Source organism: Erythrolamprus reginae, chromosome 2 (genome assembly GCF_031021105.1).
Source record: "Erythrolamprus reginae isolate rEryReg1 chromosome 2, rEryReg1.hap1, whole genome shotgun sequence".
NCBI lineage: Eukaryota > Metazoa > Chordata > Lepidosauria > Squamata > Dipsadidae > Erythrolamprus > Erythrolamprus reginae.
Window position 1 is genome coordinate 40,856,759 of NC_091951.1, and position 142,763 is coordinate 40,999,521.

Genomic DNA, 142,763 nt, shown 5'->3' on the forward strand with positions numbered 1-142,763 from the left:
CATATAAATCCAATAAATTGAATTGAATTGAATTGAATTGTTTAACTTGTATTGATTTACGAAGTACTCATCTCAAATTAATATACAAAATCATATACAGGCATCCTTATATAAATATCAATTTTAAGGGGAAACTTGTATAGGAATATATATTTTGAAAAAATGTGAACAGTAACAATTGTATGATGGAAAACTAGAAAATGAGGACAGAACTGCAAGTATAAGAAATACTAAAATTCTTTTAAAAAAATTTTCTTTACCTGAATGAGAAAGTTGTATGAAATTGGAAAGGGACAAACTGAAGGGTTAATGAGATATTGATCATAGCTGAACCTGACCCACTGAAGGGTTAATGAGATATTGATCATAGCTGAACCTGACCCACACATCTATTTCATACAATTGGAATATAATACATTTCATACAATACTATTCCAACATTTCCTCAGTGTAAATATTTATTAACCTCAGTACTGTTTTTCCATTTCAGTTTAAGGTGGTCTGTTTTCTTTTTTATTAAGATGACAAGGGTTATTGCATAGAATTAGATGTTCTTTGGGCAAAACCATAAAATATTATAGGATGTACTTGATTAATTCATCTATGCATTTGATCTACCATATTTTTTGGAGTATAAGACGTACCTTCATTTTGGGGAAGAAAATAAGGCAAAAAACCTGTTTACCAGATACTCATCTGGCTAGTGTCCTTAGTCTGGTCAGCTTCAGCACATTATTTTATCCCTTAGTTAGGGCTTTTAAAAAACCTTATTCGGAGAGAGAAACAATGAAAGAGCTTGTAAGCCAGTGGAAACATCATTAGCACCTGGTTAGGGCTAGAAATAAACATTTGTAGCAAGTTAGACCAATGGAAAAAAAAACCTGCAAAGACTTGGAAAACATTCTTAGCAGAGAGTAACAATAAAAGAACTTGGAACTTCGTTAGCACCTGGTTAGGACTGGAAAGAAACATTTGGAGCCCGTTAGACCAAGGGGGGGGGGAGACTGCAAAGACTTAGGTCTTGGAAAACATTCTTAGCAAGGGAAGAGCTTGCAAGTGAGTAAGAGCTGGGAACATCGTTAGCACCTGGTTAGGGCTGGAAAGAAACTTATTCAGAGCAAGTTTGAGCAATGAAAAAACCCTGCAAACTCTTAGGGCTTGGAAAACATTCTTCACAGAGAGAAACAATGAAAGAGCCAACAAGGTAAGAGCTGGGAAGATAGTTAACAGCTAGTTAGGGCTGAAAAATGAAAGCTACATTCAGAGCATGAGATGGACCCAAATTATCAGCCTCTTTTAGGGAGGAAAAAGGTATGTCTTATACTCCAAAAAACACAGTACATCTTATTCTTATTTTCTACGTGAAAAACTAAAGTTTGATTAGCTGTAATCATGCAGCACTTGTCAAGCAACCTCCACTTTTCTGCTGTTGCAATTTCAAGAAATTAGCCAAGCTAAGTCTATGTGGATTCCCACATCTGTCTATTATGCTACATTTATACCAACAAATGGAGACTTGTAGCAGTCTTGCATGGAATATTACCTGGAAATGTTATATCTATGCCTTCAATATACATAGACAGAATTATATATAATTCTTCTTCTTCTAGTTAAAAAATGAAAAAAATTGACCCCAATATTTATTTATTTTTATTAATTAGACTCCTATGTCGCCCCTCTCAATCAACTCAGGATGGCGGATTTATACCACCACCCCCTCTATAGACAGTGGAGGCTTCCTGGAAGCTTTGGTTCAGTCCTTTGTCTTTGTCCAAGAGGCAAACTTGGGTTCAAAGATCCAGGTTCAAGCACATCTTTAGTAAGAGACATTTTCTGAGTGACTCTATCTCTCTCACACACAATCCCTCTCTTCCAGTGAAGGAGAAGGAAGCACTTCAGCAAGTGTTTTTGTTCCAATCTCCGAGTCTCCAGATTTTAATGGGGTATAAATGTGATTAAATATATGAATAAAGGAATAAATGGGCTGCAGGTGGGGAGAAGCTCCAGCAGAACAGACCTAACTGGGACTGTTTCATTGTTAAATTAGAAACTTCAAAGAGGCTTCTAGAAAAACCTATGTGTAGAAGACAGATGATGGTGTCTTGGAAATGGAAATGAAGGATATTGTCTCACAGAGCTTTAGTAATAATAAGAACAACAGAGTTGGAAGGGACCTTGGATGTCTTCTAGTCCAACCCCTTCTCTGTGGTGGCCCCGGCCCTCTAGAATCAACTCCCCCCAGAGATTAGAACTGCCCCCACCCTCCTTTTTATCGCAAATTACTTAAGACCCACCTGTATCGCCAGGCATGGGGGAACTGAAACACCTCCCCCAGGCTTTTATATTTTATGTTTGGTATGGGTCTGCAGCATGGTTTTAAATGATGGAGGTTTAGATGTTTTTAATATTAGATGTGTTTCATTGTAATATTGTTTTATTATTGTGGTGAGCCACCCCGAGTCTTCGGAGAGGGGCAGCATTCAAATCTAATAAATTATTATTATTATTATTATTATTATTATTATTGTTGTTGTTGTTGTTGTTGTTGTTATTGTTGTTGCTGCTGCTGCTGCTGTTGTTGTTGTTGTTATTATTATTATTATTATTATTATTATTATTATTATATAATACCCTTGTGGTTGTTAAGGCATGTGATGGTTGAGAAAGCAGTGTCAATGAATATGGGCTGCCAATCATTTTCATAGAGTGCACTAATTAAATTTAATCCCGATTACTGAGGACAAAGTTCTCTTAGTATGTCATTATTTGTTCCAATGTGCATAGACAATGAACAAGGAACTCTCATGGGGAAACCAAAGCTACCAAGGAGAATTCATCTTACTGGGAATGTCTGACCGGCCACGGTTGGAGATGTCACTCTTTGCCCTTGTTCTTGTCTGCTATTTGATGGTACTCTTGGGCAACACAACCATCATTGTGGTATCAAGACTAGATCCAGGCCTCCACACCCCCATGTATTTCTTCCTCAGCAATCTTTCCTTCCTCGACCTCTGCTTCACCACCAGCCTTGGGCCTCACATGCTGGTAAATTTCTGGAGAAAAAGCAAGACTATCTCCTATGGTGCCTGTGTGGTTGAGCTGTACATCTCCCTTGCTCTGGGTGCCACGGAGTGTACTTTGCTAGCTGTCATGGCCTATGATCGCTATGCCGCCGTCTGTCATCCACTGCACTACACTACCATTATGACCCATTTTCTGTGTTTCACAATGGCAGCTGTTTGCTGGATAAGTGGCTTCAGCATCTCACTGGTTCATATTGTGATAATTCTTAGGCTTCCACTGTGTGAGCGAAACCAGATAGATCATTTCTTTTGTGAGCTCCCTGCCTTTGTTAAATTGGCTTGCGTTGACACTACATTGAATGAAATTGTGATACTTTCTATTAGCGCGGTGTATGTTCTAATCCCAGTCAGTCTCATTATGGTCTCTTATGGCTATATAGTAGCTGCTGTGCTGAGGATCCGTTCAGCTGAGGGCAGGAAGAAGGCCTTTAACACTTGTTTGTCCCACTTGATGGTGGTCTGGCTCTTCTATGGCACAGCCTTTTTCAGTTATGTTCTGCCTCGCTCCACCTCTTCCGCTGATGAAGTCAAGCTAACGTCTCTTTTCTATACCTTTGTGAACACCATGCTTAACCCACTGATCTACACTCTGAGGAACAAAGAAGTGCATAAGGCTCTCCGAAGACTAATGAAGAAGAGCTAAACCCATGGATCGAAGCTGCATTTCAATATTCAAGAGTAATGCTCTTTATTTGTTATTCTTATGGTACTTCTCATTGTATTTTCTTTTCTCTCTCTTTTGCATAATAAACATGCATAATAAACATTCTCTCTTCCTCTTTCTTTCTCTCTCTCTCCCCCTCCCTCGCTCTCTCTCCCCGCCTGCTTCTTGCAGGAGAGGCAGCTCTAATATCTATGTCCACAAAAACGACTCCGCCTAAGAGTACGGCCTAAATTAAGAAGAGATATTGAATAAGTTCAGAAGATAAGCAGTAGTGAATAATGAGAAAGATAATTGAAAATTAAAAAGCTAGACCCAGATGACAAAAATAGGAGGTAAGGAGGCAATACTAGGTAATAGTAGATATACGTAGAAGAAAATATTATATATTTAAATCTCGATAAAGAGAAGCTGTAAGTTTAAGAATAGCACCAATCTTGGAATGAAATCAGGGTCTTGAATTACTTGTCTGATAACCACGTAAAGGATTAGGACGAAAAGTACTCAGGGAAGGAGAAGAGGGAGGAAGAGGAAGTAGAAAGGAAGGGGAAAGAGGCATGAAGGAAGTAGGCAAGAGAGAGATAGAGAGAAAGAAATAAGGTAGAGGAGAGATGGAGGGAGGGGTTTGAAATATAAAAGGAAAACAGATGGGAGATAAAAGTATAAAAAGTGCAAATTTAGAATATTAGTTTATGGCATTTTGAATAAATGTATAAGTGTAACGTTTTGATACTATGTTATATGTATATATGTATATATGTGTATATGGTATATGTATATATTTGTATATATATTTGTTTTCGTAGATTTTCACGGGTACAGGTATGACGGTCTTGGCATATTCGGGTTTCTTCCTGTGTAGGATTTGGAAATTTCTGGCGACGTTTTGACGAGGTCCCACTCGTCGTCTTCAGGCTGGTGCTTCTGTCCTTGTTCTTCGCCCTAGAACAAGGACAGAAGCACCAGCCTGAAGATGACAAGTGGGACCTCGTCGAAACGTCGCCAGAAATTTCCAAATCCTACACGGGAAGAAACCCGAATATGCCAAGACCGTCATGTATATACAGTATATGTATATATATGGTATATGCAAACTTTGTGACAAAATAAAATACAAAATAAAAAGTGCAAAAGCAGCAAGCATCCATGGGGGCAGCGAGAGGAATATGAGGAAAGGCTCCACCCTAAGACATTGACTTGGGAGCAAGAGCCTGGGGTGGCACAGTGGTTAGAGTGCAGCCCTGCAGGCTACTTCAGCTAACTAGTAGCTGTAGTTCAGCAGTTCAAATCTCACCACTGGCTCAAGGACTCAGCCTTCCATCCTTCCCAGGTGGGTAAAATGAGGACCCAGATTGTTGGGGGCAATAGGCTGATTCTGTAAACTTCTTAGCATGGGCTGTAAAAGCACTATGAAGCGGTATATAAGTCTAAATCGTATTGCTATTGCTATGTCCCCATATTCCTCTCACTGCCTCCATGTCTGCTTGTTGCTTTTGCACTTAAACTGGAGAAAAGTGGCTATTTCTTCCCTTTGCTGTTTTTCCAAAATCAGCCTATTCACCATCCATGGCCTTCTAGACATATTGATCTCTGACAGGCTTCAGTTCACCGCCACACAGTTCAAAATATTCCTATCTTAAGAAGGGATTAAACATGTCTTTGTCACACCATTCCACCCAAACAGCAATGGACTGGTCGAGAAGATGGTTCGATGAGCCAAGAAGGGCCCTAACTAGATTGGCCCCAGGGATTGGCAGACCAGAATTGACAAATCTCTGATGGTCCAAAACATTATACCTAGTGCCACCACAAATAGGAGCCCCACAAAGTTATTAATAGGCAGGCAATTCAGGTCAAATTTGGACCGCCTTCACCCAAGCTACTTAGCTCAAATGCCACCAGATTCAACCAGTAAAATAAGGGACAACATTTACACTCACAATTACACTGAAGGGACCCTCTGGATATCCGGCAGGGTCATAGAAATAATTGGGCCCAAGCAGTGAAGGGCTGTCAAAAATTTTGCTACAACACTGTGGGTGTGGCTTATGCATTTTCTTTCAACAACTTTCAGTGCAAATTGGGTGCTCTGGGGTGGAGCTCCATTTTTGCTACTCCACTGCATTCCCCCCCCCACCTCTGGGCCCAAGTCTTACAAAATAGAGTTAGAGGATGGGAGACTATGGCGTTGCCACATAGACCAACTACATGGATGAATCGATGCTCCCATCCTATGGCCACCAGAGACAACTCAAAATGACTACTTGGGTAGGAGGGCCCAAGTCAGGCAGACACACAGGGCCAACACCTAGATCAACACCCAGAAGTTTCCATTGGAACAGCCAGAGACAACAATAATGCAGCCCAACACTGCAGACTCCCAAGAAATAACTAAAATGTGCAGGTCACGTAGACACCGCCAACGCCCTGCCTGATTACAGCAATACGTGCAGCAAAAAAACCTGGTGGCCGAGGACCAAACCAAGTGGGGAGGGGTATTAAGTGTTCAACACAAGTGAAGCATAGGCTTCACTCAGGTCCACCATTACAGTGGTAAAATACTTGAACCGATTGGTTACCTAGTCAGATAAGGCTTTTGCTGGGTTACTGAACTGTTATACAATAAAGAGCTGTTTGTTAGAAAGTTTCTGTGTGTCTCGTCTCTTCCATTGTTGGATCTAACTATCTAACTAGTCATTGAGAGAATGGCCGCATGGGTGTCAAGACAAAGGAGTGTTTATGCATATGTTTTGGGAATGCCCGATAGTGCAGGAATTTCTGGGATGGGTCTGGCAAAAATTTTGTAGGCTCTTGTGAGAAGTGTGAGATTGCCTGAGCAGAAGCTGCGTAGGATCAGGTTAACAACTCTAGAGGCTTTTTTGGCGATATTGTTGCAGTGGGCTTTAGCACTTAGGTCATTTGATATTAGTATTCCAAGGTCTTTTACAGAATGTGGGTTAACAGTGAGAGATTGTTTATTCAGTTCGTATATGCGGTTTGGATTCATTTTGCCGATTTGTTGGATAGAGCATTTGTTGGTTGACATTTGTTCTTGCTGGCAGAGGCAGTGTGGGCTGGCCCTTCACTGTTTCATGGTGACTGCATGGGCCAGATCTAAGCACCCTGCAGACCAGATCTGGCCCAGGGGCCTTAAGCTTGACACCCCTTCTGTATAGCATACCCCAAAACGACTGTTTGGGAAGAGGGAGAATTTTATTTCAATGAAATCTACAGTTGCAACTTGTACCCATTATTTCTGGTTTTACTTTTTGTGGCCTTGGAAAATAGTTATTGACAATCTTCTGTAGGACTCCCTTTAATGTATCTGAACGTGGCTATGTCACCTCTGATTTGATCTAAACATAGTTCATAAAATCATATGCCAAAATGTCTTTCCTGTCAATGACTACTTCACCTTCAACCTCAGCAATATACGAGCACATAATAGATTCAAACTAAATGTAAACCACTCCAAACTCGACTGCAGAAAATACGACTTCAGCAACAGAGTGATCGGTGCCTGGAATGTACTACCTGACTCTGTGGTTTCTTCCCCAAATGCCAAAAACTTTAACCTTAGATTGTCTACAGTTGACCTCTCCTCATTTCGAAGAGGTCTGTGCCAATCGTCCCTGTCCTACTGTACTATTATCCTCTTTTACCATTACTTTTTACTTTTTACTGCTACGATCCTATACAAATTAGACAAATAAAATAGATAGATATGGTTATAAAAACTGCTACGATCCTATACAAATTTGACAAATAAGATAGATAGATAGATAGATAGATAGATAGATAGATAGATAGATAGAGAGAGAGAGAGAGAGAGAGAGAGAGAGAGAGGCAGGCAGGCAGGCAGGCAGGCAGGCAGGCAGGCAGGCAGGCAGGCAGGCAGGCAGGCAGCTATCTGGTCTCCTCTTAAGTCTTGGGTGTTTTTTTTTTCTAAACTGAATGACCAAATACTTTTGGGTTGCCTTCGATCTTTTGAATTATTGCATCAATATACTTCTAGAAGCATGCTATCCATTTAATTTAATACAAACATAAGAGAGCAATTAAAATGTTTACAGAGGGTTTTGTTTACAACTGTTGCATACACACTTATCCCATCATAATATTCCTGCAAGTAGCAATTACAATTTTCTGATGCCATTTGAGAAATCCTCTACTGTGATTGAAGCCACGGGTTTTTTGCTTCTACTCCAGGATCTTTGCTCCTACCACTTCTCTGATATTATCAATCTCTTCTTGCATAAGCTTTGCAAAAGAAAAAGTTCTTCTTGAACTTTGCTGGACTCTGGGGAGTGATGTTTTGTTTGCTCCTAATTGTCCCATCAGAGTCTGTGACAAAATTACAATTATCACCAAGTGGTTAGAGATGGGCAGGAATAATTTTCTTCCTCCTCTTTGTCCTTAAAAATGTTTATAGAATTTCACAGTGAGAACAATGAGTTAATGAACAGCTTGCCTCCAGAAGTTGGGAGTGCTCAGTTGCTGGAGGTTTTCAAGAACAAATGGGAAAATTGCTTGTCTGGGATGGAAAAAAGACTCCTGTCTTGGGCAGGATGAAAAGACCTCCTTTCAGTACTATGATTCTATGACTCTACTCTCCTGCTCTACTTCTCCTCTTATCAGGTAGAATATTACGGTGATCTGGAAGAGCCATATTTCCTGACAAACCTTGGTAGTTGCCCTAAAAAAAAATGTTTGTTTAATTTGTATTGATTTGGGAAATATGCATCTCAAGTTAATATACAAAATGAAATGCAGCTACATAATGAAATCCACAAACTGTGAATTGGTTTCTAACTACATATATACATACCTACAAGTGATGGGCTACCAAAAATTTTACTACCACACTGTGGGCATGGCTTATGCATTTTCTTTCAACATCTTTCAGTGCAAATTGGGTTTTCTGGGGTGGAGCTCCATTTTCGCCACCCCACTGCGTTCCCCCCTATCCAGGCAGTAGCCCACCTGATTATCTACTATATAAACTAAGTGTATGCACACTGCAGTTTAATGTTTCCAAATGTAAAATAATGCACTTGGGGAAAAGGAATCCTCAATCTGAGTATTGTACAGTGGAACCCCGACATAAGAGCTGCTCTACTTACGAGCAACTCGAGATAAGAGCTGGGAGGGGAGAGATATTTTTGTTCTACTTACAAGCCCAAATTCGAGATACTAGCGCCAAGGAGCTGTCTCCTGAAGCCGAACGCTAACTTCCGCGTTCGGCTTCAGGAGACAGCTGCGAAGCGGCGTGCGTGTTTTAAAAGGTTGCAGCCGGCCTGGGGGGCTCGGGGGGTGCTTGCAGCCGGCCTGGGGGGCTTGCCAGCACCCCCCCGAGCCCCCCAGGCCGGCTGCAACCTTTTAAAACACGCGCGCGGCTTCGCAGCTGTCTCCTGAAGCTGAACGCGGAAGTTAGCTCTTTTTCTTTCTCTCTTTTACCTTCCCTTCCTCTATTTCTTCTTTTCTTTCTCCTTCCCACCTTCTTCCCTCCCTCCCTCCCTTCACTCATTCCTCTCTTACTCTCCCCTTTCATAAGTTTCCTTGCTTCCTTCCTCTGTTCCTGTCCCTTCCCTCTTTCCTTCCTTCCTTCCCACCCTCCGTCCATTCATTCACCCATTCCTCTCTTGATCGCTTAAAGCCGGTCCCTGGTGCAAAAAGGGTTGGGGACCTCTGTCCTACAGGATTGGGTGGCAGAGAAGTTGAACATATGTAAATTTAAAAGTTTAAGAAAGTTTACAAGTTAAGTGAAAGAAACTTCATTATTCATTTATATGTACATGTACATTTCTTCATTAAAAACTTGTCTTTCTGCATAATTTAGACTAACTTTGTGAGTTTTTTGAGGGCTGGAACCAATTAAAATTATTTACATTAATTCCTATGGGGAAAAGTCGTTCGAGATAAGAGCTGCTCGACTTAAGAGCCCAGGTCCGGAACGAATTAAACTCGTATCTCGAGGTACCACTGTATTGGCAGTTCTGTGTTAGCAAAAACTTCAGAAGAAAAGGATTTAGGGGTAGCGATTTCTGACAGTCTCAAAATGGGTGAACAGTGCAGTCAGGCGGTAGGGAAAGCAAGTAGGATGCTTGGCTGCATAGCGAGAGGTATAACAAGCAGGAAGAGGGAGATTGTGATCCCCTTATATAGAGCACTGGTGAGACCACATTTGGAGTACTGTGTTCAGTTCTGGAGACCTCACCTACAAAAAGATATTGACACAATTGAACGGGTCCAAAGACGGGCTACAAGAATGGTGGAAGGTCTTCATTTCCAATCTATTCATTTCTGCACAATCCAGTATTTTTTTAATTACCTCCCTTTCAGAAGAGGCTTTTGGCGCTTTCCAATTTTGGGCAAATGCAATTCCAGCTGCTGTGATTATATGGATATGTATTTTATTTATTAAATTTATTTGATAATATACGCAACAGGAATATATCTGGTTTCAATTCTATATGTTGTTCCAATATTTTTTCTATCCATATTTGAATTGACCTCCATTACAATTTGGCCTCAGCACATGTGCACCACATATGATAGAAAGAATCCAATATTTGATGACATTTCTAACATTTCATTGATTTATCTTTAAACATTTTCAAAGATAAAACACATGCAAGGCAGAATGCTACAGCAAAAATATGTAGTTTTCAAGTATTAAAAAAATTATCTGCCTTGTAATGGCCTATACATGGAATCAGCTCCCCCCAACCCTCCTCACCATAAATAGACTTATTTATGCCACCAGGCCTGCGGTCATTAGACCCCAGCTTCTGACCATTCAATGTTTAATAGGTTTGGTTGTTCTGAATGAATGATTGTGATATTTAGTTTTTATAATGTTAGCTATATAATTAGCTATATTAATTGGATCTGATTGTAATTTGTATATTATTTTATTGACAAGTTGTGAGCCACCCAAGTCCACGGAGAGGGGTGGCATTACAAATCCAATAAATAAATAAATAAATAAATATGGGAATCGATTGATCATGCTGGATTCCTGTCAGTTGTTAGAACCAGATTCCTTAGTGTATCATTATTTGTTCTAATGTGTATAGACAATGAACAGGGAACTCTCATGGGAAAACCAAAGCTTCCAAGGAGAATTCATCTTACTGGGAGTGGCTGACCGGCCACGGTTGGAGAAGTTACTGTTTGCCCTTGTTCTTTTCTGCTACTTGATGGTACTCTTGGGCAACACAACCATCATTGTGATATCAAGACTAGATCCAGGCCTCCATACCCCCATGTATTTCTTCCTCAGTAATCTTTCCTTCCTTGACATCTGTTTCACCACCAGCCTTGGGCCCCGCATGCTGGTGACCTTCTGTAGAAAAAGCAAGACTATCACCTATGGCAGCTGTGTGGCTGAGCTCTTCATCGCCCTTGGTCTGGGCTCCACAGAGTGTACTTTGCTAGCTGTCATGGCCTATGATCGCTATGCCGCCATCTGTCATCCATTGCGCTACACTATCATTATGAGCCATTTTCTGTGTTTCGCAATGGCTGCCGCCTGCTGGATGAGCGGCTTCGGCCTCTCACTTGTCCATACTGTGATGATTGTTAAGCTTCCACTGTGTGGGCAAAACCAGATAGATCATTTCTTTTGTGAGCTCCCTGCCTTTGTTAAATTGGCTTGTGTTGACACTACATTTAATGAAAAAATGATATATTCTAGTGCTGTGGTGTATCTCCTAATACCAGCTAGTCTCATCATGGTCTCTTATGGCTACATCGCAGCTGCGGTGATGAGGATCCGTTCAGCTGAGGGCAGGAAGAAGGCCTTCAACACTTGCTCCTCCCACTTGATGGTGGTCTGGCTCTTCTATGCCACAGCCATCTTCAGTTATCTGCAGCCTCGCTCCAGCTCTTCCGCTGATGAAGTCAAGCTAACGTCTCTTTTCTATACCTTTGTGAACACCATGCTTAACCCATTGATCTACACTCTGAGGAACAAAGACTTTCATAAGGCTCTCCGAAGACTAACTAAGTAAGAAGACCTAAAATCCCATGGATCGAAGCTGCATTTCAATATTCAAGACTAATGCTCCTTATTTGTTATTCTTTGGATACTTTCCGTTGTATTTTCTTTTCTCTCTCTTTTTCATAATAAACATGTATAGCAAAGATTCTCTCTTACTCTCTCTCTCTTCCTCCCCCTCCCTCCCCCTCTTCCCTCCTGCTTCTTGCAGGAGTGACAGATCTGATATCTGTCCAGTATTGAGTTCCTGCTGGTATAGATGATGATACTGTGGTCAGGCGGTAGGAAAAGCAAATAGGATGCTTGGCTGCACAGCTAGAGGTATAACAAGCAGGAAGAGGGAGATTGTGATCCCCTTATATAGAGCGCTGGTGAGACCACATTTGGAATACTGTGTTCAGTTCTGGAGACCTCACCTATAAAAAGATATGGACAAAAATGAAGGGGGTCCAAAGACGGCCTACAAGAATGGTGGAAGGTCTTAAGCATAAAACGTATCAGGAAAGACTTAATGAACTCAATCTGTATAGTCTGGAGGACAGAAGGAAAAGGGGGGACATGATCAAAACATTTAAATATGTCAAAGGGACCTTTACCCAGGACTGGAACATTCCGCACCCACCCCTTGGGACATAGAATATTCTAATAATTCCAGAATTTAGTATTGAGAACTTGACATCACTTGCTGCTCACCAATTTCCTATATCTAAGCTATTTTTAATTTATTTATTAGGGAGGGTTTTTTATTTTTTTATTCCCCCCCCCCTTCATCTATGTGTTTATTTAAAAATATGGAATGCTTCACGAATTTGCGTGTCATCCTTGTGCAGGGTTTTTTAATTCATGGATAATTGGGGTGGGTGTAGTGACATGCATGAAATGAATGATTGGTATGAGTGGGATGGGTGGGGTGGGTGGGATTATATGGTATGGAAGAGGCGAATGAGATTATTATGAATGATGTACTTGGCCCACCTGACGCTGGAAGGGCAGGAGGGGAGGGGGCACCGATCTCTGGGGTGGCAGAGGGTCGGAATATTCTGATGTTGCTGGGGAGAGGCAGATATGGTGAGAGCCACGGAGCTAGCCGTTCCAGGGGAATGAGAGATCACTGCTTAATAACAATCCCTTGTTCCGGCCCTGTGAGCTCAACCCTGGACACTGGTGACAAGTGTAATTCTGGCCCTGGGCTCAGGCTGCTGCTATTCAATGCCAGGTCGCTGGTAAATAAAGCTCTCCTCATCTGGGATTTGATCCTGGATGAGGAGGCCGACCTGGCATGTGTGAATGAAACCTGGCTGGACCCGGAGGGAGGAGTTCCTATCTCTGAAATTTGCCCAGCCGGGTTTCAGATTTGGCATCAGCCTCGACCCCAGGGAAGCGGGGGAGGAGTGGCTATTATAGCCAGGGAGAGCTTTTGCCTGCGTAGACTCATTGCTCCAGAGATTGTGGTTTGTGAGTCCCTCCTGGTGAAATTGGACTTAGGGGTTCAGGTGGGCTTGTTACTCATGTACCTGCCTCCCAGCTGCGTCTCAACATCCCTGCCTGTGCTGCCTGGAATGTACTACCTGACTCTATGGTTTCTTCCCCAAACCCCAAAAACTTTAATCATAGATTGTCTACAGTCAACCTCTCTCTGTTTCTAAGAGGTCTGTAAGGGGTGTGCATAAGTACAAGTTGGGTGGGGGGGGTTTTCTATGCCGAACAACCAAATTCCTTTAGCTTGCCTTCGATTTTTTGCACCATCTTTTGAATTACTGTGTCAATATGGTCCTACATGTTTGCTATACATTTAATTTAGAGAGCAATTAAAATGTCTATAGGGTTTTTTTTACAATTGTTGACATAGCACCTTGTATTGCTAAGACTGCATACAAACATATCCCCTTATAATATTACTGCAAGTATGAATTTTTCAGATATAATTAATCCTCCACTGTGACCGAAGCTAAACATTTGCAGGGTTTTTGCTTCCACTCCAGGATCTTTGCTCCTACCACTTCTCTGATATTATCTATCCTTTCTTGCGTAAGCTTTGCAAAAGAAAAGGAGCTCTTCTTGAGCTTTGCTGAACTCTGGGGAGTGATGTCTTGTTTGCTCCTAATTGTCCCATCAGAGTCTGTGACAACTTTACAACAACTTTCACCAAGTGGTTAGAGATGGGCAGGAATAATTTTCTTTCTCTTTGTCCTTGAAAATATGTATAAAATTTCAGTGAGAACAGTGAATCAATGAACAGCTTGCCTCCTGAACAAATTGGACAATTGCTTGTCTGGGATGGAAACAAGGAGTCCTGTCTTGGGCAGGAGGTTGGATGAAAAGACCTCCTTCCAGTTCTATGATTCTATGACTCTACCCTCCTGCTCCACCTCTCCTCTTATCAGGTTGATTATTACGGTATGTGTTTGTGACATATCTGCAAATGTTCTGAATCACCAGTGATCTGGAAGAGCCAAGGTGAAGGTATAGATTTTATTCTTATTAGAACTCCCTTGAATGTGTTGGATTGTTTCATTTGATCATGAAATACTGTGTGTCGCATAGAAATATTCATCACTTATAGCCAAGTTCATTCAACATTCTAGTTCTTCAGTCAGAGGCCTATGTCCCAATCACTGCTAGGATCCACTCAAAGTTGCTAAGATGATTGTTGAATGTATCTGTTCACCATGAAATGTCACTTTATATTAGACATATTCCCTGACAAGCCTTGGTAGGAGTCCTAGAAATAAAGAAGATGTTTGTTTAATTTGTATTGATTTGGGAAATACTCATCTCAAATTAATATACAAAATGAAAGGCAGCTACATAATGCAATCCACAAACTGTGACGTGATTTCTAACTACATACATACATACATACATACATACATACATACATACATACATACATACCAGTGATAGGCTACGAAAATTTTTACTACCACACTGTGTGTGTAGCTTATGCATTTTCTACTATATAAAGTGTATGTACACACACACACATGCGCACAGCTCTTCTAAAATTATATACATTCAACCTCATTTACTGTGATAGGTAAAACATACCAGAGCCTGAAGGGAAAAAAAGAAAAGAATTCAAAATTTTGCTGCCGGTACTGCGTAACTGACCATACCCGTAGGAGCCCACCATTGATACCTACATACACACAGAGAGAGGGGGGGCATGTTTATATAAATATTAGTTTTAAGGGGAAACCTGTATAGGAATATATATTTTGAAAAAAATGTGAACAGTAACAATTGCATGATGGAAAACTATAGAAAAGGAGAACAGAACTGCAAGTATAAGAAATACTAAAATGTGTGTTTTTAAAATATCATTTGGAGTTTACCTGAATGAGAAAGTTGTATCAAATTGGAGAGGGACAAACTAAAGGGTTAATGAGAAATTGATCATAGCTATTTCATACAATTGCCATAAAATACATTTCATAAAATACAGTTCCAATATTTCCTCGGTATAAATTGCTTGCCCATATTTATTAACCTCAGAACTGTTTTTCCATTTTAGCTTAAGGTATTTCCTTTTTTATTAAAGATGACAAGGGTTATCGTGCAGAATTAGATGTTCTTTCGGCAAAAACATAAAATACTATAGGATGTACTTGATTAAGGCATCTGCACAGTACATTGCCAGTCTCCATATATTTTTTAAAATATTTTTTAATTATTTTTCATTAGACAAACAAAAACAAACAACATTCAACATTCAAGGAGCTACCACTGCTCCGCTTGTCGTAGAAGTCTAACTAGTACAGGGGAAAAAACTCCTAACTATAATCAGATCAATACAGAAATATAACACACGCACTCTATGTTCTTATTAAATTTAATTCTATATTCTTTATATTAATTAATTTTCTTATCTATAAAATATCAAATACTTCAACTAAAAATAAAATATAAAAAATAACCCTTCAAAATTTATCATATTGCAAAAATACTCTATGTTTATATTGTTTTTAAACTATTACACTCTATCCATTATTATCATACAGTTAACCTTCAAATTAATAAGCTCAAATAATTATAAATTCTTACTTATTTATTTTTTAAAACTATTTTTAAAATTCCACCATTTATAGACTTTATCCCATATTTTATAAAATTCTTTTTCAACTTGGTTATTCAAAAGTTTTGTCATCATGTCTAGTTCTGCACATTCCATAATTTTTTTAAATACTTCTGCATCTTTTGGTATTTCCTTTTCTTTCCATTTCTGTGTGAATGTAATTCTTGCCACAACTAAAATATGTATTATTAAGTAATAAATTTCTTTTTTATACTTCATATCTGAAATACCCAGTAGGAAGAATTCAGGAGACTTTTTAATCTTCTCATTTGTTATTTCTTTTAACCATTCCTCTACTTTGTTCCAATATTTCTTGGCTACAGGGCATGTCCACCATGCGTGAAAATATGTGCCAATTTCTTTCTTGCATTTCCAGCAAAGGGGAGAAATGTTAGGAAACATTTTAGAGATCCTATGTGGTGGGAGATGCCATCTATAAAACATCTTAATTTGATTTTCTTTAAAGGAAATCGATTTTGTTATTTTCCAATTATATATCCATATCTTTCCCCATGTTTCCAAATTAATCTCTTTGCCAAAATTTTTGCACCAACTGATCATATTATCTTTCAATATCCAGCCAGTCTCCATACTTATTAATCTATGCATTTGATCTATATCTTATTCTTATTTTCTGCATGAAAAATTAAAGTTTGATTAGCTGTAACGAGGCAGCCCTTGTCAAGCAATGTCCACTTTCCTGCTGTTGCAGTTTCAAAGAAGAAGCCAAGCTAAGTCCTTGCGGATTCCCACATCTGTCTATTATGTTACATTTACACAAAAAAATGGAGACTTGTAGGAGTCTTGTATGGAAATGTTATATCTATGTCTTCAACATACATAGCTAGGGTAATATACTAGTTAAAATATGAAAAAAATTGACCCCAAGATTTTTACCCTCCCTCCCTATAGACAGTGGAGGCTTCTTGGAAGCTTTGGTTCAGTCTTTTGTCTTTGTCCAAAAATAAACTTGGATTCAAAGAGCCAGGTTCAAGTCCATCTTTAGTAAGAGACATTTTCTGAGTGACTCATTCTCTCTCACACACACCTTCTCTCTCTTCCAGTGAAGGAGAATGAAGCACTTCAGCAAGTGTTTTTGTTCCAATCTCCTAGTCTCCAGATTTTAAAGGGGTATAAATGTGATTAAATAAAGGAATAAAGGAATAAATGGGTTGCACGTGGGGAGAAGCTCCAGGAGAACAGACCTAACTGGGACTGTTTCATTGTTATATTAGAAACTTCAAAGAGGCTTCTAGGGAGACCTATGTGAACAAATAGATGATAGTGTTTTTATTTTATTTATTTTATTTATTTATTTTGTCCAATACACAATGAGGGTTTTAGTGGGTATATATCTATATACACATAGTAAAATACATGATGAAGGTTATAGAGGAGATACTCACAGTAAAATATATTTAAGAAATAATAGAAAAGAACATATAGTAATAGAACATATCAATGAAAGAATAGAAGAGGAGATATAGGAATAGAAGAAAGGTATAGGAGATATAGGAGAGCAATAGGACAGGGGATGGAAGGCACTCTAGTGCACTTGTACTCGCCCCTTACTGACCTCTTAGGAATCTGGATAGGTCAACTGTAGATAATCTAAGGGTAAAGTGTTGGGGGTTTGGGGATGACACTATGGAGTCCGGTAATGAATTCCACGCTTTGACAACTTGGTTACTGAAGTCATATTTTTTACAGTCAAGTTTGGAGCGCTTAATATTAAGTTTAAATCTGTTGTGTGCTCTTGTGTTGTTGTGGTTGAAGCTGATGTAGTCGCCGACAGTGTCTTGGAAATGGCAATGGAAATGAAGAATGTGATTGGCTCACAGAGTTTTAGTATATTTAATAATAATAATAATGATAATGATGATGATGATGATGATGATGATGATGATGATGATAATAATAATAATAATAATATTAATAATAATAATAATAATAATGATAATCCACTAGAACTTGTGCCGGAACTACCATTTACCAGTGGCAAAGAACTAGTGGGATCATAAGCCCGAAAAAGTGGTCAAAAATGAGCAAGCAAAACTACTGTGGGACCTCCGACTTCAGACTGACTGAATTCTGAAGCATAACACACCAGATATCTTGATTGTGGAGAAAAAGAAAGTATGGATCATCGACATCGCAATCCCAGGAGACAGCACAGCAGAATTGAGGAGAAGCAGCTAGAGAAATTAGTGAAAAATAAAGATATAAAAATAGAGCTGCAACGACTCTGGCATAAGCCAGTGAAAGTGGTCCCAGTGGTACTTGGCACGCTGGGCGCAGTACCAATGGATCTCAGTGGACATTTGAAAACCATCAGAATTGACAAAATCTCCATCTGTCAGTTGCAAAAGGCCGCTCTACTGGGATCGGCAAACATAAATCACCGCTACATCACGCAGTCCTAGGTGCTTGGGAAGAGCCCAACTGGTGATGAAATACAAAATCCAGCATAGTGATCTCGTTTGCAGTGTTGTATTGACATAATAATAATAATAATAATAATAATAATAATAATAATAATAATAATAATAATGACGATCATGATGATAGTAGTAGCAGAGTTGGAAGGGACCTTGGAGGTCTTCTAGTCCAACCTCCTGCTTAGGCAGGAAACCCTACACTACTTCAGACAAATGATTATCCAACATCAAAAGTTCCAGGGTTGGAGCATTCACAACTTCTGGAGGCAAGCTGTTCCACTGATTAATTGTTCTAACTGTCAGGAAATTTCTCCTTAGTTCTAAGTTGCTTCTATCCCTGTTTAGTTTCCACCCATATAGAAACATAGCAGACTGAAGGCAGAAAAAGACCTCATGGTCCCTCTAGTCTGCCCTTATACTATTTCCTGTACTTTATCCTAGGATGGATATATGTTTATCCCAGGCATGTTTAAATTCAGTTACTGTGGATTTACCAACCACGTCTGCTGGAAGTTTGTTCCAAGGATCTACTACTCTTTCTGTAAAATAATATTTTCTCATGTTGCTTTTGATCTTTCCCCCAAATAACTTCAGATTGTGTCCCCTTGTTCTTGTTGGCACATGTAATTTACTTTTGTAAATTCTCTATTATCTTCCTATCCCTTTACTTCTCAATAGTAGCATAGTGTAATAACATTGTAATGACATATATTTTAACCCTTCAGAGATACCAGTTATTCATATCTACAGTTTATATACATTTAAGTTTCATCCATACTAATTTAAACATTTTCTATTTCATTTTCTATTTTAGAGCCAACATTTTTGTCCATTTCAGCACATTCAAGTATTTTCCTAATAACTGCATCTTCTGAGGGTGTGTTACTTTGTCTCCAGCTTTGTGCGAGTGTAATTCTAGCTGGGGTGAGTATGTGTAATATAATGTACCGAAGTTTCTTATTCATCTTCCAATCCAATATTCCTAATAGGAACAGTTCCGGTTTCGGATCTATTTTTTGGCTCTGTGGTTTCTTCCAGCCACCTCTGAATTTTGATCCCTAAGACTGAGAATCCCTGGATTGATTGATGGATTGATTGATTGATCGATCGATTGATTAATTGATTGATTTAGTGATAGTTATAGGCCACCCACCTCCAACAGGACTCTGGGTAGCTCACAATAATCACAACAACTAAAAAAATCAGTATAAAATGTAGCATGATGAAATAAATTAACTGTCAGGTATGACCCGATATTAGCTATCTTTTTAATAAAGACCAAGCAATAAGCAAGGAGGTAATGGAATAAACCTTTACATTTCCATTCATACCCAATAGTAATTCCCTTGTAGTTGTTAAGGCATGGGATGGTTAAGAAAGCAGTGTTAATGAATATGGACTGCCAATCATTTTCATGGAGTGCACCAATTAAATTTAATTCCAATTACTGGGGACAAAATTCAAGCTCTACTTCAATTGACTGCATTGGCTGCCAATTGGTTTCCGAACACAATTCAAAGTGCTGGTTATGACCTATAAAGCCCTACATGGCATTGGACCAGATTACCTACGGGACCACCTTCTGCCGCATGAATCCCAGCGTCCAATTATGTCCCACAGAGTCGGCCTTCTCCACATCCCATCAGCTAGACAATGTCGCCTGGTGGGGCTTAGGGGAAGAGCCTTCTCTGTGGGGGCCCCGGCCCTCTGGAATCAACTCCCCCCAGAGATCTGCACTGCCCCAACCCCCCTCGCCATAAATAAACTTATCTATGCCACCAAGCTTGGGGTCATTAGACCCCAGCCTCTGGCCATTGAATGATGAATATGTTTGGTTCTTCTGAATGAATGATTGTGATACTTAGTTTTTATAATATTTTTAGTTAATTAGCTATATTAATTGGATACGATTGTAATTTGTATGTTGTTTTATTGACCTGTTGTGAGCCTCCCCAAGTCCACGGAGAGGGGCGGCATACAAATCCAATAAATAAGTAAATAAGTAAATAAATAAGTAGAGGACCATCTAAAACGCTCAGCGTGGGGGCGGGTGAGAGCCGCTGCGACCTGGGCGTCTCCCAAGGACTCCTGCCCAGCTGAGGACCGGAGGGGGCTGCTGGCGGCTATTTAAAACCTCCCAAGACGCCAGAAACGCCGAGGACCATCTAAAACGCTCAGCGTGGGGGCGGGTGAGAGCCGCTGCGACCTGGGCATCTCCCAAGGACTCCTGCCCAGCTGAGGACCGGAGGGGGCTGCTGGCGGTTTTTTCTTTTTCTTTTCCGGTTCCGGCGGAGCAGCGGGAATGAAGGAGGGATGCCGCTGCTCCGCTGGACTACGGTGATAACAACAATAATATAGGTGATTTTGAATTAGTTTGAACGCCAGTGTGCATGTTTAGTGAGTTGAAAGTTCCTTGTCTCGGTGTCCGGTTCCTGTGTGGCGTCCTCTCCTTGGTTTTGCTGTGGGAGAGTTGAGAGCTGGGAGCCTCGATCAGCTGGGGCTCGGAAGATGGCGGCCGCTGTGGAGCGAGCGAACTTGACAGCCAGGCAGACCGAGACGCCGAGCAGCTGTGTGGTGGGTGCGCTCGGCGCTGGAGAAGACCTGGCGGACGGAGGACCGACCATTGCAATAGGAGAGAGGAGATTGAAAGGAGACCAAGGGAGGAGGACTGGTAGATCAAGGTCTGGTGGTGGGAGAATTTTACAGACATGGACGCCCCCCTCCCTAGTCTGGGGGGGGGAGAGAGAGAGATGCTGAATGATCCTTGACTTTTGAATAACCTCTGCCCCTGAGAACTTGGCACTTTGAGAAAATTGGCACTTTTGAGGAACTTGGCACTTTGAAAAACTTGGCACTTGAAAAACTTGACACTTTGGGAAACTTGGCACTTTGAGAACTTTAGCACTTTTATTAGTTGCTGCTGACCGGATTTCCTAAGCGAATTGAATTATTCATTATTACCTATGTTTGTATTCTCTGTATTTTTATTGTTATTTTTATTCAGTTTTTTAATAGTGTTTTTAATATTAATATTGTTTTTAATTGCTATTTTTATACTGCTATCAATTTAATTGTTTTTAACATAATTGGGGTTTTATATAATGAGTGACTGGGGTACATATACTTATGGGTATGAATGGAATGACTGGTATGACTGGGTGGGTGGGGGTGGGGGGGTTATGGTATGGATGAGTTGATTGATAGTAGTGTGAATGATAGATTTGGCCCACCTGACGCTCGGGAGACAGGAGAGGGAGGGGCACCGATCTCTGGGGTGGCAGAGGGTCGGAATATTCCAGTGTTGCTGGGGAGAGGCAGATATGGCGGGGGCCACAGAACTAGCCGTTCCAGGGGAACGAGGGACCGTTGCTTAATAACGGTCCCTTGTTTTGGCTCTGTGAGCCCAATCTTGGGCACTGGTGATGAGTGTAACTCTGGCCCTGGGCTCAGGTTGCTGCTGCTTAATGCCAGGTCGGTGGTAAATAAAGCTCTCCTCATCCGGGATCTGATCCTGGATGAGGAGGCCGACCTGGCTTGTATTACTGAAACCTGGCTGGGCCCAGAGGGAGGTGTTCCTCTCTCTGAAATTTGCCCAGCCGGGTTTCAGATATGGCATCAACCTCGACCTCAGGGAAGGGGGGGAGGAGTGGCTATTATAGCCAGGGAGAGCCTTTGCCTGCGTGGACTCATTGCTCCGGAAATTGCGGGTTGCGAGTCTCTCTTGATGAAGTTGGACTTAGGGGTTCAGGTGGGCTTATTTCTCACGTACCTGCCTCCAAGCTGCGTGTCAAAAGCCCTGCCTGTGCTACTCGAGGAGGTAGCCGGGTTGGCGGTGGAGTTCCCCAGACTTATTGTCTTGGGGGACTTCAATCTGCCGTCACTCGGCGAAACCTCTGGGTTGGCACAGGAGTTCATGGCCACCATGACAGCCATGGACCTGACTCAAGTAGTTCGGGGTCCGACTCATGAGGGGGGGCACGCACCTGACATGGTATTCCTTTCCGAGCAATTGAGAAATGGTCTGAGACTAAGGGGCTTAGAAGCAGTGCCTTTGTCATGGTCAGACCATTTTCTACTACGGCTTGACTTCCTGGCTCCAATCCTTCCCCGCAGGGAGGCGGAACCAATGAAGATGTTCCGCCCCAGACGCCTGATGGACCCAGAGGGCTTTCAGACGGCGCTTGGGGTTATTCCAGAGGCACTCATCCACAATTCGGCGGAGTCTCTTGCGGAGGCTTGGAATACGGCTGCTGCGGAGGCTCTCGACCAGATTGCGCCTTTGCGACCTCTCCGTGGCGCTAGACCCCGTAGAGCCCCATGGTTCAACGAGGAGCTCCGGGAGTTGAAACGCCAAAAGAGACGTCTAGAGAAGCGATGGAGGAAGAGTAGGTCTGAATCCGACCGAACACTTGTAAGAGCTTTTATTAAGACTTACAAAGTGGCGCTCAAGGCGGCAAGATGCGCGTATCATTTCGTCTTGATTGCATCAGCGGAATCCCGCCCGGCCGCTCTGTTTAGGGTGACCCGCTCCCTTCTTAACCAGGGGGGAGTTGGGGAGCCCTTGCAGAGTAGTGCCGAGGATTTTAACACGTTTTTCGCTGATAAAGTCGCTCGGATCCGGGCCGACCTCGACTCCAATTGTAAAACAGAATCGACGGACAACGAGTCAGTCGAGGTGACTGGGGCACGTACTTGTCCACCTGTCTGGGAAGAGTTTGATCTGGTGACACCTGATGAAGTGGACAAGGCCATTGGAGCTGTGAGTTCCGCCACCTGTTTACTGGATCCGTGTCCCTCCTGGTTGGTTTCGGCCAGCAGGGAGGTGACACGGAGCTGGGCCCAGGAGATTACCAATGCTTCCTTGGGGAGGGGAGTTTTTCCATCACTCTATAAAGAAGCGCTCGTGCGCCCCCTCCTCAAGAAGCCCTCCCTGGACCCAGCTGTCCTTAATAACTATCGTCCAGTCTCCAACCTTCCCTTTATGGGGAAGGTTGTTGAGAAGGTGGTGGCACTCCAGCTCCAGCGGTCCTTGGAAGAAGCCGATTATCTAGGTCCCCAACAGTCGGGTTTCAGGCCCGGTTACAGCACGGAAACCGCTTTGGTCGCGTTGATGGATGATCTCTGGCGGGCCCGGGACAGGGGTTTATCCTCTGTCCTGGTGCTCCTTGACCTCTCAGCGGCTTTCGATACCATCGACCATGGTATCCTTCTGCACCGGCTGGAGGGGTTGGGGGTGGGAGGCACTGTTCTCCAGTGGTTCTCCTCCTACCTCTCTGGCCGGTCGCAGTCGGTGTTAGTGGGGGGTCAGAGGTCGACTTCTAGGTCTCTCCCTTGTGGGGTGCCTCAGGGGTCGGTCCTCTCCCCCCTGCTATTTAACATCTACATGAAACCGCTGGGCGAGATCATCCAAGGACATGGGGTGAGGTATCATCAATATGCAGATGATACCCAGCTTTACATCTCCACCCCATGCCCAGTCAACGAAGCGGTGGAAGTGATGTGCCGGTGCCTGGAGGCTGTTGGGGCCTGGATGGGTGTCAACAGACTCAAACTCAACCCGGATAAGACGGAGTGGCTGTGGGTTTTGCCTCCCAAGGACAATTCCATCTGTCCGTCCATTACCCTGGGGGGGGAATTATTGACCCCCTCAGAGAGGGTCCGCAACTTGAGCATCCTCCTCGATCCACAGCTCACATTAGAACAACATCTCTCAGCTGTGGCGAGGGGGGCGTTCGCCCAGGTTCGCCTGGTGCACCAGTTGCGGCCCTATCTGGACCGGGACTCACTGCTCACAGTCACTCATGCCCTCATCACCTCGAGGTTCGATTACTGTAATGCTCTCTACATGGGGCTACCTCTGAAAAGTGTTCGGAAACTTCAGATCGTGCAGAATGCAGCTGCGAGAGCAGTCATGGGCTTACCTAGGTATGCCCATGTTTCACCATCACTCCGCAGTCTGCATTGGCTGCCGATCAGTTTCCGGTCACAATTCAAAGTGTTGGTTATGACCTTTAAAGCCCTTCATGGCATTGGACCAGAATATCTCCGAGACCGCCTCCTGCCGCACGAATCCCAGCGACCGATTAGGTCCCACAGAGTGGGCCTTCTCCGGGTCCCGTCAACTAAACAATGTCGGTTGGCGGGCCCCAGGGGAAGAGCCTTCTCTGTGGTGGCACCGGCCCTCTGGAACCAACTCCCCCCGGAGATTAGAACTGCCCCTACTCTTCCTGCCTTCCGTAAACTCCTTAAAACCCACCTTTGCCGTCAGGCATGGGGGAATTGAAACAATCTCCCCCTGGGCATGTTTAATTTATATATGGTATGATTGTGTGTGTGTCTGTTAGTACATGGGGTTTTTAAAGCTTTAATATTTTAATTGAGTGGATTATTTATGATTTGTACTATTTGTTGTGAGCCGCCCCGAGTCTTCGGAGAGGGGCGGCATACAAATCCAAATAATTAAAAAAAATAATAATAATAATAAATAAGTAAATAAGTAAGTAAGTAAGTAAATAAATAAGTAAATAAATAAATAAGTAAAATAAGTAAATAAGTAAATAAGTAAATAAGTAAATAAGTAAATAAGTAAATAAGTAAATAAGTAAATAAGTAAATAAGTAAATAAGTAAATAAGTAAATAAGTAAATAAGTAAATAAGTAAATAAGTAAATAAGTAAATAAGTAAATAAGTAAATAAGTAAATAAGTAAATAAGTAAATAAGTAAATAAGTAAATAAAGTAAATAAAGTAAATAAAGTAAACAAACAAATAAATAAATAAATAAATAAACAAACAAACAAACAAACAAATATGGAAATCGATTGATGGTGCTGGGTTGCTTTCAATTGTTAAAACCAGATTCCCTAATGTTTCATTATTTATTCTAATGTGTATAGACAATGAACAGGGAACTCTCATGGGAAAACCAAAGCTTCCAAGGAGAATTCATCTTACTGGGAGTGGCTGACCGGCCACGGTTGGAGAAGTTACTCTTTGCCCTTGTTCTTTTCTGCTACTTGATGGTACTCTTGGGCAACACAACCATCATTGTGGTATCAAGGCTAGATCCAGGCCTCCACACCCCCATGTATTTCTTCCTCAGCAACCTTTCCTTAGTTGACATCTGTTTCACCACCAGTATTGGACCCCGCATGCTGGTGACCTTCTGGAGAAAAAGCAAGACCATCACCTATGGCGGCTGTGTGGCTGAGCTCTTCCTCGCCCTTGCTCTGGGTGCCACGGAGTGTACTTTGCTAACTGTCATGGCCTATGATCGCTATGCCGCCGTCTGTCATCCACTGCACTACACTATCATTATGAGCCATGTTCTGTGTTTCGCAATGGCTGCCGTCTGCTGGATAAGCGGCTTCGGCCTCTCACTCGTCCATACTGTGATGATTGTTAAGCTTCCACTGTGTGGCCGAAACCAGATAGATCATTTCTTTTGTGAGCTCCCTGCCTTTGTTAAAGTGGCTTGTGGGGACACTACATTTGATGAAAAAATGATATATTCTAGTGCTGTGGTGTATCTCCTAATACCAGCTAGTCTCATCATGGTCTCTTATGGCTACATCGCAGCTGCGGTGATGAGGATCCGTTCAGCTGAGGGCAGGAAGAAGGCCTTCAACACTTGCTCCTCCCACTTGATGGTGGTCTGGCTCTTCTTTGGCTCAGCCATCTTCAGTTATCTGCTGCCTCGCTCCACCTCCTCCCCTGATGAAGTCAAGCTATCGTCTCTTTTCTATACCTTTGTGAACACCATGCTTAACCCACTGATCTACACTCTGAGGAACAAAGAAGTGCATAAGGCTCTCCGAAGACTATTGAAGAAGACCTAAAAACCCATGGATCGAAGCTGCATTTCAATATTCAAGACCAATGCTCCTTATTTGTTATTCTTCGGATACTTTTTGTTGTATTTTCTTTTCTCTCTCTTTTTCATAATAAACATGTATAGTAAACATTCTCTCTTTCTATCTCTCACTACTTCTCTCTCTTCCTCCCCCTCCCTCCCCCCTCCCGCTTCTTCCAGGAGTGGCCGATCCGATATCTGTCCAGTATTGGGTTTCTGCTGGTATAATACTGTGGTCAGACAGGAGGAAAAGCAAATAGGATGCTTGGCTGCATAGCTAGAGGTATAACAAGCAGGAAGAGGGATATTGTGATCCCGCTATAGAGAGTGCTGGTGAGACCACATTTGGAATACTGTGTTCAGTTCTGGAGACCTCACCTACACAAAGATATTGACAAAATTGAACGGGTCCAAAGACGGGCTACAAGAATGGTGGAAGGTCTTAAGCATTAAAACGTATCAGGAAAGACTTAATGAACTCAATCTGTATAGTCTGGAGCAGAGGTCCCCAACCGCCGGTCCGCGGACCGGGACCGGGCCGTTGGGGTTTTCCAGCCGGTCCGCGGCGTCGGAGACCCAAAGCCCATGTGGAGGAAGACGGAGCCAAGCGGGGCCCACCCGGAGGACCTTTTCCCGTCTTCTTCTCCTCGCTCGCTCCCCTCATAGCCAGCAGCCCCGCTCGCGGGGGGATGCCCGTTCGTAGCTACCAGCCCGCCAAGCGTCGAGGGGGCTTCCGAGGCTGAAGGGAAGAGCCGGAATGCCCTTCCCGGGTTTAGATTGCTTGCTGTTGGGGGAAACGGAGGGAGGCGGCGGCGGCGGTGGGGCGCGGATCGCCTACTTTCTGGAGCGAGGAGAAAAGAAACCGCCGCCTCCTCCGTTTTCCCCAACAGCAAGCAATCTAAACCCGGGAAGGGCATTCCGGCTCTTCCCTTCAGCCTCGGAAGCCCCCTCGACGCTTGGCGGGCTGGTAGCTACGAACGGGCATCCCCCCGCGAGCGGGGCTGCTGGCTGTGAGGGGAGCGAGCGAGGAGAAGAAGACGGGAAAAGGTCTCCGGGTGGCCCCGCTTGGCCTCCGTCTTCCTCCACGCAGGATGGGCTTTGGGTCTCCGACGCCCCTCGCCCGTTCCCTCAGGAGCGATGAGTGGGACGTCTTCTTCTCCTCGCTCGCTCCCCTCATAACCATCCCTCCAGCGTCGAGGGGGCTTCCGAGGCTGAAGGGAAGAGCCGGAATGCCCTTCCCGGGTTTAGATTGCTTGCTGTTGGGGAAAAACGGGAGGAGGCGGCGGCGGCGGTGGGGCGCGATCGCCTACTTTCTGGAGCGAGGAGAAAAGAACCGCCGCCTCCTCCGTTTTCCCCAACAGCAAGCAATCTAAACCCGGGAAGGGCATTCCGGCTCTTCCCTTCAGCCTCGGAAGCCCCCTCGACGCTGGAGGGATGGTTTATGAGGGGAGCGAGCGAGGAGAAGAAGACGTCCCACTCATCGCTCCTGAGGGAACGGGCGAGGGCGTCGGAGACCCAAAGCCCATCCTGCGTGGAGGAAGACGGAGCCAAGCGGGGCCACCCGGAGACCTTTTCCCGTCTTCTTCTCCTCGCTCGCTCCCCTCATAGCCAGCAGCCCCGCTCGCGGGGGGGATGCCCGTTCGTAGCTACCAGCCCGCCAAGCGTCGAGGGGGCTTCCGAGGCTGAAGGGAAGAGCCGGAATGCCCTTCCCGGGTTTAGATTGCTTGCTGTTGGGGAAAACGGAGGAGGCGGCGGCGGCGGTGGGGCGCGATCGCCTACTTTCTGGAGCGAGGAGAAAAGAACCGCCGCCTCCTCCGTTTTCCCCCAACAGCAAGCAATCTAAACCCGGGAAGGGCATTCCGGCTCTTCCCCTTCAGCCTCGGAAGCCCCCTCGACGCTTGGCGGGCTGGTAGCTACGAACGGGCATCCCCCCGCGAGCGGGGCTGCTGGCTGTGAGGGGAGCGAGCGAGGAGAAGAAGACGGGAAAAGGTCTCCGGGTGGCCCCGCTTGGCTCCGTCTCCCTCCACACAGGATGGGCTTTGGGTCTCCGACGCCCTCGCCCGTTCCCTCAGGAGCGATGAGTGGGACGTCTTCTTCTCCTCGCTCGCTCCCCTCATAACCATCCCTCCAGCGTCGAGGGGGCTTCTGAGGCTGAAGGGAAGCGCCGGAATGCCCTTCCCGCGTTTAGATTGCTTGCCGTTGGGGGGAAACGGAGGCGGCGGCGGCGGTGGGGCGCGATCGCCAAGTTTCTGGAGCAGATAGGCTTTGAGTTTTTGGCTGGGGGGGGAGAAGTAGGACCTTCCTAAGTTCCCCCCCCAGTCAAAATCACAAAGCCAGGCAGCCCCCAGCCGCCAAAGGAGCCTCCTCATTCTCCCTGCCCTGTGGAGAAGTGTGGAGGGCTGCGTCACTAAGCTCCACCCCTCCATAACCCCACCCCCATATGACCAAAGCCCCCCCCACCGGGCCGTAGAAAACTCGTCTAACTTAAAGCCGGTCCCTGGTGCTAAAAAGGTTGGGGGACCTCTGGTCTGGAGGACAGAAGGATCGAAGCATTTAAATATGTCAAAGGGTTAAATAAGATTCAGGAGGGAAGTGTTTTTAATAGGAAAGTGAACACAAGAACAAGGGGACACAATCTGAAGTTAGTTGGGGGAAAGATCAAAAGCAACATGAGAAAATATTATTTTACTGAAAGAGTAGTAGATCCTTGGAACAAACTTCCAGCAGACGTGGTTGGTAAATCCACAGTAACTGGATTTATACATTGCCTGGGATAAACATATATCCGTACTGTAAGATAAAATACAGGAAATTTATTGATTTCATTTATATGGCGCTCACTCCAAATGGACTCTGAGCAGCTAACAACAATACTAATAAAAACAATTAAAACATCACCACATGTTCATAAAACCATACTTGCAGGTATCAATCTTAATTCCAGGCCTTCCGGAAAAGCCAGGTTTTAACAGCTTTCTGAAAAAAATGGTAGGGAGGAGGTAATGCAGTTGATTCCATAGGTTTGGAGCAGGTTTTTGGGTGGATTCTGGGGGCAGTTGATTCCATAAGGTTGGAGAGGCCACAGAGAAGGCTCTTCCCCGAGGTCCCGCCAACTGACATTGTTTGGTGGACGGGACCTGGAGAAAGTTGACTCTGTGGGCCCTTACGGGCCGCAATGAGGTATGAGCGATGAAACGGTCCCCATAAATAGTCTAGCCCTGAGCCATTTATGGCTTTAAAGGTGATAACCAACACCTTGAATTGTGTTTGGAGACCGACTGGCAACCAATGCAGCTCGCATAGAGATGGAGTAATATACGCAAACCCAGGTACACCGGTAATGGCATGTGCCGCTGCATTTTATAACCCAATATTTTCTCCTTCCCTCTCTTTCTAAAAAGTATTAAATCTTTCCAAATGTTTTCATTTCCTTTCTAATCTCTTTCTTACTCTGCCCTTTCCAGAGTGCATTAGTGCTTAATGTAGTGCTTAAACCATCAGGAATACAACCATCAACCCCCTGTTCAATCAAACCATTTTCTAATTCATTTGTCTTTTTAAATCGCTTGCCTTCCTCTTTCGGCTCATTAGATCTCTCATCTTCAGGGCACCTGGCACATACGGCATCTGATTGCCTCCACTCTGGGGATCAAGGACAGTCCCGGTGCACATTGAAGGCTCCCACACTCGCCTGTGGAGAGAACTCACCCCTCCAGTCACCCCTTGCGAGTCGTCCTCCAGTAGAGAGAGGGAGTCCATAGCCAAGCTGGGCTTTTCCCTCTTCAGTTTCTTGGGCAGTCACACTCTCGAAGGTTTGACAGTGTAGGATTTCAGTGTGTTCAGCTACTTCACCCTCCAGCTTGTCCCAGGCAGCCTGCTCCTCCCTCTCCATCTTCCCTGAGTCTTCAGGACCCTGGACAGCGCACCACAATTAGGGTAGGTGGATCTTAAAGGAGATCCAGGTTAGTTGAGCATTGAGCACACTGTTATGTGTTGTGTGTATGTTTTACTGTTATACCGTTATTACAAAAATCAATTAAATTTTTTTATTTAAAAAAGGAGAGCCGGATTACAGTCAAGTTTGGAGCGGTTAATATTAAGTTTAAATCTGTTGTGTGCTCTTGTGTTGTTGTGGTTGAAGCTGAAGTACTCGGCGACAGGCAGGACATTGCAGCATATGATCTTGTGGGCAATACTTAGATCTTGTTTAAGGCCCAGGATTGAAAGTCTAGTCTCATAGGGTATTCTATTTCGAGTGGAGGAGTGAAGGGCTCTTCTGGTGAAGTATCTTTGGACATTTTCAAGGTTGTTAATGTCTGAGATGCGATATGGGTTCCAAACAGATGAGCTGTATTCGAGGATGGGTTTTGTAAGCTCTGGCAAGCAGTGTGAGATTGCTAGAGCAGAAGCTACGTAGGATTAGGTTTACAACTCTTGAAGCCTTCTTGGCTATGTAGTTGCAGTGGGCTTTGGCACTTAAATCTTTTGTTATTAGTATACTGAGGTCTTTAACCAAGTGGGGATTATCTGTGATAATTTGATTATTCAGTTCGTACTTGAAGTTCAGATTCTTCTTCCCAATGTGTAGGACAGAGCTTTTGCTAGTTGAGATTTGGAGTTGCCATGTGTTAGACCACTCAGAAACAGAGTTCAGGTCTTTTTGGAGAGTAGTTGTGTTATCGGTGGTGTTGAAGAGTTTTACATCGTCGGCGAAGAGAACACAGTTGCTTGTGATGTAATTGCAAAGGTAATTGATGTAGAGAATGAAGAACATTGGTCCCAGTATACTACCTTGGGGAACACCGTATTTAACTGGGATGGGGGTAGATATGGTGCTTTCTAATTTGACCACTTGTTGTCTGTTTGACAGGAATGCTGTAATCCAGCAATGGAGGGATCCTGAGATGCCATAGGATTTGAGTTTTAGGAGTAGTTTGTCGTGGACCACTGAATCAAAGGCTTTGCAGAAGTCGATATAAATTGCATCTATAGATTTCCCTTGATCTAGATGAGTTGTCCATATATTTTTGCGGTGGAAGAGCTGCAGGTTGCAGGATGGTTTTTTTCTGAAACCAAATTGTTTATTAGAGAGCAAATTATTAGTTTCTAGATGGAGAGTAATTGATTTATTTATAATTGATTCCATGACTTTGCATAGTGAAATTGGTCTGTAGTTATCGACTAGAGATGGCTCTCATTTTTTGAAGATGGGGATGACCATTGCTTTCAACCAAAAACAAAAAGCACTTAAACTAGGACTACAGTTATTATTTTGCCTCAAAAAGATCATCCTGATTGTGCTTCGTGTCCAACTAAATAACAATATTTAGCTTAGAACATTCTTTGGTATATACTTCCTCTATGCAGGAAAATTAGAGACAATACTGTATGTCCTACGTAGAGATGGAAATGGGGGGGAAGGGTTTTTTCTGTTTTCCCCCAATGGCTTTGGCTCCCCCCCCCCCTCACATTTTTCCAATTTTTTGTTCAGGCCTTCCCATCTTTAGTCCTATTCTCCTCTAAAGTATACAGTCTATGGAATTCCCAGATAGTTGAAGGCCAATCACAATGCTGTGCTGAACTTGTTTGGAGCAGGATAAAAAACTAAGGCAAGACTGGTTGACATGGGTGTACCAATTTTGTTCAAAGGGGCTGAGCTTTCTAGAAGGTCACAACCTTAAGCTTCACCCTGATCCAGGGTCAATGGCCATATGAGGTCTAGAGTGGTGGAAGTTGCTCATTCCTCTTTTAAAACTGAGAGTGAGCAAAGATTGAGATCTAGATCCCCTGGGATCTAGATCATGGCTGCTCTAGATTGGGTGGGGTGGCCAAAGAGGTTTTAGAAGTGCTGCCAAGAGTTGCAGGTAGATGTGTGTGTATAACTTTGGTTAAAAAGAGAGACAAACAATTAAACTCTGTGTGTGTGTGTCTTCTGCTATAAAGATTGCACATAAATTTGTTCCATTGTACAGTTCCTGCAATAGGATATTTAATTTCCTGACAGTACAGTGATACCTCGTCTTACAAACTTAATTGGTTCCGGGACGAGGTTCTTAAGGTGAAAAGTTTGTAAGATAAAACAATGTTTCCCATAGGAATCAATGGAAAAGCGATTAATGCGTGCAAGCCCAAAATTCACCCCTTATGCCAACCGAAGCGCCCGTTTTTGCACTGCTGGGATTCCCCTGAGGCTCCCCTCCATGGGAAACCCCACCTCCAGACTTCTGTGTTTTTGCGATGCTGCAGGGGAATTCCAGCAGCGCAAAATGAGCATTTCGCTGGCAACGGAAGTCCGGAGGTGGGGTTTCCCAGTGAAGGGAGCATCAGTGAAATCGCAGCATTGCAAAAACACCGAAGTCCTCGAAACCCCACCTCTGGACCTCTATGTTTTTGCAATGCTGCGATTTCACTGAGGCTCCCCCTTGCTGGGAAACCCCACCTCTGGACTTCCGTTGCCAGTGAAGCGCCTGTTTTTGCACTGCTGGGATTCCCCTTCTGGGCTTCCCCTTCAGCATCACAAAAACACGGAAGTCCAGAGGTGGGGTTTCCCATGGAGGGGAGCCTCAGGGAAATCCCAGCAGTGCAAAAACGGGCGCTTCACTGGCAACAGAAGTCCGGAGGCGGGCCATCCCAGCGGTGGCGATGGGTTTGTAAGGTGAAAATAGTTTGTAAGAAGAGGCAAACAAATCTTAAACCCCGGGTTTGTATCTGGAAAAGTTTGTATGACGAGGCGTTTGTAAGACGAGGTATCACTGTATTTGAAAGTTACCCCTTTGTTTGCTGATCCAAATTTTTGCGCATCACTTCCTCCCACGCCTGCCTTGTTTTGCTCCCATCACTTTTCTGACTTTCTCTATCCTTCCTGGGTGACCCTTGGCAAATGATTTGAAGGGCTTTGCTAGACTCGGGAGGGAAATGTTTTGCTTGTTACTAATTGTTCATCCTGGGTCCTGATGTCCTGGGAATTTATAACAACTTTATTGCATAGCAACTTTCACGAAAGAGTGAGAAATGGGGAGGAATAGTCCTCTATTTCTTTTCCTCCTCATCCCTGAAAATGCCTATAAAATCTACTATGCTGCTTCATTCCTTTCCTTCTCAGGTTGATACTTTATCTATATGTGGAATATCTGTAAATATTCTGGAGAACTGCAGACTTTGAAAAGCAAAGATACCAGGCTGAAGGAGGTGGGACGATCAGACTTTGGGTGAGAGAGACTTCAACTTCTGTCTTTCCAATCACTTTTTATGTTGCCTGTTGAGCATTGCAAATGCTCATCCATCGTTTTTCCCCTTCCTTCGTATTACTGTCTCTTTCCCCTTTTTTACCTTAAACAGAAAGAAGCATTGATTTTTTTTTGCTTTTACCTTTTTATCCTTAGAAGATCAAGAGAAAAACAGTCTTGAAATTTTTACTGCAATGCTATATCCATTTGCTTAGGTATAAGGCCTATGGCAGATGTCCCTAATCCCTGGGGCATGGATGCTACCTGTCTGTGGCCTGTTAGGAACTGAACAGCATAGCTGGGGGTGAGCAAAACTGTGCATGTACAGGATCTAGGTTGCATGCTCCCCCTCCCCCATATCATTTATGGAAAAATTGTATTCCATGAAATCCGCCCCTGATACCAAAAAGGTTGGGGACCATTTTTATTTATTTATTTTGTCCAATACACAATGAGGGTTTTAGTGGGTATATATCTATATACACATAGTAAAATACATGATGAAGGTTATAGAGGAGATACTCATAGTAAAATATATCTAAGAAAGAATAGAAAAGAAGATAAAGTAATAGAACATATCAATGAAAGAATAGAAGAAGAGACATAGGAATAGAAGAAAGGTATAGGAGATATAGGAGAGCAATAGGACAGGGGACGGAAGGCACTCTAGTGCACTTGTACTCGCCCCTTACTGACCTCTTAGGAATCTGGGTAGGTCAACCATAGATAATCTAAGGGTAAAGTGTTGGGGGTTTGGGGATGACACTATGGAGTCCGGTAATGAGTTCCACGCTTCGACAACTCAGTTATTGAAGTCATATTTTTTACAGTCAAGTTTGGAGCAGTTAATATTAAGTTTAAATCTGTTGTGTGCTCTTGTGTTGTTGTGGTTGAAGCTGAAGTAGTCGCCGACAGGCAAGACATTGCAGCATATGATCTTGTGGGCAATACTTAGATCTTGTTTAAGGCGTCTTAGTTCTAAACTTTCTAGGCCCAGGATTGAAAGTCTAGTCTCGTAGGGTATTCTATTTTGAGTGGAGGAGTGAAGGGCTCTTCTGGTGAAGTATCTTTGGACATTTTCAAGGGCATTAATGTCTGAGATGCGATATGGGTTCCAAACAGATGAGCTGCATTCGAGGATGGGTCTGGCAAAAGTTTTGTAAGCTCTGGCAAGTAGTGTGAGATTGCCAGAGCAGAAGCTGCATAGGATTAGGCTTACAACTCTTGAAGCCTTCTTGGCTATATTGTTGCAGTGGGCTTTGGCACTTAAATCTTTTGTTATTAGTATACCAAGGTCTTTAACTGAGTGGGGATTATCTGTGATAATTTGATTATTCAGTTCGTATTTGGTGTTCAGATTCTTCTTCCCAATGTGTAGGACAGAGCATTTGCTAGTTGAGATTTGGAGTTGCCATGTGTTAGACCACTCAGAAGCAGCGTCAAGGTCTTTTTGGAGAGTAGTTGTGTTATCGGTGGTGTTTGCCATATGGGACTGTGTGGACCATTTAGTGTGGCTATTTTCATGCTGGTCATTGTCTCCATCTTCATTCCTCAGACTTTGCTCCTATCTATTTATTTTACTTAGCTTACATCTACTTTCCTGGGTGTTTCTTTCTGCTTGCTTTTTTTCAGGGGGTTTCCTCTTCCCACCAATCTGTCTCTTGTTCCTGCCTTTAAGTCCAACCTCTAATCTCTGGAATACAAAGTCCATTCAGAGATGCTCCAGTGAGGAGTATTTTGACCTTAACATGTGTCACCTGCTCCTAGAATAGAGGCTGACTCTTCCTTTGTAATATTAAAAAAAATCACATTTAAAGATTCTTATATGAGGCATCCAAGATCCCCCAAATCAATACATCTGGATGAGCCAAGAGGTAGCAACATTTCTCTTACACAGACACAGGTGAGGTTGGGGAGTGGACTGTTTTGTCATTCTCTCTCTCTCTCCCTCTCCCTCCATCCTTCTCTCTCTCCTTTCTTCCAGCAGACGTGGTTGGTAAATCCACAATAACTGAATTTAAACATGCCTGGGATAAACATATATCCATCCTAAGATAAAATGCAGAAAATAGTATAAGGGCAGACTAGATGGACCATGAGGTCTTTTTCTGCCATCAGTCTTCTATGTTTCTATGTTTCTTCCCCGTTTCTCTCTCTCTTCTTTGCATCATCATCTAATAATGACTACCTTTTTTCTTAATTATGAAAGCATAGATTTTCTTCATTTTAGAACTCATTTGAATATTTTGCAGAAATGAATAAATGTTTATTTCCCTTCTTTTTTCCTTTGTAGGTGGTGATCAGAATTAATATGTAATTTGGGTGACTTTGGGAAAAAGCTTAATGTCACTGAGGCTTATATCTGGCTAAGTGGACTGCCCTGTGTGATGCCAGTGTCCATACATATTAAATTATATTGTGTCCATCTGGGGTTCTATATATATGGAAAATATTATGTGGGTTTTGGGTGGCCTTGCACAATCTGTCTCAGTCTCTGTCACTCTGTCTCCCTGTTTCAGTCTCTGTCTGTCTCCCCTCCCCCCTACTCTCTTTGTCTGTGTTTCTTTCTTTGGGCTCAATTGTGTTCATAAGTCATTGACTACCTCTGGATAGTAGGAGATGACATCTTTCTTCCCCATTTCCTGAAACCTTTCTTCACTCTGCTAGAAGCACTTTAATGAGTGTTATTGTTTGAATCTCTGAATATCCAGATTTTGGTGAAATATAAGTGGAACAAATCAGTGAATGGATATCTGAATAAAGGAATAAATGTGTTACAGGTGGGGGGAGAATCCAGCCGAACAACTTGGAACACAGAAACTGAAGGAGACGACCGGAAAAGCTACTAGAAAAATATAAGGCAGGTGATCACATCCTAAAGATGGGCAGAAATCAATATCCAATGTTGTTATTGGACTCCAGGTATCTGTGAATTCATAGACTATATCCATGAGAAGAGCAAGGGACATAAGGTGTTGTCTCTAATTTTCCTGCCCAGAGGAACTTGTTCCAAAATAAAAGTCTATACCAAATATTACTATTTAGTCAGATACTATGCACAATAAGGATGATTATTTACAGGCAAAACGGTAACTGCAAGAATTTTACCAATACTGTACTGTGGATAAGATAAACATCCTTAATTATTTCCCCATTTGTGTAATATTTATATCCACAAATTAAGCTACTGTGATCCTAGCTATGCTTCAAAGGCCTTTTTGTATAAGGTGAGAGGGAAACAAATGCTTTAATCCATTGATCTTAGGAGAAGCAGGACTCACCCAAAAGATCCATGGCTTAAGATGACTGTCGCTTATAGAAACATAGAAACATAGAAGTCTGACGGCAGAAAAAGACCTCATGGTCCATCTAGTCTGCCCTTATACTATTTTCTGTATTTTATCTTAGGATGGATATATGTTTATCCCAGGCATGTTTAAATTCAGTTCTTGTGGATTTATCAACCACGTCTGCTGGAAGTTTGTTCCAAGGATCTACTACTCTTTCAGTAAAATAATATTTTCTCACGTTGCTTTTGATCTTTCCCCCAACTAACTTCAGATTGTGTCCCCTTGTTCTTGTGTTCACTTTCCTATTAAAAACACTTCCCTCCTGGACCTTATTTAACCCTTTAACATATTTAAATGTTTCGATCATGTCCCCCCTTTTCCTTCTGTCCTCCAGAGTCTATACAGATTGAGTTCATTAAGTCTTTCCTGATACGTTATCTTTCATTTTTAAAGCCCTATAAAAATACCACGTTTAACCAAGAATAAGACCCTATATTATATTTTTCTGAACCCTGAAATAAGCGCTTGACCTAATTGCCATACATTCAAAAGCATGACTGGGCTTATTATCGGGGGATGTCTTATTTTGGAGAAAATAGCCTAGCCATTCTGGGTCTGGAAAAACGATTCCGGCAGACTGCAGGCAGTGTTTGATGTTCATTATTTATATTTGTAAGTTGTAACTTCAGTTACAACTTTAGCCTCTTGTTTGTTTGTTTGTTCGTTCGTTCATTCGTTCATTCATTCATTTGAGTTGCAATGGATCTTGAATGGTCATCTAGTCCAACCCCCTGCATTTTGGATAAATGGCAGTCCAACCTGCCCTTCAATGTCTCAAGTGTTGGATCGCTCACAACCTCCAAAGGCAAGCTGTCCCACTCGTTGATCACTCTCACCCTCAGAAAGTCAAAACAAAGTTCCAAAATTATTGATTGTATTATACAACCCAAATAACGTAATGTTTTCTGCAGTATAATTGGTTTATCCACCTCTCTCTTAGTAAGACTGTTCTTTATATTCAGAGATATGAAAAGCTTTGTGTGGTTAACAATGGTATAAAAGTTTGTGAAGATCTCTGACAGTGGCTGTCTAACTGAACAAGGATTAAGGGAGCAGATTTTGTGTAGCTCGAAAGAAAATAAATTTATGTGCAGGAAATTCATTTCACTTAGCTAACTACATCCAATCAGAAGAGCTAGATAGGATGCCCAGAAGGAAATTATCAATCTTTTTGATAAAGAGTGGGCAATAGGAAAACAGACCTTTAACTTGTTAACCATACACAATTACTCCCTTGTGGTTCTTAAGGCATTGGATGGTGAGGACCTCCAATCATTTTCATAGGGTCCACTAGCTGAAGGTGAATCCAGATTACTGGAGATAGCATTCAAGCCTTGCTCCAAAATTGGGAATCATTTGGAACGTGCTGGAATCCTATCGGTTTTGTGCTGGGTTCTTTTCTTATGTCATTACTTGTCCTGATGCGTATAGACAATGAACAAGGAAACCTCGTGGGAAAACAGCAACCAAAGTTACCCAGGATATTTCATCTTGCTAGGAATGGCTGACCGGCCACGCTTGGAGATGTTGCTCTTTGCCCTTGTCCTGACCTGCTACTTGATGGCACTCTTGGGCAACTCAACCATCATTGTGGTATCAAGATTAGATCCAAGCCTCCACACACCCATGTATTTCTTCCTCAGCAACCTTTCCTTAGTTGACATCTGTTTCACCACCAGCCTTGGGCCCCACATTTTGGTGAACCTCTGGCGAAAAAGCAAGACCATTTCTTACAGCGCCTGTGTAGCTCAGCTGTACCTCTCTCTTTCTGTAGGCTGCACAGAGTGTGTATTGTTGGTTGTCATGGCCTATGATCGCTATGCCGCCATCTGTCATCCATTGCACTACACTACCACTATGAGTTACTCTCGGTGTATCACAATGGCTGCGGCCTCCTGGATAAGCGGCTTCAGCCATTCATTAATTCATTCAGTGATGGTTATAAGGCTTCCACTCTGTGGGCCAAATCAGATAGATCATTTCTTTTGTGAACTCCCTGCCATTCTTAAATTGGTTTGTGTTGACACTTCAATCAATGAAGTTTTGGTACTTGTGGGTAGTGCGCTGTTCCTCCTAGTACCAGTTAGTCTCATCATGGTCTCGTATGGCTGCATAGCAGCTGCGGTGATGAAGATCCGCTCATCTGAGGGCAGGAAGAGGGCCTTCAACACTTGTTCCTCCCACTTGATGGTAGTCTGGATCTTCTATGGCACATCCATCTTCAGTTATCTGCTGCCTCGCTCCTCCTCCTTCCATGATGAAGTCAAGCTAACTTCCCTTTTCTATGCCTTTGTCACCACCACGCTTAATCCACTGATCTACACTCTGAGGAACAAAGAGGTACACAAAGCTCTCCAAAGACTAATGAAGAAATAAACACACAATTTGAACCTTGCATTTGAAGGTTCAACAGGAATACTTTTTATTTGTTATTCTTGATTGTACCTTCTTTTCTGTCTCTTTTTGTCATGATAAAATTGTAACATATCTCGATACCACAGCATACACATGACTGTAAATTAAAGGGTATTCTTCCAACTTGTGTCAATTGTGTCCCTTGATATCTCAGAGTTTTGTTCTCCTGTGAAAAAAGCAACTTATGAAGCTCTTATTGTATTCTTTTAAAGAGGGTTTGAATTGATGTAATTTCACGCTTGCAAATGCTTTATATGCATTATGATTTTTCCATTCTTCTTCAACATTTCTATATCCTGAACCTAAGAGAACAATTTGCTCATGATTTTCTCCCTGTACAATAAAGTTCCCAAACCTTTCCTTTGGGTAGACTATGACATTGCCATCCTAGGTTTTGTAGGACTATTATATAATCCAGTCCCATGCAGTCTTTGAGGATTCCATATATACAAAGGCCCTTCCATGATGTCTGTAGGATACAAAAATTAAACACTTGACATTTGTTTGACCCAAAGCAGGACTTGCCATTAGAAAATGAAGCTGGGAGTGTTTTGAAATTAAATGTATTGATTACAACAATTCATGAAATATTTTATGAAATGAAAGATAATGTACAGAAAGAATTAACACTGGACAACAAATTCAAAAGTTTTGATGAAAAACCTTTGGTGATTATGATAGTTCCTTGCAAACTAAACACAAATTTAATGTCAGAATGAATGGTATATCAGGTAGAAATCTTCAAAAATACAAATCACATTAACTTATTCTTTATTACTGGCACAAATATTTGTGAAATATGCCCCCAAAAGGTAATATTTTATAATGAACAAACTCAAAAATCGTGTTTATTTATTTTTTTATTTTATTTTATTTTATTTTATTTTATTTTATTTTATTTTATTTTATTTTATTTTATTTTATTTTATTTTATTTTATTTTATTTTATTTTATTTTATTTTATTTTATTTTATTTTATTTTATTTTATTTTATTTTATTTTATTTTATTTTATTTTATTTTATTTTATTTTATTTTATTTTATTTTATTTTATTTTATTTTATTTTATTTTATTTTATTTTATTTTATTTTATTTTATTTTTTTATTTTTTTTATTTTTTTTATTTTATTTTATTTTATTTTATTTTATTTTATTTTATTTTATTTTATTTTATTTTATTTTATTTTATTTTATTTTATTTTATTTTATTTTATTTTATTTTATTTTATTTTATTTTATTTTATTTTATTTTATTTTATTTTATTTTATTTTATTTTATTTTATTTTATTTTATTTTATTTTATTTTATTTTATTTTATTTTATTTTATTTTATTTTATTTTATTTTTATTTGTTTGTTTGATTGATTGATTGATTTGTATGCCGCCCCTCTCCCCAGACTCGGGGCGGCTCACAACAATAATAAAAAACAATGTATCACAAATCTAATATTAAAAAGTATCTAAAAACCCCTTATTTTTAAAAAAAAGACAGGCATACAAACATACCATTCATAAATTATATAGGCCAGGGGGAGATGTCTCAATTCCCCCATGCCTGACAGCAGAGGTGGGTTTTAAGAAGTTTGTGAAAGGCAAGGAGGGTGGGGGCAATCCTAATATCTAGGGCAAGCTGGTTCCAGAGGGTCAGGGCCGCCACTGAGAAGGCTCTTCCCCTGGGTCCCGCCAGACGACATTGTTTAGTCAATGGGACCCAGAGAAGGCCAACTCTGTGGGACCTAACTGGTCGCTGGGATTTGTGCGGCAGAAGACAGTCCTGGAGATATTCTGGTCCGATGCCATGAAGGGCTTTATAGGTCATAACCAACACTTTGAATTGTGACCGGAAACTGATCGGCAACCAATGCAGACTGCATTGTGTTGACAATTTGGATCCACATTAAGAACTGAGAGATTTACTACAGCTTAGTCTCACCTTTGGTGGAGTCAGCTGTAATCAATGAAAACCTAGGTTACAATATATTTCCTGATCAATATCCACTTATTTCATATATATGTGTAACAGGGAAGGATCGTATCAAATGATATCTATAATCTATCGATCTACACAGATATAGTATTATACAAGAAATGGTAACCCGAAAACATTTACCCTCCAACCTCAGCTGTATCTGAGTAAAAAAAATGTTATTACCTCTTGGCTCATCTGGATATGTTGGCTTGGAAGCTCCTGGATACCTGTATGATCTCAGGTAACAATCTCTAACTTTTCCTTATGAAAAATCAGCCTCCATTCAAGGAGCAGATAACACATATTCAGACCAAATAGTTCTAACTGGAGAATTTCTGAATCGGCTTTTGTACTCTAGAGTAGGGGTCTCCAACTTGGGCAACCTTAAGACCTGTGGACTCCAACTCCCAGAATTCCTCAGCCAGCAAAGATGGCTGAGGAATTCTGGGAGTTGAAGTCCACAGGTCTTAAAGTTGCCAAAGTTGGAGACCCCTGCTCTAGAGGTTGGGCTGAAACAATAGGAACAGATAACAGATTGGAGGGGAGGGGAACCCCCCCCTCCAAAAGTAGAACAGAAAGACACACCCTGGAAACTAGATGCAAGTTAAGAGAAATATTTTGATAAGAACATGGTCCAAGGAAGTGAATAATCAGGTTGAGGCAATAAGCAACATGAAAATAGTCAGACTGAATACTCGATGGAGTTCCACAGGGCTTAATCTCAAGCAAATGTAGATAGCGTTACAGCAACAATTTCAGCGACAACCTTTCAGAAGGCTAGGAGGGTGGGGGCAGTACGAGTCTCTGGGGGCAGTTGATTCCACAAAGCCGGAGCCGCCACAGAGAAGGCCCTCCCATGTGGCTCTACCAATTGGCCAACGAGACCTGGAAAAGGCCAACCCTGTGGGTTCTAATCAGTTGCTGGGAGATATGTGGCAGAAGATACTCCCGTAGATATTCTGGGCCCGTGCCATGCAGGGCTTTATAGGTAATAATCAACACTTTAAATTGCGTCCAGAGACTGATTGGAAGTCAGTGCAGCTCATGGAGTGTTGGAGTTATATGTCTGTACCTAGGAACGCAGTTTGTGTAGCTGTGTTCTGAACTAATTGTAGTCTCTGAACACTTTTTAAGGGTAGCCCCATGTAGAGCAATAATTGAGCTGCAAGGTGATAAGAACATGAGTGACTATGAGAAGAGAATCCAAATAGGGCCACAACTGGTGCACTATGTGGACCTGTACAAAGATCCCCCTAGCCACAGCTGAGAGATGTTGTTCTAATTTCAGCTAGGAGGACTCCCAAGTTGCAGACCCTCTCTTGCAGGGTTAATATTTCCCCTCCCAGAGTCAAGGATGGACAGATGGAACAGTCCTTGGGAGGTAGTACCCACAGTCACTCAGTATTGTCGGGTTTGAGTTTGAGCCTGTTAACTCCCATCCAGTCTCTTACAGCCTCCAGGCATCGGCACATTACGTCCACTGCTTCACTGAATTGGGGTGGAGATATAAAGCGGAGTGTCATCAGCATACTGCTGGAACCTCACTCTGTGCCATCAGATGATCTCACCCAGCGTTTTTTTTGTAAATGTTAAATAGTAGGGAGGAGAGGACCCTGAGGCACACCAGAAAGAAAGGACCTAGAGGGAGATCTCTGTCCCCCCCATGTCATGTCCCAGCAACAGCCGGGCTGCTGGGATTGGACCATTCAAAGTGAGGAAAGTTTGGTGCCTCTCATTGGTCGGAGTCTTTCTGACAGTTGGTTATAAACAGCTGTTAGAAGCAGCTGAGGCAATTCTTTTTCCTCCAGTTTCATTCATTCATTCATTCATTCATTTGTTTGTTTGTTTGTTTGTTTATTAGATTTGTATGATGCCCCTCTCCGCAGACTCAAGGCAGCTCACAAAAATAACAAAAAACAATGTATCACAAATTAAAAAGTCTCTAAAAACCCCTTATTTTTTTAAAAAAAGACACACACAAACATACCATTCATAAATTATATAGGCCAGGGGGAGATATAATAATAATAATAATAATAATAATAATAATAATAATAATAATAATAATTAGATTTGTGTGCCGCCCCTCCCCAAGGACTTGGGGTGGCTCACAACAATAATAAATGAAGTGTTAATGCAAATAATGGAAGGCAGCCATTTTCAATTACAATAAATGCCTGATACTAGGAGCTGGGAACTGAGATTGTTCTTGATAATAGTTGAAATAACAATTTAACTGTAGTTTCCAAGACCCCTTATTTAGATAAAGTTTTATCTTAGAAGAGAAGTGTCAGGGTGCTTAGATTTCTTCCACAGCATGACTACTATTTTGAGACAACCCAGGAGCAAAATACAATACACAGAGTTTTGTCTTACAAAACAGTGTCTTACAATAGACTTCTACATACATATATGCACATGGTAGGCACATCCCAATCAATCAATCAATCAATCTTCAACTCTACACTGAAGACTACAATGCATATTGAACAGGATGAGGAGAGAGAGACAGGAGGAGGGGGAGACACCTTCTCATGGCCTCCCTTATATAGACATCTTCTTAAAGTGGCAATAACCCTGCTGACTCATCCTCAGTCTTATTGCAGCTGGTCAGCTTTAAATCTTCATTATTCTGACACACTTGCTTGAGAGAGAACAGTGGTGACCATCCAGTGGGGCATAAAGGTGCTTTTTCAAAAGACAACTAGAGTTTGTTTTTCCTTATTCTACCATGAAATGAAGAAGCTTCTTGGATGGGAAGCAAAACCTCTTCAAGGACAAACCAAGAAAATCCAACTGCCTTTTCTAAAAGCATTTTTGGGGCAATCATGGCCTGGATGACAGAGAATCTCCATAGACCAGTGATGGCCTGCATTGGCTTGCATTGGCTGCCGATCAGTTTCCGGTCACAATTCAAAGTGTTTAAAGCCCTACATGGCATTGGACCAGATTACCTCCAGAACTGCCTGCTACCGCATGAATCCCAGCAACCGATAAGGTCCCACAGAGTTGGCCTTCTCCGGGTCCCGTCGACTAAACAATGTCGTTTGGCGGGCCCCCGGGGAAGAGCCTTCTCTGTGGCGGCCCCGGATCTCTGGAACCAATTCCCACCGGAGATTAGAACTGCCCCCACCCTCCCTGTCTTTCGTAAACTACTCAAGACTCATTTATACCGCCAGGCATGGGGGAGTTGAGATATTCCTTCTCCCTAGGCCATTACAAGTTATGCATGGTGTTGTGTTCGTTTAAAAATATTCACAGAAAATCTGTGATTGGTTAAGACGCGTCTATTTAGAAAATAGCCGCGAAGGTTAAATAGTTGTCAGTTAAGAAAAGCCCACCGTTTTAAGAGAGTATAAATAGGGCAACGGATTAGCCGTTGCCTTCATTCGGGGAACTGCTGTTCCAGTGCTTGTATTATGCCTCGTTATGAATAAACCAGTTCTGATTAAACTACCGGAGTCCTGACTTTTCAGTGGCGACGAGGAGGTCGAACTCCCGCAAACGCAGCCATGAACTCGGCCATGGCTCCACCACCGCCTGTATTCAACTCCGAGACGGAAGCTTGGACCTCTTACATGTCCAAATTCACATTTTTCCTGAAAGCGAGCAATCTACATGACGCTGACGATGACAGAAAGAAAGCTATATTCCTCGCTTATTGCGGCACAGAAGTCTACAGCCTAGTCTCTACGCTCGTTGACCCAGACACTCTGGAAACCATCGCATGGTCAGCTCTACAAGCAAAACTTGCCGCACATTACCAGCCGACAACTCCTGTCCGCGTATACCGCCACCAATTTGCACAAATGCGGCAAGCAGACGGAGAATCTACCAACGATTTTATTACTCGGCTACGCGCACTCCTTCCAAAATGCAAATACAAGGATCCAGAGGAACAGTTGATTGACCGCCTTATCTTCGGACTAACCAATATCACGCTACAGAAGAAATATTTAGTAGATGAGGATGCCTCCCTCCAAGACATTCTTAAGGCAGCAAAAGCCTCTGAGGTATCTGAAACATCTGTTGCCGAGATTAAACGTGCAACCTCAACCGTTCATCACATCCCCGATGAATCAACTTGGCACGCCTGCTCTCCCGATGAGAAACATTTGGAATCCACCACTCCAGACGACACCTGCCTCCAAATCCGAAGAGCTCCCGACCACGACGCCAAAGAGGCACCCCGTTCAGACAGATGCGCCGGCTGCAACGGAAATCATCCTCGTTTTCGCTGCCATTTCAAGGACGCCTATTGTCGCCGTTGCCAGCGCCGCGGTCACATCGCTGAAGTCTGCCGCGCCACCAACCCAACTCCAGCAAATCCGCAAAACCAACGACCCTATTTTCCACCACGGAATCGACGACCGCCGTTTTCACGCAACGTTTCCCGCCCGGCTGACAACTCTCACTCTTCAAACCAACGAGGTAACTGCCCTTCTTCTGTAAACTGCAATTTCCCCACTGCGGAAAACAAGCTATTTGTTTCTCTTTTCCTCAACGGCCGTCCCTGCGAAATGGAATTGGACACTGGCTCCAGACATTCCATAATGCCTTGGGGAAAACTTAAATTATATTTACCTCGTGTAAAAGAGACTGACTTAGAACCTTGGGAACCGGGTTTGAGTGATTTTCAGGGACATAAGATTCCAGTATTAGGATGTTTAAATGTGCCTATTGCTTTTAAAAAGTTTCAAGGGTTTTTACCTCTCATAGTGGTTGACGGTCCTAAACACACATTATTGGGACTTAGATGGTTGCAACCCCTAGGCATTAACAATGTATGTGACTCTTTTGACTCAAATGACTTACTGAAAGAATTTCCCGAAGTTTTTTCTAGCACTCTGGGTAAATATACAGGCAGCCCCATTTCATTTAATTTGGACCCAAACATTTCTCCCATCCGACTAAAGCCCCGCAGAATTCCCATCCCACTTTTGCCTAAAGTGGATGAACAATTGGACAAATTAATAGCTCAGGGCATCTTGATTCCCACTGATCATGCTAAATGGGAAACTCCTATCGTAACCCCCGTTAAACCGGATGGATCTATTAGAATTTGCGCAGATTATAAAGCCACAATAAATAAAGCCTTACAGCATAATGCCTACCCAATCCCAGTCGTGCAACAACTCTTGCACACATTAGGAAATGGGTCCATCTTCGCGAAGTTGGACCTAGCCCAGGCATATCAACAGCTCCCCGTTGATCAAAACACCTCTGAGGCCCAGACGATTGTAACGCACAGAGGTGCCTTTAAATGCACCCGGCTCCAATTTGGAGTCTCTACCGCTCCTGGCATCTTTCAGGGTCTCATGGAACGAATTTTAAATAATATTCCAGGGGTCGTCCCATATTTCGACGACGTATTAATATCAGCCACATCTAAATCTGAATTATGGGATAGAATCAGGCGCGTTTTAACTAAATTTAAAGAAACAGGACTCCATTTAAAAGCAGACAAATGTTCCTGGGCCGTTCCCAAAGTAGAATTCTTGGGCTTTACAATAGATAAATTTGGAATTCACCCCACAAATGACAAAGTTGATGCTATTAGAAATGCTCCCACCCCCTCAAATAAGACAGATTTGCAAGCATTCCTGGGACTCCTTAACTTTTATTCTGTCTTTCTTAAACAGAAAGCGACGGTGGCAGAACCGCTACATAACCTCCTAAAGAAAGACTCTGCCTGGACGTGGGGACCAAAAGAACAAGCCGCTTTTACCGCAGTAAAAAATTTACTTTCCTCCAACAGTGTTTTAGTACAATATAATGTAGCTATGCCTTTATCCTTAACCTGCGACGCTTCACCGTTCGGCATAGGAGCTGTCCTCAGCCATAATTTTCCAGACGGCACAGAAGCCCCAATAGCCTATTACTCTAAAACTCTCTCTTCAGCTGAAAGAAATTATTCCCAACTCGACAAGGAGGCGCTAGCCCTTGTGGCTGGAGTTAAACGATTTCACTACTATCTTTGTGGCCGCTCCTTTACTTTAATTACCGACCATAAACCTCTCTTAGGCATTTTGGTGGGAAACAAACAAACTCCCGCCTTTCTCTCCCCTTGCATGACTCGATGGGCTATTTTCCTTGCCGCTTACAATTATACTTTAATCCACAGGGGGGGGAAAGATATAGGGAATGCCGATGCATTAAGCAGGTGCCCCCAAACAGAATTGGTCAGTGATCCTGCCCCTGCCTCAAGCATTTTATTAATTGAAACTAGTAAACAAAATTTATTAACAGCGACAGAAATAGCCAATCAGACACAAGTAGACCCAATTTTAAAATATATTAAACAATGGATATTAAAAGGATGGCCAAACGAACAGCAATCAAATCAATTTCAACCCTTTAAGAATAGACAGCTTGAATTAAATGTGTTAAAAGATTGTATATTATGGGGAGACAGGGTTGTTATTCCAAAATCCTTACAGAAACAAGCATTGCAGTTATTGCATATAGGTCACCCAGGAATAGTCAAAATGAAAACTATTGCCAGAAGTCATTTATGGTGGCCGGGGTTGGACAGGGACATAGAGTCATGGGTTGGTGGTTGTACACCCTGCCAGAGAACAAGACCCAACCCACCAAAAGCCACACCATCAGAGTGGCCAACACCAAGAGGGCCCTGGTCCAGAATACATATTGACTTTGCGGGACCAATCAGGGGCCAATCCTTTTTACTAGTTGTAGATGCATACTCCAAATGGCTGGAAATTGAACTCATGGCATCTACAACTACTAGCGCAACCATAAAGGCACTAAGGAAAATGTTTGCCACACATGGCATCCCGGACATTTTGGTCTCTGACAACGGGCCTCAGTTAACAGCCCGTCAAATGGAACTATTTCTTGCAGACCAGGGCATAAAACATGTGCTCACCCCACCTCATTTTCCCCAAGCGAATGGGCAAGCAGAACGAATGGTTAGAACCACAAAGGAAGCATTAAACAAAGCACCATTAGGAGATTGGCAACAACAAATCGATGAATTCCTAACCATTCAGCACATTACGCCATCAGCATCCACGAACAAAAGCCCGGCAGAACTTTTAATGGGCAGAAACCTCCGCTCTAAATTAGACAGAATTCACCCAAATTACCAAAATGACCAAAAAGAAGTTAAATTACAAAGCGAGAGACAGTTTAACATTGGGGATTTAATTTATGCTAAAGACTATGATTCAAATGATAAATGGAAAGAAGGAACGATATTAGAAAAAACCGGGTTAAAAACATATATCATAATATTAACAGATGGGCGCAGTTGGCATCGGCATGTCGATCAACTACGCAAAAGAATTAAAACTAACTCAGACATTTTGCCTACTGTAGAAAAACCAATAGAGGACTTACCAGAACCACTTCGAGACTCCAGCGATGGCTGCCTGTTGCCCCTGGCGGCCGGCGAAGATCAAAATGCATCATCGCAACCAGGCCCGTCAGAGACAAGCCTTAGCGGAGCAACGGAGCCGGCCGTCCAGGCAAGCAGCTCCCAGCAAAATGAACTGCGCAGGTCCCAGAGATCTGTAAAGCCGCCAATCCGCTTACAGGACTATGTGATGTGGATTAACACGTAATCATGGTCTCATCCGAAGAGGGAGGGGTGTTGTGTTCGTTTAAAAATATTCACAGAAAATCTGTGATTGGTTAAGACGCGTCTATTTAGAAAATAGCCGCGAAGGTTAAATAGTTGTCAGTTAAGAAAAGCCTGCCGTTTTAAGAGAGTATAAATAGGGCAACGGATTAGCCGTTGCCTTCATTCGGGGAACTGCTGTTCCAGTGCTTGTATTATGCCTCGTTATGAATAAACCAGTTCTGATTAAACTACCGGAGTCCTGACTTTTCACATGGTATGTTTGTGTGTATCTTTGGTTTTATAAATAAGGGTTTATAGTTGTTATATTATTGGATTGTCTCATGTTGTTTTTATCATTGTTGTTACCCTCAGGTGCCGAAAGAGTCTAGGCGCACGCTATCATGAATTTGCCAGTGCCCACACCCAAAATTCAATGCCTGGGGAGGGCAAAAACAGCTTTTCCTGTCTCCCAGAGACCTCATGGAGGCCAGAAATGGCTTGTTTCCCAACTTCTTGTGGGCCCAGTAGGCTCGTGTTTCGCCCTCCCTAGGCTCCAATGGCTTCCCTGGAGCTGGGGGAGGGTAAAAACACCCTCCCTCATTCCCTTGGAGGCTCTCTGGAAGCCAAAAATGCCTTCCCAAAACCTATGTGCGAGCCAAAAGTCAGCTGGCAAACACACACATGTACATTGGAGCTGAGGTAGGGCAACAGCTCGTGTACCAGCAGATATGGCTCCGTGTGCCACCCATGCCATAGGTTCGCCAACACTGCCATAGACATTGAATGAGGCTATAGTTAGATGGATAATGCCACTCAACTGGCCAGCTCTTAAAACTGTGGCTAACCCCTCTGAGAGATGGGGGAAACTCCCAGCAACTTCAAGGAAGAGCTCCAAGAAACAGCACAGGGAGGAAGGACTAAGTTCACCCAGTGATGGGCTCCTACAGGTATGGTCAGGTACGCAGTACCAGTAGCAAAATTTTGATCAGGTACATAGTACCGGTAGCAAAATTTTGATTTTTTCCCCATTTTTTCCCTTCTGGGCTCTGGGTATGTTTTTCCTATCGCAGTGAGTTTGAATGTGTATAATTTTAGAAGAGCTGTGCGTGCGTATGTGTACATACACTTTATATAGTAGATAATCAGGGGTGGGCTACTGCCTGGATGGGGGAGAACACAGTGGGGTAGCAAAAATGGAGCTCTAGAGCAGTGTTTCCCAACCTTGGCAACTTGAAGATATTTGGACTTCAACTCCCAGAATTCCCCAGCCAGCGAATGCTGGCTGGGGGATTCTGGGAGTTGAAGTCCAGATATCTTCAAGTTGCCAAGGTTGGGAAACACTGCTCTAGAGCACCCAATTTGCACCGAAAGGTGTTGAAACAAAATGCATAAGCCACGCCCACAGTATGATAGTAAAAATTTTGGTAGGCCATCACTGATTTCACCTCACCTCAAATAAAGGTTCTTGTGTTTTAAGACGCAGTCATTTGTGTTGATTAGATTTGAAATTCAGAAATAACCCTAAATGGAATCACCTGAGATATTCTTTTCTTTTTTGGCAATTTGTGTTCGTAGAAAATTTGAATGGCTAAGGAGAGGCATATCATCCAAGGAGATCTGATCCCCAGTCCTCATTATATCTCATTGTTTTAAATGTTTTATTCTGGCACAATGGGTCTCATTAGTTTTTCTCTGCTGGGAAACGGTACCCAAAGGGGGCTGTATTTTATGCAAACACTGATAGTCATTGACAATTATAGTACCACAAAAATATCTCCAAACTTTTAATGGCAGAAAGTTTCTTGATGAATCCCAAATGAGAAGCAAACTGTGTCTAACTACGGAGTCTTTTGAAACATCTTTTAATGAGATATTGTAATCCTCAGAGAACCATTCAGGCAGCCTTCTCTAAGATGGTACTCTCCAGATACATCAGGATCTCAACTCCAGGAATCCTACAAAATAACATTAGCTTGGGATTCAATTTAAATCAGGGACCCCAACCTCCAGGCCATGGATGGGCACCAGTCCGTGGTCTGCTAGCAGTGAAGGACTACTGTTGTGGTTAGCCCTGGCCCTGCTCCTGCCCCAAGGACTGTGGATGTGGGGGAGACATCCACATGCTGCAGACCTGTTTTGCCCCCGATGGAATCTGCTGATGAAGGCTCCTCTGACCAAGAAGACATGAGTGACAGGGAGGAGGAGAGTGTGGCAGACAGCTCAGAAGGAGATCAATTATCTAGCTCCTCCTTGGATTCAGAACAAGAGTTAATGATACAGCCATGCATGCGGAGAGCGATGCATAGGCAACAACAACTGAGAGATTATTATCAAAGAAAATGAGGCCACCTGTGGTTGGGTGGGGCTGTGGTCATTAGTGAGGCTGCTATAAAGAGCAGCCTGTGGGTTTGGCCATTGTGGAGGATTATCTGATCGTTGTGTTTCATGACTGCTTTGCTGACTTTGATCTTTATGTGCTGATTTTTCCCTGCTTTGAAACTAACCCAGAGCAAAGGGTGTTTCGCTTTGTGAAAGAAGAAGGACTGTGAATTGCCTCACAGCTGCAAGCTAAGTATCACAGAACTGATAAGGGACTTGTACAAATTACCAGTTTGTTTGGAGATGAGTGCTCTTTGCTATACAAAAAGAAGTGAAGTTTCATTATAAAGAACATTGTTTTGAATTTTCAAATGTGTGTGTGTCTGAAATTGTATCTGTGCATTTTTGGGAGGAATCTACCAGAGAGCTCGACAGAACAACTACCAACATTTTTACTACCACACTGTGGGTGTAGCTTACGCAGGATGCCCTGCCTTTTATTTCAACATCTTTCAGTGCAAATTGGGTGCTCTGGGGTGGAGTTACATTTCCACTACCCCACTGCGTGTCCCCCACCCCGTCCGGGTAGTAGCCCACCCCTGGCTGTTAGAAACTGGGCTGCACAACTGAAGGTGAGTAACAGGCATAGGACCGAAAGTTCATCTGTATTGAAGATGAAGCTTTTGCAAATTTTATCTCTTAGAATTTTACCTAGACCTATTTTGAAATAAATTTGAGCACCCTGGTATCAGAGTAGTGTTGACACTAAGAATGTCACTAAGAACCCAACAGAAATAATTATGAGAATTATGGTAACTTTACAAATAGGGATTTATAACTTTATAAACTTTATAACTTTTGTTCTGTCGGGCTCTCTGGTAGAATCCTCCCAAAAATTCACAGGTACAAATTTCAGACACACACACGTTTGAAAATTCAAAACAATGTTCTTTATAATGAAAAGTCACTTAAACCAAGCCCTCTTTTGGGATAGCAAAGAGCACTTGTCTCCAAACAAACTGGTAATTTGTACAAGTCCCTTATCAGTTCTGTGATACTTATCTTGCAGCTGTGAGGCAATTCACAGTCCTTCTTCTTTCACAAAGTGAAACACACTTTGCTCTGGTTTAGTTTCAAAACGGGGAAAAATCAGCACACAAAAGGTCCATGTCAGTAAAGCAGTCACAAAACACAACAATCAGATAATCCTCCACAATGGCCTAACCCACAGGCTGCTATTTATAGCAGCCTCACTAATTACCACAGCCCCACCCAACCACAGGTGGCCTCATTTTCTTTGATAATACTCTCTCAGTTGTTGTTGCCTATGCATCGCTCTCCGCATGCATGGCTGTATCATTAACTCTTGTTCTGAATCCAAGGAGGAGCTAGATAATTGATCTCCTTCTGAGCTGTCTGCCACACTCTCCTCCTCCCTGTCACTCCTGTCTTCTTGGTCAGAGGAGCCTTCATCAGCAGATTCCACCAGGGGCAAAATAGGCCTGCAGCATGTGGATGTCTCCCCCACATCCACAGTCCTTGGGGCAGGAGCTGGGCCAGAGCTAACCACAACAAACTTTATAAATAGGGTTTGACATTTAGCAGCAAACTTGATTTTAGTAGTACTATTATCTAGTGGTTAGGGCACTAAGCTAGAAACTGAGAGACAGTGAGTTCTAGTTTTCCCTTAGCCATGATCTTGGGCCAATCACTATCTCTCAGCCTAATTTTTCAACCTCCCAGGGTTATTATTGTTGGAAGCATAGGAGTAAGAAGGTATGTTAAGACTTTACAAAGAACAAGAGGAAAGCTCTAGCTACATAGTTTAATGAAAAGAAGCGCCAGGGGAGACATGATAGCAGTGTTCCAATATCTCAAGGGTTGTCAAAAGAAGGAGCCAGGCTATTCTCCAAAGCCCCTGAGGGTAGAACAAGAAGCAATGGATGGAAACTAAACAAGGAGAGAAGCAACTTAGAACCATAGTTCCCTCTAAGCTGAGCAGTGAGCAATCGCTCACTTAAAAATCATCATCAACTCAGAGTTTTCCAAACCTGCCCAGAAGCCGAGAGGGAAAGAGTGAGAGGGAAGGAGAGAGAGAGGAAGAGAGGAAGAGAGAGAAACAGATAGAAAAAAGAGAGGAAGGAAAAGAAAAAGAAAAAGAATGGGAGTAAGGAAGAGAGAAAGAAAATCAAAATCTAGTTTGAAACTAGCTCAACTATTTAAGTGGCATTTTGATATTGATAGAGTTGCCCTATTATGAGCTCACTGTTATAGACACACAGTACAGTATTTTATTTTGAAATTCTCTGAGGCAAAACAGGGTGGGTTTTTTATTTATTTATTTGCTTGTTTGTTTGTTTGTTTATTATTTCTGTGCCGCCCAGTCCCAAAGGGACTGCCGCTCAGACACTATACTTTTCGGCCCACCCCCCAAAAAAATTAGAGGGAACACTGCTTAGAACTAAGGAGAATTTCCCTGACAGTCAGAACAGTTAATCAGTGGAACAGCTTGCCTCCAGAAGTTGTGAATGCCCCAACACTGGAAGTTTTTAAGGAGATTTGTATTTGTATTTATTTGTATTTATTAGATTTGTATGCCGCCCCTCTCCGAAGACTCGGGAAGGCTAACAACAATATAAAAAGACAATGTAAACAAATCTAATATTAAAAATAATCTTTAAAACCCCAATTTAAATAACCACTCATACATACAAGCATGCCATGTATAAATTCTATAAACCTAGGGGGAAGGGAAGTTTCAATTCCCCCATGCCTGACGACAGAGGTGGGTTTTAAGGAGCTTGCGAAAGGCAAGGAGGGTGGGGGCAACTCTGATATCTGGGGGGAGTTGGTTCCAGAGGGTCGGGGCCGCCACAGAGAAGGCTCTTCTCCTGGGTCCCGCCAAACAACATTGCTTAGTTGACGGGACCCGGAGAAGGCCAACTCTGTGAGACCTAACCGGTCGCTGGGATTCGTGCGGCAGAAGATGGTCCCGGATAATCATCCGTCTGAAGAAGTGTAGGGTTTTCTGCCTAAGCAGGGGGTTGGACTAGAAGGACCTCCAAGGTCCCTTCCAACTCTGTTGTTATTATTATTTACATTCAATATAGGTTAAAACATTAAAATGATATAAAAGAGAAACAAAACAGGGAGGACCAAAAGAAGGAAGATGATCTCAACTAGCCTTTTGCTAGAAAGAAATTAAGTTTTCAAATCGAGCTTGAATTCTGGCCAGTTCTTGGACACGTTCAAGCTATTTTCTTGGCAACGAGATGGAAATAGTTTGCCACCACATCATTTCAGAGGTTTTTCATTTTCCCAGCCTAGGAGTCTCCAACTGGATTTCCCTACTTGCCTCTCAGGCAGGATCTAATTGAGTGCACAAATTATTTGGTGAGGCTCCAGGAGGGATGAAAGGATTGTGCCAAAGACTTCACAGAGAGGGTGAGTTCTGAAGAGGACTTGAAAGAAGTGAGAGGCAACATGCCTCCAGGTGGTGTGTTCCTGGCTTCAGTAGCATTAAGAGAAAAGGGAAGAATTCATTCAGGAATGGTGAGGCGTAAACAGACACTGTAGGGTGGTGGAGCAGAATAAGCAAAGAGCAGAATGAAGAAAGCATCCCATCCATTCCAAGGGAAGATTACCAAACATTCAGCAATAGAAGGACATCTGGGGGATTTCCCTGCTGGCTGGGGAATTCTGGGAGTTTGGGTCCCTACATCTGAAGGCTTCCCAGATTGAGAAACAATGCACTACACTAAAATGGTGTCAGCATTCTGAGTAATGCATCCACCAAAAGCAGAACTCCCAGGCAGATAGATTCCTCAAAGAACATGTTTGTTGGATACATCATTTCAGCACAGCTAGTGAAAACTGACTCTAATGTTTCCCATGGTTTTAGTCTAATTAAAAGAGCAAGGGTTTCCCTGCCCAGATGTCACCAGTCACATTGTCCAATTAAAGTAGTTGGCAAGCTTCTTGGTCATTTATTTTATTTATTTTATTTATTCTTTGTCCAATATACAATACATATGGAATGAAATAGACATTAAGTAGTATATATAGGGATAGTAAGTAAAAAAGAAGAGGAGTGGATGAGGGGGAGAGAATATATAGGATATATGAGAAAAGGAAAGGTAATTGGACAGGGGACGTTAGGCACATCAGTGCACTTATGTACGCCCCTTACTGGCCTCTTAGGAACCTGGAGAGGTCAATCGTGGAGAGTCTGAGGGAGAAATGTTGGGGGTTGGGAGTAGACACTATAGAGTCCGGTAATGAGTTCCACGCGTCGACGACTCAATGGTTAAAGTCATATTTTTTACAGTCAAGTCATGCCTCTCCTCCTTCAGCTGTGATCTGTTGAGAATGACCTTGGGTCCCACAAGGAAGTTTTTTGTTTTGACTGCTAGCCAGTCTTACTTCTGTTCTGTCTGGTCGGATCAATTATCAGAAATAAAGACTCACACATACTGTTTTCAAAGTCTCAATAAGCAGGGTCTATTGGTAAAGCAATTTCTACAATGAAATGATGAATGCAAAGAATTTCATGCTGGCCGCAGTTCTCTAACAAAAGATAAGACAATCCTGGACCCGCTCCAGCTAGAATCATAAATTTCCATTACTGAGGTGCCTCTGATAGTTTAACCACACTCACTGACCAGGTTTCAGCAGCTCATACAAAAAGCCAGAATCAGAGTCTATGGAAGCAGAAATAGTCTCTCAGCTCCAAGTCACCTTCCTCCTTTCTGAACAGTTTTTTTGCCACACACCCTTTCCCATCAGCCTGTCTTTATATACTGCCAAGGTGTGGCCAAATGTCCCATAGAACTAATCAATGCCAAGAACCCCTTCTAGAGAGATATTCATGCCTGGATCTCATCCTCCTTACTCTTGCATCTAACAGGGGGTCCTAATCCTCAAAAGTCCCCATCTGTCAGGCCGAAGCCTTCATGTGGAGTTAGAGATTTCAACCTGACACAAAACAAGGAGGGATGGGAGGGATAGTGAGTAGTCAGAGGGGAAAGTTACTAGACACAACCAAAGATTTCTTTCTCCAAACCAAGGTCATCGTTTGTTCTGCCTCAACTGAAGAGAAGAGGAAGTTGATAAGCCCCTGTACACAGACTGGTTCTCGTGATGAATGTGGGTGTGGGGGATGTAAGATTAACTGTTTTAACTGTTTTAATATTGGATTGTTATATGCTGTTTTTATTACTGTTGTTAGCCGCCCCGAGTCTACGGAGAGGGGCGGCATACAAATCCAATAAATAAATAAATAAATAAATAAATAAATAATAAATAAATAAATAAATAAATAAGTAAATAAATAAAAAATGAACCTTAACCTAGGTGGGATTCTGGGAACTATTCAGAATCGGAATGACAATGGCGTAGCCAACATGGTTCTGTTAATAAATCGAGCTCTGATTGAGAGAATTGGACTGCGACTTGATTTATTTCTCAGGTGCCATTTGGAACGCTGACATCATCATCCTCTGACTCAGACAATACCCTAACCGAGGGTTCAACAGACTCTGGTGGTTCCTCAGTCCCTAACTCTTCGTCACTCTCACATTCTGCTGGCAAGAACAGTGGACTGCGATGCCGCCAATACTCCTCCGTCTCTTGGTCCTCGAAATCCGTGACCAGCAGAGCCGGAAGTGGACCACACACAACACCTTCCCTCTTCCTCGTACCGCCCTCAGACTTTTGAATTCAGCTAGTTTTCCTATTATCCAAACCAAAGGATATTTCAGACTCAAGGCCCCAGGGCCCAGATCTGGTGTGCAGGATGCTTAGATCTGGTCTGCAGTGCCACCCTGGAAACAGCAAAAAAATCGGATCATGGTGCCTCTGCCAGCAAAAATGTGTGCAGCCCTCTCCCCTCACCTGAGCTCTGTTTTCATTGGCAGGAGGTTGCAGGAGGCAGTTGCAGCTGAAAATGGTGCTCGGGAGCCCATTATTATTATTATTATTATTATTATTATTATTATTATTATTATTAATTGAATTTGTATGCCGCCCCTCTCCACATACTCAGGTCGGCTAACAACAATGATAAAAAAACAGCATGTAACAATCCAATTAATAAAACAACTAAAAACCCTTATAGTAAAACCAAACATACACACAAACATACCATGCATAACTTGTAATGGCCTAGGGGGAAAGAATATCTTAACTCCCCCATGCTTGGTGATAAAGGTGGGTCTTGAGTAATTTGTGAAAGACAAGGAGGGTGGGGGCCATTCTAATCTCTGGGGGGAGTTGATTCCAGAGGGCGGGGGCCACCACAGAGAAGGCCATTATCACTGGAAGAGCTGTCAGGCTGCCACAACCGCTGCTGACACAAGTGACACCATGGCTATCCTGACCACACCCCTCTCCCTCCCCTCTCAGGTCAAACACAAATCTGATGTGGCTCTCTTTTCTTTTTTTTTAAATTTTTATTATTAAAATGGAAACATGTACATCTTATAATACATATAATACAGTTTGAAACATAAAAACACACGATACAGAAAAAGAAAAACGAACAAACAGAAAAAATAACGGGTAACAGTAACGGCGAATAAACAGGGGAGTCGTATTGAAAACGAAAATTTGATCCGATTGTATAAACTCATTACCATGTTTCAGATAGTTTAACAAGAAAGTTAAATGCCAGAGTTGAAATAAACACATTGCAGAGAAGTTATTTGATATTAATAAAATTACATATCTAAATATATATAAAGTCTCGTAATATTTTATAAGATAATAGAATACTTTATACCAGATTTGTAACAGTTCGAGTTAGTATTTGAGATTGTATTCTTATAGCCTAATATTCACGTTTTTGCTTCCTAACCAATGGCTCTCAATGAAATCAAGTTCGACATCCCTGTCCTAGATAAACAGAAGAATGGAATGCAATGGAATGGAATAGAATAGAAAATAGAATAGAATAGAATAGAAATTCTTTATTTGCCACAAGGAATGTGTCTTGGTGTACATGCTCTCAATGTACATAAGTGCGTAAGTGTACCAGCCTACCTTCTGTCTCCTGTCCTAATGTTTCTTTATATTTTTTTTACTAGCATCATGTATATGAATATTATTATATCTAATAAGAGTGGGCCTTCTCCGAGTCCCGTCAACTAAACAATGTCGTTTGGCGGGACCCAGGGGAAGAGCCTTCTCTGTGGTGGCCCCGGCCCTCTGGAACCAGCTCCCCCCCAGAGATTAGAATTGCCCCCACCCTCCTTGCCTTTCGTAAGCTCCTTAAAACCCACCTCTGCCGTCAGGCATGGGGGAACTGAGACATCTCCCCCGGGCCTATGGTATGTTTGTGTGTATGTTTGGTTTTATAATAAGGATTTTTCGTTGTTTTAGTATTGGATTGTTACATGCTATTTTTATCATTGTTGTTAGCCACCCCGAGTCTACGGAGAGGGGCGGTATACAAATCCAATAAATAATAATAATAATAATAATAATAATAATAATGTTTTTTTCTTATTTTTCTTTTTACTAGTATCATGTATATAAATGTTATGATATCTTTACATACCTCCAATATGTACTTGACAAAACAAATAAACAAATAAAAATTAAAATAAAGAAAAGTTTGTCAGGATTTGTAAGATACAACACTTAATGATAGTCCAGGTACAAATAAGCAATCAAATCGTATTAGGAACCAGTCAATTAAAATTGTAAGGACACAAGCAACAAAATTATAGTCATTTGTGGGAGGAGATGGGTGATGGGAACGATGAGAAGAATAGTACTGCAGACTTGGTAAATAGTAGTGCAGACTTGGTGTTGAGGGAATTATTTGTTTAGCAGAGTGATGGCGTTCAGGAAAGAATTGTCCTTCTGTCTAGTTGTTCTGATGTGCAGTGATCTATAGCGTCGTTTTGAGGGTAACCGTTGAAGCAGTTTGTGTCCAGGTTGTGAGGTGTCTGTAAGTATTTTCACAGCCCTCTTAGTCTGTGTAATATTAATATTAATATTCTGTAAATATTTTCAAGCCATAATAAACCTGTAATTTATGGAATTCCTTCCCTGTCAGGCATGACTGGCACCAATATTAGCATCATTTTGGCATCAAGTAAAGATCTTTTTATTTTCCCAGGCTTTTCAATTGCATTCAGTTGTATTCTAATTATATATTTATTCATTTATTCCAACTTTTATGGCTGGTTTGTTGCTGTCTTAGTTTGTATGGCATCTACATGCTGTATTTTACTTGATTTTATTGGATCTCATTTGAGATTCTGGCTTACAATCTTGGATTCAGATAAACTGCCGTATTTGCCAATTTGCTGGTGCTTGGCAGACTTTAAAGAGCTTTTATTGGCAGCTTCTGCAACTGGATCTGCTCCATAATCCCAAACAATGAGAACAGTTTGACTTTTTAGTTGCCTGGCTTATTAAAACACATCTTAGACTCACTGTAGGCTTTCCTCTCACATCTGAGCACACAGCATGGTTTGTTTTCAAATATGGCAAAATGGCATTCTAGGTAATACTTATTTTTATTTAAAGCATATGCTCGTGTATATCAAAAAAGACAAATGTTTGAGAAAGAAAGACAGAATATCAGATTGGCTTTTTAAAAAACATCATATGCCAGAAATTCAAGTTATTTTTCAATTGATTAGTATCAGAAAATTCATTTGGCTTTTTCATGATGGTTTTTTTTTCACTTACTAAGAGTCTTGGGAAAAAGATGATACCAATTGACAAATCAAAAAGTGTGTGAGAAAGGCCATCCTAGCAGTAGTAGGTTGCTACCGGTGCTGTAGCGGACTGCGCACTAGTAGCGGCCACCAGATTGCCCAATTTGCGCATTAGGATGCTTGGCTGCATAGCTAGAGGTATAACAAGCAGGAAGAGGGAGATTATGGTCCCGCTATATAGAATGCTGGTGAGACAACATTTGGAATACTGTGTTCAGTTCTGGAGACCTCACCTACAAAAAGATATTGACAAAATTGAAAGGGTCCAAAGACGGGCTACAAGAATGGTGGAAGGTCTTAAGCATAAAACGTATCAGGAAAGACTTAATGAACTCAATCTGTATAGTCTGGAGGACAGAAGGAAAAGGGGGGACATGATCGAAACATTTAAACATGTTAAAGGGTTAAATAAGGTTCAGGAGGGAAGTGTTTTTAATAGGAAAGTGAACACAAGAACAAGGGGACACAATCTGAAGTTAGTTGGGGGAAAGATCAAAAGCAACATGAGAAAATATTATTTTACTGAAAGAGTAGTAGATCCTTGGAACAAACTTCCAGCAGACGTAGTAGATAAATCCACAATAACTGAATTTAAACATGCCTGGGATAAACATATATCCATCCTAAGATAAAATACAGAAAATAGTATACGGGCAGACTAGATGGACCATGAGGTCTTTTTCTGCCGTCAGCCATCTATGTTTCTATGACCGCTTCCGTGGGAGCCCTATAGGCGCCGCCATCTTTTTTTGTATTTTTTGCTTCATGAGCATGCTCAGAAGGAAAATCTCACTGAAATCTCGCGCACACACACATGTCCCCTCATGAGATTTCAGTGTATTTTTGCTTTCTGTGCATGCGCAGAAGCAAAAACACGCTGAAGACATGCGTGCATATTACACACACACATACACGACATAACCGAAGCTGCACGCACAGCATATTGGTAGCAGCAGTTGTAGCAATTCACCCCTGCATCCTAGGACAGTGATGGCGAACCTTTTATTCCTCAGGTGCTGAAAGAATGTGCGAGCGCGCTTTTGCATATGTGTGAGTGCCCATACCCATAATTCAATGCCTAGGGAGGGTGAAAACAGTTTCCCCTGCCCCCCAGAGACCCTTTGGAAGCTGGAAAGAGCCTGTTTCCCAAGTTCTGGTGGGCCCAGTAGGCTCAGGTTTGGCCTTCCCCAGGCTCCAAAGGCTTGCCTTGAGCTGAGGGGGAGAGTTAAAACGCCCTCCTCCCTCCCCCCAGGATGTATGACTCAGTTACAACTGTTGTGTCCAGTAGACAGTTAGGTCATATTTAGAGGACTTTGTGTGCGCAAACCAGGTGGGGAGGGGTGTTGTGTCCAGTAGACAGTTAGGTCTGGCTACCCGCCCCATATTCCTTGGGCAGGAAAATACACACACCGGATTGGTTGGCATATAAATAGCTGCCAGGCACGGCTATGTTGTTGTTCTTGTTGTTAGCCTGTTCCATCAACCGTTACTTATTCTGTGTTAACAATAAACCCTTCTGACTGTTCCCGGCCTACGTTGTATCATTCCTGAACGGATCCAACAACAACAGCGATTGAAAGATCTGATGGGGCCTGGCTGATGACAGCTCATTATGAAGAAATCTATGTGAACACTAAGAGTCAACAATCATTCGTTTATATATAATAATATATCATAGAATTCTTTACTGGCCAAGTGTGATTGGGGACGCAAGGAATTTGTCTTTGGTGCATATGCTCTCAGCGTACATAGAATTCTTTATTGGACAGGTGTGATCTGAATCCAAGGGAAATAAAAGGGAGGGAAGAGCTAGTTTTGAAATTTGCAAAACTGATGTCAGTCCTTTGGGGCAGTTCAGACAGGAATACAGTACTGCCTTTATTGTAAGATAGAATAGAATAGAATAGAATTCTTTATTGGCCAAGTGTGATTGGACACACAAGTAATTTGTCTTTGGTGCATAAGCTCTCAGTGTACATAAAAGAAAATATACATTTGTCAAGAATCATGAGGTACAACACTTAATGATTGTCATAGGGTACAAATAAGCAATTAGGAAACAATCAATATTAATAAAAATCTTAAGGATACAAGCAACAAGTTACAGTCATACAGTTATAAGTGGGAGGAGATGGGTGATAGGAATGATGAGGAAAAAACTAGTAGTAATAGTAGTGCAGACTTAGTAAAAAATTTGACAGTGTTGAGGAAAAAAACTGTTCTTGTGTCTAGTTGTCTTGGTGTGCAGTGCTCTGTAGCAACGTTTTGAGGGTAGGAGTTGAAACAGTTTGTGTCCAGGATGCGAGGGGTCCGTAAATATTTTCACCGCCCTCTTTTTGACTTGTGCAGTATACAGGTCCTCAATGGAAGGCAGGTTGGCAGCAATTGTTTTTTCTGCAGTTCTGATTCTCCTCTGAAGCCAATGTCATCTGCACAAGGACCAGAAATGCCACATACGTAGCGAGTTAAAACACTGGATTCATACTCAGCTTTTACTCTGCATCATTTTGAAGGTTTGTAGGAGGCAAAAATTGCACAAGCTACTTGCCCATTTCAGAGTGAGGGGCAATTGTTTCACATTTCTACTAGCTATAGCTCAGCAGTTCAAATCTCCCCACCGGCTCAAAGTTGACTCAGCCTTCCATCCTTCCGAGGTGAGTAAAATGAGGAACTGTGATGCTGATTCTGTAAACCGGTAGCCTTGGAGAGGGCTATGAAGTCTAAATGTTAATGCTATTGCTAATTTCAAGCGAGTATTCTCAGCCGCTAGAGGGCGCAAGAGATTCACGGAGTCCACGAGCGCAAAAGGAGTTACAAAAAAGGGCGTGGCTTGAGGGAGACTGCCGGGCGAAGATTGGCGCGCCAGAAGCAGAGAGGCGTGGCTACGCGCCTATAACAGTTTGATAGTTTTTTACGTCATGTGGATCAACATGAGCGTTAAGGAATGAAGGAGAAGCGTCGCTATTTAGGAAAGGAGAAGCTTCGTGACGCCTGCGCTCCGGGAGTGGGCGTGGCTGCATTTCCAGTGCAGGAACGAATCATCTCCCCCCACCTACCCACCCAACCACTCTGAGAAGAAAAAGGGGAGGAGGGCGAGAGGGCGGGCGTGGCTTCTGTGTGGAAGCCCCCCCCTCGGCGGCGCGCGCTCTACATTCGAAGGAAAGGGGGCGTGGTTTCAGCCAGAGCAACGGAGGGCGCGGGGAGGGGGAAGGAAGGGGGATGCTGGTTGCCATGGGTTCGCTTCCGGCGCTGCCAGGCGGAAGTGGCTGGAATTCTGGTGCTGGTTGGTGTCTCGGCGGCGTCGCCGTCGGTCAGTGTAAGCTGCGAAGAGGGGGGGGGGGGCGGTGTGAGGGCTGAGCAGGCGGGAGTCCCGTTTTTTTCCCCGCGGGAGGGAGGGGCACCAACGGCTCCCAGAGGGAGGGAGAGTTTGAAGGAGGAACCGGGAGGGGTGCGCGGGGCTCGTGGACTTCGGGACAGCCGCTTCGCTGTCTTTATTTAATAAAACCTGTGGCGAGGTGAAGGAAGAGCCCCCCCATCCCCGCCCCACAGAGCTTTGCTGAGGAGAGGAAGGCCGAGATTAACGTTCAATATTCGAAGGGGAACCCCATTAGTATGGGGGGGGGGACCTCCTGACAGATGGGTGCATAAACAAACCGCGGCGTTAATAAATACCGTAGAAGATTGAGGAGCTACCTGATATTGGGCCAGAGTATTGGTTTTATAGGGGTTAGTATTGGCCTTTCTGGCTAGGCAGCTGAGATATGTCAGTGGAGATCTCTCTCAGACTGGTTTTTGGCAGGGTATAAGCCCAGGGGGGATGGCTGGCTGGATATCTGTAAAGTAGATGCATTGGGCATCCCTTGACTCATCCTTCCATCCTTCCGAGGTGGGTAAAAAAAAAATGAGGAGCCAGATTGTTTGAGGGCAATATAGGCTGATTCTGTAAACCGCTCGGAGAGGGCTGTAAAAGCACTATGAAGCGGTATATAAGTCTACATGCTATTGCTATTACATGAGGAGATAATGAGGGGTGGATTCTGGAGGTGAGAGGGTCTGGCAGCTCTGTGGCTTCCTGTTTTTTTGGATTGTGAGAATGCCTAACATTTTGTTGTGGAAAGCAAAAAAGGAAAAGAAAAGAAACCTGGATAAAAAGAAAATAGAATAGAATAGAATTTTTTTATTGGCCAAGTGTGATTGGACACCCAAGGAATTTGTCTTTGCTGCTTATGCTCTCAGTGTACATACAGGAAAGGATACATTTGGCAAGGATCATGAGGTGCAACACTTATAGAATAGAATTCTTTATTGGCCAAGTGTGATTGGACACGCAAGGAATTTGTCTTTGATTAATATGCTCTCAGTGTACATAAAAGAAAACATACATTTTTCAAAAATCATGAAAGCATCGAAGCCTAGCTCCTGGAATTAGCAATTTACTTCTTGAATCATGTTGGCAGTACTGTAACTTATCCCAAGATGAGAAATGTTTTCTAATCCGGATTTACATGTTAATGCAGGGCATGGTGGCTGAGGCTGGAACAACCACAAGAAGACACTGTATGGATAGTTTAAATCCAGAACAATTATGCTTATCTGTGTTGGCCTTTGAGAACTACTCCATGGACAGATTTAAGTGTGAAGAGAAGATCTGAGGAGTCAGCCAGTGATATGATCGTGGGACATTGTGCCTTGAGCACTCAACAGTACATGTACTGTAGAATGGATATTGTACTGTAGAATGGACATCTTGGAAAATTCTTTAAGAACCTTAAAGACTTGAAGGGAATTAATTACCTTGGGATCAGGAAACCCAAGTCACAAACCTTGAAGTAGTGACTGCATTTTTCATATTTCCAGCATAAGAAGATCTATCTAGGCAGTTGAAGAAACATCACTCGTTTTGCTTCACCTGTTTGCACTGATTCTTCAAGAAGCAGCTTGGAAGGGGGAGGGGGGTGCCAAGAGGCCCCCCTCCCCCAAGAGAGGGTTTTTGGCTCTCCATCCTACATCTATGGAACAAGGATGGTTACCAGGTGAGATTTATTACAGTGGAATGGGATTGGGTTGTAATTCATTTGAGATACAGTATTTTATTTATTAAGATTGGAAGAGCATGATTGCATATCAATGTTCAAATCAATTTTTGACATGTTTAATATGATTGTTTTAATTTTCTGGTCGGAGGAGCAGAATCTGTTAAAAGTCAATTTCTTCTTATACTTCTATTTGTGTCTGATTTTCTTCAAGCATATAAGGTAAGTTACGAAATTGATTGAAGTTTATATGGCTTTTATTTATTTATTATTGGGTAGTGTTTCAATTTATAGCTTCATAAAGGAACTTCTGGGGAATCCAAGAATTGGGGCTATATTAGTCTATAGGCCATATATAAATTTTACAGGACAAGCCAACAATATATAGGATAGTGACACTGAATGGTAATTGTGTATATTAGTCCATGTGGATTGTTTTAGGATGATAATGAGACATATTCTTTAATAAGTATTTTCAGGACCAATAATTAAGAGTGTGCAGCAGGTAGAGTGCTGTACTGCAGGCCACTGAAGCTGACTGTAGATCTGTAGGTCTGCAGTTCAAATTTCATCACTGGCTGAAAGTTGACTCAGCCTTCCATCCTTCCGAGGTGGGGGAAATGAGGACCCGGATTGTGGGGGCAATATGCTGGCTCTGTTAAAAAGTGCTATTGCTAACATGTTGTAAGCCGCCCTGAGTCTAAGGGAAAGGGCAGCATAAAAATCGAATAAAGTAAATAAATAAACAATTTGTACTGGGAAAAGGTATGAAGAGGACAATGCCCAATGTTGATTCTGCCATTTTTCAAGCCCAGTTTTAACCACATTTGACTAGAGTAGCTATCCTGATGTGGTAGTTATATGATCAGTAAATGCACTCTTAAAATAAATCTGCAATGTTTTACAAGTAAAAGCTGTTGTGTATAAATTGTATCATTTTATTTAAAGCAGCAGATGCTTTAAATAAAATGGGGTTTTTTTTGTTTATATTCATGTAATTTGCAGCACTCTGATGCAAATATTATGTTTTGGCCAAAGATTTAAGCACCCTTTTTAATAAGGATCCTGATAATACAGGGTGCGTAGTATTGAACAGATTTGTACAAACACTTAAAATTCTTCAAAGTACTGTCCTTGGGTATTTACACATTTTTTCCAGCAACTCTGCCATGACCGGTACGTGCCCTGGAAAGTGTCTTTGGGGACCTCTCGCAAGCAAACTTCTGGTGGACCTTTTGGGCCTATTTTTGGCCATCCACAGACTTTGGAAACTTTCCTGAAGCCTGGGAAGGGCAAGAAATGGCCCAACAGGCCGAGATTTCAGTAAAGTCGGTGTGCGTGATGGGGGGGGGGCATAGTATTATGGGTGTAGGCACTCGCTTGTGCGGTATCACATACACACGCCCTTGTAGCACCCGAGCAAAAAAAACATTTGCCATCGCTGGTCTACGGCATAACTGATCAATGGATATACTAGACATTAATTTGAGTAATCAGACATATGCAATCTGTGTTTAAATACACTATATGTATTGTATAGTACACTGTCTGTACATGTTGTCTAACAAATCAGTGATGCTGAATTTGCTTCCATGATAGTTGATCAGGCTGGTCCTCCAAAGGAGGTTTTGACCCATTTTTATCAGATGCTTGCAGGTAGTCCTTGACTTACAACCATTCCTTTAGCGACTGAAGTTACAGTGGTGCTGAAAAAAGGGACACATGACTAGTTCTTGCACATACAACTATTGCAACATTCCCCCGTGATCAGAATTCAGGCACTTGTCAGCATTATGTATTTGCAATCCGGAATCATGTGATTGCCATTTGCAACCCTCCCAGCTTTGCAAACTTAAGTCAGTTGAGGAAGCCAAACTCACTTCACAACTGTGGTGATTATTTAACAACCCTGACAGAAAAAGGTTGTTAAATCAGGTTCAACTCAATAACTGTCTTGCTTAGCAGTGAAAATTCTAAATTGCCATCATAAGACTACCTCTATGCTGAATACTGTACAGGATTTTCACTGCCAATCAGAATAAGAATTTTTTAAATGGCTTTTAATGGGTTTTTTTTTACATTTTTACATAGAGGAGTGTAAAAGCTTGTGAAGAAATCATATGTGAGCTTTTTAATTTTAATTAATATTTTTAAAAGAAACGAGCAAGGAGAAAAGGAAAAAAAATCAGAAAAATATGTAAGTGGACAAAGTAATGATTAGTGATTAGTATATCTTTGATTAGAAATCAGCCATAAAAACATTAAGTTCCATTTAAGTACATAACATTTTAACAGAAGGAATTTTGATAGTGAGTTAAACCTAAATCTCCGCCTTTTGTTCAAGAATACAAAGAGTACCTACTGAAAAGAGTATAAATTATTATTTTAAACTATTTTTCATACTTTGCTTAATACGCAATATTTACAGACATTTTTAAAAGCTTATTGAAATTGGATTTTTTTCTCTCTTAAAAGTTGTACTCTGGATACCGGTACTTATATTTTACTTACTGTGCAGTGCACAATACGTAATATGTACGGGACCCATTCTTGGTTAAATTTGATTAAACCTCTGTTGTGAATATATACTGTTACTTTTGCTATTATTGCACATTCTCTCAAGTTTAAGTTTCCAGTCTGATATTTTAGGTAACACATCTCTTTTCCAATGTTGGGCTAAATTTATCCTTGCTGACGTAAACAGTATCTTAGTGATTGCTTTTGTTAACGTTTTGGAATTATGCCTAGTAAGAAGAATTGTGGTTTCATGTCAGATCTGATTTCTAAAATTCTCTGAATAATACAGTTTGTTGCTTTCCAGTACTTTTTACATATCTATCACATCTGATAAAATGTTTTTTTCAGGTTGATGACATTTCCAATAATTACTATTATATGATTTGTCAATGTTGGCAGTTATTGACAGTTGTATACCATCTGTAAAATGTTTTGTATTGGTTTCCTCATAACTTATAAACTAGAGTAAATTTTAAATTCCATAATTCTTCCCTTTGTTGGTTTGTGATTCTTTTTTTTAAAGGTTTAACATGTTTTATCATGCTGGTTTTTTTATTTCTTTAGTTTCCATATGAGCTTATATATACTGTACATCCTAGTAAATGGCCTTGATTCCATATGAACATTTCAAGTTCTGTCTTATTTCTTACAAGCTCTCCCTTATTTTTTAGTCACTTTAATTCTTCCAGAATAAAATGAAGAAGGGGTCTGTAATATGGTAAATGATTTAGCTTTACTAGATACATGGTCAAAGCAATGGAAACTGCAGTTTAATGTTTCCAAATGTAAAATAATGCACTTGGGGAAAAGGAATCCTCAATCTGAGTACCGTATTGCATTGGCAGTTCTGTGTTAGCAAAAAACTTCAGAAGAGAAGGATTTAGGGGTAGTGATTTCTGACAGTCTCAAAATGGGTGAGCAGTGTGGTCGGGCGGTAGGAAAAGCAAGTAGGATGTTTGGCTGCATAGCTAGAGGTATAACAAGCAGGAAGAGGGAGATTGTGATCCCCTTATATAGAGCGCTGGTGAGACCACATTTGGAGTACTGTGTTCAGTTGTGGAGACCTCACCTACAAAAAGATATTGACAAAATTGAACGGGTCCAAAGACGGGCTACAAGAATGGTGGAAGGCCTTAAGCATAAAACGTATCAGGAAAGATTTAATGAACTCAATCTGTATAGTCTGGAGGACAGAAGGAAAAGGGGGGACATGATCGAAACATTTAAATATGTTAAAGGGTTAAATAAGGTTCAGGAGGGAAGTGTTTTTAATAGGAAAGGGAACACAAGAGCAAGGGGACACAATCTGAAGTTAGTTGGGGGAAAGATCAAAGGCAACATGAGAAAATATTATTTTACTGAAAGAGTAGTAGATCCTTGGAACAAACTTCCAGCAGAAGTGGTTGGTAAATCCACAGTAACTGAATTTAAACATGCCTGGGATAAACATATATCCATTGTAAGATAAAATACAGGAAATAGTATAAGGGCAGAGTAGATGGACCATGAGGTCTTTTTCTGCCGTCAGTCTTCTATGTTTCTAATTAATGTGTGATCCTAAAGAGTCTCTCCCCTGTAGCTAGTCAATTCAGTATGAGGGCATATAACTACTTCCTTTGCATAAAACTAAGATGAACCATTTTGGCTCAGATATGAGTCACATGTGGATGGATCCCGGAAACATTCATATGTCAACCATGACTTGTGTTCAAGAAGAGCTCTTTTACTGTCAGAGCTGCAGGGGGGGAAGGCTTCTTTGGTTTGTTCCATCTGCTGAGTTATCCAGTTCTTCCATTCTTCCATGGTTGCTAGATGATTATTTGTGTTTTTTATAAGTGTGCCACTGCTCCATGAAGAAATCACTGTGTATTTTAAATAAATAAACATAATGATTTAGTCAACTGCCAAAAAATAGAAGAAGCTATTAATGGCCTATGCAAGTATGATATTATCAACTCAATAGATTGGCTAGCAGCCTATTCTCTCAGATAGGGTCTAGGAAGCAATAGACAAAATATGAAGACATTTCCCCCGATCATCAAGCGGTCAGAGTTATGCTGCCTTCATATGTGATAACTTCCATTTAGTGATCAGATTAAATGGATGTTATCACATATCATCTGATGGTGGTTTTTCGTGGAGAAACTAGGAGGAAGGATTATTGGGTATGTTTGTCGCCTTGAGTAATTTATAAATGGGATATAAATAAAAATTAAATTGATCAACTGACTTGATTTTTACTTTTGTGATGAGCCATCAATTGCTGGGGTTTGATTGAACAAGCCTGATACAATCTATTGGATGAATAATGATCATTTATACACTCTGAAACTCTGAGATTTAGTGTTCAGTACAGGCTAATAAAAAATTCAGTGTTCTAGGAATGCGTTCATATTCTGGAGAAGAACTAATTTTATTAATATTAAATATTGAAAGCTATTTCAGTACATTGTATGGCTTGGCAGAATGTATGAATAAACATTGCCAAGTGCAGAGATTTTTGCAAAGCTAGAAATCTTTGACTGGTTATGCTGAGGTTTTATGCTCAGCGTTTGATTGCCAGTGTGGTAGATGGAAATTTCTGAAAGTTGAGGTCTACACTGCTTAAAGGTGCCAAGTTGGAAAAATACTGATATAAATGTTTAAAGAACTGTGGTGCTGTGTAATACAGCTTCATATTTTGACTCAGACAAAACTTTTTTCTGGCTAATTCGATGCAAAGACTTTCTATGGACATAACAAACAGAATTGTAGTAAGTACAGCAGTCCTCAATTTATTATCGCAATTGGGACCAGACTTTCTGTTGTTAAGTGAGTCACACCCAATTTTACAACCTTTTGCCTTGGCTGTTAAGTAAATCCAGTTTTCCCCCTTTGATCTGGTCAGAAGTTGGATAGGAAGGTCGTAAGTAGTGATCACATGATCTCATGAATAACATGCTGGTTACCAAGTGTCCAAATGTGGTTCATGTTCCGTGGGGATGCTTTAACAGTTGTAAATTGTGCGAGTACTTGTTGTAGGTCACTTTTTTAGTGCTACTGTAAAATGGTTGTAAGTCAAGGACTACCTATAAAAAGTTTCTTTTAGGGAGCCTGAAATTCAAGAATAATCACAAATATAAAGCCTGTTCCTTACTATATTGGCCTATGGTAGCCCTGAATACTACGACAGAGTTTTTCAATCTTAGCAATTTTAAGGTATTTGGACTTCATCTCCCAGAATTCTTGGAGTTGAAGTCCAAATACTGTACATTAAAAATTGCCCAGGTTGAAGAACACTGCTCCAGTACAATGACTTGTGCTACCTTTTGGCTTTAAAATGGTTGCAGAGTTTTTGTGACACTAAGAAGATGCAAATTTCCCTTCTTCACTTCTCAAAAGGGATTTAAAAATAATAATAATAATAACAGCAATATTCAGCACATCGTTATGCATACTGAAAAGTGTTTGCTAGGCAGTGATCTCTTTCTCTCTGCCTCTTTAAAACTACAGTAGCCATGCAATAAATTAAAAAAAAAATATGGCACTTCAGCAGCTAAGAAATACATTACCTTGAATGTCATGTTTATATGATAATGGTCTGTGTTTTAATCTTTACAGGCTTCCCAGAGTCACTGATAGAGAGGTAGCTACGCAAACTATTTAAATAAAAGAAAAGTAAAGATAAGTTACGCAAGCATTTGTGGGATGTATCCATTTCATTGGATAGATTGAATTTTAGGTTTATTCTGAGATAGGGAGTAAATTGAAAACAATTGAGAAATGCAAAAGATGCCACCCTTACGGTTACCTTCTCTTTATAGCGATTGATGTTGCACGTAGACACAATAAAAATATCCCCCTGACCAGCTGGTTTGCCTCACCCCCTCCCCATTGACATTCAACCAATTTAATAACATTCGGTCTGGTTGGCTCACTAAAGCTGCACCACTCCGTTTGGTTGTATATTTTTGCACGCGTTGTTCCTGACACACTGTTCTTGTCTCTGCTTTGAGTTGCCAGTAGGAAAAGCTAGGTCATATAGCTTAATTGGGGAAAGCAGCAAAACTTTGAAGAGAGTATTGTTGGCAATTGGTGACGGTTCTTTTAAAAAGTAGGTCAGAATGGAAGAGTTTTATAGGATGAATACTGGCTCTTCTGTGGTTGAGCAGAGGACAGATCTTGCCATTCTGTGGCCAGTGGTAATAAATGATCCAATCAAGAAAGAATACCATTGGCCTGTGGGCATATTATGTGGAATATTTAACAAAATTTAGAAGATTACAAACAACACTGCCAGAAAAGTGGAATCTGGCAGCTATTAAGCTACTTTGGAGGGTTGCATTTTTAAAGTATCACATTCTCTGTGGAAAACTTTTTATGGGCTTCTAATATCCACAAGAAAGGAATATCAAATCATTTGTAGTTATAAGCCCTGACCTGTTTTCAGCAGTTAGAGTTGTCTAGAAACTTTTGTAAATGAACTGTAACGGATTTTGAATACTTTGACATTGTCATTTATACATGCTTTCATTCTGGACAATAAACTTGTCTCTTGGGGAAAATAACTCAAATATGTAGTTAGGAAATACTGCTCACAGCTGTGAGCAGACATATGCAAGCCTCTTGTTGTCTGGCAGTCTTAGAATAGCTGTGTACAAAAACATACAGGTAGTCCTTGAATTATAGTGATACAGTGGTACCTCATGATACGAACTCCTCATCATACGAAATTTTCGAGATACAAACCCGGGGTTTGGAATATTTTTGCCTCTTCTTACGAACGTTTTTCATCTTACGAACCCGCCGTTGCCACTGGGAAACCCCACCTCTGGACTTCCGTTGCAAGCGGAGCGCCCGTTTTTGCGATCATGGGATTCCCCTGAGGCTCCCCTCCATGGGAAATCCCACATCCTGACTTCTGCCTTTTTGTGATGCTGTAGGGAAATCCCAGGAGGGGAATCCCAGGATCGCAAAAACGGGTGCTCCGCTGGCAACGGAAGTCCGGAAGTGGGGTTTCCCAGCGAGGGAAGCCTCAGCGAAATCGCATCATCGCAAAAACTTGGAAGTCCTCGAAACCCCACCTCCGGACTTCTCCATGCCCCGGCGTGTGCACGTGCGAGATTTGGCTTCTTCACATGTGTCGGAAGCTAAAATATCAGCGAAAATCGCTAAAATTTGGCTTCCAGCGCATGCACAGCAGCCGAATTTCGTGCGAGTATGCACGCACCCATGTGTGCGCGCCCATGCCGGTCTCCAGGAGTGTTCCAGTAGCGGCAAAAGTTAGGAACCCCCCACCTGCTTTGGAGATTTTAGGGAAGCTTCCTGAAGCCCTGGAGTGCAAAAAACAGCACAACGGGAAAACCAGGAGTCCCTTTTACAAAACGTCTGGTTTGCCCATTTGGCTGTTTTTTCACTGTCCCAGGCTTCAGTGATGTCTGTGCATGTGCGCAGGGGCGGGAGGGGATTGTGTACATGCACAGGGGTCGTGTGGGAAAGGGAATGGGGGTGGGCACATGCTAACACCTGCACACCCACACTTTTGGCATGCAAACCAAAAAAAGGTTCGCCATCATTGCCTTAGAAAATAGTCATGTGATGACTTAGCTAACAGCCTCCTGTGCTCTCTCTCTCTCCTGTAAGCAGAAGTAAAGTAAGAAGATCAATAAATGTTCACATTTATTTTGAATTTGCAATCACCTTATCGTCTAGTACCTTGCTGAAGTTTATATGTTAAGTACATGGGGGACTATGATAGGAGAAATATATGTAGGTGATAGTGGGTAAAAGAAGTGGAAGTAGCATACTTATAGGTATCAATCATATTCTAATGATATAGGGATAGAGAATGTTGGCTCTTCTATTACTTGTTGACTTCAACTCCCAGAATTCCTGAGCCAACGTTTCCTACTCCTGGATAGATGGAATCATTCAGACTTCTATTCAAATCAGAAACCTGTGTTTCATTACAGCCTTACTGTTATGCTTTAGGTCAAAGTAACTACTGTATATTAGCAATCTATCAAGAGGGGCGATAACATGTTAAATCTGGGCACAGTGAATTTGACTGGAAGCTTTTAGAAATCGCACTTTCCAAAAAATAAAAATAAAATGGGGGTTCTCATAGTTAAGATGTTGGGCTTTATGTTTGAACAATAAATATTGCAGTTTCGTCCCAAGTTCAGTGCAAATATCAAATACCGTATTTTTCATAGTATAAGATGCACCTTTTTCCTCCCTAAAAGAATCTGAAAATTGAGGTGCATCTTTTTTCAAAACTTTTTCCCCAGCCCTAACTACAATAGGTGCTAAAGATCTTCCCAGCTCTTATATTGCAGGTTCTTTCATTGTTACTGTCTGCGAAGAATGTTTTCCTCACCCTAAGTCTTTGCAGAGTTTTTTCATTGCTCTAACTTGCTCCAAGTAAGTTTCTTTGCAGCACTAACCAGGTGCTAACCATGCTCCCAGCTCTTACCGCTTGCAAGCTCTTTCACTGTTAGTCTCTGGGAATAATGTTTTCCAAACCCTGTCTTTGTAGGGTTTTTATTGTTCTACTTATTTCGAATATTTCCTTCCAGTCCTAACCAGGTGCTAACCATGTTAGAAACACAGAAACATAGAAGATTGACGGCAGAAAAAGACCTCATGATCCATCTAGTCTGCCCTTATACTATTTTTTGTATTTTATCTTAGGATGGATCTATGTTTGTCCCAGGCATGTTTAAATTCAGTTACTGTGGATTTACCAACCACGTCTGCTGGAAGTTTGTTCTTTCATTGTTATTTTCTGCAAATAATGTTTTCCAAGCCCTAAATCTTTGCAGGTTTTCTACTTGCTCAGAATTTTTCTTTCCAGCCCTAACCATCTAACAATGTTCCCAGCTCTTACTAGCTTGCAAGCTCTTTCATTGTTACTCTCCAAATAAGGTTTTTTTAAAGCCCTCACCAGGGGATAAAATAATGTGCTGAAACTGACCAGACAGTTTCATCTGATGCTAGCCAGATGAATATCTGGTAAGCAGATCTTTTCCCTAGTTTCCTCCCCAAAAACTAAGGTGTGTCTTATACTCTGAAAAATACGGTATATATTTTTTACTTTAAAACATGTAACTAAAAAAAAAAAGCATTAGACCTACAATCAATGCTGTTGTGGTACTTTTTCTCCCAGCACAAAGGCATGCTGCAGCAAACCACAGTGCTGTTTATACATTACTTAAAAAAACAAAGCATAACCAAACAATACTTATTGTAAATTTACTTGAAAATTCAAGTAGACAGTATTTTAAAGATGTTGGCAACACACCTCATACTTCAAAAACTACCCTTAGAGTAGTTTTCATCCTTTTTTTCAATACAGTAATACATCATTAATGTTCCTTTAAAAGAGATAGGATATTTTTACAAGCATTGTTTTAGGATTGTTTGCTCTTCATGCAAAATGAATGCTTCCTCACCTGGAAACAATTCTTATTCATCATTATCAGCTAAACAAATGAATTGCTTATAAAATTTAGCAAATATTTCTTCCAAAGTTGTGTGTGTGTGTGTGTGTGTGTGTGTGTGTGTGTGTGTGTGTGTGATCAGTCTATTAAAATACCAAGATGTTTGCCGTGAAAGGGTGGGAAAGATTTTAACTGAAAAGGAGAAATGCTTACTAAGAAATGACAACTTAAACCTTTCTGACCACTAATTAAAAAAATGTAATTATTTTAAGTCATTGACATGACAGTAGAGCTGCTAAAATGAGTGTGTTATCTCAACAGGTGTCTGTCCACAATGACATAGCAACTTTCATATTTGAACAATTTGAGAGCCAAATATAGTAGCTGGAAACTAAAACAGGCACATTTGGCTTGCACAGGAAACGCTTGTGTGTTCGGTTTATTATTATCTGTTCATTTTCCAGGCTGATGTGCTGCCGTTAAGAGTTTTATAAAGAGAAAGATAGCAGACACTTATTAATGTATTTTTAGCTACATATTGTCTGTGGTCCCCCAAATGGAACATATAAATAGAACTTCTGAATGTGTTCCACTCCATCCAATTTTATTTCAGTAGCCTTTTATTTCATTAGGAATTATTCATGGACTAGAAGAGGCCGTGGAAGTATCTAGCCCAGAAAAAAATGTTTAAAAAATAGATCAATAGATCAAAAAGAATCTATTTTATTAAACATTATGAATGTTGCCTTATGTGTGGCTATAAACCTGTTTCATATGCTCAATCTCTTCATAGCTGTTATCAAGCATGATGCCCCAGATGGAGCAGATAGGAATCAGTACCTTCTATGTGTACAGTGTTCCCTCAATTTTCGCAGGGTATGTGTTCCAAGACCGCCGCGAAAGTCAAATTTCCGCAAAGTAGAGATGCGGAAGTAAATACACTATTTTTGGCTATGAACAGTATCACAAGCCTTCCCTTAACACTTTAAACCTCTAAATTGCAATTTTCCATTCCCTTAGCAACCATTTAGATTATTACTCACCATGTTTATTTATTAAAGTTTATTTAAAAAATATTTATTAAAGGCAGACGAAAGTTTGGCGATGACATATGATGTCATCGGGCTGGAAAAACTGTGGTATAGGGGAAAAACCCACGAAGTATTTTTTAATTAATATTTTTGAAAAACCCGTGCTATAGACATTTCACGAAGTTCGAACCCGCAAAAATCGAGGGAACACTGTACTGACATACAAAATTGTTAATAAAATAGAATAGAATTCTTTATTGGCCACGTGTGATTGGACACAGAACAACTAAACAATGGAAGAACTTGCCTCCCACACTGGAAGTTTTTAAGAAGATGTTGGGTAGCCATTTGTCTGAAGTGGTGTAGGGTTTCCTGCCTGAGCAAGGAGGGTTGGAACAGAAGACTTCCAAGGTCCCTTCCAATTCTGTTACTCGGAATTTGTCTCCCATGCATAAGTTCTCAGTGCCCGTACAAACAACAAAGTCATACATCACAAGGCACAACCATAAATCACAAGATACAAACAACAAGGTAATAAATCATAAGATACCAATAGGAGAAGGTAATAGGAAAGATGAGAAGGATAATAGCAATACAACCCTACTACTTGGGTAAATATCCTTAGGTGTAAGACAGTGCTGTGGGAATTAGGTGTTTAGCAGAGTAACGGCATGGGGGAAAACTGTCTTTGTGACATTTGTTTTGGCATGCAATGTTCTATAGCAGTGTCCCGAGGGGAGGAGCTGAAACTATTTATGTCCAAGATGTGAGCATCCGTAGATGATTTCTCAGGTTTCTTTCCAACCTGTGCAGTATACAGGTCCTTGATGGAAGGCAGTTTAACAGTGTATTTAAAAGAATGGATATACAGCGATCCCCCGATTATCGCGAGGGTTCTGTTCCAAGACCCCTCGCGATAATCGATTTTTCGCGATGTAGTGGTGCGGAAGTAACAACACCATCTGCGCATGCGCGCCCCTTTTTCCATGGCCGCGCATGCGCAGATGGTGTTTTTACTTCCGCACCTGGGAAGACCCAGCAGCTGAGGAGCCGCCTGCCTGCCCGCTTGTCCGCCGCTTTTCAGCTTGTCTGCCGCTTGGCCGCTTGTCCGGCCGCCGCTTTTCCGCCCGCCGCTTGTCTGCCGCTTTTCCGCTTGTCCGGCCGCTTGTCCGCTTGTCCGGCCGCCGCTTGTCCGCCGCTCTGGGAGTTGAAGACCCAGGGAAGGTTCCTTCGGCCGCCCACCAGCTGATCTGCTCGGCAGCACAGTAGCAGCGAGGAGCCGAAGATGGGGTTTCCCCGTTGCCCACGCAAAGGGGAAACCCCATCTTCGGCTCCTCGCTGCTACTGCGCTGCCTGGGTGCCGCCCGCCGCTCGAGAGCAAGAGGGGGAGAGATAGAGAAAGAGAGAGAAGGAAAGAAAGATGAGAGAGGGAGGAAGAGAGTGTGAGAGAGGAAGAAGCAAGATAGAGAAAGAGGGAGAGAAAGAAAGATGAGAAAGGAAGGGAGTGACGTCATCGGGTGGAAAAATCGCGATATAGCGTTTCTCAAAGATCGAGATCGCGAAACTCGGGGGATCACTGTAAACCAAAACAATGAGTGGTATAGCTTTATATACTTCAGAACAGAGAAGAGAAGTTATCTAATAAATGGATTTCATCCATCTAAGAAAACATCCAGCAAGTTTTCTTCTTTTGCCTATTTTTCCCAACTTAGAATTAATCATCTCAGGGACCTTTATTGACTGCTGTTATAAAAATATGTTCTGAAATCTTAAAGGTTACCAGATTCACCCAGTCATGAGCTAGAACTTACAGGTGAAACTCAAAAAATTAGAATATCAACATAGACTGTGGAAACTTTTGCATCTCAATTGGGAACCAATTCCTCCCAGAGAATGGAGGAAGAATGGAGAGGCACACACAGCAAGATGCTTGAAATCCAGTGTGAAATTTCCACAGTCTGTGTTGATTTGGGGAGCTATGTCATAAGAACATAAGAAGAACCCTGCTGAATCAGGCCAAAGCCCATCGAGTCCAGCATTCTGTGTCACACAGTGGCCCACCAATTGTCCATGGGGATCTTGAGCAGAAAGAGAAGGCAAGACCCTCCCTTTCCCCTGACCCCCAACAAAAGATACTCAAGGGAATCCTGCCTGCCTCAACCAACATAGAGGCGGCACATGGACATCCATTTCAATAACCACCGATACACTTGGCATCCATGAATCTGTCTAATCCGGCCATGAAGCTATGGAGGCTGATAGCTGTCACAACCTCTTCTGGAAGTGAATTCCATAAACCAACGACCCCTGGGCATAGTTCCCTCTAAGCTGAGCAGTGAGCAATCGCTCACTTAAAAATCATCATCAACTCAGAGTTTTCCAAACCTGCCCAGAAGCCGAGAGGGAAAGAGTGAGAGGGAAGGAGAGAGAGAGGAAGAGAGAAACAGATAGAAAAAAGAGAGGAAGGAAAAGAGAAAGAAAAAGAATGGGAGTAAGGAAGAGAGAAAGAAAATCAAAATCTAGTTTGAAACTAGCTCAACTATTTAAGTGGCATTTTGATATTGATAGAGTTGCCCTATTATGAGCTCACTGTTATAGACACACAGTACAGTATTTTATTTTGAAATTCTCTGAGGCAAAACAGGGTGTTTTTTTTATTTGTTTGTTTGTTTGTTTGTTTACTTATTTATTTATTTATTTATTATTTCTGTGCCGCCCAATCCTGAAGGGACTGCCGCTCAGACACTATACTTTTCCGCGCCCCCCCCCCCCAAAAAAAAAATTAGAGGGAACACTGCCCCTGGGTGAAGAAATATTTCCCTTTATTTGTCCTCACTTTCTTAACTATGAGCTTTAGGGAGGGCCCCCTTGCCCTAGTATTGTGTGATAGAGAAAATAATTTTTCTCTATCCACCTTTTCTATCCCATGCATGATTTTATACGATCAAGTCACCCCTTAAACGCTGTCTTTCAAGGCTGAAGAGACCAAGGCGTTGCAACCTGGTATCATAAGGGAGGTGCTTCATTTCCTTTCCATTTCCACCAGTCATCTGCTGGTGTTGGTTCAACGCAGCCATCTACCAGGAGATTTTGGAGCACTTCATGCTTCCTTCCGCAGATGAGCATTATGGGGATGCTGACTTCAATTCTCCAGCAAGACTTGGCACCTGACCACACTGCCAAAAGCACCAAAACCTGGTCCAGTGACCATGGGATTACTGTGCTTGATTGACCAGCAAACTCACCTTACCTGAACCCCATAGAGAATCTATGGGGCATTGCCAAGAGAAAAATGAGAGACATGAGACCAAACAATGTAGAAGAACTGAAGGCAGCTAATGAAGTATCCTGGCCTTCCATAACACCTTAGCAGTACCACAGGTTAATAGCTTCCATGCCACGCTGCATGGAATTGCTTCCATTGAGGCAGTAATTGCTGCAGAAGGGGCCCGAACCAAGTACCGAGTACATATGTGTGCTTATACTTTTCAGAGGTCCAATATTGTTCCATGTACAATCCTTGTTTTATTGACCGCATGTAATATTCTAATTTTCTGAGATGGGGGATTTGGGGTTTCATGAATTGTACCCCATAAGCATCACAATTATGACAAATCACTGCTTGAACTATCTTGCCTCACATGTAATGAGTCCCTCTCGTATATTACGTTTCATCTTTTAAGTTGCATTACTCAAATAAATGAACGTTTGCACCTATTCTAATTTTTTGAGTTTCACCTGTACTTCACGAGGTGCGAAGGCCATTGTCTCTGTTACAGTAATTATGATTGGAAACAGGGAAGGAAATTGGATGGAAAGGCTTTGAATTTGTTCACTGAAATGTTTATGTAGATCAGTTAAGCATAATGACTATTCATAATAACAGAACAAACGAAAGAGAACATCCATGATTCTAGGTCAGCATATACTGAGGTCTTCTGTAATAATATTACCAAAGTAAATTTATGGAGTTGTCGCAGATTAATTGTAGAGCTTGGCTTAGTTTCTGAATTTGTTGCCGAGGTCAAGCAGTGGCAATAAAAGGTTTAAAACCAGGACAAAGCTTTTCTCTTCCTCCTCATAGCTTCACCCTACTTGTTTCAGTTTAAAGTTAGATTGAATTAGGGACTTGCTAAAAAGGAATAAAGTATGTTTAGCGCATTCACATTCAATGTTCTAAGCACTGATTTCTACAGCCCAAAGCCAGCCACGGAGTTTGGTGTTAAAAATAATAGGTATACAAACACAGAAACCAGAAAGTTTCCAGAATGCAAAGTGTGGTCTTGAGGTGGCTTTAACAGGGTTTTTTTTTTTCCATTAGTGCTAGAAATTCTAGTCCTGGTTATGCTTAATGATCTTGCTCAACTAAAGATAAACTGAATGTGGTTTTTTCTGTTTAACATCTGGTGCCTTCTTGAAAATGCTAAGTGGTTTTTTCCAGAAAAGGCCTGACTGCTTGAGAAATGCAGGACGCCTGTTCTTTGAGCCCAATCTCTCTCGTTTCTGCTTCCCCAACTCTTTCTTTCTTTCTTTCTTTTTTGTTTATTTGATTTCTATGGTAGTGATTTCTGATAGTCTCAAAATGGGTGAGCAGTGTGGTTGGGTGGTAGGAAAAGCAAGTAGGATGCTTGGCTGCATAGCTAGAGGTATAACAAGCAGGAAGAGGGAGATTGTGATCCCCTTATACAGAGCGCTGGCAAGACCACATTTGGAATACTGTGTTCAGTTCTGGAGACCTCACCTACAAAAAGATATTGACAAAATTGAACGGGTCCAAAGACGGGCTACAAGAATGGTGGAAGGTCTTAAGCATAAAACGTATCAGGAAAGACTTAATGAACTCAATCTGTATAGTCTGGAGGACAGAAGGAAAAGGGGGGACATGATCGACACATTTAAATACCGGTATGTTAAAGGGTTAAATAAGGTTCAGGAGGGAAGTGTTTTTAATAGGAAAGTGAACACAAGAACAAGGGGACACAATCTGAAGTTAGTTGGGGGAAAGATCAAAAGCAACATGAGAAAATATTATTTTACTGAAAGAATAGTAGATCCTTGGAACAAACTTCCAGCAGACGTGGTTGGTAAATCCACAGTAACTGAATTTAAACATGCCTGGGATAAACATATATCCATCCTAAGATAAAATACAGGAAATAGTATTAGGGCAGACTAGATGGACCAGGAGGTCTTTTTCTGCCGTCAGTCTTCTATGTTTCTATGTTTCTATGCCGCCCTTCTCCTGAGACTCAGGCACTATAGATACAGCACTTGTAGCTCGATATCTGTATTTCACTGTGAAACTATGTAATCGGGCTTGATAAATTGTCAGTTAAAGCTTGAACATTAATGAGCAGTTACGTGCTAGTGAAATTTGACTTCATTGTTGACTGCTCAGTGAAATTATAAGTTGATCCATTAATCTTTTCATTTCTATCTTTCTGATAAGAAATTTACAGAAAGTCATCTTCCTGTTATTTTTAAACATTTTGGGGTACAACTAGTCCTTGCTTTCCAATAATTCATGCAGTGAGCATTAAATTAATAAGAAGAGTTACAACCAGTTTTCAGAGTTCTGGCTGTTGCAGCAGTCCCATGGTCACATCATGATTTAGGTACTTGGCAATGGTCTGGCATTTATGACAGCCACAGTATCCCGTGATTGCCATTTGCCGCCAGTTCCCCACCTGCATTTGGCAGGAAGTCACAAGTCACTTGACATCACACCCTAACGACATGGATGCTTCCCTTAATAATAATCACATGATTATTATTTTTATTTTACTACCATGCCATTTAGCAAAAAATGATGCCAGTCCCAATTGCAGTAAGTAATTGAGGAATAATACCTGTAATTGGAAAATATGCTGCCTCTGAATGGTGCACATCTAATTAATTACAGTTTATTATTGTTATTTTCTACTGATTTTAACATTGACTGAGCTGCTCAGGATCTACAGAAATGAAGCAGTATATAAGTTACTGAGTTAATAAATAAGAACACCGCAAGCAGTAAAAATACAGAGAAAACAAGCTGTTTAAGATACAACATAAGAAGCAAAAAATAAGTAGAACTTAATCTCTAAAATACATTTCAGCAAACCTCTTAGACTATTACATGAATAAAAAAATGTTTTCCTCAGTTACTAAAAGAATGGAGCTAGTCCTGTTTTCCTTTTCATGGTCTTCCAGAAATCTGGAGTAATAGCCAAGATGGGTTACTTTCAAGCCCTTTTAAAAAATGTGCCACAAGTGTCAACAAGCAAGCCAGCACATTTTCTAATGCAGATTCTTAAACTCTTAAATAAGCTTATGGGATGCGCTTGTGATTTCTCAGTTTGAATTGATAAGAGTAACTGATGCTCTCCTCAATTCAAACTGAGTATCACAAGGGCATCATATGAGCTTTGTGGGTCATAATGATCACTTTGAATTTTATTCAGAACCTGACTAGGGGTAGGATTGAAGATACTCTCCATAATTTCCTAGTCAAAATGGCATCTGCAAAGATTGCGAATTGACACTGCGGATTTTACATTCGAAACGGGCATCATGTATCATGTATATTGTGCCGACACATAAAGCCCTTCATGGCATCGGACCAGAATATCTCCGGGACCGCCTTCTGCCGCACGAATCCCAGTGACCGGTTAGGCCCACAGAGTTGGCCTTCTCTGGGTCCCATCGACTAAGCAATGTTGTTTGGTGGGACCCAGGAGAAGAGCCCTCTCTGTGGCGGCCCCGACCCTCTGGAACCAGCTCCCCCCAGATATCAGAGTTGCCCCCACCCTCCTTGCCTTTTGCAAGCTCCTTAAAACCCACCTCTGTCGTCAGGCATGGGGGAATTGAAATTTCTCTTCCCCCCTAGGCTTATAGAATTTATACATGGTATGCATGTATGTATGAGTGGTTTTTTAAATTGGGTTTTTTAAGATTATTTTTAATATTAGATTTGTTTACATTGTCTTTTTATACTGTTGTTAGCCGCCCTGAGTCTTCGGAGAGGGGCGGCATACAAATCTAATAAATAATAATAATAATCTACATGTGCTATCCAAAAAAATTATTTTAATGAAGGACTGAGCAAACGTAAGTGTGGGATCAATGTTTTATTCTACTACATTGATAAGGTGTAAGGTAGAGGATTGGAATTCCCTTTTGCCTTCAGTATGTATGGATCCACATGCATTGAATTTAAAGATTTTAATACAAGTAGTCCTTGACTTATGACAATTTATTTATTTTATTTATTCAATTTTTATGCCGCCCTTCTCCTTAGACCCGGAGCTGCTTACAACATGTTAGCAATAGCATTTTTTAACAGAGCCAGCATATTGCCCCCACAATCCGCGTCCTCATTTGACCCACCTCGGAAGGATGGAAGGCTGAGTCAACCTTGAGCCGGTGATGAGATTTGAACTGCTGACCTTCAGATCTACAGTCAGCTTCAGTGGCCTGCAGTACAGCACTCTACCTGCTGCGCCACCCCGGCTCTAATTGTGCCAAAATTAGGGTTGCTAAGTGAGACATGTGTTAAGTGAGCTTTGCCCCATTATGTGACCTTTTTTGCACAGTTGTTAAGTGAATTGCTGCAGTTGTTAATGTACTATAAAGTTATTTAGTGAATCTGCTTTCCTTGTTGACTTCACTTGTCAGAAGGTTGTAAAGGATGATCACACGATCCTGTCATAAATATGGGCCAGTTGCCAAGCGTCTGAATTGTAATACCATGTCCATCAGGAATGCAGCAATGGTCATAAATGTGAATAGTGTGAACTCCCTTTATAATAATAATAATAATAATAATAATTTATTAGATTTGTATGCCGCCCCTCTCTAAGGACTCGGGGCGGCTCACAACAAGACAATGCACAATATACAAATATAATAGTTAAAAACAATTTTAAAAACCCTTATAAAATAGTCATACAGCTCAGACAGACCATACATAAATCATAATAGCTAATGGGTATATTAGTTTCCCCATTCCTGGCGACATAGATGAGTTTTCAGAAATTTACAAAAGGCAAGGAGGGTGGGGGCGGTCCTAATCTCCGGGGGGAGTTGGTTCCAGAGGGCCGGGGCCGCCACAGAGAAGGCTCTTCCCCTGGGTCCCACCAGACAACAATGTTTTGTTGACGGGACCCGGAGAAGGCCAACTCTGTGGGACCTAATCGGTCGCTGGGATTCGTGCGGGAAATCTTTCTTTGGGTGCCATTGTAACTTTGAACGGGTGCTACCCTGTTTCCCCGAAAATAAGTCACCCCTGAAAGTAAGACATAGGAAAGGGTTCGTAGAATTGGCTAATATAAGGCAACCCCTGAAAGTAAGACATAGGAGACGTTTCGTTTCGCAGCATTCCCGAACAGAACATACATAACATATATTTGAAGAAAGTAAAATTGTTGTACAGTACATGGAAATAATGGTACGGTAGAAATTCTTGATAGGATTCACAGTTTATCTGGTTATGCTGGTTTGTGATGACAACTACTGTACAGTATATAATAAATGTTCATATTTTTTTTGTTCAGCAATAAATGTAAATTCTTCTTCATTGAAAAAAAATAAGACATCCCCTGAAAATAAGACATAGCACATCTTTGGGAGCAAAAATTAATATAAGACGCTGTTTTATTTTCGGGGAACCAGGGTAAATGAATTGCTGAAAGTCGAGGATTTGCCTGTATCGGTGACTAAGCTGAATTTTTGTCATTGCTTTTTACGCTCAGACTTTAACATTTATTTATTTATTTATTGATTTGATTTGATTTGATTTGATTTGATTTGTATGCCGCCCCTCTCCGCAGACTCGGGGCGGCTAACAACAATGATAAAAAACAACATGTAACAATCCAATTTAATAAAACAACTAAAAACCCTTATTATAAAAACCAAACATACACACAAACATACCATACATAACTTGTAATGGCCTAGGGGGAGGAATATCCTAACTCCCCCATGCCTGGCAACAAAGGTAGGTCTTGAGTAATTTGCAAAAGGCAAGGAGGGTGGGGGCCGTTCTAATCTCTGGGGGGAATTGATTCCAGAGGGCCGGGGCCGCCACAGAGAAGGCTCTTCCCCTGGGGCCCGCCAAACGACATTGTTTGGTCGACGGGACCCGGAGAAGGCCAACTCTGGGACCTTATCAGCCGCTGGGATTCGTGCGGTAGAAGGCGGTTCCGGATGTATTCTGGCCCAATGCCATGTAGGGCTTTAAAGGTCATTACCAACATTTATGTAGTGCTTCTTTCATAAGTGCCTTTATTTTAGTCCATTGCCTTCTAGCCTTGTGGTGAAGATCCAGTCCAAGTGTGAGGAAAGGTACTTGACCTAACTGATCGGTCTGTCAGCTCTTGAGTAGCTGCTTCTTAACAGGAGCTGCATTTTTGAGTGGAAGAGCTACTGGTGTGTCATATCTGTGGGAGAACCTGCTTTAGGACTGATTAGGATCTGGACAGATGACTAATGCTCTCTTTTTCCCCTCTTAAGCAACATAGTCTTTGGAAAAGCTTTGCCCTTACAATGCATCCCAGCTGTGCATTCCTTTGTGTGAGCCAAATTGTAAGGAAATGGGAGTGAGCAGCTGTGGCGATAGGAGAGTCCTGCCAAAAGCCTCTTATACAGTTTGAATAATAATAATAATAATAATAATAATAATAATAATAATAATAATAATAATAATAATTTATTAGATTTGTATGCCGCCCAAGCAAGTAATGGTGGGCAGTTTGTTGATGTCTGAGTTACATGAAAGAAAGTGGCTTAAAGAGAGAGGGTGGGGTTTTGTTTTTTCCTTGAAGGTCAGAATAAAAACACTTGCACTGTCAGTGTTTCACTTCTATCTCCCTTTGTCTTTTCAAGAGACCAATTATGAAACCATTTGTCCTTTCCGGAATCAATTAATACCAGTTATCTCTCTGGCTATCCTTTCTAGCTTTCAAGTCATTCTTCCTTCCTTCCTATTCTTGGGGAAAGACATGTTACTCCCATGGTCAGAAGTCACGGGATATAAAAACCATAATATAATGGAAAGGAAAAAAAGAATAAATTAAAAACCCATGATTTAAATCTTTGTGGGTAGAAGTTTCCATGGTTCTAAGCGGTTCACTAGAACATATCTTTTGGATTTGTTTTTTAATTCATCCTAATATAGCAAAGATCAAGCCTGATGCAGATTTCTGTTTCCCATTAGTGTTCAGGCAGCAGTCCTGTAGATGGAGGTGGAGATGAAGCTTTTCCTTACTTTATGTCTGGCTTTCTCCTTGTTCTGTTGCAGACAGAAGAATTTTGATTTATTCCAATAAAAGTGAACTTAGTTAGGAGAGCACAAAGAAAGTTAGATGTTTTTCTCTAGATTCCAAACCTCTTGATAACTGATCTCATGGAATTTCCTGGAAAACAAAACCAAGTGTAATCAGTTTAGAAGTGCTGCTTGTATATTACATGACGTATAAAAATACTTCGTAATTTCCATTATCTGCATACAGTTAAAACTTGTCTTCTTAAATTAATTTGATTTCCAATAGAATAAACCAATATCCTTTCCATCTACACAAACATTTACTGTATTTTCCGGAGAATAAGACGCACATTAGTTTGGGGGGAGGAAAACAAGGGGGGGGGATTCTGCCTCTGCCTTCCAGCAAACAGTACAGATGATATGCGCTGTTTGCTGTGTATTTCTGTTCGTGTGTGCCTGACCCATAGAAACAGTAAAGAATTGGAGTAATGTACATTATGGCAATATATTAATGCCAGAAAGTTTTCCTAAATGTGTTCACACTAACCCCTCCCAATTCTTTAAATAGATCTACTCCAAAAATGACTAAGTCAAGGTTTAACTCGAACCGCTGAACTGCCGGCCTTCTGATCAAGAAGCTCAGCGTCTTAGCCACTGAGCCACCAGATCCCTTAAAATAAGTCTTGGGTTGCTTAAAAAATCAGGCCTGTGCAGTACAGTGCTCAATTGCAGAAGGGTGCTGTTATACGTGAACATAAGCTTTTTAAGACAGCTGCATCTTTTCCAGCTCCACAGCAGCTGAACCCAGGACAAGACGCAGCTGCTTTAAAGACTTGCAGATGGGTGCTATGTGCTCATGTTCTGAAGCACCTTTTGGGCATGAAGTCAAAGCCCTGCATAGCCCTTTGAATTCCTTTGCAGCTGAGAAAAACTAATGCAGGTACTGTAGTTTTGACCTGCAGCCATTTAGTTAGTTAGTTGGTTGGTTGGTTGGTTGGTTGGTTGGTTGGTTGGTTGGTTGGTTGGTTGGTTGGTTGGTTGGTTGGTTGATTTCTATGCCACCTTTCTCCTGAGACTCAGAGCGGCTTACAACATGTTTAGAAATCTAAATAAAATTACGTTCTAAAAAAACCACAGTTAAAAATTTAGACAAACTAGATTCATACATCATTCAACCAATATCCATTCATCAGGCGGGACAAAATATCAGAGTTTCAATGGCCCCAAGCCTGCCGGCAGAGATGGGTCTTTAGAGCTTTATGAAAGGCAGGGAGAGTGGGAGCAGTATGAATCTCTGGGGGGAGCTCGCTCCATAGGGCTGGGGCCACCACAGAGAAGGCTCTTGCCCTAGTCCCCGCCAGATGACATTGTCTAGTTCAGTGATGGGGAACCTTTTTTTCCTTGGGTGCCGAAAAAGCATGGGTGTTCATTATCGCACATGCGCAAGTGCCCACACCCATAATTAAATGTCTTGGGAGGGCAAAAAAGGCTTCCCACACCCTCTGGAGTCTGGAAATGGCCTGTTTCCCAACTTCTGGTGCACCCAGTAGGCTTGTGTTTCGTGCTCCAAAGGCTTCCCTGGAGCCGGGGAAGGGTAAAAACTCCCTCTTCCATCCCCCCGGAGGCTCTCTGCAAGCCAGAAATGCCCTCCCAGAGCATCTGTGTGAGCGAAAAATCAGCTGACCAGTATACATATGCACATTGGAGCTGAGATGGGGCAACAGCTTATGTGCCAGCAGATATGGCTTCGCATGCCACCTGTGGCTCCCGTGCCATAGGTTTGCCATCACTGTTCTAGTTGATGGGACCTGGAGAAGGCCGATTCCTTGTGACATGACCGGCCGCTGGGATGTATGAGGCAGAAGACGGTCCCATATGTAATCTGGCCCCATGCCATGTAGGGCTTTATAGGTCATCACCAACACTTTGAATTGTGATGGCAGACTAATCGGCAACCCGTGCAGCACATGGAGTGCTGCAGAGACATGGGCATATCTCGCTACAAGAAAGGTGGAAGGTCTTAAGCATAAAACGTATCAGGAAAGACTTAATGAACTCAATCTGTATAGTCTGGAGGACAGAAGGAAAAGGGGGGACATGATTGAAACATTTAAATATGTTAAAGGTCCAGGAGGGAAGTGTTTTTAATAGGAAAGTGAACACAAGAACAAGGGGTTAGTTAGTTGGGTATAAGATCAAAAGCAACATGAGAAAATATTATTTTGCTGAAAGAATAGTAGATGCTTGGAACAAACTTCCATCAAATGTGGCTGGTAATTCCACAGTAACTGAATTTAAACATGCCTGGGATAACACATATATCCATCCTAAGATAAAATACAGGAAATAGTAGATGGACCTGAGGTCTTTTTCTGCCGTCAGTCTTCTATGTTTCTATGATTGCTTGGGTGGGTGCGTTCTGTATCACCTGCAGTATCTGAACACTCTTCAAAGGCCGTCCCATGTAGAGAGCATTGCAGTAGTCGAATGTGTCCAGTGACCTCTTGAAGTTACAATGGCACTGGGGGGGAAAAGGGACTGATGATCACTTTTCACACAACCATTAGAGCACCCCCATGGTCACGTGATCCCCTTTTGCGACCTTCTGACAAGCAGAGTCAAAATGGGAAGCCGCATTCACTTAACAGCCGTTTTACTAACTTGACAACTGCAACGATTCACCCTAACAACTGTGGCAACAAAGTTCATAAAATGAAGCAAAACTCACTTAACAACTCTCTTGCTTAGCAACGGAAACGTTGGGCTCAGTAGTGGTCGTAAGTCAAGGACTGCCTGTACCTGTGAACTACGCTAGATGCGCCTTCCCATTCGGTCAGAGGTCATTGTTAGCCGCCCCGAGTTTTCGGAGAGGGGCGGCATATAAATCCAATGAAACTTGAAACTTAAACTCATTGTGCTGGTGGTAGAGTCAACAAATAGAGCCCAGCAAGAATGACAGGCTCGTGTTTCCTATTCTACCTTCCAGCTCCGGTTCCATTGCAGGACTTGGGTGGGGTGGCCACCGTCTGGACCTAATGCACTGGAGACCTGTTTGTTTTGACTGGTGGTTCCATACAGTTCTGCTTTCCCCCATCCTGTATCCTGTTTATTCCTGAACAGCTTTCCTTTCTCCCTAGATTGGTCCAAAAGAAACAAGCCAGCAATTGACTGGGAAGAGAATAGTTAACGGTTAACTTTCTTCTGTGGTGAAACGTGGCAGCAGAAATTAGCTCATTGCGATCTTTGCTTGCTTTGCTAGCTAATCATCTCCAGGAAAGCTGTTTATCGGAGTCTTTTTTCTTAGCACTTTTAACAGTCATCTCCTGCCGGGAATTTATGTTCATCTTTTCCCTATTAACTGCTGTTGAAGTACTGACTCCATGCCCATCCCACATGCACGGCTAATGAAACAGGACCTCTTTCTCCTCAACTGGCTAATTGCACGTTGATAAGGATCCTGTCATATGATGTGAAAGCAGGAATTAGAATCTGTTTCCTGCTTTGGCTTTAGTGGACTTGCGGCACCTAGGGCGATGCCACTAATGGAAGTAAACATCCCCAGCCTTCGTCTTTTCCCACATTGGTCAGGGCAGCAGCTGTAGGATCGGCAAAGGCCCAGCCATGTAAGAGGGTGAGAGCTTGTCTTGCCATCTTCAGCTGCTGTGTACGTTTGTGAGTATTTAAATTATTTATTCTGGTATTTCCTCGTGGCTTTGGGTGTGTGTGTGCGCGGCTTCCAAGCCGCCTTCTCTGCTCAGGTTGGAGGGAAGAGAGGCCCTGACTTCCTGACTGGGAGGGCTGTCCTGTGCAACCTCTTTAACCCTGCCCTCCCTCCCCCTCCCTCCAAGGGAGGGGTCATGATTTCGACTTCCCCTTAGAGAAATGAAACAAGCATTCAAGGGCTTCAGATTTGGCAGGACCGCTGGCCCCAAGCGTTGCTTGCCGCTTTACTCTGTATCCTCACACAAGATCTGACAGCGAGCGGGAACTTCTTGCCAATCAGAATTGGATCCCGGTAGCAAAGATTTTTCCAAGCGGTTAATGGTGCCTGACGGACAGCAGCTTCAGCAGAATGGATGAGAATGGGGAGCGGTAGAGGACAGGGCAGAGGAAGCAGGTAAAGGCAGAACTTTAAAACAGCAGAGTTTTCTTGAGCTGGATTTATTTCTGTGCTGGGACACAGGAGATGTCTCCAAAGTAGGTTTATAATCTGCTTAGTATGTTGATTTAAACAGCTTTGTAGAGTGAGGAAAACACTTGTACCAAGTGTGTGACAAGGATATGGTACAAACGTATCAGGAAAGACTTAATGAACTCAATCTGTACAGTCTGGAGGACAGAAGGAAAAGGGGGGACATGATCAAAACATTTAAATGTGTTAAAGGGTTAAATAAGGTTCAGGAGGGAAGTGTTTTTAATAGGAAAGTGAACACAAGAACAAGAGGACACAATCTGAAGTTAGTTGGGGGAAAGATCAAAAGCAATGTGAGAAAATATTATTTCACTGAAAGAGTAGTAGATCCTTGGAACAAACTTCCAGCAGACGTGGTTGGTAAATCCACAGTAACTGAATTTAAACATGCCTGGGATAAACATATATCCGTTGTAAGATAAAATACAGGAAATAGTATAAGGGCAGAGTAGATGGACCATGAGGTCTTTTTCTGCCGTCAGTCTTCTAGGTTTCTAAACTGAACTTTTTTTTTCCTTCCAAAAAAATGGAGAGAAGGATTAAGGAGCACCACAAGCAAAAGTTTAAAGTCGTGAGGGCCTTTGAATATTTCTTAGCTGAATGAATTCCAACTGTACTCAGTCTACTCTGTGGCACACAGAAGGATCATAAGGAATATGGTGTGTAGAGGCATTATTAGCAGCCATGTACGTCTTAGGTGTTGAATGTGGCTCTGTGTTAATTGAAACAAGATCGCAGGACTGTGTAAAAGTTTAGGGACATGTGCACAATCATGGAAAAAATTGATTGCAGGAGTTTATATTCAGGTGTGGACTTGGATTGCTGCATAGCGTATACAGTACATATATTGTCCTCCCCCCTTTAAAATGGTATAATTTCCTAGCAGTGCTCTATAAATTGTGGGCGTTCTAGCCCTGCTACTTTTGCATGTGTTTTCCCTAAAATTAATATTCAGAATCATTGAGAACTTGAATAATTTCTTTAATGAAATTGTGCTTTTGTCACATCGGTCCTCTCGGTTCCATTGGTGTAATCTGTAGGGCAACATTAAGACTTGTGGACTTCAACTTCCAGAATTCTGGGAGCTGAAGTCCACAAGTCTTAAAGTTGCCAGGTTTGACGATCTCTGCTGTATGGTGATGAGAGTTGAAATCCAGTACAGATATTCCTTGACTTATGACTATATTTGAGACCAGAATTCTTGTTGTCAAGCAAGGTGGTTGTTAAGTGAGTCACATACAATTTTACAATCTGTTTTTGCCATGGTTGCTAAGTGAATCATGCAGTCATTAAGTGAATCCAGCTTCTCTCGGTGATTTTGCTTGTCGGAAGGTTGCAAATGGCAATCACGTAACTCAGGGAAGCTACAACCATGGGAAATACATGCCAGGTGGCAAGCAGCCAAATTTTGATCACATGACCTTGGAGATGCTGCCACTGTTTAAGCACAAGTACTGGTTTTAAGTCCCTTCAATGTAACTTCAGTCACTAAGCAAATGGTTGTAAGTTGAACACTAGCTGTACCTTCCATTAGGAGTAATAAAAATAGACAATTGTTCTTTTCAATAAACCTAGAGAAAAGTTTTGTTCTCTGAAGGTGACATTTATTTATAAGAATATTTGCATTCAACACTTTCCCCCCCAAAAAAAGAATGGTTCAAAATACTGATAAGCAGACTGAAGATAAAACTAAATCATAAATGGTCACCGATTTTTTCATAACATCTTTGCTTCTCCCTCCTACTGTGAAATGCTAACTTAAAACTCAAGACGCGCAAGCCAGATCTGGCCCACAGGGTGCTTAGATCTGGCATGCAAGGCCACTCTGGAATCAGCAGACCAGCCTATGGTGCCTCTGCCAGCAAAAACAGGCTCCCAATCCCTGTTTTCATCTGGGACAGCCTCCTGCAATTCTCTGCCAGTGAAAACAGGCTCCCAATCTCCGTTTTCAGCTGGGACAGCCTCCTGCAACCCTCTGCCAGTGAAAACGGGCTCCCAATCACTGTTTTCAGCTGGGACAGCCTCCTGCAACCCTCTGCCAGTGAAAACGGGCTCCCAATCCCTGTTTTTAGCTGGGACGGCCTCCTGCAACAGGTGCTCAATCTCCATTTTTGGCTGGGAGGCCTCCTACAACCCTCTGCCAGTGAAAACAGGCTCCCAATCCCTGTTTTCAGCTGGGACAGCCTCCTGCAACCCTCTGCCAGTGAAAATGGGCTCCCAATCCCTGTTTTCAGCTGGGACAGCCTCCTGCAACCCTCTGCCAGTGAAAACGGGCTCCCAATCTTTGTTTTTAGCTGGGACGGTCTCCTGCAACAGGTGCTCAATCTCCATTTTTGGCTGGGAGGCCTCCTACAACCCTCTGCCAGTGAAAACAGGCTCCCAATCTCCATTTTTGGCTGGGAGGCCTCCTGCAACCCTCTGCACACAGCCCTTCCAAGCTCCATTTTCGCTAGCAAAGAGTTGCAGGAGGCCATCCCAGCCGAAAACAGAAATTGGAGCCTGTTTTTGCTGGCACCACATACGCCCCTGACATAAGTGACATCAAGCTGGCCATGCCCACCCCTAGCCCTTTGAGGTCAAGCACAACCTTGATGTGGCCCTCAATGAAACCAAGTTTGACAGCTCTCTGCTAAACAGACATGGCGAGCCCTGCTCTGTGCATTGTTAAATGTTGTTTATGAGAACTGAAAATGCTTCTTTGGTTAGATTTGTTACATTGTTTACTTTGTTGTTGAGGGGCGGCATACAAATCTAATCAATAAAATAAATAAATAAATAAAATAATAAATAGGGGTCCAGTGTGCACATAGCCCAAAATAAGATATGGGTACGATTTTGCTTTCTTACACCCGTGAGAGACAGGAGGCAAGCAGGCAAGATTTGGCAGTATCACATGCTATGTATTTATAATTACTGTACTAATCTTTCCCTATTTTGGCCCAACGTAATGTGCACTAAGGGATATATTCTTTGAAGCTGTGCCATAATTGCAACAAATTTGTGGCACCTTCTGGGCACTGTTCGTGTGTGTAGAAATATAACTGGAACTCAAGGTTAAAAGGCAGCTCATGTCCATAGGTTGTGTTACTAATCTACCTTGGGATAACTTGCTGATAGTTTCTATTTACTTTTTGCTGCTAGAATGTTTGCTGACCCTGACTGCCCCATTTTGAGGCAACTGAAATTTTGTAACTTTTGGAGCTTTTTTGGTCTTCCTTCCAGATTGAAGAATTGTGGTTAGGGTAACACATCTGTTTTCTCTCAGTCCCTACCCCCACCCCACCCCCCATTTCTTTCCTGGACAGCCGAGTAGAGAGCAGAATTGGGTTCCTGTGAATGTAAAACAGGACGGAAGAGGGTGTTTCCATCAAATTTAAGCTGAGGCTGCAGCTGCGCCGAATTCCTGAATGGCCCAAATTAGTTTATTTAACTCCAGTACAATATGGAAACACATTTTATTTTCTCTACATAGGACAGTTTGGACTTGATTTAGAATTTGCAGAACAACTTTTTTAAAAATATGTCTGAAGCACTCCCTCCCCAACTTTATTCCTGTCAAATATATTATTATTGTTAATCTATTAGAGAGACGTTATACAGTGATCCCTCTATTATCGCGAGGGTTCCGTTCCAAGACCCCTCGCGATAATCGATTTTTCGCGATGTAGGGTTGCGGAAGTAAAAACACCATCTGCGCATGCGCACTCTTTTTTCTATGGCCGCGCATGCGTAGATGGTGGAGTTTGCATTCCCCGCCGCCCACGCAAAGGGGAAACCCCGATTCGGCTCCTCGCTGCTGCTGCGCTGCCGAGCAGATCAGCTGCTGGGCGGCCGAAGGAACCTTCCCTGGGTCTTCCCCCTCTTGCTGGCGGGCGGGCGAGCGGCGGGCATCAGCGAGTAGCCGGGGTTTCCCCTTTGCGTGGGCGGCCGGGAAGACCCAGGTTGGGGGTTCGGGGGGGTGCTGGGAAGCCCCCCAGGCCGGCTGCGACCTTTTAAAACAGCCGCGCCGCTTCCCAGCTGAGTCCTGAAGCCAAACCCGGAAGTGTTTTTTTTTAATTAATATTTTTTTTAAAATCACGATATAGCGTTTCGCGAAGATCGAGATCGCGAAACCCGAGGGATCACTGTACTCAGTTTCTCATATACTGTATCTTTAGCTCTCTGTTTACACATGGCCTTTGTCCATGATGGCGAACCTATGGCACGGGTACCGGAGCTGGCCCGCAGAGCCCTTTCTGTGGGCACATGCGCCGTCACCAGCTGCTCTACCGATTTTCAGCGAGCACATCTGTGCCAGCCACCTGGTCTTTGGGTTTCCGGCGCACACATGTGTCACAGCCAGCTGGTCTTTGCACACGCTAGAGCTCTGGAAACCCAAAGATCAGTCTTCGGAGAGTAGCGGCATACAAATGTAATTTATTTTTTTTATTATTATTATTATTATTATTATTATTATTATTATTATTATTATTATTATTATTTTACTGAAAGAGTAGTAGATCCTTGGAACAAACTTCCAGCAGACGTGGTAGATAAATCCACAGTAACTGAATTTAAACATGCCTGGGATAAACATATATCCATCCTAAGATAAAATACAGAAAATAGTATAAGGGCAGACTAGATGGACCAGGAGGTCTTTTTCTGCCGTCAGACTTCTATGTTTCTATAATAATAAGTATGCCCACTGGCCACCTGGTCTTCCAGTTTCTGACACTAGCGTGCATGCGCATTCTGGTTTGGGCATTTGGTGCCGAAAAGGTTCGCCATCACTGGCCTATATAATCCCAGTCAAAGGGAGTTTTTCTCTGGGTGGAACTACAAGAATTTGAGTTTGATTATAGAAACATAGAAGATTGACAGCAGAAAAAGATTTCATGGTCCATCTAGTCTGCCCTTATACTATTTCCTGTATTTTATCTTAGGATGGGTATATGTTTATCCCAGGCATGTTTAAATTCAGTTACTGTGGATTTACCAACCACGTCTGCTGGAAGTTTGTTCCAAGCATCTACAACTCTTTTAGTAAAATAATATTTTCTCGTGTTGCTTCTGATCTTTCACCAAAATAACCTCAGATTGTGTCCCCTTGTTCTTGTGTTCACTTTCCTATTAAAAACACTTCCCTCCTGAACTTTATTTAACCGTTTAACATATTTAAATGTTTTGATCACCTTTTATTTATTTTATTTATTTATTCAATTTTTATGCCGCCCTTCTCCTTAGACTCAGGACGGCTTACAACATGTTAGCAATAGCACTTTTTAACAGAGCCGGCATATTGCCCCCACAATCCGGGTCCTCATTTTACCCACCTTGGAAGGATGGAAGGCTGAGTCAACCTTGAGCCGGTGATGAGATTTGAACCGCTGACCTTCAGATCTATAAGTCAGCTTCAGTGGCCTGCAGTACTATACAGACTATACAGATTGAGTTTATTAAGTCTTTCCTGATAAGTTTTATACTTAAGACCTTCCACCATTTTTGTAGCCCGTCTTTGGATCCATTCAATTTTATCAATATCTTTTTGTAGGTGAGGTCTCCAGAACTGAACACACTATTCCAGAACTGATTAATCTTGTGCTTTACTATTTGCTATTTATTTTATTGGTAATTAGATTTTAATTCCTAGAAACAGGGAGGAAATATGTTCTAGTCCTCCATAAATGTAATGAGAAGATCCAAAACCAGTTCAGAATTAGCTCCCTAATTTTCATAGACATTAATTCTAATGGAGGAAAAGTGTGTTGTTAGAACCAATTGCTTATTTCCATTCAGATGCCAAGATTCAGCATGTAATATTCAATGTCCTTCCCTGTTACAGCATTCCTGTGAGATCTATTGAATTGATAGGCAGTGACTAATCGGTTCAAAATTTCGCACAGAGTGATGTGGCTGAGAGTGGGGTTGAACCTGGTTTCCCAACTATAACCCAACACCTTGATCAACATATCTGTCATCTCCACATTCTATAATTGTAAGGGCTGGAATCTTAATTGCTTAGAACTGTGTATATATGAAATGAGAGAAAATTGGGATAGTCATAATTTCTCTTCCTAGAACACTGAAAACAACAATAAGGACGCAATTTTCTTGCCTGGTACTAAGGTTCTCTATCAGTACAGTTGTTTTTTGGATCTGTGGCCCTCATGGGTCATTAGGGCTGCCAAGGAGGCGACTTTGAACGGGGGCCACGCTGTAATGGCAACGTCTCCAATGCACTGGCAAGGAGAGTCCAATGTGTTTCGAATGTGTCCCCCAATAGCCGATCCTCTCAAGAGGGACTTATTATATCAGGAAGTCACGCACTTTCTACAAATAGAAGCGATAGAACAAGTTCCTTATTCACAACGAGGCAAAGGTTTTTATTCAGTGGTGTTCGTAGTCCCCAAGACATCAGGGGGATGTCGTATGATCCTAAACTTACGTCAGTTGAATCTGTATGTACTATACAGAAGATTCAAGATGCACTCGCTTCGCTCGATACTATCTGCTGTGCGACACAAAGATATCCTTACGTCAATAGATCTCAAAGAAGCGTATCTCCATGTGCCAGTCCATCCTTGGCACAGACAATTTCTACGCTTCTGTATAGACGGCTTACACTTCCAATTCAAAGCAATGGCGTTTGGCCTATCTTCGGCACCAGGAACTTTTACGAAATTGCTAGACATTCTTTCAGCAAGCCTCGGACAACAATCAATACGCCCGATGGCGTATCTCGACGACATATTAGTGTTATCAAAATCAAAGACACGTGCTCGTCAAGATGTACTCAACACCTTAACTGCCCTACAAGCCCATGGATTCACGGTCAATTGGGAAAAGAGTCATCGGAATCCAACAACACGTTTAGCACATTTAGGAACGATCATCGACACGGACTCAGGTATGGTCTTTCTCTCACAAGAAAGACAGACCAAGATTCTCAGTCTACTTCAGGAATTACAACACCAAAAGAAACCATCACTGGCCTTCCTGTCCAAACTTTTAGGAACGCTAGTGTCTTGTATATATAATAAGTCCCTCTTGAGAGGATCGGCTATTGGGGGACACATTAGAAACACGTTGGACTCTCCTTGCCGTACATTGAGAAGACCGTTCAGGTAAGTTTCAATGGTTCTTCTCTGAGGGAATCTTGATATGGGAGTGCATCCTTTCCTCAAAAGGTTGTCCCTGCACTCAGGGCTTCTATCCTTGTGTTTCCTAAAAAGGAAAGGTTGTCTAGTGTAGTGTTTCCCAAACTTGGCAACTTGAAGATATCTGGACTTCAATAATAAAGGTGGAATTTTTAAAAAAATGCCTAGGACCCTGGAGTAGATTATCTACCTGGAGAATTGTTTCAGATGGGTTTCAGATCAACTTTAGTATGGAGATAATCAAGATGGAGGTGGTGCATCTGTCCTCGTTGTGGTTTTCAGTATTATCAACAATATCACTGTTTTATCTAGTTTTTTTGCTATGTGTGTTTCTATTTTTCTCTATCCTGTACTTCGGAGAGGGGTGGCATACAAATCTAATAAATTATTATTATTATTATTATTATTATTATTATTATTTTGCCTTGTTTTATGGTGAGTAGAATTGGGGCAGGGCCTAAATAATAGGTAGGTAGGTAGGTAGGTAGGTAGGTAGGTAGGTAGGTAGATAGATAGATAGATAGATAGATAGATAGATAGATAGATAGATAGATAGATAGATAGATAGATAGATAGATATGTACATTGGTATAATGTTCAGATTTCAGACTTTGGCATTCTTCATGTTTTTGAGGGAAGCATGTTTGCTTGATAGGTACTGAAGCAAATGCTATATTTAAAACAAAATAATTATGAATCAGAAGAGCAAAACACTTTGAGAAATTGACCTGTGTGTGCTCTTGGTTTCCTTCCTGAGGCTTCAAGCTGGAACCAGATGAAGCAGGGCAAACCCAGGATCCTTTGACCTCCTTTCCTTTGCAGATAAGGTCAGGGTTCAGTGGTAGGCAATCAAACTGGTTTAGCTGCCAGAAACTTTCCTCTGGCACTTTGATAAATGCTCCTGGTAGATATTCTAATAGCTACTAGTCTAGTAGTGTTTCTCGACCTGAGCAATTTTAAGTAGTGTTGACTTCAATTCCCAGAATGAACCAGCCAATGTGGTTAAACCAACATCTTAAAGTTGCTGAGGCTGAAAAAACCACTGGTGTAATGGTAAGATCCAAAGCATGAGTTACTGACTTCTCCTAGATGGATTTGTCCGTACTTTCATTTCTCTTAAATTCACAAAGGTCTTGTTCCTTTATTTAATCATGTTTTAATACCCAGAACTGTCCTTTTCCTGGAGAGAGAGAAAAAAATTCCATTTATTTAAACTGTGTTAAGTCAACTTCTATGCAACACACACACACTCCACCCCAAGACACTTTTTGCTGTGCAGTGTTTGTCCTCTGTTGCTTGGGATTATGGCTTACACGATTGCTAAATGATTTCGTTGGGATCATGTGCTTTCTATCTAGTCTGGCTAGGAGGGAAAAGGGAATTTTATTTACCATTGGATTTTAAAAGTCTGATGGTCTTCAGATTGGAATTCCACAAAGCATCTGTGAAATGTTTTTCATTAAACCTTGCTGCATTAATACTTTCATCTTACAAATTTATACAATGGGCATTTGGAAAGTTTTTCTCTTAATAGGGTGAGTGTTAACATGATGCCATATTTAAGTACATGTTTTTCTTCTACTCAGTCAATTTCCAGGACAAGTCCCCCCAGTTTTCTTAGCAAGGATTTTCAGAAATCGTTTGCCATTGCCTCTTTCCTAGGGCTGAGAGAGAAGACTTGACTATCCCACATTCACCCATCTGGGTTTGTGTTCTGTGTTTAAATGGGACTTTAACTGGTGTTTAAATGGTTTTGTGTACAGTAATACCTCGTCTTACGAACTTAATTGGTTCCAGAAGGAGGTTCGTAAGGCAAAAAGTTCGTAAGATGAAACAATGTTTCCCATAGGAAACAATGTAAAAGCGATGAATGCGTGCAAGAGGAAAATAAATCGCAAAATGGCGCTCCGCTGCGCGCCGCCGCACTGTCACCTTTTGAAACAGCCGGGGGGCTTCTCGGCGTTCTTCCGAATGCCGAACCTGGAAGTTCAGCAAAGGTTCAGGTTCCGGAGGCCACCGAGAAGCACCCAGCTGTTTCAGAAAGTTACAGCCAAGCGGCACCGCCCAGCGGAGCCCTCTTTTTCCAATCAGCGGCGGCATTTTCGGCCGATCTGGAGGCTGAAACGGAGGTGGGGAATCCCAATAGGGAATTCCATGGGCGGAGCTTTGACGTCACGAAGACGTCCTTCCTGGAGGCCACGTTTCAGCCGGCCAGGAAGGATGTCTTTGTGACGTCAAGTTAGAAAACAGCCACAAAACCTGGGTTGGTGCAGCTGGGGAGAGTCATGTGGCCAGGTGGGAGTGATATTGAGTTGGCTACTCCCACCCAGGTTTTGTGGCTCCCGGTGTTTTGTTTGCTCTGGGTTGGCTCTTTGAGTTTTTAAGGTTGCTGACCCCTGAGGTAGACTAACTAAAACTATGCTTGGCTCCTTCATATCACCAAGATCTTACTTAATGTACTCTAGAGAATCAAGCACTGTTCTGTTTTGCTCTGAGACTGAGATAATCAGCCTAGTGTCCTCCAGGAATTGTTAATTTCAGCTCTTGGGAGCCACAGTCAAAATGGCCAGCAGAAACATGTAGTTTTGAATCAAAGCACTAGAAAAAGTGAGACACCGCTTTGTCTTCTTTTGTGAACAGAGCTGTGCTGTGGTTGGAAAGTACAGGTACCGGTAATTCTCAACTGAAAACTGAAAGTGTGACTGGAATTTCAGACATAAGTCATGATTTTTGTAAATTGAGGCACTCATATAACCGGGCCTGATTATATCATCAATTTTATGGCATTTGTTAACCAAATCACATGATAAGCCTGAATCCATTCTCCCATATGGCATAGTCTGGAGGACAGAAGGGAAAGGGGGGACATGATCGAAACATTTAAATATATTAAAGGGTTAAATAAGGTTCAGGAGGGAAGTGTTTTTAATAGGAAAGTGAACACAAGAACAAGGGGACACAATCTGAAGTTAGTTGGGGGAAAGATCAAAGGCAACATGAGAAAATATTATTTTACTGAAAGAGTAGTAGATGCTTGGAACAAACTTCCAGCAGACGTGGTAGATAAATCCACAGTAACTGAATTTAAACATGCCTGGGATAAACATAGATCCATCCTAAGATAAAATACAGGAAATAGTATAAGGGCAGACTAGATGGACCATGAGGTCTTTTTCTGCCGTCAGACTTCTATGTTTCTATGTTTCTATATAGGCATTGTTTAGCGGAAGCCTGCAAAAAAGTCACAGATCTCTGTCCTGTCCTGTGACCATGTGACGCTACGGCCTGTCATAATGGTGAGCCAGTTGCCAAGTGCCTGAAATGTAACTATGGGATTTTACAACAGCAGAAAGATATTTACATTGTCATAAAGCACTCTTGCTGAGGCTATTGCAATTCCAAATGGTCATTAAATGACCAGTGGTAGGCCAAGGACTACTTGTAGTGCACATATACGAGGGTGTGTATGTGTAGAAGCGAGAGAAAATAAATTATTTTGATTTGTACATACCAGTTTCACAGGAATGCCTAATGGAATTATTGCCTCTTAAGTTTTATTAAAGGAAAAACTTGGGTTTGTTCCTGAGCGCCATTGTCTCACATTCTGTAAATTAACTATCTTTGCAGCCATCCACTATGGGCAAAACTTTATTATTATTATTATTATTATTATTATTATTATTATTATTATTATTATTATTTATTAGATTTGTATGCCACCCCTCTCCGTAGACTCGGAGAATTTATTGAGTGAAATATGGTAAGAAATTGAAACCCAAAAGTGTTTTTTCAAAAGGCAATTGGACTTTCTGTTTTTTCTTTGCAGATGTTTCGCTTCTCATCCAAGAAAATTATTCGGCTTTGACTGGACGGTGGGGAATGGAAGGATTCAGAATCCAGTCAGAGTTTAAGAAGCTTCTTGGGTGAGAAGCAAAACGTCCTCACAAAGAGGAACAAGAAACTCCAGTTGCTCCTCCAAAAAGCACTTTTAGGACAACCATTAGATCAGCGTTTCCCAACCGGTGTGCCGCGGCACACTAGTGTGCCGCGAGACAACGTCAGGTGTGCTGCGGCGAGAGGCGGCGGAGGAGAGTGGGCGGATCGGACGGGCATTGGGGCAGGGCGGAGAAGCCAGGGGCGCGTTTGGCCGGAGGCACCTACTGCCGCACCTCCCTGCCCCTGCCTCCCCACGGTGCCTCCGGCCAAACGCGCCCCTGGCTTCTCCGCCCTGCCCCATTGCCCGCCCGATCCGCCCACTCTCCTCCGCCGCCACCTCCTGCCTTGGGGCGAGCAATCCGGGAGTCCGGGACTGTGTGGCTTTGCGCCATGAAGAGAAAACGGCCGACTTTTCCCTGCTGCCGTTTTCTCTTCATGGCGCAAAGCCACACAGTCCCGGAGTCCCGGATCGCTCGCTTCTCCGGTCAGCAAAGCCATCTGCCCAGGGAAGCGCCGCGCTGGCCGGAGAAGCGAGCGATCCGGGAGTCCGGGACTGTGTGGCTTTGCGCCATGAAGAGAAAACGGCCGACTTTTCCCTGCTGCCGTTTTCTCTTCATGGCGCAAAGCCACACAGTCCCGGACTCCCGGATCGCTCGCTTCTCCGGTCAGCAAAGCCATCTGCCCAGGAAAGTGCCGCGCTGGCCGGAGAAGCGAGCGATCCGGGAGTCCGGGACTGTGTGGCTTTCGGCCGGGCTAACGGGAGGCGGCGTGAGGCCGGGCGCTGGGAACATCTGGGAGGGCTCTCTCTCACTCTTTCTTTTTCTCTCTGTTGCTGGCGTGGTGAACGAGAGAGAAAGAGAGAGAGAGAAAAAGGAGGGGAGAGAGAATGAGAGAAAGAAAGCAAGAGAAAGAGAGGGAAAGAAAGCAAGAGAGAGAGAAAGAAAGGGGGGAAGGAGGGAGAGGGAAAGACAGAGGGAGGGAAGGAGGGAGAGAGAAAGAGAGCAAAAAAGAGAGGAAGAAAGAAAGAAAGAGGGATGGAGAGAAAGAAGGGAAGGAAGAGAGAGAAAGAGGGAGGGAGAAATAGAGTGAAATGGAGGAAGAGATATTTTTTTTTGTCCAAACTTTTCTTTAGCCCCCCCGCGCCCCCCCCCCCTTCAGTGTTCCCCAGAATTTTGAAAACATGAATAATGTGCCGCGGCTCAAAAAAGGTTGGGAAACACTGCATTAGATGACTGATAATCTTCATTGACAAGAAATTTAAACAATAATAATAATTTTTATAAAAAGTTTCCGGTAGGCGGAACATTCTGGAAAGGCAATGGTAACACTGAAGTTCTCTTTGTCAGCACATCCTAATCTTTATTTTGCAAGGCAAATACAAAAATCTAGTTTCCTGTTCTGAAAAGGAACTGAACTTTGTATTTATTAGAGGAAAAACAGCTCTGTTGAAGTTTTTTTTTTTTTTTAAAAAAAAGACTAGTCTCTCAGTTATTTGCTGCTGTTTGGATAAATTTCAGTTGATTTAAGAGGAGGAAAAATAAGAGACACTTAGACCTTTTCTCCCCTACTATCTAGGAAACTGTCCTTCTGCTTTAAAACATAAAATAGTGAAACCCTTTGTTAACAAGGCTGCATGTGGATGATTCTGATGGGAGTAGCACTCCCCACCCACGCTGACAGAAGAGGCAGGCTGTGGGCCCCTTGGTCAAGAAATAGATTGCTTCTTAACACTTAATGGGTGATGAACCCAAGCCTTTTGATAGGGAAAGACACCTACACATCTTCATATTTTGGAGAGCGATGCTGCATCTAATTTCAAGTAGAGGCGTTAAAATTCACTGCAAGATTTTGCCAGCAGTTTCTACTTAGGATTGGGTCTTCACAGCGGTTGAGCTCTGCTTTCCACCCTTGTTTGTTTGTTTGTTGATTGACTGATTGATTGATTGATTGATTGATTGATTGATTGATTGGATTTGTATGCCGCCCCTCTCCGTAGACTCGGGGCGGCTAACAACAATGATTAAAAACAGCATGTAACAATCCAATTAATAAAACAACTAAAAACCCTTATTATAAAACCAAACATACACACAAACATACCATGCATAACTCGTAATGGCCTAGGGGGAAGGAATATGTTAACTCCCCCATGCCTAGCGATTGATTGATTGGATTTGTATGCCGCCCCTCTCCATAGACTCGGGGCGGCTAACAACAATGATAAAAAACAGCATGTAACAATCCAATTAATAAAACAACCAAAAACCCTTATTATAAAACCAAACATACACACAAACATACCATGCATAACTTGTAATGGCCTAGGGGGAAGGAATATCTTAACTCTCCCATGCCTGGCAGCATAAGTGAGTCTTGAGTAGTTTACGAAAGACAGGAAGGGTGGGGGCAGTTCTAATCTCCTTCCACTAACTGTGCTGTTGAATGGACAAACGCAATGGTGGAACAGTATATCCAGTGCCATGTAAAATGCCAACAATATAATCTGCTAACATTCGCGGAAGTGGCCTGTAATAATGCTGTTCATACCAGCACCAGATATGTTGCTACAGGTACTGAGGGCAATCCTGGAATGCCCTTCAGCACCGCCCAATTCCATGGGAGTACAGGAATGGATATCCAGAATAGAGAAGGTGTGGACCAATATTAAAAAGTCCTTGGAAACATTTAGACAGTGATATAAACGGCAGGCCGATAAAAAGAAAAGCCCTCCCCCCCCAAACCCTTTCTGTGTTGGTCAAAGAGTCTATCTTTCTTAGGCCAGTAACACAAAGCCTAAAATTACAGAGTGTTACCTTTTGAAAAACGCTGAAATCAGACAAGGCAAATCTTTGCAATTGAAATGATGTAGGTAGGTATGTCTCTGCAGGAATGCACGGTTACGTAAAGACAGTATTTTGCTACAAAGTTGTGTCTGTGCTTCAGAATACTGTACATGTTTGCCTCTGCTTGTAAGCACTTTCCTTTGCGGTATGTCTCAAAAATTTCAGTGTGTATTAAAGAAATAGTTGCATTATGATTCAGGAAAAACAGTTTTGAAATGAGCAATCATTCTTCCGTAGAACTGTTGAAAGCTTTAAGACCTTTGCTAGCCTTATAGAGTTTATTCATAAGAATGAGGGCCATTTTTTGTTAAAAGCAACTTCTGGGAATGTCTCAGAATGTTAGAGAAATCATCCTAGTTCTGTTTCTCTCCCTCCTCCCACTTTTCTCTTTCAAAGTGTAGTCATATTGATACTACAGTACTCTTAACCGATTTTCTGATGTAATGTCATTCAAATATGTGAGTCTAAAGCAGAAGTCTTCAAACTTGGCAACTATTAAGACTTGTGGACTTCAACTTCTGGGAATTGAAGTCCAAAAGTCTTAAAGTTGCTAAGTTTGAGGACCCCTGGTCTGAAGTAACTAGAAAGTTGTCAGAGGACCACATTTTGTAGTAGTTAAGGCACTTGAGTAGAGAACTGCTCCCACCAGCTTAGGCACAAAGCTAGCTGGGTGATTTTGGTCCAGTCTCTCTCTCTATCTCTATCAGCCCTAGGAAGCAGACATTGGCTTCTTCCGAAATCTTGCCAAGAAAGCTGAAGAGCCCTCTCACCCCAATCGGACTAGCCTGTCCCACTCCAGCAGAAGTCTACTACAGACCCTGCGTCTGCTAAGTAATTCCAGCAGGGAGGGTCAAAGAGAAGAGCCTTTTCCACCATGGCCCCCATTCCTTATGGAACGTTCTACCGCCACAGGTGAGAACTGCTCCCACCATTTTGTATTTCTGGAAGAGCATTAAAACTTGGTTTGCCAGTTGCCTTGTAGCCTGGGCAAAGTGGCACTCACTACTGGAATTGGTTGACAGGGTGTGTGACCTCCCCCCCCCCCCCTTCCAAATCTACCAGAAATCCTGGTCTGGGTTGGATGTGCTAGCTGAGATTACTGTAAACGCCTTTGTCTGGAGAAAATTAGATTGCAGAAGGCTGCAGTTCAATTTACACTGTTGTTCATTTTACTGTTTACTTATTATACGTTGTGCCCTAAGGTACGACTGCACACGAGTTCCCAATAGAGCAAACCAAATATGCCATTGGTGTGGGGCTGTTCTCTTTCCATTCAACTTGTCTCACATCCCAGAAAGAGCGCCAGATATAATAGCCAGGCCTGTACCTTATATACCAAGTAGGAATATTTTCTTTCCGTTTGTTTTTTAAAAGTGCAGTCAAGTACCAAAGCGCCTGCAAGCCTGCGATGTTAATTATAGGGAGTCTCCCAAAAGACTTAATGCAGTGCTGGAACTTTTGCTGAAGGGGAATTAAGGAGACGACTGATCCAGCTGCTAAGCAGCAGAGCCCCCAGCAGAGTTGAGATGCTCAGGGATTTGTTTTGAAGAGACTCGGCTGAGTCTATAGAGTCAAGTGATTGCTCCTTTCAGTTTATATCCCCCCTCCCTTTTTCGTCCTTACGTAACATTCTCTTCGGTTCTTCTTGAAGTAATCCTGCTTTGATGTATGTTGGGCACAGAGAGAGCTTGATTCACTCAAAGTCACAAATCGAAGGTGGACGCGAACCAGATCTCACTTGCCGCAGTACATTTGACATAAATAATGTCAACAGGAAATTGAAATGTCAGGCAAACCATTTTATATTGTCTAATTCTCACTGCATCGTACATCACAGCAATCCCAGTCTTGCATTTAGGTTCCCTTGCTGACAATTCTCTGGAACTTCCTTCCATGCATGTCTACTCAGCACACTTATAAAAGTATGTTAGCTATCTTGCCATTAAAATGGGGGCTTAGTCAGTTAACAACATCCCCATTATTATTTCAGACCTCCCCAGGAGTTTGTTCAGTTTGTTTTTCATAGCAGAAGATTAAATCTAGACCATGGAATTATCTCACCTTTAGTTCCTCTCTGCCAATTCAAAAGCTGAGAGTTGACAGATTCATTATACCAGTTTTTATGTTTGTGTTCTTCCACGAATGCATAATCATCACTACATCTTTGTGTATGTGTGTGTGAAGGGGGGAGTGAGTGAGAGGGAGGGAGGAGAGAGAGAAAATGAGTGAGAAGCACATGCTCCACATTTTGGGAATATAATTTAACAATACATTAATATTTTTGCCCTTAACTTCTTTCCAAGAATGTAATTCCCCATAGTAATATCGAGCACAAAAAGAAAGGAACCACCAGAGGATAGACACTAACTTCCCTTACATTGATTACGCCTCTAGCATGTGCAATAACAATAAACAAGCTTTCTGGAAACATCTGCTGAGTCCAATAAACACCCTCCCCTCCAGCTCCTCTGTTCTAATTGAATTGTGTCCAGGTAGGTGATGGTGCTTCTCAGCCTACTAATGCCAGTCAGGCATTATATATCATTTCATTTGCGTCAGAGCTCAGATTCCTGCCTGGTTAAGCTATCAATGCTGTCTTTTGACTTAAAAACATCGTTTCCAACACTAAAAATGAAGCCTTGGCATATAATTTCAGTAGGCTCAAGAAGTACACTTCAGTCTTTTCCTTATACTGTATAAGCAGAAGAAATAGCTGTTCCGGGTATAGGTACTTCTGGACTTAGGATCACAACTGAGTTGAAAATTTCCGTTGACAAACTGTTATAAGTCCCTTTTTAAAAAAAAAATATTTTAATTAAATTTTATTACAACAAACAAACAAAAAATTACTTAAAGAAAAAGTGCCCAACCCCCATTTAGGGGGTTAAATTATTTGCAATAAGTTTCAATTTCTTCCTTAGCTCCGGTTTACATTTCTTTACATACAAAAAGTGATTGGAATTTGTTTTTCACATTGTCGTCATAAATTCTACTTAAGATATAATTTTTCACCTTATTCCATCGTGCCATCAGCGTCTCCAATTTATTTTCATCAAAGTTATTTAATCTTATTTCCATAATTTCGAAGTGGATGTGGTCCACCATGTACCAGTACCAATTCTGGATTGTCCATTTATTGCTATCCTTCCACCCTAATACCACTACTGCTTGAGCGCTTTCCAAAGCTGCTGTTTTGATTTCTTTAAATTCTCGTAATTCCCCATATTTGACTAGTGTTGCTAATTCTTTCGTGATTATCCAATTAATGTTTAGCATATTGTTAATTTCATTCTGTTCTTCCTTCCAAAATTTTTGAACTTCAGCACATTCCCAGAGCATATGCATAAAAACTCCTTTTATTTGGCAACCATGCCAGCAATTTCCTTTTCCTTTTTTTCATTGTAACATCAAATGGTCCCTAAGTGAATTTTCATAAGTCAAAGATTACCTTCTAGTTGATAATCAATTGTTCCTTCATGTTGAAAGTAATACAGTGGTACCTCTGCCTAAGAACACCTCTACTTACAAACTTTTCTAGATAAGATTTTTTTGCCTCTTCTCAAGAATCATTTTCCACTTACAAACCCGAGCCTCTGAAACTGTAACCGGAAAAGGCAGGGAGAAGCCTCCATGGGGCCTCTCTAGGAATCTCCTGGGAGGAAACAGGGCCAGAAAAGGTGGGGGGAAACCTCTGTGGGGCCTCTCTAGGAATCTCCTGGGAGGAAACAGGGCCGGAAAAGGTGGGGAGAAGCCTCAATGGGACCTCTCTAGGAATCTCCTGGGAGGAAACGGGGCCGGAAAAGGTGGGGAGAAGCCTCCATGGGACCTCTCTAGGAATCTCCTGGGAGGAAACAGGACCTCCCCCCTCCCTGTGGTTTCCCCAATCGCACATTATTTGCTTTTACATTGATTCCTATGGGAAGAACTGCTTCTTACAAACTTTTCTACTTTAAGAACCTGGTCATGGAATGAATTAAGTTCGTAAGTAGAGGAACCACTGTATTCCTCTGGCTTCAGTTCCAAGTGGGGGAAAAGACACTGGATTCATGGAAGTTGCTTGGAAAGAAGGTTTAAAGGAGGACAGGATCACATGCCATGAACTTCTGAGCAGAAAAGGTGGATCACATGTTTCCAGGTGTTGGGTGAAGAGAAAGGGGGAAAAGTGCTGAGAATGTCCTTGTTTTATGTTCTCTCTCTTGGGCCATGCCCTGGGGCCTTCCTGCTCCTGTACAAGAAATGCACTGATTGGCTGTCAGACTCCCATGGGGCCCTACAGGGACAACTTTGTAGGCTGTGTTTTTGAGTTCAAATTTGGCTGAGCCTTGCTGGGTGATGATGTAATGAAAGGGCTTTGGGCAGTTCCTAATATGGTTGCATTAACCGTAAATCTTTTGTTATGTAGAATAGATTGGTCCAGGCTATTAACAAAGGTAGGGGGGATGAGTTAGGTAGATCATTCCTTGATGGACACATTGACAAAGGTGGGGCTACTAAGAGTGAGTCTTCTTTCTGCCCAAAAGCATGTTTCTGGTGATATTCCATATAATATTCTGCCTTTTTAATGTTTTCTTGGATATTTCATTTTTTCTAGGAGAGGGGTGGGGGTTAACTTCCTACATTAACTATTTATCTTCTGAATTCAATGTCAACCAATTGATATGTTGCTGAATATAGAAGCTGTTGAAACTGAAGTACAACATTATATGAGCTATGCCTTACAAAACCATCCTGAATATTTCCTGTTTTATTCCTTGATGGTGCTGCTGCAGAGGAGCCCCAGTTGCTTAAGAAAGAAATGTTCCTTAAATAGACAGGAAAATTGACATCCAGTCTGCCCTTTGAAGGTCTTTTTCCCTTTTTAACGTATTATTTTTATATATTATTATTATTGTTGTTGTTGTTGCAACGACAGCCCCAAACATTCTCTTCTCTTAAGAAGCCAAGCTGAGGGGGGGTTTTTGTGGCTCTGAAAGGAGAGCTGTTCATACTTGGAATTGTATTTCCAAATAAATTATGCAGAGGGAATCCAACGTAATGTCTCAAACCCTATGAAGTATGAAGCCAAATCTTTAAGGTTTTGTTGGAGGTTGTCTACGGAGAGGGGCGGCATCCAAATCTAATAATAAATAAATCAATGATGAAAATGATATGTTAAGAATAAAAGATTCTGGTGATATAATTCAGAAAAGATACGTGAGTATCATCCTTCTGCATGCTATTTCTTCCTGTCCCGGCTAACATAAAAGGCAGGAAAAGGCTCATTTAATCTAATGTTATTATTTAGACAGGGCAGGAAAAGGCTCATTTAATCTAATGAAGTTAGGATTAGGCTATCTTCCTCTCCAGACCTACCTGGCTGGAAAGTCACCAGAATTGGGGGAAAGAGATAATGTCAACTCTGTGAATATGCCTTTTATAGGCATATTTTATCAAGTTATTTATCTCACCCTGCACTTCTGAAATGAAGGCTCTCTTTGTCTTCTTATCATTGGTTTGAGCCTGTCTTGCCACATAAGGAAGTGGATTTCCCTGCCTGCCACTACAAGGAATGATAAGTTTTTGTCTAGTCATATCAGGGAAAGCTGATGCTTACTCTGACATTATGTGAGAAAGAGAAAGAAAGAAAGAAAAAGAGGGAAAAAATAAAAAAAATAAAGCTTTTTAATACAGGAATTCTAAACTCTGCAATACAATTTTTAAAACAGTGGTTAGGTTAGTCTGTTGCAATACAGTTAAGGTAATATTTCCTGATTCATAGAAACATAGACACATAGAAGACTGACGGCAGAAAAAGACTTCATGGTCCATCTAGTCTTATAAAATCTAATTTTATAGGTAAGAAATAAAACTTTGATGGATTGTGTTTAGTTGGTTTTATTTCCATGCCACCTCTATCCAATATTCAAAGAAGTACTGGGTGAGTCATAGCGTAATAAAAACAAATGAAAAGACAGTGGAGCAATAAGAAATAAAATAATATTCTAAGAATCACAAAAGCATCTCATTATAAAAACACATACCGGCTGTTACACAGCAATGAGATGGCATGGAAATCATAAGTTGCCTCAAATCACTCTTTCCTCCCCCCAAACATTCTACAAAGGAGTTGATAGTCAGTTTGCAAGCTGCCCCATAGTGAGAGGACTTTATCTAAAAAGGCCTGTTTTCAAATCCCTACCCAACTGACATCCTGGAGAGGGGATACCTACAATATGCCCCTTTGACCTGCTCCTACTTCATGAGCAGATTCTAATTACTTACTTTTAAATTAATCAATTTAGAAACCATCTGACCCCAAACCATTTGGGGCATTTAGAGCAGAGAGTCTTGAATATAATCTAAGTCTCGGTAATAAACCAGCTTATTGAATTTCCCCGGAAACAAACCAGGAGGCAGTACAAGTACTAAAAGCACTGGAATTACCATAGCTTTTATCTGTCAGCAGGAAGGCAGCAATATTTTGCACCAGGTATATCTAGGAGCAGCCCTATATAGACAATTGTAGTAGTTTAGGTTGGTGGTTGTCAAACCTTTTAGTCTCAGGATCCCTTTATATTCTTAAAATTATTTGAGGACTCCTGTGGGTTATATCTATCAATATTTACTGTACTGGAAATTTAAACAGAGACATGTTTAAATATTTTTTTATTTGACTTTTCAGATCCCTTGAGAACTGCTTTGAGAACTGCTTGTTGAGATGATAAGAGCTTTCCTCTGTTCAGTTTAGTTGCTTATCTTGCAGTCTATTGTTTTATGTTCCTTCAATAACAGCCATTTTAAACTTGTTGATGCTGTATATTGGGATATAAACATACTGGTTTTTCTATTTTCTCATTTCTTTTTTGTACATAATTTTTTTTATTAGAACTTTTCAGGAAGGATATAAAAAACTAGCCCAAACATAAAGGAAGAAAAAGAAAAGAAATCAGAGAAAAAGCAGAAAGTGCAAGAAAAGAAAAAATAGAAAATAAACAAAAATGATCTTAAGAAGTCACTTCTGATATTCTTCATAGCAGTTATAAGTACAAATCCATTTTAACCACTCTCTCCAAAGTTGCATCACAATCTTCTTTCTATAATCTGGCCTGTCTATGTCAAAGCCATAAATCACAAATTGTTTTTTTATTCTGGGGTGAGATTTCCGGTTCCATTTTATGCAACAGCAGTTTAAAATGAATGCAAGTGTATAACTACTTCCTTGTTCCTTACTTATGTGTGCTTTTAATAAAGTGCATAAAATATGTTCTCTCTACTGACAAAAATGTATGTTTAACAAAAGAGAAGCATGATTGGAGAGTAACATTAATCAGAATTAATTGAATTGAAATAAATGAAATGTTATTCTCATTCTAGACTGATTCCACATCATTTAAGGGAAAATTGTGGCCTTTAGTCAAGAAAAGGTTACCTATCCTGGTGGAGGCAGATTGCCTTCATAATGTAATTTTGTTTGTTTGTTTTATACCTCTGAGTCAGTGGTGGCGCCTGCTTACATACAGTTCTGCAGTGAAAGGGAATTGCATGTTCATATATGCCTTGATTAGATTAAGAAGCAAAACCATTTGGGAACAATTTATGGAGCAGCTAATCTATCAGAGCAAAATGCTTCTTTCAAAAAGACTCTTTGGCAAAATCTAATTTTATCTGATATTTAAATCATGAGAAACAATTCCATTTAGATAGATAGATAGATAGATAGAGAGAGAGAGAGAGAGAGAGAGAGAGAGAGAGAGAGAGAGAGAGAGAGAGAGATACACAGGCAGAAAGACAGATAGACTGGCTGACTTTTAATGTTACTTTTCTGTGTATGCAATGGAACACATTTTAATGAAATTCAGATGCCTGCTCTCAAGAGTATAAGATGCATCTTAGTTTTTGGGGAGGAAAATAGAGAAAAAAGTATCAGGGATTCATCCGGCTAGTCTTCAGTCTGGTCAGCTTCAGCACATTAGTTTCCTGGTTTTGAACATCTGTGCTTGCTTTTTCCCCTCTGGTTGGGGATAAAAAACAAGTTTCTAAACCATTTCACTTTTCTGTCTCTTCAGAGAGAGGAACAATGAGAAGGCCAGGCAAAGGAAAGGTCACTTCCCTAGCAAAGCACAGCAGATCGCTTTACTCCTTAGCACCTCATTAGGGCTGAAAAAAGGGAGAAGATTACACTATTTAGCAAGCACCTAATTAGGTTTAAAGCCCAGAAGCCCAGCTGATTGTCAGAGGGAGCAACAGTGGAAAGGGGTAAGGTCGCTTAGCTAGCAAAGCAAGATCACTTCACTTGTCAGCATTTTGTTAGGGATGAAAAGAAACTTAATAAAAGCTATGTTTGGAGTGTAAGGCACACCCAAATTGTCATCCTCTTTTGGGAATGGAAAAGGTGCATTTTATACTCTGCAAAATACAGTAGACACCTGTGCCCATACACACATACATACATATATACATAAACTGTATATATACATACACTCTATCTATTTGTCTATCTCAATCCATTTTGAATATTATTTGTTCAAACAATGTATTAGAAATTAGTCCCAACCCACACATCCCAACTTCTGAAGTGTATCAATGTGAAAATCCAATTGCCCAAAGGAGTATTAAAGTCTCAGTTTGTCAACTAAATACTATGGGGTGATTGTATTACAAGCCAAACTAAAATTGACAGACCGCATTTCATACATGAGAATTTCTTTCCTCCTAAGTGCGCCAAGCTCAGATAGAGAACAACAGAGGAAATAGCATCCTCTGTGGGGTGATTCACCCGGTAAGTAAACTGAAGCGGATTGAAACACTGGAGGGAGGCTGGATAGATTAAAATACTTTCATCAGCCTTTTAGAAACGTTTCACAACGACGGACGTAAGTGCAGCCGGACGATAATCAGAGTGGTGAAGGAAGAGAAAGACGGCCCTATCTGGACCGGGACTCATTGCTCACAGTCACTCCTGCCCTCATCACCTCGAGGTTCGACTACTGTAATGCTTTCTACATGGGGCTACCTTTGAAAAGTGTTCGGAAACTTCAGATCGTGCAGAATGCAGCTGCGAGAGCAGTCATGGGCTTACCTAGGTATGCCCATGTTTCACCATCACTCCGCAGTCTGCATTGGCTGCCGATCAATTTCCGGTCACAATTCAAAGTGTTGGTTATGACCTTTAAAGCCCTTCATGGCATCGGACAAGAATATCTCCGAGACCGTCTCCTGCTGCACGAATCCCAGCGACCGATTAGGTCCCACAGAGTGGGCCTTCTCCTGGTCCCGTCAACTAAACAATGCCGGTTGGCGGGTCCCAGGGGAAGAGCCTTCTCTGTGGCGGCGCCGGCTCTCTGGAACCAACTCCCCCCGGAGATTAGAACTGCCCCTGCTCTTCCTGCCTTCCGAAAACTCCTTAAGACTCACCTTTGCCGTCAGGCATGGGGAAACTAAACATCTCCCCTGGGCATGTTAATTTATACATGGTATGCTTGTGTGTGTGTTTGCTATTACATGGGGTTTTTCTTAAATCGTTAAATATTTTAATTAATTGGATTGTTGTGACTGTTTTTACTTGTTGTGAGCCGCCCCGAGTCTTCGGAGAGGGGCGGCATACAGGTCCAACTAATAAATAAATAAATAAGATGGGTTAATAATACTGTTTTATCTCTCATTTTTCAGGTTGACGGTGGCAGTTTGAAGCTTATCCGAGGGGTGGACATAAGAGGACAGGGTGCGGCCTATGCCTGTGAAGGATGCTGAAGAAAAGTAGCCTGATTGTCTGGGGCCTGGTGCTTTTTGTGGCCTGGAACGCCCTGATCCTTTTCTTCCTGTGGACTCGGCCACAGTCTTTATCGGACCATAGCCGCTTAACTGAAGAGGTGATCCGACTGGCCCAGGATGCCGAGGTGGAATTAGAGCGTCAGAAGGACCTTCTACATCAGATCTACCGCTATAGTTCATTCTGGAAGAAACGGAAGGCCAAAAACCTCCACCTGCCGGGGGCAGTGTCGGTCCAACCCCCCACAGCTGTACTCTCGTCCCATCACAATCAGATATCACCCGATGCCATTTTGCCTGTGGTGGTGATTGCTTGTGACCGCAGCACCGTCCGCCGTTGTCTAGATAAACTGTTGCATTACCGTCCCTCAAAGGAGCGATTCCCCATCATTGTAAGCCAGGACTGTGGACATGAGGAAACCGCTAGAGTCATTGCCTCCTATGGAGATTCTATCATGCACATCAAGCAGCCCAATTTGAGTGACATCCCTGTGCCTACCGACCATCGCAAGTTTCAGGGATACTACAAAATCGCTCGACACTATCGCTGGGCCTTGAGCCAGGTTTTCCGGACTCTCAAATACCAAGCAGCCATTGTAGTGGAAGACGACTTGGAAGTGGCTCCCGATTTCTTCGAATATTTTCAAGCGACTTTCCCGCTCCTCCTGGCTGACCCAACTCTGTGGTGTGTCTCCGCCTGGAACGATAACGGCAAGGAACAGATGGTGGACGTTGCCCATCCCGAACTTCTCTACCGTACTGATTTTTTCCCTGGGCTGGGCTGGCTTCTGCTCTCCGACTTGTGGGACGAGCTGGAACCCAAGTGGCCCAAGGCCTTCTGGGACGACTGGATGCGACAGCCTGAACAGCGGCAGGGCCGCTCGTGCATCAGGCCTGAAGTGTCACGCACAATGACTTTTGGCCGTAAAGGCGTGAGCCACGGTCAGTTCTTTGACCAATATCTGAAGTTCATCAAGCTCAATGACCGTTTTGTGCCTTTCACCCAGATGGACCTTTCTTACCTCAAGAAGAAGAACTACGAAGACTCCTTCTTGGCCCGGGTCTACGAGGCCCCTCAGCTGCGCGTCGAAGAATTACAGGGGAACCAGCGCCGGGAGTTAGGGACTGTCCGAGTGCAGTACACCACGCGTGACTCTTTCAAGGCCTTCGCGAAAGCCCTGGGAGTTATGGATGACCTCAAATCAGGAGTGCCCCGTGCTGGGTATCAGGGCATCGTCAGCTTCCTTTACCGAGGCCGCCGTGTTTACCTGGCTCCCCCTCCTGACTGGACAGGCTACGACCCCAGCTGGAGTTAGCAGCTGATGATTTCTGAGCATGTTGGACCCCATTGGGGGGTGGGGGGGAAGGGTGCTTGGGTAGGGGTGGGGAATTGGGGTGGAGTTGGGGGCAAAACTCTGTATTTTCTTCTCCTCTGAGGCATTCAAGGTGCATTCCAGGAATGGGGATTGTTTTGTGCACTTAATTTGGGGGGGGGGAGTTAATGGCAGGAGGGATGGGTCGCTTGGGGAGGGGGGGCATTGTATTTCAAAGCCCCAACGATGAGAAGGAGCATTCTAGGTTCTCCGTCCTCTCCCCAGTGTCTGCCTTCCTTCTTGACATTGCTGCCTGTCCACTGATTGGACCCCTTGGTGGCTTGTCCAAATCGGTGCATTTTGAGGTCAAAATGAATGCTAAACCAAAGCAGTGACCCACGGAAGTATTCCCAGTTTCGTTGAAGTATAGCAGGCCGGAGCAACTCATGATGTAAACTCCCCCCAATCAAAGAGTGTGCTTGGCCACAGACTTCCATCCATGCCTTTAAATTCTAGACAAGCAACATGGGGAGGTTTGTTAGGTTGCCGAGAAGCTTTGATTCAAAACTGGCACCCTGCGTTTAACCTGACAAGCCACAGATAAGCGGGAGGGAGAACATAAAAGGTGCCCCCCCCCCCCAGCTCTTGGCTGCTGCTGGGCACCTATAAAGTTTGGAATAAAGCAGGAAGCTCTTTTGAATGATCATCGAACCCTCAAAAGGTCCATCTTTATTGACCATATTGGCCATTTTTATGTTGATCTCTTAGATATCCTAATCCTTAAACCCTACTGAATGGGACAGTAGAGTATACAATGGGCACAAGGACACACTTAATATGATTGTCACTCAGATGAGATGGAAAGGAAGGTCAGAGCCTCTTTGATTGGTTTTCTTTTTTTAATTTGGGCCCTGGGATAGAGTAGCCAAGAGAGCATCAACACCTGCTGCCCTTTTTATGGCTCCATGCTGGGACCTGTTAACTTGAGCTTAAAGTTTTGGATGGAGGTGGACATCCCCCCCCCCCCATCCTCTTACTTTGTATTAAGATACATGAAGGTCTTGACTTTGCAGCCTTCTAGCCGGTGCCTGCTGTCAGATGGTCCTGTAATCCAGGATGCGCTGCACGTGGGCCATTAAATTTGAAAACGGCTCTGGGGGAGGAAGGCCCAAGGCTATCTCTTTATGATGCACCAGGGAGCAGTTAGAGCCGCGATGGCGAACCTATGGCAACTATGCACAAGTGGCACGTGGAGCCACATCAGTGGGCATGCGAGGTCAGTTCAGGCACGCATGTGTACACCGGCCAGCTGATTTCTTTTCAGCCTCCGTAGGCCGTGGGGAAAGCCTTTTTCACCCTCTCCAGGCTCCTAGAAAGGCTCTGAAGCTTGGGCAGAGCGAAAAACGGGCGTGCCATTGCGTACGGAGAGTCACATGTGTGGAAGGGGACACATAGAATTGTGTGTGTAGGCACACACACACACACACACCCCTTTTGACACATGAAGCATAAAATATTCTCCATCCCCGAGTTAGACCTTTCAGCCGCCACTTGCAATCTGAAATGAGAGAGGCTTCTGGTATATCCGTTTAAGGGAAGCTGACCGATGGCTTGATGTCGGTGCCCTGTTCTCTTCCCAGGCTTATGAGGAGAACTTGCCCAAGGCTGCCTTAATTTCCCTGGCGTAGGAACTCCATCCAGATCTACGACAGAGTATGTTGGTGGCTGTGCTGCATTTGGTTTTTTTTTATTTCTGTTGGTGTTTTTTCTTGAATGGACATGTTGGAATTGATCCCTTCTACGTACCCATGTTTCCCTGAAAATAAGACCTCCCTCCGAAAATACCATTTACTCTGGTTAAGTTTACATTTTGCTGCATGCTCCCCAAAATAACAAGACCTCCCTGAAAATAAGGCTAAGCGCTTATTTCGGCGTTCAAATATATAAGACAGGGTCTTATTTTCAGGGAAATACAGAATTCAGAACACTGGGAGCACTAAAAGTAGAGTGGAGGAAGGAGACTCCTTGAGGCATCGGAGCAGCTCACGAGAGGACTTCTCCAAAGAAGGAGTCCAGCCTTATTCAGTGGGGCAGAGTGCAATCTTCCCCATTCTTGCCTTTGGGAGTTGCCACTGAGCTGTTCCAGATGCCATTTGATATGAGGCAGGCATGAAGAAGCAGCTTCAGACCTCCCTTGGCCAAAATTTAGATTACACCAAAGGGTATTGCGTTGTTTGAGTGCTTGTTACTTTCTCTCTATCTCTCTTTTTTTGTTAAACATGTGTAAGGCCACCTCCGTGGTGAATGGAGGAAAGAAGATTGTGTTTTGGCATTCAACTTCAGTGAGGGGAGGTTTTCCCTTCGCATATCTGTCCCTCTGGTTGGTTCAAATGGGCATATAGGAGATGGTGCCTTGAGTAGAGACGGCGTTGAATGGTTTGATGCATCTGCTGACATTTTTGAGGTTTTTTCTTTTGAAAAAGAAAAAAAACTAATGCTGCAGAGGAAGAGGCTCTCTAAAAATATATACATAATTTTTAAAAAGACCGACTGATCTGCACCTGGAAGGTTGATAATTTGGACATGTTCATTTGTTGGTTTCATTTTGATTCTCTGCAAGAAATAATTTTCTAGCTCAGAAATGTGTATAGAACATGAATGGAAGTGTCTCCATGGAGAGCAAAGATCTTTTGGCATTATGTTACTCGCCTTGAGCAACCTCCTGAATAGACATCCACGGAAGTGATCACTCGAGTCATCCGTTTACAACGTGGTCCCCATCAGAGTCGTTGTAGTCTCCCTTATCTTGGTAATCCCTACTTTCAAGGTTTGCTGGATGATCCTTGGTGAAGAATGGCCATTTTCAAAACTAGAAAGGGCAAGAGAGTATTATGTTCTGGGACTCAGCCTCTCGATGCCTCAGTTTGCAAATTAATGTTGCCATCTCCTTTCAGTAGAAGGCAGCTACTGAACTTATGGAGGAAGGGAAATCTCTTTTCGGGTCCCCCCCCCCCTTTCATTTCTGTCCTCTGGTCTTCGGTCAGCCAATCAATCGATCAATCAACCAACCAGGGAAATGAAAATGGGAGGACAGAGATACTACATCATGGTTTATTTTCTTCTGAATCCTTAGTTCTGTGTAACTTAATCCACATGATCTGTAACCCAAACTCTCCTTTGGCCTACTGTCCGTGTTTGTATTGTGTCCTGGGTCATGGTGAAATGATCATATTTCCCATTCCAGTTTGTGATTTTGGTGAAACAATTGGAAGATGCTCAGTGGAGACCCCAGCAGAAAGGAAAACCCACCAGCAGCTACCACTTCTTCTCCCTTTCTGTCCTGAACTGCCTTCTGTTCCTGAACGTATCTCTGCTGAGAAATAAGTGTCACCAACATCTGGATGTTTGAATCAAGATTGTTTTGATGGAGAGACGCTAATTTTACGTTGACAATTAATTGGTGAGAAGAGCTGAAAGAAGCAAAAAATATAAAATATTTTCCACAATGAAATAAAAACCATTCCTTTTCAGACAGCCTACATAATTGATCTCATGTACCACTTTATTGCGTTGGTAATGCTTTTAAGCAGAATATATTTATTTATTTATTATTTATTTATGTATTAGATTTGTATGCCGCCCCTCTCCGTAGACTCGGGGTGGCATACAACAATAATGAAACAACATATAACAAATCTAATATTTAAAATAATTAAAAGACCCTTATTAAAAACCGAACATACACACAAACGTACCATGCATAAATTGTATAGGCCTAGGGGGAAGGAATATCTCAATTCCCCCATGCCTGACGACAGAGGTGGGTTTTAAGGAGCTTACAAAAGGCGAGGAGGGTGGGGGTAATTCTGATCTTGGGGCTGCCACAGAGAAGGCTCTTCCCCGGGTCCTGCCAAACGGCATTGTTTAGACGACGTGATTGGAGAAGGCCAACTCTGTGGGATCTAACTGGTCGCTGAGATTTGATTGGATCTCTTCTATAGACGAAAAACGGGTTCCTTTCAGGGCTGGGAGCAAAAAGGTCTGCTGGGGCGACATCAGGACTGGGGGGGGGGGCAGCATTGGCACCTGGTGTTTGGCCAGGAACTCACAGACTCCTGGGGAGGTTTGGTAGGGAAGGTTTGCCTATTTGCCGATGACTCTAAAGTGTGCAATAGGGTTGATATTCCTGGAGGCGTCTGTAATATGGTAAATGATTTAGCTTTACTAGATAAATGGTCAAAGCAATGGAAACTGCAGTTTAATGTTTCCAAATGTAAAATAATGCACTTTGGGAAAAGGAATCCTCAATCTGAGTATTGTATTGGCAGTTCTGAATTAGCAAAAACTTCAGAAGAGAAGGGTTTAGGGTTGTGATTTCTGACAGTCTCAAAATGGGTGAGCAGTGTAGTCGGGCGGTAGGAAAAGCAAGTAGGATGCTTGGCTGCATAGCTAGAGGTATAACAAGCAGGAAGAGGAAGATTGTGATCCCGCTATATAGAGCGCTGAGACCACATTTGGAATACCGTGTTCAGTTCTGGAGACCTCACCTACAAAAAGATATTGACAAAATTGAACGGGTCCAAAGACAGGCTACAAGAATGGTGGACGATCTTAAGCATAAAACGTATCAGGAAAGACTTAATAAACTCAATCTGTATAGTCTGGAGGACAGAAGGAAAAGGGGGGACATGACTGAAACATTTAAATATGTCAAAGGGTTAAATAAGGTTCAGGAGGGAAGTGTTTTTAATAGGAAAGTGAACACAAGAACAAGGGGACACAATCTGAAGTTGGGGGAAAGATCAAAAGCAACGTGAGAAAATATTATTTTACTGAAAGAATAGTAGATCCTTGGAACAAACTTCCAGCAGACGTGGTTGGTAAATCCACAGTAACTGAATTTAAACATGCCTGGGATAAACATATATCCATCCTAAGATAAAATACAGAAAATAGTATAAGGGCAGACTAGATGGATCATGAGGTCTTTTTCTGCCGTCAGTTTTCTATCTATGTTTTTATGTTTCTATGACTCGTAGTACATTGTGGCAAGGCACCTTTTTCATCCATAGAAGAGATCCAATCAGCCGTGATGAAGATCTTGTGAGAGGTCCCTGAAGATGCCTTCCAGGGCATGTACCAGTCATGGCAGAGTCGCTGGAAAAAATGTGTAGAGGCCCAAGGACAGTACAGTGGTACCTCGGTACTCGAACGCTTTGGTTCTCGTACATTTCGGATACCAAACAAAATTTTCGGCAAAAATTTGCTTCGGTATCTGAACAAAAATTCGGATACCGAACAGCCACAGAAAATTTTGTTTATTATCTGAAATGCTACAAGATCTGAGGGGACGGGGTGAGACGGAATGGGAGTCGGAATCCGACACGCCCATCCTGGCTGCCCACTAAACAGCCTCCCATGTCTCTAGTCTAAACGCTCCAAGCTGTAGGAAGGGACCTGAGGCGGCGTCAGACCCAACTTTTTTGTCTAACTTTTTTTTTCCGCTCTCTTCCCCCGGCCGCGCTGCTCTCCGTTTCTGTTCCGAACTCGGCTTCTAGTCCGCCATGAGGCTGTGGCGCGCGGCCCGCGCTGCACAGTAGTTAACTCGCCCCGCTTCCTAAGTCCGGACGGGCCACGGTGCCTCGAGCCCCTCATGGAGTACCTCACCACCTTCACGGGCAAGAGCGGCTGCCTGCTGAGGGGCACCGCCAACAGTCTCTGGGGTGCCGTCCCCGGCGTGGGGAGCCTCCGCCAAGTCCACTTCCAGGATCCCCAACACGACGAGGTTCCCTCGCCGCCCGCTTGGCAAGATAACTTGGTCCCAGTTGGGCCGGCGGGTTTCGGGAGGGTGGGAGCAGAATGGTTTCCTTCGTAGCTGGTCAGTCAGAGAGAAACAAAACGTCCGTCCCTCGCTCCCCCCCCTCCCTCGTGGGGGGACCCAGAATGTGCGACTCCTAAAAAGTTGTGTTTCCCAGCCTTTTGTGGAGGGCACTCAGCAGCGCCGGGAACGTCAGCAGCTTCCCTTTCTCATGTGACGTTCCCGGCGCTGCTGCTGCTTGAAGGAAAGCCGCCCTCGCTGAGAAGGAGAAAGTTGCTGTAGCTGCTTAAAGGGAAGAAGGAGCCCCCGAAACTGCCGGTATTGCAGCTGCCCCCACCCTTCCTCAGATCTTTATCCCATAGGAAATAAAGGAAATAGGGGCTGGAAACCAATTAAACCCATTTCCATTATTTCCTATGGGATAAATTAATTCGGTACTCGACCAAATCGGTTCTCGACCACACTTCTGGAACGAATTGTGGTCAAGAACTGAGGTACCACTGTACTTTGAAGAATTTTAAGTGTTTGTGTAAATCTGTTCAATAAATTACTTTAAATAAAAAAAATGCATTACTTTTGGAATGCACCCTGTACAAACCGCAGGCACCATTCACTTTCCCTGCTGATATTTCCCCAATACTTTTCAAAAGCAGTCAACCCCCACCTCCCCCATCTCTCTCTTCCCAAACCCTGCTTCCTGCCTTGCTACCCTCGATTTATGCAAAGCCCTATATTATTATTAGCATTATTATGTAATCCAGCTGTCAAAGCTCCAGGACGCTTCCTTGCATTTCAAGTACGGATGTGTTTGAACGAAATACATGGAAGGACATGTTACCATACCAATGGCTTCTCTGTGGGCAGCCGTGTGGCTTTGTTAAGCAAAAAGATATCTTCTATCAAAACCACTTAGATTTCCTCCAACTTGTTAATGGATGGGGGGAAATGTGCAGATTGAGAAAGAACAAATGAAATTCCTGCTTTCTGACATTCCCAAATTCTGAGTTGCTCAGGTTCTATGTATTTAGCAGAAATGCTGCTGTTTATATTGGTAATGCCAATACAACGCAACAATTCCACTTTGTTAGCTTTTTATGGGATTATTCCTTGATTATTTATTTATTTATTATTTAGATTTGTATGCCGCCCCTCTCCGCGGACTCGGGGCGGCTCACAACAAGGCATAAACAAATCGTAACAAATCCAAATAAATTTAAATATTTAAAAAAGTTTTAAAAGAACCCCAATATACTAACAAGCACACACACAAACATACCATACATAAATTGTACATGCCCGGGGGAGATGTTTCAGTCCCCCATGCCTGACGGCAAAGGTGGGTTTTAAGAACTTTACGGAAGGCAGGGAGAGTAGGGGCAGTTCTAATCTCTGGGGAGAGTTGGTTCCAGAGAGTCGGGGCCGCCACAGAGAAGACTCTTTCCCTGGGGCCGCCAACTGACATTGTTTAGTTGACGGGACCCAGAGAAGGCCCACTCTGTGGGACCTAATCGGTCGCTGGGATTCGTGCGGCAGGAGGCGGTCTCGGAGGTATTCTGGTCCAATGCCATGAAGGGCTTTAAAGGTCATAACCAACACTTTGAATTGTGACCGGAAATTGATCGGCAACCAATGCAGACTGCGGAGTGATGACGAAACATGGGCATACCTAGGTAAGCCCATGACTGCTCTCGCAGCTGCATTCTGCACGATGTGAAGTTTCCGAACACTTTTCAAAGGTAGCCCCATGTAGAGAGCGTTACAGTAGTCGAGCCTCGAGGTGATGAGGGCATGAGTGACTGTGAGCAATGAGTCCCGGTCCAGATAGGGCTGCAACTGGTGCACCAGGCGAACCTGGGCAAACGCCCCCCTCGGCACAGCTGAAAGATGGTTCTCTAATGTGAGCTGTGGATCGAGGAGGACGCCCAAGTTGCAGACCCTCTCCGAGGGGGTCAATGATACCCCCCCAGGGTAATGGACGGACAAATGGAATTGTCCTTGGGAGGCAGGACCCACAGCCACTCCGTCTTATCCGGGTTGAGTTTGAGTCTGTTGACACCCATCCAGGCCCCAACAGCCTCCAGACACCGGCACATCCCTTCCACTGCTTCGTTGACTGGACATGGGGTGGAGACGTAAAGCTGGGTATCATCAGCGTACTGATGATACCTCACCCCATGCCCTCGGATGATCTCACCCAGCGGTTTCCTGTAGATATTAAATAGCAGGGGGGAGAGGACCGACCCCTGAGGCACCCCACAAGGGAGATTGAACAATCCAGACGCTGCACTTGTTTTGCTTCTGATGCTTTCTCCAGCAATTTCATTTTTAAAAAAAAGTTATTTACAGAATCCTGTGGAGCAGCAACTGGTAAAAGGCTACTAATGCAAGCGCTAGTGGAGAGGTGCCATTCTCCTTTCCTTGCAGATTTTTCAGGGAAAGTACCTCCGTAGCATTGCTTTCAAAGCTTTGAGAAAATACCTGAACCTTATATAAACACGGATACGGACGTCAGGTATTTTTAAAAAATTGGCAGTAGGCTACTGGGATCTGCTCTCTTTTCATCAGAATATTTACTTTGAAAAGAACATTCAAAGAATGAATAGTTATGCAATGCTGATTGATTTTTTTTTTTTTTTAACCTTTGGGCGTTTTTACTCTGCCAGTTGACAGGTTTAGGCAATGATCAGCAATTAAACAGAAGAATAGTTTATAATCCCAATGGCAACCAACCGTTTGAAAAAGAGAAAATTATGTTACTTTCTGGTAGTACTGAGAGAAAGAGACAGAAACATAGCCCTAAGAAAATAAATAAAAGAGAGTTAAGGCGGACTTCTTTTTTCCCCATATTTGCTGTCTCAAACTAAGCCCCAGAGAGAAGTTTTTATTTATATTTATATTTATTTATTTATTTAATTTATTTATTTTGTCCAATACACAATACATATTGAAGAGGATAGACATGAAGTATTATATATAAAGAAAAGATATAAAAGTAGAGAACATATATGAAAGGAAGAAAAGATATATGATACATAACATAAGGAGAGGACAGGGGACGAAAGGTAGGCTAGTGCACTTATATACGCCCCTTACTGACCTCTTAGGAACCTGGAGAGGTCAATCGTGGATAGTCTAAGGGAGAAATGTTGGGGGTTAGGGGTTGACACTACTGAGTCCGGTAATAGAAACATAGAAGACTGACGGCAGAAAAAGACCTCATGGTCCATCTAGTCTGCCCTTATACTATTTCCTGTATTTTATCTTAGGATGGATATATGTTTATCCCAGGCATGTTTAAATTGTTACTGTGGATTTACCAACCACGTCTGCTGGAAGTTTGTTCCAAGGATCTACTACTCTCTCAGTGAAATAATATTTCCTCACGTTGCTTTTGATCTTTCCCCCAACTAACTTCAGATTGTGTCCCCTTGTTCTTGTGTTCACTTTCCTATTAAAAACACTTCCCTCCTGAACTTTATTTAACCCTTTAACATATTTAAATGTTTCGATCATGTCCCCCCTTTTCCTTCTGTCCTCCAGACTATACAGATTGAGTTCATTAAGTCTTTCCTGATACGTTCTATGCTTAAGACCTTCCACCATTCTTGTAGCCCTTCTTTGGACCCGTTCAATTTTGTCAATATCTTTTTGTAGGTGAGGTCTCCAGAACTGAACACAGTATTCCAAATGTGGTCTCACCAGCATTCTATATAGCGGGATCACAATCTCCCTCTTCCTGCTTATTATACCTCTAGCTATGCAGCCAAGCATCCTACTTGCTTTTCCTACTGCCCGACCACACTTCGACAATTCGATTGCTTCGACAATTCGATTGCTAAAGTCATATTTTTTACAGTCAAGCTTGGAGCGATTAATAATAAGTTTGAATTTGTTGCGTGCTCTTGTGTTGTTGCGGTTGAAGCTGAAGTAGTCAGGCTAGGATGCTTTTTGCTGACAACTAACAATATTGTTGAGAGCAAGAAAGGGAAATAATTGTCTAGTTCTGTTTGCTTTGTTGTTCCCTTTTAAATAAGGAGCCTGGATTTCATTTGGAGGGTTGGATAAATGGTGAATACCATGCCTGAAAAGATTGTGAACTGGGATATATTATAAAGAAACGGCAAGATTAGACGTTCACTAGAAGTGAAGTCATGCACTTCCGTCCCACTCACTAACCTGAAACAGCTGTGTTTCGGAAAATTGCTCCCACATGGGATCCTATCTGTTCCCAAATGTTCAGCTGCTGAAGAGCAATACGGCATCAGAATGTGCTGCTCTAGGCCTGGTCTCTGGGTTTTCTATGGGCAACTGATTGTCCACTGAGGAGTACGTAATGCTGAACTAATAATGGATCCCTGCTGTCATGTGAGAGGGACAGGTTCTGAAAATATACTGCTCAAAAAAATAAAGGGAACACTCAAATAACATCCTAGATCTGAATGAATGAAATATTCCCATTGAATACTTTGTCCTGTACAAAATTGAATGTGCACCACAGCATGTGAAATTGATGGCCAATCAGTGTTGCTTCCTAAGTGAACAGTTTGATTTCACAGAAGTTTGATTTACTTGAGGTTATATTGTGTTGTTTTAAGTGTTCCCACAATCCCATAAAAAGCTAACCAAGTGGAATTTTGAGCAGTGTATATTGAATGTAGACAGTGAAGGGCTCCAAAAAATTTTACTACCACACTCTGAGCGTGCTTTATTGTGTGGGTGTGGCTTGATGGCCATGTGACTGGGTAGGAGTGGCTTGCCGGCCATGTAACCAGGTTGGAGTGGCTTGACAATCATATGACTGGGATGGCTTAAAGGTCATGTGACTGGGTGGGAGTGACTTACCGACCAGGATAAGTTTTCAAGTAAGTGCTTGGATTCTTTTTCAATTGATTAAGTCACATTTGTTTGTTTGTTTGTTTGTTTGTTTGTTTGTTTGTTTGTTTGTTTGTTTGTTTGACTTATGCCACCCTTCTCCGTGGACTCAGGGCAGCTCACAACAAACAAAAAGATACAATATAAAACATTTCTAAGCCAATTAATACAATAATTACTTTAAAAATTATCTTAAAACTAGTTACTGGTATTTAAAAACAAACAATCACATCCATACTGTCACATTCAATACATTCACTAATTACAAAAAGGACAAATGATAGCATTATTTGTTGAGCACAGTAACATTTTAAGGTTTTGTACTGAACCCACAAGGTTCGGTATGATAACAGATTAATAGTGTTGGTATACCAAACCCAGACTCGAATTTTGGCAACAGTTCGGATTTGGGTTCAGGAAAGTACTGGGAAGCGTCGCCGGCCAGCTGTCACCTTCCGGAACAGCCGGGGTGCTTCCTGGCGCTCTCCCAAACCTGAACTTTTGCCAAACTTCCGAGTTTGGCATTTGGGAGACCGCCGAGAAGCGCCCCGGCTGTTTCTGAAGGTGACAGCTAGGTGGCGCTTCCCAGGTCAGTCGGCGCAAAAGGAGGTGGGGAATCCCACGAGGAGATTCTGGGGCTGAGCTCTGAGACATCCTTCCTGGAGTCCCCGTTTCAGCTGGCCAGAAAGTTCGGCAAAAGTTCGGGTTCAGGTTCCAAACCCGAACTTTTTTTAAAATTCGGGTGCCGAACCCAAACCCGAACTTCGTTGGGTTCGCCCAACACTACAGATTAGGCAAGTAGCTCAATTTTCTTTAATTATTTAATTATTTCCTATTTTAAAGTAATTAAGAAACATAGAAACATAGAAACATAGAAGTCTGACGGCAGAAAAAGACCTCATGGTCCATCTAGTCTGCCCTTATACTATTTTCTGTATTTTATCTTAGGATGGATATATGTTTATCCCAGGCATGTTTAAATTCAGTTACTGTGGATTTATCTACCACGTCTGCTGGAAGTTTGTTCCAAGGATCTACTACTCTTTCAGTAAAATAATATTTTCTCATGTTTCTTTTGGTCTTTTCCCCAACTAACTTCAGATTGTGTCCCCTTGTTCTTGTGTTCACTTTCCTATTAAAAACACTTCCCTCCTGGACCTTATTTAACCCTTTAATATATTTAAATGTTTCGATCATGTCCCCCCTTTTCCTTCTGTCCTCCAGACTATACAGATTGAGTTCATTAAGTCTTTCCTGATATGTTTTATGCTTAAGACCTTCCACCATTCTTGTAGCCCGTCTTTGGACCCGTTCAATTTTGTCAATATCTTTTTGTAGGTGAGGTCTCCAGAACTGAACACAGTATTCCAAATGTGGTCTCACCAGCATTCTATATAGTGGGATCATAATCTCCCACACTAAGGTTCTAGGGAAGGAAGGAGAATTAAAAAAAACCCTTTTCAATAAATATTGCATAAAACTACTACCCCACTGTATTTCCCTCCCACCCTCCTTGGGAGCAGCAGCCCATTACAGCTTGTAAAACATCCTTGTGGCCTGTCCCAACTTTATGGCTGCCACAATTACCAGTAATCACCAGCAAGGACTGCAGTCCACAACATCAGGAGAGCCACAAAGATCTCTCCTTTAATCCTAGAAGGTGCCAACTGACGTACATATAGTCCTCAGTTAACTCTGCCCAGTTTAGCAACTATTCAAATATACAACTATTCAAATGTACAAAAATTAGCCTTACGGCTAGCCTTCCAATTTAATGTCTGTCTCTGCATCCACAATCACATGGGCATCATGCAGGCACTTCACATCTGGTACACATTTATAATGGTTGCAGTATCCCAGAGTCATGGGATAGCCATTCGTGGCCTCCTGATAATGTTATGTCCATTTAGCTGACCTCTCATGGGGAATCCTGATTTTAGTGCAATTGTCCATGCACATTCTTTTTAATGGAGTTGCTTGTTTTCTATCAAGCTGGTGTTGACTGTTAGTGACCCCACAAGGCAGTTCTGCAATCAAGTCCATCCCTATTGCTGCTAGTCATCATCTTCTCCCGGCTATTATGTTGTTATTGTTTGTCACACAGTCAAACAGATGTTCAGACTGGATTTGGCATTTTTATTCACCCACTGAGGTCTTCCCATGGCCCTGCGATAGACAGATGGGCATGGTCCATGGTGCTACGTTATTATTATTACTGCAATTGGGCAGCTCATAACAATGGAAGCAATTACATTAAAACCAGTGAAAAGACGGCAAGCATGATGGAGTGAAGAACTTGTCCCCCTGCATGAAAGCCCTAGGGCAGTGATGGCGAACCTTTTTTTCCTCCGGTGCCGAAAGAGCGTGTGTGCATGCTATTGCGCATGCGTGAGTGCCCACACCCATAATTTAATGCCTGGGGAGGGCAAAAACAGATTCCACCAACCCCTGGAGGCCCTCTGGAGGCCAGAAATGGCCTGTTTCCCAACTTCTGGTGGACCCAGCAGGCCCGTGTTTATTTATTTTTTATTTATTTATTTATTTTGTCCAATACATAATACACATTGAAGAGAAAGATATGTAATAATATAAGTAAAGAAAAGAATGGTGGAAGGTCTTAAGCATAAAACGTATCAGGAAAGACTTAATGAACTCAATCTGTATAATCTGGAGGACAGAAGGAAAAGGGGGGACATGATCAAAACATTTAAATATGTTAAAGGGTTAAATAAGGTTCAGGAGGGAAGTGTTTTTAATAGGAAAGTGAACACAAGAACAAGGGGACACAATCTGAAGTTAGTTGGGGGAAAGATCAAAAGCAACATGAGAAAATATTATTTTACTGAAAGAGTAGTAGATCCTTGGAACAAACTTCCAGCAGACGTGGTTGGTAAATCCACAGTAACTGAATTTAAACATGCCTGGGATAAACATATATCCATCCTAAGATAAAATACAGAAAATAGTATAAGGGCAGACTAGATGGACCATGAGGTCTTTTTCTGCCGTCAGACTTCTATGTTTCTATGTTTCTAAGAATAAAAGATAACATATAAAAGTATAGATGAACATATTTGAAAGGAAGAAAAGATAAATGAGATTAAGGAGAGACAATTGGACAGGGGACGGAAGGCACACTGGTGCACTTATGCACGACTTCCCTGGAGCCAGGGGAGGGTAAAAACGCTCTCCTCCATCCTCCCGTAGGCTCTTGGAAGCCAAAAATGCCCCCTTAGAGCCTCTGTGCAAGCCAAAAATCAGCTGGCCAGCACACACAGGCATGTTGGAGCTGACCTATGGTAACAGCTCACGTGCCAGCAGATATGGCTCCATGTGCCACCTGTGGCACCGTGCCGTAGGATTACCATCACTGCCTTAGGGCTAAGAGAACAGATTTTTTTTTAGCACTAGTGATGTTACTGTGTTTCCGTGAAAATACAACTACCACAAAAGTAAGTCCCAGGTTGATTTTTACATGTGTGCCCCAGGAAAGGTCTGCCTGTTGTTGGCGCTATTACTGCACTCCTGAATGCTTCTGATAGCAACAAGGAGGCTGGGGGTGGCACAACGAAGTGAGGTGAGTCAGTGGATTAAATCCCCCCCATAAAATAAGACTTACTGCCTTTTTTGGTGTATGTATGTATGTATGTATGTATGTATGTATGTATGTATGTAAGACAGGGTCTTATTTTCGGGGAAACACCGGTACCTAGTTTAGGTAATGAAATATCTGCAAGAAAATAACCAAGGTCAAAGGATCCCCCATTTTGCAAATGTTCCAAAATTGGAATAATTTGGTCATTTGTGCTTTGAATAAAAAGTATGGTTTGAGTTATTTTTAGATTTATTTACTTATTTATTTATTAATCAGATTTGTATGCCGCCCCTCTCCGCAGACTCGCGGCGGCTAACAACAATAAAAAGACAATGTAAACAAATCTAATATTAAAAATAATCTAAAAAACCCCAATTTAAAGAACCAATCATACATACAAACATACCATGTATAAATTCTATAGATGTATTTAGGTTGACTTTTAATGGTATTCTCAGTACAGTAATCTTCTCCAATATCAAAGTTCAAAGTACTTGTTCCTGTTTCCTCAAAATCCACATTGCACTGACACAGAGAAAAATCACTGCAGTTTCTGAGTTTTGCAGGTGTAAACACATTTGTGGCATTTGAATATTTTTTTCCTCGAAACATATTTTATTGCTATGTCTACCCAACCTGTGATATATTTCTTGATGTCTAGTCCCATTTCTGCTGATAGTCAAAGTTGTAGAAGAGAACATTTGTAGCTCAGAGTTGGACTGTGGGATCTTTAGTGCTTTCTGAGCTGGATGTTCTTTCAGGCATTCGTTACCCAACCAGGTAACATCATCGAGGCAAGTAGAGGATGGGATTTGCTGTCATTTTATAAGTCATAGTGACTTGCCCTGTCAGTTTGGCAACAAAACATCTACAAGCAAACAATCAAACTCTGAGAGGAACAAGGACCCCATCACCAAACTTTAAAAACAGAGGATACCCACCACTGATACACAGTCACACATAATTATTTAATATTGGACTAGAAGACCTCCAAAGTCCCTTTCACTTCTATTATTCTATTAATATTTTCATTGTCAACTCTTAGGAACAATTGCTGTCTTATCCTTTATTTGGTAGTCTTTATGTTTAAAGAAAATGAATATCTTTATACAGTGGTACCTATACCTAAGAACACCTCTACTTACGAACTTTTCTAGATAAGAACTGGGTGTTCAAGATTTCCAAATGTAAAATAATGCACTTGGGGAAAAGGAATCCTCAATCTGAGTACTGTATTGCATTGGCAGTTCTGTGTTAGCAAAAACTTCAGAAGAGAAGGATTTAGGGGTAGTGATTTCTGACAGCCTCAAAATGGGTGAGCAGTGTGGTCGGGCAGTAGGAAAAGCAAGTAGGATGCTTGGCTGCATAGCTAGAGGTATAACAAGCAGGAAGAGGGAGATTGTGATCCCCTTATATAGAGAGCTGGTGAGACCACATTTGGAATACTGCGTTCAGTTCTGGAGACCTCACCTACAAAAAAATATTGACAAAATTGAATGGGTCCAAAGACGGGCTACAAGAATGGTGGAAGGTCTTAAGCATAAAATGTATCAGGAAAGACTTAATGAACTCAATCTGTATAGTCTGGAGGACAGAAGGAAAAGGGGGGACATGATCGAAACATTTAAATATGTTAAAGGGTTAAATAAGGTTCAGGAGGGAACTGTTTTTAATAGGAAAGTGAACACAAGAACAAGGGGACACAATCTGAAGTTAGTTGGGGGAAAGATCAAAAGCAACGTGAGAAAATATTATTTCACTGAAAGAGTAGTAGATCCTTGGAACAAACTTCCAGCAGACCAGGTTGGTAAATCCACAGTAACTGAATTTAAACATGCCTGGGATAAACATATATCCATCCTAAGATAAAACACAGGAAATAGTATAAGGGCAGACTAGATGGACCATGAGGTCTTTTTCTGCCGTCAGTCTTCTATGTTTCTATATTTCTATTTTTTTGCCTCTTCTCAAGAATCATTTTCCACTTACAAACCCGAGCCTCCAAAACTGTAACTGGAAAAGACAGGGAGAAGCCTCCGTGGGGTCCCTCTAGAAATCTCCTGGGAGGAAACAGAGCCAGAAAACGCGGGGAGAAGCCTATGTGGAGCCCCTCTAGGAATCTCCTGGGAGGAAACAGGGCCGGAAAAGCTGGGGAGAAGCCTCTGTGGGGCCTCTCTAGGAATCTCCTGGGAGGAAACAGGGCCTCCACTCTCCCTGTGGTTTCCTCAACCGCACACATTATTTGCTTTTACATTGATTCCCATGGGAAAAATTGCTTCTTCTTACAAACCTGGTCACAGAACAAATTAAGGTCATAAGTAGAGGTACCACTGTACATTTTTTTTTCATTGAGCTATTTGATTCTCACTAGTATTTACAGATGGAGAGGAGTGTCGTTAATATAAAACAGGTTCCTCCAGTTTTAAAACCACACTCATGTCCTAATTAATCCTTTGTCAATGTCTATTTAGCATAAAGTTTGAATAAATAAGGAGAGAATATGCACCCTTGTCTCACATCCTTTGGTGAGGAGGATCCAGCCTGTTTTGCCACAGACTCTGGCATTCTGTCCCATGTACAGGTTTCTCATGAGAACAATGAGATCTTCTAGGATTTCCACTTTCCTAAGGACATTCCAACTACAGTAATTGACATAATGAAAGGCCTTTGTGTAACAGTGAAGCAAGCACATGTTGGCTTTTTGTGAGTGTGTGTGTGTGCTATTATTTGACTTTCTCAATTATCCACCATGCATCAGCAATAATGTCTCTTGTTCTTTGGCTTTATATGAAACCAGATTGAACGTGTCCCTTTCCATTACCGCTCTAATCTGTGCTGAATTTTCATAAGCATTGTTTGCTATATGAAATTAAGGCTATTATATGATGTTTATGCATTGTTAAATCTTTTTATGGAATTGCTATGTAATTCCTCTTCTAATCTCTTGGCCATTGTGTCACTCTTTAGATTTCCTGCCCTAGTTTGTATTTTTCTGTTGTTTGCCATATTTCTGTAGATATTCCTAGTGCCTTCTGAATTAGTAACGACCAGAATGCAGGTCTAAATTTATCTTCTATATTAGAGGGTAGTGTAAATGGTGTAACCAAGCTCTGGTCTGGACCTTGCCAACCAGACTCAGAACTTCAAAGTGATTCCTGTCCCCCACCCTCACCTGAAAATGATGTGCCATATGCTCAAGATCATATAATGGAAAATGATTGCTGTAGGATTTTTATCTGCTTGAGCGTGAGTTTCATCAGTTCAATCAACTCTTAGTCATTTCTGAGCCATGTCTTTGCTGTTATTACTGAACTCTTTTATCTCCTTGTGGTAATAATATAATCAACTTGACTATACACCATCTGGTCATATCCCTGTTTATATACCGTAGGTGTCATTTGTATTGTTTGAAGACCGTTAATAATAAATTGGATTGGGATTGGTAAGTCACTCTCTGTTTTTATTTTGGTTCCCTTAGCCATATAGACCAACGATTTTCCTCCTAAATATTCCCAACTTTGATATTCTAATTCCAAAGCTTATGCTGGCAAACTTAATTTATATGTTTTGTTGGTTTCAGATTGCACTTGATAAGCTAATCAGCCTGGTAGTCTTCTTCTACAACAGTAGTTGAAGCATAAACTTGGATAAAGATAACATTAAGGGATTAGCCACAAAGTCTAATTGGTTATCACTGACTGAGTAGTAGCCAAGTTCAACCTTTGCTAAGTGGAGGGGTGAGGGTCAGAATTTATTATTCCTGGATGTTAAAAACAATGTATGTTACATCATTTCATAATCCATCATATTCATCAACATCTAGAACTGTGCGGATATCAAATGTTCTCATCTTATTTCGCACAAAACTCACGGCAACATTTGAATATTCAAAGACAAAAATATATTCCAAGCCCTGGTAATATTTCATCTCTTTCTAAAACACTTTAGAAAAACGCCCAGAGATACTTTACTAGAAGAGCCCTCCACTCCTCCACTTGCAACAGAATACCCTACGCAACTAGAGTTACAATCCTAGGTTTAGAAAGCTTAGAACTACGTCGCCTTAAACACAACCTAAGCATTGCCCATAAAATCATCTGCTATAACGCCCTTCCTGTCAACGACTACTTCAGCTTCAACCACAACAACACACGAGCACACAACAGATACAAACTTAAAAGTAAACCACTCCAAACTCGACTGCATGAAGTACTACTTTAGTAACCGAGTAGTTAATGCATGGAACTTTCTACCTGACTCTGTAGTATCATCACCTAACCCCCAAAACTTTACCCTTAGACTATCCACTGTGGACCTCTCCCGATTCCTAAGAGGTTAGTAAAGACCGTGTATAAGTGCACCAGTGTGCCTATGTCCCCTATCCTAACCTTTTCCTCTTACTAGTATCATGTATATAAACATTGTTATATCTTTGTATACTACCAATATGTACTTGACAAAATAAAATAATAAAATAAAATAAAATATTTTTTTAAAAGGCGCTAGTGGTTTCTTTAAAAAAAATAAACGTGTTCTTTCTCTTTTGGCACATGGGTACTCCAGTTTGAATGGAAAGACACACACACACACACACACACACAGCTCATTTGATTTTGCAAGGAACAAAAGGTTGCTTTCCCATTTATTTATTTATTTATTTTTATTTATTTATTTTGTCCAATACACAATGAGGTTTTTAGTGGGTATATATCTATATACACATAGTAAAATACACGATGAAGGTTATAGAGGAGATAATCATAGTAAAATATATCTAAGAAAGAATAGAAAAGAAGGTATAGTAATAGAACATATCAATGAAAGAATAGAAGATCATGCTCCTGTTAAAATATAGTACTTTTTCTCTCAGTATGTCAGACATGAACCACAAGCATCTGTCATTTGACAATCATAAGAACCTAAGAAGAACCCTGCTGAATCAGGCCAAAGCCCATCAAGTCCAGCATTCTGTGTCTCACAGTGGCTCACCGATTGTCCATGGGGATCTTGAGCAGAAAGAGAAGGCAAGACCCTCCCTTTCCCTTGACCACCAACACATGGTACTCAAGGGAATCCTGCCTGCCTCAACCAACATAGAGGCGGCACATGGACATCCGTTTCAATAACCACCGATACACTTGGCATCCATGAATCTGTCTAATCACCAATTCAAACTAACAATTCAGTCAGTCACCAACTGAGACCAATACCTGGACAGAAGCAACTGAGGAGTTGGCATTTGCATCCGATGACAGCTGGGAAGTATGAAAAATGTTGAGTATAGACTGTGTACAGGTACAAGATCCAGAGACACTCTGAACAAATGGGGATCTCCCGTGGCTTCTCTTCTTTTCGATTGTGGTGACATGCAGACAACACTTGCTCTTTGTGTCCGGATCAGTGTATGCTTGGGGACCTCATGGCTGTGCAACAGAACTCAATGTTGCTAGCTTCTGGGCTAGCTTCTGTTTAATTTGTACATATTTTAATCTTGTCTTTTGTATTTTTAATTTTATGTGATATATAGCACACCTTATTTTAATAAATAAACCAGAAAAAGCTGACTTTAGAAAGTATGAAGAAATGGGACGTTGGAAAAATAAGAGTTGGTATTCACCTATTCACCCTCCTTCCCAAAATTGCATAATAAACTGGAAGCTCCTTAATAGGGGCACAATCCTACTATATAGTTAAATGAAAAAAAATACAGGGAGGGAGAAGTCGAAGGGAGAAGGGTTGGCCCTTTGCAACTCCCAGCAGATGACAAAGGGTCATCTGACAAATTACCCCGAATTTAAGGTGGTCCATTGTTTTTTAGATGTTGTGAGCTGCCCAGAGTCCAGAAGGAGTTGGCGACATGCCTTAAAAAATTAAATTAAATTAAATTAAATTAAATTATTTGTATAACTGCACCATCGTGCCTACCCACCCTGTCTTACTGCCCTATTGTCGAAATTTGCCTATATATGCTTTGCTTATGTTTATGTTCATACCAATACATGCTAATTTGTACATGTTTTGACAAATAAAATAAAATAAAATAAAATAAAAAATAAGATTCAGCCCAAAGGAGCTCTTTTATGCTTAGTTCAGGGCTACTGTTGAAAAAGATCACTTTAAACTGAAACGCACTTCTATGGTAACCGGGATATCTGCTAGGAACATATATCACTAGGAACTTTAAGTTTGAAGGAAAAGTTGGAAGGGGGCCCGAATCTTCAGAGGCCCTCGAGCATTTTCAAGGCAGGTGATGGGCAGCGCTCCCTCCCCCCCCCCCCACTCCCCAGAGCTCGCGGAATCCTGGCACTCTTGCACGAGGGGCGGAGCTGAGGCTTCCTGCTTTGTTAACGCCGCGCCCTCTGCTGGAGAAAGGCTGGAATGGCAAACCGGTTAAGTGGCTAAATGAGCGAAGTTTGGCTCTTCGGCTAATTAAAGTTTGTTCCCGGGAATTCGGATGGATCTCTTCAGTTATATTTGTTTCATTTTAAGCCACAGAAACCCACGTAGATGTGTTTCTTTGCTGCCACCTATTATGGCATTGGGCACATTTGAAACTTTTTCTTGTTAAGTTGGGTGAACCTTTCGCACCTAGACAGAAATTATTTCAACTCCTACCCTCAAACAGAGCACTGCACACCAAGACAACTAGATACAATAACAGTTCCCCCCCCGAATGCCCTCACTCTGCTAAACAAATAATTCCCTCACCACTGTCAAACTATTCACTAAGGCTGCATTACTATTACTACTAGTTTTCTCAACGTTCCTACCACCCATCTCCTCCCACTTATGGCTGTAGGACTGCAACTTGTTGCTTGCATCCTTACAATTTATATTAATATTGATTGTTTCCTGATTGCTTATGTGTACCCTATGACAATCATTATTGTACCTCATGATTCTTGACAAATGTATCTTTTTCTTTTATGTACACTGAGAGGATATGCACCAAAGATAAAAATGCTTGTATGTCCCATCACACTTGGCCAATAAAGAATTCTATTCTATTCTATTCTGTTCCGTTCCGTTCCGTTCCGTTCTGTTCCATTCCATTATTCTATTCCATTCCATTATTCTATTCTGTTCCATTATTCCATTCCATTATTCCATTATTCTATTCTATTCCATTTTATTCCATTTTATTCCATTCTATTCTATTCCATTATTCTAGTCTATTCTATTCCACTCCATTCCATTATTCTAGTCTATTCCATTCTATTATTCTATTCTATTCTATTCTATTCTATTCCACTCCTTACCATTCCTTACCATTCCTATTCCTTTCCATTCCATTCTATACTTTCGAGAGTTGTGGTTCCCAAAATGTGCTCGCCCGCAGCTCGAATCATCTGCCAGTGACAGCTACGCTCAGCGTCTCCCGAATTCTATTTATATTTTCCCAGATGTTTTGCATCAGGATTATCAGTCACGATTTGGACTGTAAAGTTGTTTTTGAAAATATATACTGTACTATACAATACTTACTGTCGGGCTATGCTTGGATAAAAGGAAATGAGAGGGGGGGGGAAATGTTCCCGCACTTCCTGCTAATGAAATATATAGGAAACTACCCAAGGCAGCTGCCATGTTCCTTCGATAGCTCAGCTGGTAGAGCGGAGGACTGTAGAGGCTTCCTAGAAGTTATCCTTAGGTCGCTGGTTCGATTCCGGCTCGAAGGAGATATTTTTTTTATAAAAAAAAAAGTCTTATTTTTTATTTATCCTTTTAAAGTCTTATTTTTAATTCCTTATTTTAATTCCTTTAAATTTAAATATGATATGATAGATTAGGCGTCACGTTCGAACAAAGCAACGTTTTGAATAGGTTTCGCTTTCTTATGCTTTGGCCGTTTGCAACTTTTTAAAATTAGAGTCCCCTCCAACTCTGTTATTCTGTTAAAATTAAAAAGCGTGATAGGCCAGATTAGGCGCCACGTATTTCTCGAAGGATGCGGGGTTTTTTATATATAAAATGGGCCCTTTGTTCCCATGTTTTCTCAGCGTGATCTTCGCGTGTTGTGACTTTATGCTTATTTTGAAATTTGAAAACACCACCACTTAGAACACGAGTGATTTTTTTCCCCTCACACATGAGAACGGAGAGAAAACGAACAGCCACAATTGGGAGCAGAAGGAAAATATAAACCGCAAAACCAGGTTTTTTAAAAAAAAAAAGTTGTTTTTTTTAAAAAAAATAAAAAATAAAATAGTACAAAAGGTTTAAATCAGGATGTTGGTTTATGTTTTATTCAATAGAAATGTATAACTGTGTATATAGCCGCCCTGAGTCTTCGGAGAGGGGCGGCATACAAATCTAATAAATAATAAAATAATAATAATAATAATAATAATAGTAGTAGTAATAATAATAATAATAATAATAATAATAATAATAATAATAATTGATTAGATTTGTATGCCGCCCCTCTCCGAGAACTCGGGGCAGCTCACAACAATAATAACAATGTACAAATCCAATATATAAAAACACAATTTTGTTATGAACTGAGGTAAAAAAAAAATTGAAACTGAAAAAAATGGCCAAAATCTCACACACACCTGTGTCCCTTCATGAGATTTTGCTTCCTGCACAGGCGCAGAAGCAAAATCTCACTCGGACGTGCGCATGTGCACACCAGAGATTTGGAGCTGCCACAGGAGTGGCAACCCCCACTTGGGCGCCATCTTGCCCCCACTCATTCACGCATGAATCCCTGCACTCAGTAATGGGCAGCCAAAATATTTACTGCCACACTGTGGGTGTGGCTTATTTTGTGGGTGTGGCTTGATGGTCATGTGACTGGGTAGGAGTGGCTTGCCGACTATATGACCAGGTGGGAGTGGCTTGAACGCTCATCATCGTTCAAGTGAACTGTTAAGTCCTCGACTTACAAGCTTACCAGTGTCGCTCGCTGAGGTGACAATTTGCCTCACGTTTCCCGCACTCTTCTTCCTGGGTCACCCTTCCGCCTCAGGCTGGGTAGCTCGGCGAACGGGTGCTGCCAGAAGCACAAATGCTGCCAGCGTTGCTTCCACCCACGGCTTCTGTTTGCACCTCAGGTGGGAGGTGGCCGCGTGAGGCTGGAGGGGAGCGGGGCAGGAGAGAGGGAAGCTCCTCTGAGGCCAGGAAGGAGGAAAGAGGAAAAAAGCAAGGAGCACAGACGCAACAGCAGCAGCAGCAGCAGCAGCAGCAGGAATGAAAAAAAGGAGAGCCGAGCCGAGACCAGTAATCCAGGAAGTGACAGCCGCTGGAGCTGCGCAGGCATCTTCATTTCCGCTGGTGGAACTGCGTTCCACCCTGTCTTGCCTGCTGCCCACCCCTGCCTGCAATCCCCACCCCTGTGCGTGCATACATGACCCCTCATGCTCCCCCACCTCCTTTGCATGTGTGCATTTCTCCTGTGTTCCCCCCCACCCCGTGAATGCACACGCAACCACCCATATTCCCCCACCCCCATCCAGGCCCATGTGACTCTCCACGTGATGCCACGCACACATGTACAAACACCTGCACATTTGCATGTGTCTCCCACATGCGCCCCTTGCCATGGGCATTTGCATCAGAGACCAAAGGTCCACTGGCCGGTACGAGGTGCTTGCGTATGTGTGGTGGAGCTGAACTCCCATGCCATCAGAGAGGGCGCTGCATGCCACCTCTGGCATACGTGTCGCATGTCCACCATCACGGGCATAGTATGAGTCTGCATAAGTCTGCCACACGAATCACCGCAACTAGTTAGGTGCCACAGAGTTGGCCTTCTCCGGGTCCCGTCTACTGAACAATGTCGTCTGGCGGGACCCAGGGGAAGAGGCTTCTCTGTGGCTGCCCCGACCCTCTGGAACCAGCTCCTCCTGGAAATTAGGATTGCCCCCACCCTCCTTGCCTTTTGTAAACTTCATAAGACCCATCTCTTCCGTCAGGCATGGGGGAACTGAGACATCTTCCCCAGGCCTATATAGTTTATATATGGTATGTTGTGTGTATGTTTTTGAAATTATGGGTTTTTAGTTTTTTAAATATTAGATTTTTATTTTACATTGTTTTTTACTATTGCTGTGAGCCGCCCCGAGTCTGCGGAGAGGGGCGGCATACAAATATTATTATTATTATTATTATTATTATTATTATTATTATTATTAATAATAATAATAATAACAACAACAACAACAACAACAACAACAACGACTGGGGCACACATAAGGTTTAATTTGATTGGAGTAGTACCACAGAAAAATATCCAATATTATTGTGAGTTAGGGATGCATTACATACCGCAATAAAAAGGAAAGGCTTTTGGAAGGGGTTTCCCCCCTTTTTCTCTGTAATTTCTGGAAAAAGATACAGCTGCATTTATTTATTTTTATTTATTTTATTTATTTATTTATTTTGTCCAATACATAATGTAGGTTTCAGAGGATATAATCATATTAAAATATGTCAATGGGAGATTAGAAGAGAAATATAGGAATAATATGGAAGAAATACTAGAGATCATAAACATGTACATGTAATTAGTAGAGATATAAGAGAAGTATTAGGCCAGGGGACGGAAGGCACTCTGGTGCATTTATGTACGCCCCTTACTGACCTCTTAGGAATCGGGAGAGGTCAATTGTGGATAGTCTAAAGGGTAAAGTTTTGGGGGTTATGGGATGACACTACAGAGTCTGATAGTGAGTCCCATGCTTCAATAACTGGATTACTAAATTTGTATTTTTTACAGTCAAGTTTGGAGCGGTTAGTATTAAATTTGAATCAGTTGTGTGCTCTTGTGTTGTTGCGATTGAAGCTGAAGTTTTTAAATTTAAAAGAACTACCAAGGTGCTATATAAGCCACTTTATTTATTTGTTTGTTTGTTTGTTTTATTTGTTTGTTTTGTCAAGTACGTATTGGTGGTATACAAAGATATAATAATATTCATATACATGATACTAGTAAAAAAAGAAACATTAGGACAGGGGACGGAAGGCACGCTGGTGCACTTATGCACGCCCCTGACAGACCTCTTGGGAATCGCTTGCTATAAATCTGAAAAACAAGGTAGCGAAATAGATTGTGACTGCCGGGAGGTGAGCAAAGCTTGTCCATACATTTTAATATGGAGCCAATATGTTTCCATCAGTGTCCATTTTCATCAATAGAATTTACACGTTAAATATCCAGCCTTCCCTTCCTTTCCAGTCTGCTGCCACTCAGTGGCCATTTTGAGGTAGTATCTGTTCAGAGAGGCAGCTGTGGGCCATAATGGAAGCCTACCCATCTGCCTTATACAGCCTCTAAAAACTCAGATCACCACTCAAAGGCAAATTTGTATGCAGTTTTCCTGGAAGATTTTTATCTTGGCATTCCTTCTGACTACAAAGTCAGAAGTCAGCTCATCTCAGGAGTGGGCTACTGCCCAGACAGAGGGGAATGCAGTAGGGTAGCGAAAATGGAGCTCCACCCCAGAGCACCCAATTTGCACTGAAAGATGTTGAAACAAAATGCATAAGCCACGCCCACAGTGTGGTAGTGAAAATTTTGGTAGCCCATCAGTGTATGGAACAAAATCAGCTCACCTGTATGGAACCTGCATTGCATATCAGACATAAATACAACCGAGAGAGTCCAAAAATATTTCACAAGAAGAGTCCTTCAGTCCTCCTCTTGCAATAATATACCTTACTCCACCAGACTTGAAATACTGCGATTAGACAATTTACAATCATGTCGTCTCCAATCTGATCTAACAGTAGTTCATAAAATCATATACCAAAATGTCCTTCCGGTTAGTGACTACTTCACCTTCAATCACAACAACACACAAGCACATAATAGATTCAAAGTTAATGTAAACCGCTCCAATCTAGATTGCAGAAAATAGGACTTCAGCAATAGAGTGATCAACGCCTGGAACACATTACCTGACTCTGTGGTTTCTTCCCCAAACCCAAAAATCTTCAACCTTAGACTGCCTACAGTCGACCTCTCCCCTTTTCTAAGGGGTCTGTAAGGGGCATGCATAAACGCACCATTGTGCCTACTGTCCCTGTCCTACTGTCCCATTTTCTTCTTTTATCATTACTTTCTACTGCAGGTATAGGTATAAACATAAACATAAGCAAAGTAAGTACAGATAAATGAGAACAATAGGACAGTAAGTCAGGGAGGGTAGACACAGTAGTGCAATTATGTACGCCCCTTACAGATCTCTTAGAAATGGAGAGAGGTCGACTGTAGTCTAAGGTTAAAGTTTTTGGGGTTTGGGGAAGAAACCACAGAGTCAAGTAGTACATTCCAGGCATTGATCACTCTAAGTCGTATTTTTTGCAGCCAAGTTAAAAAACCAAAACTGCTTCTCTGCTCAGACATAGGAACCTATCGTGCCCTCTTCCCTTTACTTTTATTTTTTAATTTTATATACTGTATATATGTCACACAAGTATAGAATTATAGTTTATATTAACATAACGAAGTACAAAGAGGTGATAAAAAAGATAATAGGACAGAAGGACAAGGACGGTAGGCACAATAGTGCACTTAGGCACGCCCCTTACAGACCTCTTAGAAAAGGGGAGAGGTCAACAGTAGATAATTTAAGGTTGAAGATTTTGTGGTTAGGGGAAGAAACAACAGAGTCAGGTAGTGAGTTCTAGGCATTGATCACTTGGCTGCTGAAGTCGTATTTTCTGCAGTCAAGTTTGGAGCGATTTACATTTAGTTTGTATCTATTACATGCTCTTGTGTTGTTGTGGTTGAAGGTGAAGTAGTCACTAACAGGAGGGACGTTGTGGTGTATGATCTTATGAAGAACAGTTAAATCAGTTTGGAGGCGCTGTAGTTGTAGGTTTTCTAGCCGTGGTATTTGAAGTCTGGAGGAGTACCGTAGTTTGTTTCAAGAGGAAGAGTGAAGGACTCTTCTTGTGAAGTATTACTTTTACTCCCATTACAACCCTTGAATGGATTGTCATTGAACAAGAGTTTGCTTGGTCCACAGATAAACCATGGTTTATATTTCTCAGTAGCAATAAAAGTCAAGTTTTGATTTTAAGTTGTTCAATTTCTGAGCTGAACTAAACTGAAAGTGAGATTGAAGCCTTTGCACATACACAGAGAATTTTTTGGCAATCTGCGGTGACCGAAGGACCAGTTCAGGAGCGTGGATCGCCAGTGATCACTGCCAGTTCGATAAGCGGTGGGAAATTTCCACTACCAGCTCTATAGAACTGGCTGGAACTGGCAGCAATCCACCACTGGTGTGCTGGAAATAAAGCACTATCTGGTCTTCAGAAAGCCACAGGTTATAGGATCATCCAGTCTGCTTTGAAAGTGGGGGAAGGCCATTCTCCTGGCCTATCAAAGACAACTAGAAGC

General features: G+C 42.1%; 5 protein-coding genes and 1 non-coding gene across 11 annotated transcripts; all 6 read left to right on the forward strand.

Moving 5' to 3' along the window:
- Positions 1-2,787: 2,787 nt before the first annotated feature.
- On the forward strand, positions 2,788-3,726 carry LOC139158387 (olfactory receptor 2G3-like). The gene has a single exon (XM_070735691.1). The coding sequence runs from the start codon at positions 2,788-2,790 to the stop codon at positions 3,724-3,726; it is 939 nt and encodes a 312-aa protein (XP_070591792.1).
- Positions 3,727-10,826: 7,100 nt separating this feature from the next.
- On the forward strand, positions 10,827-11,759 carry LOC139158388 (olfactory receptor 2G3-like). The gene has a single exon (XM_070735692.1). The coding sequence runs from the start codon at positions 10,827-10,829 to the stop codon at positions 11,757-11,759; it is 933 nt and encodes a 310-aa protein (XP_070591793.1).
- Positions 11,760-25,158: 13,399 nt separating this feature from the next.
- Positions 25,159-26,097, forward strand: LOC139158389 (olfactory receptor 2G3-like). The gene has a single exon (XM_070735694.1). The coding sequence runs from the start codon at positions 25,159-25,161 to the stop codon at positions 26,095-26,097; it is 939 nt and encodes a 312-aa protein (XP_070591795.1).
- A 12,024-nt stretch (positions 26,098-38,121) lies between these two features.
- Positions 38,122-39,063, forward strand: LOC139158390 (olfactory receptor 2G3-like). The gene has a single exon (XM_070735695.1). It carries the CDS (start codon positions 38,122-38,124, stop codon positions 39,061-39,063), a length of 942 nt encoding a protein of 313 aa, XP_070591796.1.
- Positions 39,064-62,936: 23,873 nt separating this feature from the next.
- Positions 62,937-118,654, forward strand: MGAT1 (alpha-1,3-mannosyl-glycoprotein 2-beta-N-acetylglucosaminyltransferase). 6 transcript variants are annotated; one of them, XM_070737774.1, is made up of 3 exons: positions 62,937-63,022; positions 64,224-64,739; positions 113,713-118,654. In XM_070737774.1, the coding sequence occupies exon 3, from the start codon at positions 113,787-113,789 to the stop codon at positions 115,125-115,127; it is 1,341 nt and encodes a 446-aa protein (XP_070593875.1). In that variant the 5' UTR covers positions 62,937-63,022; positions 64,224-64,739; positions 113,713-113,786; the 3' UTR covers positions 115,128-118,654. The 6 variants fall into 6 exon arrangements, with proteins under 6 accessions (XP_070593875.1, XP_070593874.1, XP_070593876.1 ...); XM_070737773.1 differs by having other exon boundaries at positions 62,937-63,016; XM_070737775.1 differs by lacking the exon at positions 62,937-63,022 and adding an exon at positions 63,131-63,592.
- An 18,345-nt stretch (positions 118,655-136,999) lies between these two features.
- TRNAY-GUA (transfer RNA tyrosine (anticodon GUA)) lies at positions 137,000-137,088 on the forward strand. Its single transcript is given in 2 exon segments — positions 137,000-137,036; positions 137,053-137,088. It is a non-coding gene; the product is annotated as a tRNA-Tyr (tRNA).
- The last annotated feature ends 5,675 nt before the right edge of the window (positions 137,089-142,763 follow it).

Excerpts from the sequence above, each read along its gene's own strand:
- LOC139158387 (XM_070735691.1), top strand. The coding sequence starts at position 2,788 with ATGAACAAGGAACTCTCATGGGGAAACCAAAGCTACCAAGGAGAATTC.
- LOC139158388 (XM_070735692.1), top strand. The coding sequence starts at position 10,827 with ATGAACAGGGAACTCTCATGGGAAAACCAAAGCTTCCAAGGAGAATTC.
- LOC139158389 (XM_070735694.1), top strand. The coding sequence starts at position 25,159 with ATGAACAGGGAACTCTCATGGGAAAACCAAAGCTTCCAAGGAGAATTC.
- LOC139158390 (XM_070735695.1), top strand. The coding sequence starts at position 38,122 with ATGAACAAGGAAACCTCGTGGGAAAACAGCAACCAAAGTTACCCAGGA.
- MGAT1 (XM_070737774.1), top strand. The coding sequence starts at position 113,787 with ATGCTGAAGAAAAGTAGCCTGATTGTCTGGGGCCTGGTGCTTTTTGTG.